Source organism: Aquila chrysaetos, chromosome 7, assembly GCF_900496995.4.
Source record: "Aquila chrysaetos chrysaetos chromosome 7, bAquChr1.4, whole genome shotgun sequence".
Taxonomy (NCBI): Eukaryota; Metazoa; Chordata; class Aves; order Accipitriformes; family Accipitridae; genus Aquila; species Aquila chrysaetos.
This window is the reverse complement of record NC_044010.1, coordinates 33825228-33945855: the sequence shown is the minus strand read 5'-3', so window position 1 is coordinate 33945855 and position 120628 is coordinate 33825228. Positions and strand designations below refer to the sequence as shown.

Here is a 120628-nt window from a genome sequence, read left to right as displayed (position 1 = left end):
TGCAAACCATTATGTGAAGTGGAAATGCAGTTTCCCATTCATGGAACAGGGATCCTGAAAAACCTCACTGAAAACTAAAAATAACAGTATGGATAGTTTGCACTGTTTACTGTGGCTCATCATCTGTCATTTCTTTCTTCTTTTGAGAGCCAATAGGAGATCCAGCAAAAAGAAAACCTGTTAGAATCTGGTACTTTCAGAGTTTTTTCCTGTAAGACAAAAAACCCACCTTAGTGCCAAAACATAAATTATTGCCAGAAGTTATTACACATGCTTGTTTCTCAGGAGATTTTGTATGTAAGTATAGCCCAGTAAATTCAATGAAAATGACTGGCCCTTTGGAACATACCATTTCCAAATTAATTTATTTGGTTACTAGTGCCCTGAAGAAGTACAAAGGATGCAGGGGTCATTAAGCATACTGACAAGCCTTGCAAATATAGCAATACTAATAACTAATACTCAAAGTGGTAAATGTTTGCACCATCAAACATCCACGGTCAGGACTGGGACAAAATTGCCAATTAACGCTCTCTCCTGTCCTACTTCACCCCTGAAATGCCTGCTGAACTACACAGGGAAAAACCAGGATGCGGCCCAAAGCCTCTGCCCACCCAGGGCTTGGCAGGTGAGGACGTTAGGGCACGATTCCCACCGTGTCCAGCCGTGGAGAAAAACATTGCTCCGGCTGCTTTCATTCCTATGGGGTTTTCCCCCTTTTTTTCAGCATGAGAACTTTTTATGTAAACCCGAACTGTGAATTTGGAGCCTGTTGGGTTTGGCCCGTGCGGTGCCTGGGCGCGCGCCACGCCACGCCACACCACCCGCCATGACACGACGCGACGTGACACGGCATGAGGTGAGGTGAGGTGCCTCCACGGCCGCCCTGAGGCTCCGCGGCCTACAGCCCGTGTGGCAGAGGGACCCGCTGCCTGCACACCGCATTGCCAAATTCCCATTAAGGCCTGGGCGGGTGCAGGAACGGGAGGGTGGAATGATGCCCGCAGACGCCTCGGCAGGGCGCGGGGCGAGGGAAGGGGGCGAGGGGGAGGCGCGGGGGGGGGCCCGAGGCCGCCGCGCCGGCTGCGACTACAGCTCCCAGGGTGCCCCGCGGCCGCCGCTTGTCCCCATGGCAACGGCGACGCGCCTGGCGGCCTAGGGGGGCGGTAATGGCGGCGGGGGCGGTGAGGGGCGGCGGCGGGGGAAACGCTCGGGGGGCCGGGAGGGGACGGGGCACGCCGGGGTGGGCCGGGCGGAGGTGGGGAGGGATGGAGGAAGTCTTCTGAGAGGGCAGAGGGGAAGGTGGGAGGCCCCGCTTGGGGGTGCCCTGTTGGCGAGGGGCTGCTTTCCCGCTCTGGAGAGGGAGAGCAGAGCAGAGCAGGGCGGTGTCAGGATGGGTGGCAGGGCATGGGGCTGAGTGTCGGGGCCTGGGGCTGGGTGTTGAGGTGCTGAGTTGGCTGTCGGGGCGGGGTGCTGATTGTCAGGGCGTCGGGGGGGCTGCCAGGGCATGGCGGGGGCTTTGAGGCCTCTGAGGCGGTTGGGGGGAGTGGGGTGGCGGTTGGACCCCACCAGCACCCTGGGGAACCCTACACTCGTGAGGAGGGTGGGGGAGCTCTGGCTTGTGTGGACCACACCAGGGAGCTGTTTGGGGCCCTTGGAGGAGCCCGGGGCAGGTCGGAGGGCCCTGGATACGCCCTCGCCCTTCCCGCATGAGCAGGTGGGCCCTGGCACCCAGCTTGGTTCCCCTGGGGCTCAGGGCTTGGCGTCAGCCGAGGGACTGCTGCACCATCCTGGTGAGGGAAGTCAGACAGTGTTCTCCCACCAGGACTCCCCCTTCATTTACTTACTCTGGTTTTGCACATGGACTACAATTAATTCTTCCCGTGACAGTTGTGCAGTTTCTGGATGCTTGAAATGCCATTTTCATCTTTGACAGATAGATTTCGCCCTAATTATTTTTGTTCCTGCATCTTTTCCTTCAATATGCATTCTCTTGGTGTTTGTCCATTTTGGTCCCCCTTCAGCTACTGGGTTTTTTCCTCCATTTCTATAGTAATATCTTTCATTTAATGTCTCTGTTTCTTGTCCTTCACTTTTTGTTTTTCTATCTTTTCTTCTCTTTTTCCATTTTATTTACTTCTCAACATCTGTTCTTGAAGCTGGATGGTGAGTTTCGGCCCACACTTCTAGTCAAAACAATTTAAAGCGGTAGTTTGAAATTTAATTTAAGCTAATTTGATTTAAAGACAATTTGGCCAGAAAGTGTTGACAGTGCCAAATCAAATTTAAACAGAAAAACAAATCTATGTACCAAGCTGGTCTTTGCCTCATTCTCATCTTAAAATAAGAGTTCTCATCTCTTAGGGGTTATTGCACTGGCTCAAATTTAGTAGGTCCCTGGGCATTCCTCAGTCTTCCACAAGGAAGGGTTGTTCATGGAAGGGATTGAAGAGTAATGAAACTGGTTTGATTCAACCTAGAACATTTTGTGCAATCCTAAATTACACTTTTTAATTTTCTTTGGGAGTTATGTAATTCCCCTCTCCCCTTTAAGAAATTTAATTTAAAATAAAATGCCACCACAAAGCAAAAATGCCAACAAAGGAGTTAGAATGTTCTAAAATTATCTTCTCATGTTTTTAGTGAAGCCTACTTGTTAAAATCCATCTGAACTAAAATATCATTTTAACCCCCCTCAAATTTCTTTTACATAATTGCTATGCCCCTTTTAGACACCCCCCCGCCCCCCCAAATATACAACTTATTCTACTACTGGGTAGAATTCTGCATCTATAAAACTATGGTCTGAGTAGTCTTCATGTGAAATTAAGAAAATTAAACAGATTGAACCATATCCCAAGAAATAATTTTTACCAGAACCACAGTGTTTAAATAATGCTGCCAGGAGTATGAAGTAGTCTGTCTGTTCTTTTACAGTCCAGTAGCCTCAGCAGGGAAGAAAATTGAGGTGTGACAGATATTCAGAAAGACATAGAAAATTAGTCAGCATTCTGTATTTTTATGCTAAATATATGTTTTTTAAAAAGCCAAACAATTAGGAGAGTTCATTTTGTTTAAAAATTGGGCTATTGAGAAAAGACAATTCCAGAGGAAGCAGCAATGGTACTTAGAACCTGATCAAACAAAATGAGATCATCATCTCATCAGAGAACCACATCTCTGACAACAGCAGTGCATTACAGATGATATTTTCTGAGCTATATGGGTGCGTAGACATGGAGATAAGTGTCTTGCAGCATTTTCAAAAGCAAACAAATGTGTCAAGTACAGTTAAGCTGTGAAGAAATTGTTTTCATTAAAAAACCACTGGAATTTTCCCTAATGTTTCTCCTGAAATTGTGCAGAGACATTTCTATTACATTGTGAGGTTTTATTTAGTCAGCTTTGTTGTTTTTACAAACAATTCTAATTTGAAAACAAATAAAATAAAAAAATCCAAAAAGTTTAAGAAAACCTTTATTCCAGTCTCTAAGTCAGATATTGTGTTGTGCAGCTTTAGGTGCTGCTATATCCTCTACCTATAATATTAATATGGCAGCTAAGATTTTTTTTTCTGTTTTTTATGCATAAGTAAATTTTGTGATCTGCTTTGTGATCTAATTATTGAAAAATAGGACTAAATGATATTTTAATGACATAAATGGAAAGCTAAAAATACTATAAAAACACGTAAATTTCCAGTTTCTAGAGATCTGAAAAAGTGTTTTTTTTTATATTGTAAAGCACTTTGTAGGTACTCAGCTTAAATACAATTACACTTTTTTTAAATTACATTAATCATGGAGAAAATATATACATTAAAGGAAACAAACTATGGTTTCTATTTACATTTAAATGGTAGTACCTTGTAAATCTTTAGAAAATACATGCCAGTATCATAGTAAATTCTGAGATAAAAACTAGTATATTTCATATTGCAGTTCATTCTGGAAACAAACTTACCCACGTACTACAGACCACACAATTATTTTAATGGGTTAAAGAGTAATAACTGGGTTTTTTCAAAGGTAACTTAGTATTTCTTGGCATCATTTAGTATAGTTGAAAACTCTTCAGTATTGTTTATGTTAGCTGTAAACAACTAAATAGCATTCTGATAGGTTATGGAGGTCAACTTTTAAGCCTTCTACCATAACACAGTGGTGAACTCAGATGATTGTTTCCTCCATATTTTAGTGACAGAAGATAATAAGTCAGAACATGGCACAAAAAGCAGGGATACTAAAGATTCACCAAAGCACAGAAGTATCAGAAGCAGCAGCTGTAGCAGAGGTAATGATTGTTGGTGACGCAGTAGAGAATACAGAAGTGAAAATTCTCATGCTAACTGTTCTGAGGGCTTTGCCAGTGACTTGCTCTGAAACAGTTAGAAGCAGTAAATGTTTAGAAATACCAGGAGCTGAAGAGAAGAAAACACAGGAAAAAGAAAAAAAGAAAAAGGAAAAGAAGAAAAAAGGACAGCGTATCTTTCCCCAAGATGATAACAAAGGTACTTTGTTTTCTGGTAGTAGTAAAATGAGACTCTCTTGAGAAATATAGCTGTTTCCTTTCTTTGGCATTTTTTCAGTAATTAGGACAGGGGAAACAGTTTTTCAGTGAAGAAAAATAATAAATCATGTTTCAAACACTAGGAAGGTTAGGGAAGAGAGAGGGAGATTCCCTATTGTGTTATCCCACAATACTCGACGATCCAAGAGGCGGGATAATCACCTGAGATGTGGAAGTACCTTTGCAATCCTTATTCTTCAGTTTTAATCTGAGGACTTGAAAATGGCTCTCCCACATATACTGCAATTTCTGGTTTTGACTGTGTATCACATGATGTGTCTGAAAAAGCCTTTCCTGAGGAAAGTTACTCAAAAATTGTATGTCTGCACAAAAGTGTCAGTTTTGACAAAAAAGCCAAGTTTTGACCAGCTTAGTCGTGGTGAGTCATGTAAAATTCAGTTTGTCCTTCAATGGAGTGACCATATAGCACAAATATATTCCCTTTACATAAGTGTTAACAGTGAAGAATCTTTTCATGTCTGCATGTTTTCGTATCTAGATCCCTACTTTCTTAAGTCCCACCATGGCACATCAAAAAATTAGTGTAAAACCAATAACTCTTTTCCTGCTAAGCGTCGAAATTTCATCTAGATCTACCAAGTCTACAAAGTGCAAATCAACCAAAAAAAAGAGAGGAACCAGTGATTAGCTCTTCTGTTATATAAGTTGTATGCTGCTGTCAAGAAGTCATATTGGCATGAAACTAGCAGACCAGAAAGAATGATGACATTTTTAAAATCTATTTAGAGAAGAATCATTATTAGCTACTAGCTGTGTTGGATATTTTAAGTGGCTATTTTTGCTTGTTCGTGGCTACTTGAAATGATCAATTTCCCAGGAACACAATTATAACCTGCATTTTCACCCTGTATAGATGTGTATAGATTTTGCAGTATTTTTGTCAGCTTTTACAGGAAGGTATCTTCCCATTTCTTTTACATCCTCTCATTCCATTCTGGCAAAATAAAATAGTAATGTAATGGTTGTTCTCATTTTGCAAATATTTGTGTGACAACATTTGTGGTCATATTCCTTCCTGCAGTGGAATCATATTACAGAGAACATGCAGGTGTGATGCTTGTATACCTTCCATTTGCTTTGGTTTTTTACCTCTGGTGAGTTTTCATCACAGCACCTGTTAATTTTGCTTGCTGCAGAAGGTCTTGAACATGTCTGACCTCAACTGACTGCTGTAATTTCTTCTCTGTTTACTTGAACCTCCATGACAGTCCTTCTTAATATGTTTAAAACATAAATAAAAAAAATAACTGCTCTGCCCAGATCACAGTCTCTCCTCCTTTTGATTCCTGATCTCAGATTCTATCTATCCTTTCCTTTTGCTATCACATCGAATTTGATAGTCTATTCCCCCCACGTGGCTCTGGATGAGCGAGGTCCTACCAGCTCACCCCCTGCTCTCTCTCCTCTATCAGCAGGGCCATCAGAACAAAGACCATCAGGTTTGTGTCCTGAAACAGTTGAGTGGATTAGGTATTTCAGGAATAAGAGCAAAGGATAGACAGAATTGTATAACTGACCCTCTTCATACTTTCCTCTAACTTGCTGCCTTCAGGCCCTGCCGTGGGAAAGGGAGGTGCAGACCTGGGCTGAAGCTATGGAGAACACGAGGACTGGTGCGACTGCTGCCAGCAGGGAAGGAGAGAGCGAGCAATAGGTGCTCCTGCTGCAGGGAAGAGCCCTTTCCCTGCTGAAGCCACTACCCCATACATCTCTGTCTTCCTAGATAACACTCTTTCCATAGCTTTCCACTATTCTGGCTTAGGTCATGGAAGCAGCGAGGTCACGGCATGGTGGTGCCTTAGGCAGTGTCCTCCTTTACTTTTCCTACCACTGATTTGATGTTTCTTCCCATCTGCAATGGGGTGTTCTGGTTGGGGCCTGCTCCTGTAAAGGGTTTGTGTGCAGAACACCCATTGGATTCAACAGAAGTGCTTGAAAAGATCTGTCCTTTTCCTCTGGTGCTTTTTTAGGTTAGGACCTTGCTTATGTTATCCATAAAATGTTATGTGATCTATAAATTATTCTAATAAACTTCTAGCAAAATACTGCCTGAAATGTCCTGAGAGCAGTAGTGAAATTGAATATATGCCTGAAAAAGGGGAGCACACTCAGATTTACAGTCTTGACTATTTTCAAATTCTAATTATGTTTCAGGAAAGGAAAATGAGAGTAATTCACTCAGAATGGTGGCCATAAAGGCAGGCAAATGGCAGTAATACACTTAGAATGCTAGCCCATAAAGATTCTTTCAATTGCTGTACAGAAACAGTGTACACAACTGTATAACTGTTCTATACTAATAAGCAGGTAAGGTTTAAAAATGTAGTTCAATTCAAAGCTGACTTGAAAATTCTAAAAAGCTGGTTAGACAACCTAACTGCAGAGAAATTTAACCATGTGCTATTATGATCACCTTGTTTTTTGAGTTCTTGCAGACCTGTAGATTACTATGTTGGGTTTTTTCTATCACACCCCTATTCAAGGTGTAGGTCCTCCCTCTTGGGAATCTTTCTAGGTGGGTTGAATTTGGTTCATCAGTCCCCAGATCATGCCTACATTAGTGGACTGCACAATTTACAATTCATTTATTTCCATTGATACTGGAGTAATGTGTTAACATAAACATACTTTACTAAGTTATTCCCAGAGTATTATTGCTGTTTGCCTCAGAAGACACCACCTGTGTAGTTACCCTTATTAATGAAAAGTGAGCATGATGGCTGTTTCTAATGAAAATGGCTTCAGAGAATGAAAGGAGGGAACCCTGACCTCCTATAGACCTAGTTAGCTATGGCCCAGTGCAGCCACATAAATGCACACACAGAGATATAAATTTTTAATAGATTTATCTGTGAAATACTTGAACATTGGAGTCTTAGTATAGATCTTGAGCATTTTGTCAGATATACTAGTTAACTACCTTGGATGAGCAGTATATGAGCTTACGTGAGCAGTAAAGACATACAGTGATTTTGCTGTCTCAGATGATTGCTATATATCAATGCCAGTTTACTTTGGTCTGAATGCAGGAGGAAAAAAATTGCCAGCTGAGAAAATACCACATCAGAATTCTTCATTTTTAAGCCTGCAGAGTAGTATGATTTCCCAGAAAAAAAATGCAGTGGCTCAGCAAATATCATCAGCAAGCCTTCACAAAATTAAAGAGCTGAAAAATGAAATATGTTATTTACAACACAAATTAGAAGCATCAAGCTTAGAAAACCACATTTTGAAACAGCTTCAGTGTCGACACTCGAAAGCAATAGGTAGATATGAAAATTCAGGAAGTAACTTGCTGGATCTTTTAGGGAGTCATTATGATGAGGTGAGAGCTTTAAGGAAACTCCTGAGGATGTCTCAGGAGGACGAGAGAAATACATCCAGGAAGCTCAGAAAAGTTGAAGCAGAGCTGCTAAAAGCTAAAAATGCTTTGCAGACCTTGCATATGCTTTCAGAAGACAAAGCTCTTGCAGAGAGAGAGGAACTTGGTCACAGATTATCAGCCCTTACAGAAAAAATGGAAGAGAATGATAAGAGAATACAGGTAATATATGCATATCATTGTATTTGTGGAACAATAATAGGAGAGGTTTCTGTGCAAGAATAGTGGAAAGTTTTTAGCTGCTTCTTGTCACATTAATTATTCTGTTACAGTCCTGTAACATTGAACATTCTTTTTAATCCAGTGCTGTCCTGAGTGTAAGGTACTAAAAATGGCAGTAGTACCCCCTTCCACTATTTTAAAATGTATGAGTAGATTAAGTTCAGCAGTAAAGATCTTTTAGGAATTAAGTTGTATGCCTTAACCCTGTGTAGCATATAGCTAGAGAGCACTCTTAGGCAGCGTGTCTACTCTGCTCCCTGCCAGCAGCATGGAGTACCCAGGCTTGCTTGGGCCGTCTAGCCACAACAGCAGGATTAGTCATACATGGAGACCACCAAAGCTGGCTTATCTGGAACTAGCGCTGTTATTTTCACGTGGTGCTGGTGAGCAGCATGGACATACCTACATCTCCTGTTCACTAGTTACTGTCACTCACTGTAGTCAGCTGTAGAGTGGCTGCTGAATTAAGCCGTAGTCAGGTGTCCTAGATTTTAGGGTTGGTTCTACTGTTGGTTTATTATGCAACTGTAGTAAAAGCCTGGTGGGAGTTTAAGAGGAGATAATTCAGCTCCTCTTAATATCTCATGCTTCTTTACTTTTATCGAACCTTTCATAAAAAGACAGTAATACAGTTTTTAATACAAACCTGGAAGAGTGAAATTTCCATTGTCCTCCAGGAATTAATTTCTATTTTCTATGGGGTATATTATGCATAGAATTAAATAAAGAGCCAGGTAATCTTAGAGGCATTTCACCATCTGAACAGCTGGCTCTGAAGTACATTTATTACATGAAAGAAAATGAAAATATAAACAGCTGAATTCAGACTCTCTTTTGAAAACTTTCTATTTACAGAAGTCCTAGTGAGAAGCTATAAAAAGCATGCAGGGTTGGGTGTCCACCTTACAGCTTTAGTAACTATAATTTCAGTGCATGGCACTGGGTTCTGATGACAAAGTACTCAATAAAGTACTCAATAAATTACTTACTTTCCATTGACAGTAAGCCTCTTTATGCTGCTGCAGTTAACAGATCTCAGTGTGAACAGAAATGTTGTCTTAACATTTCTCAAAGATTATTGTATTGGTTAATCCATCAGAGGTAATGTACAGCCCTATGTTTTATGTTAAATGCCAAATATACTTTTTCTTTGTTTAGTAAAATTAGGTTTTAAACCAGTTTTTGCTCATTTTTAAAGTAATTTTTCAGATACTTCGTCATAATTTCATGCATTGTTTACAACAGAATATAATTGTTAGAAGCTTACTTTTCATTATATCAGCATGCTTATTTTTTGAATCTGGTAAGAACTGAAATTTTTCAACAGTCATACTGAGTACATGCATATGGTAAAATATGTAATTTTTTTAAGAGCCTAGAAAAGCAGCTGAAGTTGAACAATAGCACCTTTAGTCGTCAGCTGGCAAATGAGAACAAAAAAGCTGTGGAAACTGGGATAATTACAAAGAACTTGCAAATGGAAATTAAATCTCTTCACCAAAAAATTAAGGTATTCAAGATTTTAAACAGGTTTCTGTTCCTACAAGAAAACTCAAGTGTTTAATGTTACCTCTTTTTTATATTATTTAGTAATGGAATTTTTGTTTCCTAGTTGAGTCTATAGTCTACCAAAAAAAAGCCAAAATATCAAATGATGAAATTATTGTATGGTCTATTTGTCAAAAGGTCAAAGTAGTTCAATAACTAATCGAAACAGAGATCAATGCATCACAATTTGAACAAATAATCCACACCAACTTGTTACCATTTTGGTAGATCTACATCAATATATTCATCTACTAACTTTAAATGAGCTCCTTTACAGAAACACTTTCAAATAAAAATGAGCCAAGTATTACAATCTGCAAAAGTAGACTTTAACAAAAAGACTTACCTAAATGTTTCACTAGTTTGTTTAAATTCCAGCTTGGTTTTTAGACAAATATTTTTGGGACAAATATGCCCAGTTCAACACTTACTGTAATACTTGTAAACCAAACATACAGGAGAACCTAAAAGTGACACTAAATAGAAATAGAAATAAAACTGCCACAAATGGTATGTCATATGAGTTGTAAACAAGAAAAACAGTACATATTCCAGAAAACATGAAAACCCTTGTGGCTTTTTAATAATCTAAACTGTTTGTAACACAGTTAAAATATACTTTTTTTTATTTCTATGTAAAGTGACTGATCCATCTGTGATCCCGCTAGGGAGCTTTCTCTTTCTAAATGGAATCAAATGTCTGTGAAATATGTTGTTAAAGGGAGTTTTCCCAGACATTGTGAAAGGCAAAACAGGCAACTCCTGAGGATTCACGGAGATTTGCATTTCTGTACAGGGGCATTGTTTGTCCCTCTTACCTATGTATCAAGCACAGAAACTTTCCTCCTTGTATTTGGCAGCAGCTAGGCTGCCCAGCTGCAAAAGCCCAGTGAGCTGTTGGGAAAGGAAAAAAAGTACACCGCTCTTCCCAGGCCCCGTATCAAATTAATCAAATTAATTATTAATGCTTCTCTAAAATATTTCTATTATTTCATGTGTTTTCTGTGTGTGCAGTTCTCTTAATCTTATATTTAGATTTACAAAACCTTCTATTGTTTTACCACAAAGATGACCAGACATGCTTATTAACCTTATTTCTGTGCTGTAACAGAGTTTATTCTTACACGTTCATAGTTTTGGGCACCTGGCTCATTCAGATCATTCAAGGTATTCAGACACACTTTCAGGACAACCTGTATCTCCAAAGTAAATGCAGCTCCTGTTTTTCACACTAAAAACTGATACAGTGAGAGTATTACTGAAATCTCTCTTCTGTGTTTAAGACAGATTTCAGTAAGGAAAGAGGACTCTTGCTAAATAAATTTTAAAAGTGTGCCTCTGAAGATTATGTCTCCCAAGTTTATGTTTATATCTCCCAAGCAATAGGTTGTAGAACAGAACTGAGCTCATTGTAGCCAAGGGCACTGAGTAAATAAATTTAAAAAAAAGCAAGTAAAGACAAAAGTTACTTAGTCCGAAAAAAACCCCTCAGAACAACAAATGAAAAAAATCATTAGAGAAGCCTTCATCTTCTGAACACTGTGTTATGAAAAAGATCATGTAGGTATACAGATGTGTTCTTAGCCTTAAAAAGGGGGAATTTTGATTTGGCTCATGAAAGAAAATGACAGATTCCTGTTTATGTAAATGACAAAGTCACCACATTGCCTGGCACAAAGCAAAATCACTGTGAGTTTTCTCCCAACATGGGAAAATTAAGTTGGTAAAAAGTAATTCTTAATGCATATTCTAAGTTTAATAGTGTTTATTTCTTCTTAGGAAAAAGATCGGCAACTTTACGTAAAAAATATCTGTGCAAATTGGATGCCTAAAATCCCCAAAGACAAAAGTGATTCAGTACCTCATGAAAAAAGTATGTGTATATTCATTTTCCTTTTTTGTTTAGTTATGTGCAACTTACCTTGTTTTATAACTGGGATTTATAGGCCAAAAGAAAAGCCAATATAGTACTTTGGTATGGGCTAAAAATATTCTGTCACGTGTAATTTAAAAAGAAGTGCTTGGTTTTTTGCTCATTTGTTTTATGAATACAAATACATGACCCATTTTTAATATTCAACCCAATTTTCATCATGAATAGAGTTTAGCATACATAGTTTTAGTATACTAACAGTGACAGTGAAGTAGTGCTGCTATTTTAAGTGTCCATTTGCATCAAGAGCTGTTTGCCTATTTGTTTTTTAATGTGGTGAAGCTATCAGTCCACAAAGCTTTTGCAGGCTAATTTTTGTTCAGGCTGTTCCCTTTGACTTGACCTGGAGAAGTGGCCACCCTAGACCTAGAATTCCCACAGCGTGACTCACTAACTCAAAGCACCTCACAAACAACCCTCCTGTAGCAAGTTCCTAGTTTTAGTACAGACCTTCAAAGTGCTTTTATATGAGCAAAAATAATGAATTTAATTGGGTCTTTAAAAACTGTTTTCTCATCTTTAATATCCTTAGACCCTGTAGCTTAACAAGTAGCAGAGATACTTCAAAGTCCATTATTGAAGCTCCTACAACTTGGATTTTCTTGGGGTGAAAGGAGAGGAGGAATTTTCAGATACAAGGTTTAGGAAGTTTAAAGGCCAGTCTGATGATCGTACTGTCAGCTTATCTGAGAGAAGAGAATGTTTATCCTTACTAGTCCTTTGTTTTTTAGCGTAAGTAAATTTAAATGGGCAACCAGACATTGTAATAACCCAGTTATTTTATATCGTCTGAATTAATTCTATCCACGGAATTGATGCTATTTAGAATAATATAGTAGAATGATAGAAAAGAACAATAGAAAGTTAATTCTATCAAGGAAAAAAGAGCTCTTTGGTGAAGAGTGTTTCTTTCACGTGGATGCTCAGACAGGTATTGGAGAGAAATATCTGTTATATGCAATTTTGTCTATCAAACACTCCAAGAGCAGCTACCTTGTGTGGGGTTCAACTGCCTAATTATAGGCATCCAGTGCCATTTGAGATGTCCTAGCACATTCTGCCTGGCCCTGTAGTTGTTGTTCCAGAAGGACACGGGTGTCCCATCGGTCCTGTGTAATATCAGCCAGCCTTAAGTGGATACCTTGAATACTCGAAGGCATCTCAAATAGCATGAGGCGCCTGTGTTCAGACAAGTGGATCCCACCCCTTGAACTGAGGGAGCAACAGCTAAAAGCAATTACAAATCATACAATCCAAGAACTGTTCTGTTGCCCAGGTGCTCATTATATTCATCAGGGACAAAAATGTTGAAGAAGATAGTTTTCTTAAAGCACTTATAAATTTCTGATTGTCATGTGCTTTAGATGTAGCATCTAGAATTTACTAATAAATGTGGTTTATACAGAAACTGATAAACATATTTCAGGTACTTTCCCCACATTGAAAGTAGTATTTTGCCTCCTACTCAGGATCATAAACATTCTGTCAATATCCTAAATGAGAGCTTTCTACATGACAAACTTATATCCTTAATTTTGGACAATGATCTGAACATTGACTTTCCTGTGTTAAGCACCTCTTTAAAATACTGGTCAGATATTCCTGCTCCTAAACTGAAGGAGGAATTGGAACTTTCTTCATATGGGTACAGAATAGCACTTCAAATTTACATGGTAGCAAATATATCTGCTGGAAATATTGCACATGCCCACAGAATTCTTCAAATTATGGTATCAGTACAAAGTCTTACCGTAGTCAGTTGCTTATTTCTTTCCTCTTCATTGCCTTTGCAAATCCATTACTCTGCCTTAACTACAAGTGAACTACAGGGAAAAGGTTGGTAATTCAAGTTGTAAAATTAAGAAACACAAATTCCTATTTCTCATTCCAAGTCAGACACGTTTTTTTTATGAAACTCTGAATTCCAGTTTTAGTTATGTCACAGAACCAGCTGTGTTTTCTTTAATTTTACTCACATATGGACTTGTACAATATCGTTATTTAAATTGAAGCACTTAAATCACTGTTTACTACTTAAGTTCTTTTTCTTTAGGCAAGATAAGGGAGCTTAGTTGGAGTGAGACCTGATATTTTGTAATGAAAAGATTCCAAGAAAAACTGTCAGATCTCTTGGTATTTTTGGCCAATAAAAGTTTCATTCTCTGCCAGTTAATGGAAAGAGATGATTTAGAAATCTAGAATTGGCATTACTGACAATTATTTTTCCTTTTCACTATTGACTTGAATTTTCCTATAACAGACCTAGAAAGAGCTACTTCTTCAAGTAGTTATTTTCTATTCTGTGTTTGCAAAAATTTTTACCCAGCAGGAAAGAAAAAAAGAACTGTGGGGCTGCATTTTTTAACACTCCTGATAAATAGCTGAAGGTAGGCTTGCTTAGGTTATCAGAAAGCTCTATGTACATAAATAAAATTGATCTATTGAATGAAGCCATTAAATTCATAAGCTCTCCAGGAGAGCAGTTTGCTCAGTTGTGGGAAGGTCACACCAGCTCATCTAGAGGTACAGCTCCCCCTAGTACTGAATCTGGGGAACGCTCCGCTGGTTTCTGCTGAAAAAGCTGTTAAAGTAACTAATCGCTGGTTCCCTTTCAAAAGGGAAAACTAATTCCCTCCACATCACCACAGCAATTCCTTCAAGAGTAATCCTCAAATTGGTTATCAACATCCTTTTTACCACTAACCTGCAAACATTTGAAAATCACCATTTTTATGGAAAGCCTTCTTCCGATTTCAGAGATCAAATCTGGGAAAAAGGTGGAATGCTGACGTAGGTAAGATCACATTTTTGCTGCTGGGCTAGCAACTTTCTCAGCTACTGTACTCATGTCAAAATCATTCTCAAAATAGAATAAAAGAACAATATACTGACCTTTCCCATCCCATCTCCATTCAGCTATTTCTTTAAATCTCATTCAATCACTCCCTTGCAATCTCTTGCCAAAGACTGTATTTCAAACAGTGTTAAGCATTTCCTCTGAAGAGCTTGGTTCCATAAAGACTTACATAAGCACTTAACTTTGAGAAAGGTGAGTAATCAAGTCAGAAGGCATAAAAGCAAGCATGTTTATTATACTCTGTAAGATCCAAATTTAGGAACCGGAAAGCTGAGGCCTCATGCCAGACCTCTTAAATTTACATTAGAAATGTTACCACACAAATTAAGCCCATATGGGCTCTAGGGTATAGACATATTTGTCCCACTTTGCATGTTCCATCTGAACAGGATGGTGTAGATCTAAATCTTAAGTATATTTATGATGTACTGATGTATGGATGAAAACGCTCAAAAGTCCAGGTAGCTATGTTTGTGTTCCAGTTTCAGCATTATAGATCAGGCAGAACAAAGAATTTCTTTATTAAAGGGCATTAAGACATGCAGCAAAAAAATGTTTAAATCCTAGGCTGCATATCAGTATCATCAGTCATCAAACATATCTTTTGTTTATACCAACAATATGATTCCAGAAACTACTGTGTTACTAACGATTGTCCTTTTTCAATAGGTCTTAGTATAAACAGATCAGTACAAGTAGATAAACAGAATTTTAGATCACTGCTGCTGTCACAGTACCAAACTCAGGAAACAGAAAAAAGCCCAGTTCGGCTAACAAAGGTATGAAAGGTCTGGATCCAAGCCCTTGTTTAAACTCTCAGCTATGCTGTATATTATTCCATAAGTTTCAGTAATATGCCTGAATAGCCTGATCCGTCATCTTAACTTTCTAGGATGTGGATTTTGTGTGGAATGTAATTATGTTACAGAAAATATGTAGGACAAACGTTAAGATACAAAATAAGAATGTAACAGTAATAGAAATTACTAATCTTTTTTAAGTATTGCACTGACTGTGTACTTTTAAAAGTCACTAAACAAGTATTCCCTCATTATTTTTACCTTTAATTACCAATTATAGGAGAAACTGTCTTCAGAAGATAAGAATCAAAAAGCTGAAGCAAATGAAGCATACACAGATGCCCAATGTAGAACAGAAAAGCATTCAACCAAGAAAATACCAAAGCCAGAAACTTTTAATAGAACATGTAGAGGTATATTTTAACATTTTTCTCAGAAATTCATTTGATCTTTTCAAAAGTGAATGAACTGATGGTATTGGTAGTTTACATGGGTCTGACAGCCATTAGCTGGCACCTGACTGACAGGAACTAGGTCAACAAAATAAAGTATTAAGAGTCACTGAAATCCAGCTGCTGGTGGTGCTATACTGACTGCAGAGCAGCTCCACAGTATAAGGCATCTTCATGCTGCTGTACTTCTAAAAGCAGTTCCCAGTCATGTTGGTAAAAAGTCAATGCTTTATCTGTAAAAGTATACTTTTGTTAATAGTTTGCTAATTCCACACTAATCAAATACTGATCTTAAATTGTTGGTTGTGAACCTTCATCATAGCTGATGTCAACATACGTTTCAGGCTCAGGATCTATTGCTGCGAAAGGAAAAGGGCTTCTTCAAGGGCTGGGAGTATCTCCATTACAATGATCACTGTAAATAGATTTTATGTAAATCTTAGCCATTGACTGTGTTCTCATATAAAAGTTATATGCAAGGGACTTACTTATCTATAAACATCTTTATTTTGAAGAGATTCTGTAGAACAGAAGAAAGAAGGAGCCAGTGCATCTGTTCTTTTATCTGAGGGTTTTTTTCTAAAAATATTCATGTTATTTTCATTATAGTAAGCCTTGTAGAAAGAACGAAGATCTGAATGCCATCATGCTAAATACTTCACAAATGGTAGGGGATATTGCGTGACCTAAAGGTCATGCATTTACAGAGGTGAAACGGGTTGTTGAGGTCACTTACTAGATCAGTAACAGAGCTAGTAATCTGGAATGCGTTAACTCCTGTGTTTTGTACTCTGCCTTTTCAGCCTGCAGCCTTTCCAGACCCCACCAGATAACCGAAGTCACCATTTGTCTTTGAAATCCCCTTCTAAAACTGACAGAAAACACAGGTCTTCTGATTCTGCCTGTGAATCTCTCTCCTCACTGTTTGCCAGACTCTGTTACGGCTTTCTCCCACTGTCGAGATTAGACTTACTTATTGAAGTCTTATTTAGCTGTTTTAGTAACTGCAACTTCATACTTCTCCTTTATGCTTGTACTCTGCCTCATTTTGAAGGTACTCTTTCTAGTCTCTCCAAAGCACAGAACCTATTGCAGTTTGTCCCCTGCAGCAGACAAATGTATTTACTGTAGGCATTCAGTATACACATACCTTTTTCTACTCATTGATAGGTTAGAGAGTTGCAGTGTATTCTGCTCCACGCAACAAGCAACTGTGTTGTCAATTAAGGGAAAGAAAATCATACATATACTTAAGTTCCATTTAAAAGCAAGAAAATTACAACTGAAGTTCAGATCTCATGTGGTTTCTTCATTGCATTGTACAGGACTTTTCTGGCCCTATATATTTATCCATTACTGATTATATTTGCATGCTAGTTCATTTAATAAATTAAACATAATGAAAAAGGTAAAAATAAAGATATTTACCTGAATTCAATGGCACAATGATCTTGTTTAAATCTTGCCCCATCCTGTTATAGTTATTAGTAAATAGCATTGTTATAACCCTCAAGACTGAAATACCATCAACAGTAACAACTTAAGCAATGAAGTGAAACTTGCTGTCATTAATGCTTCATGACTCTTTATGTTCCTAGGCAATTTAAGAACATTCCTAAAACCCACAATATTTCATTTTAGAGTATTTAAGGGAGGGCAGACTACTGATGGAAGAATACACTTGTCTGGAATTTATGGAAGAGTCAGATTTGCTTAAACAGGAGCTGAAAAAAATGATGAAAACTGAACAAACGCCTCTAAGTGACAATGTAAAAGAGAACAGTCAAGAGGAAGATGCAGTGGAAGAATATGAAAAAGAAGAAAAAAAGCCAGATGAACAGCTGAATAACAGCGAGAAGGCAGGGACTAAATGTGTTACTCCAGGTCCAAGAAACAAAACACCCATTAGGCTGAAAAAAAAATACATATTCTCAGAAGCCACTGAGAATTTGCATCGTGGGCTTCTTACATCAGGTACAAAATCAAAAAAAGGCAGTCTTTGCAACCATAGACAAGCAGGTCAGGACTGCAGTGAACCAGCTGAATCAAAAATGAAAAATTCCTTTGGGCTATATGAACCATCTTTTGGTAAAGTTACCAAAACAAGGCAGAAGGACAGTTCCACTGAAGCAGAAGGCTGCGCTCACATGACATTCGCTGAAAGGAAAAAGTCTTATGAAAGAACTCTTTGGATCAGGCTGTGTTTGAAGAGACAACCATTCAAGTTCTAACATGAGAGGAATGAAGAAAGGGAAGTGAAAGGATGCAGGATTACACAAGCCAAATTTCAAACCACCACTACTAGTTTATAGTGTAAAGCACATAACACTAATGAAATCGTTACAAATAACCTTATGAGAATACGCAAACTAATTATTTTATTTGGTTAGGTAAGTACATCAACTTATCTTTACTCTAGAAATATGGGTAATTTAAAACATTTTTTTAAAAACAATGTTTTTTACCTTCATTAAATGCATATTAAATCTTACAAATACTGACAATTTCTTTCAATGATTTTTCCAAAATGATAGTCAAATCAGTTGTCACAGAAGAACATTTTTCAGTTCTTGGTCCGTGTCCATGCATGTGCATGCATATGTGTCTTACTAAGAGGGCCTTAATAATTACGATATTTTTACCTGCTATCAGGTGTCCAAGTTATGTCCTTGTTTTGTAATTTCCTTTTTTTTTGCATTCTCTCTGCAGTTTGAATTTTGAAGCTGATTATTTGTTAGCTAGCTGAAGTGAGCAAACTGCTTTCATAGGGTTCATTATTGGGTTAGTACCAACAATGCAATAAAAGAAAATAATTTTTATTTTCTTCACTCCTGAAATAGCTTCCAGAATTCACACATAATAAAAATAATTTGCTATTACATTGTTTTCACTAGCATTATAAAGCTCTAAAGCTTCATTCTTTTCCACCGTTAGAATTTATCAAAGCAGTTTGCCTGGTAACTTCCACAGCTGACATACAAAGATGAATGTGCAAGAGTAAACTATTGTTTTGGAGAAGTCAGGCATATCCAGTTCTCAAAAAGCCTTTAAAAATCCTGTGTTTAAGGTTATGTAAGTGAGGGTAGGAGGATTACATTTTGTTCCTCATAGTAATTAATGAAACACTTGCTAAAATGTGTGAAGTTAGGGAAAATTATGTGTATTCTATTGATTTTAAAAGGCAGCAGCACTTTAAAAAAAAAAACCTTAAAAAAAATTATACTGCAAAAGCTTTTAAAATGATTAAGACATTTAGATCTGAACCTACTTGCAGTGTATTTCTTTTCAAAATTTCGAAGGTTTTTCTTGAAGTAGTGCTTAAGCTGTATAGTGGACAGGTTTCAAAATGACTTTGTGCAGTCAGAAAAGTAGGTGTTTCTCCTCTATGAACTCTTAATACTTCTACAATGCCTTTACTGCTGTCCCAAAGCTAAGAGCAAACAAGCATACATAATCCAACACTCCTGTTTGTACTGACTGGGTGACCAAAAGCCTTTTTGCCCTTACTCACGCAAATGTTTGACTAGAGCAGCCAACAAACTGCGTATCCGATGACCCTACGCTCAGTGTGGATAAACAGCAAATGCCACTGTGAAGATTTTAAATGATGCTGGTTTTCTTGACTTCACTGTGTTAAAGTCTGTAACAAGCTAAGTAGAAATATCAATAGCCACATCTTTAGATTTGGAAATATGTCAAAGGCATAGTTAAATAATAAAAAAAAAAAAAAAAAAGAGTCCTGTTCATCCAGCAGTATCTCCTTATGCAAGAACATGGGAGGGGGGTAGGGGAGGTGTTGGTTTGGGTTTGGGTTTTTTTTTTCTTTTTAGGAAAACTGTAGTTAACATTGATTGTTAATCAATGCAATGAAAAATGGATTAGAAAACCCGAGATGGGTTGAAAAGCTTTATTTTGTTAATAAAAACACAAATATACATAACATTCAATCACAACTTTTTTTTCTTGATGATATTTAATGCATCTATTTTCATGTTGGCTAAATGTAATCCCTAATACAAAACCAATTTTTTTTTAAAATTAACATTTAAAAAAACCAAACACATTTCATGCATACATACACACAATATACCATGACCTTTTGAACTGATTTCTAAATGCAGTGCTAATTATGGAGGGGCCCCAGCCCCTTCCTTCCTGCAGGAAGGCAAAGGACCTGAACTAACATAACAGATGCATTCCACTGTACAGAGTGGGAAGCTGAGCCAGAACCACCAAAGCCCAGCAAAAGAGGGAGAGGTGTCCCCTAGAGCTTTGTTCAGGCTCACATAAAAAGAAAACGGAGGTGTGGAACAAGAACTTCACAAACCCACCCATTTGTCTTATGGGGCAGCAAGGACAGGGTTGCAGATCAGAGTAGCGTGGAAGATAATGCAACTTTGTCACTGCTCTACAGGCACAGTACTAGGAAGAATTCTGTCCTCCTTTAAATGCAAAATATTGTGGCTGTTTCCTGTATCTAAATACAGCAAGAAGGATTTACTCCAAAACAGAAAATTGTTTTCTCTCCTCCTCCTGCTTGCTACCATTCTGTTACTACTTCAGACATTTAAATCACTAATTTGCCTTTTTACATTTACATAGCTGTTTTGGGCTATCCTGGATTGTCATTAATGTATGCTAAACCCCTTAGAAATGTAGTCCTCTGAAGGAACAGCACCGTCTTCTACTTTCTCTTTACTAACACTGAGCTTCAGAATGTTGGCCAGATCTTTCCTCCCAAAACATGCAAAGAAACAGTTTCAGTGATCCTCACTCAGTTTGAGAAGCAGAAAAAATGTCACGGAAGGAAAGGTCAGTTATCAATAAAAGTAGGAAAAAATTCAAGTGTTCAATGAGTTTTAAAAGTCAGGGAGGAAAAAGTATCCAGCCATCCTGCATTAGGCAACTGAGTGAGTCTCAGGACATAAAATCTTGATTCCGCGTATATACCAATAACGCATTTTCTAAGACAGCCCAAGAATACACCAATTCTATTGTAAAAAATAGCAAGGAGGAAACTAATTCTGTTCTACCCTAAGCCAACCAAACCACCTACCTCTATCCTCTAGTACCACTTGCATCAAATATAATCCCACCTTTGGGTGAAACTACCATATTATACAGCAAAGAAAGAGCAAAGCTCCCCAAGTAATTCCTAATGCCAGTGTATTTCCAACTTAAAAATACAAATCCAACATGTTCCAATTTTGGTGAATATATGCCATGACAAATTCTTACGGTTCTGCCATGAATCAGATGTAAATGAAGTAACAAAGATTATCTCAGACCTAGTCTCATGAAAGACAACTGTTCCTTCTTTTTTTTTTTTTTTTTTTTTAATTCATTTAAAACAGCAATAATGAAAATGTAGTTGAAGACTCCATGGATTACTGGGATTCCTTCAGCTGAAAGGGTGTAGCATGATAGCTACAACTTTATTACAAACCACAAGCCAACATGTAATTCCAACACCACCTGAAAGAGATATAAAACATGATTTAAGTCATTGCATCAACAACCCTGAAGCACACATGCATCTGAAAACAACTTTGGAAGTGTAAAAAATGAAACGTAAGAGTTATGAGGTGAACAGGAACAAAACATCTTTCTTTTTATATACAAATGTCTCTCTTCGAGGGATGGCAGCTAACTCCATGCTGGTCCTGAGAAAAGCTGAAGATTGTGTGGGGAAAAAGAGTAACAAATAATGTGAATATGAGCCAAAGTAAATTTCCTGGGAAATTTAAATTGGTCTTTTTGAAAGTATGAAATCCATACTTCTCTCCTTTTCCCTTGCTCCCCATACAGCTATATAGAAAAAAGCTGAGACCTTCGCTACTGACCCAGATGCCCCACACTACTGTTTTACAGGGTCCTGTCATTCCAACTAGCGGCACAGAAATTTGTGTTGGTATGATGGAATAGAGGGTGTGCCCTGACTGTAATACACAGCACATCCATATTGCAGACTGCATAAAATCATGCTACATAGTATCACGGAATACATAGCTATTCATGGCACACATGTGAAGAAACTACCTTTTTGGTGACTTTTAGACATTTTTGTGTTTATCACCTAGAATTCAAAAGCGATCTCTTTACTGTGATTATCAGCCACGACAAAGCAGGAGATGTGAAGGCAGACACGGATGTGAACTTTTTTAAATCCCTTCAAATGCTATTTAAATAAATGTCCTCCAAGGACTATTGCCCCAGAAGCAGACTCTTCTCTTGTCCAGTAAGCATGCTGGATATCAATCATTCTCTAGACAGCTATTAAAGATACAATAACATACAATTCCAACAACATATTTTGGAATACCTTCTACGGCAGTTAGGACTTAGAAGCCTAATATGAAGATTCACCAGCAGCATTTTAGCTTGAAGGTAAATTTCCACACTACATCGTCCTATCATTCTGCCTGTCTACTTATCCCGTTAGCATAGAGCCAGCACACTTTTCACTCACAAACAGGTGTCTACAACCTGTGATATTGTTCTGATCATTAATCCATTAAACTGCCCAAAAGAAAAAGATTTAAGTAGGTAAAAATGCAACAGAACTGTGATGGGAAAAAGGGTGGGAACAGACAAGACAAAATGCCAAGAGAGAGCATACCTAAATCACTCTGGAGTTACACTACTAGGAAGCCCCAGCAATTTAGAAGAAACACATGTAAGCAATACAGACCTATGAAGTATCTGCCTATTTTTAAACCCAATTCTACTACTTCAGTGGACTCCTTAATATAAAAATATTTCTGATTTGAAATCTCCTCCAGGGTCTATTCCATACAGATAAAGCTGCTCTGAGAAGAAATAAAAATGACAAAGAGCCCATTTCACTGTCAGTTAAATAAACAAGAATTGAATACATAGGAAACAGCTGACCAAATGTTTGAAACTCCTCCTCGTGTTATGGGAGTTAGAAGAAACGTACAGAAGCAGTGCTTTTAATCTATGTATGCTCTTTGTCACTACATTGTTAGCATCCTCATGGGCTTGGGAAATATATTTTTTCCAATGTACAGTCCTTACCTGCCACCCCGGTAGGAAAGGCTACCAAGCGCTCCAGCGGAGCAAGCCATTTGCTTGGAAGCACCGTAACCGGCTCAGAATAGTACTTCCAAATCAGAGAGATCATCAAGGCAGCCTAGAATTGAAATTTTTATTAGCTTGGATAACAGTACACATCAAAGTACATTTTCGCTGCTATTCTGAACCAGTAAATAACAAATTCTAATTAAAGGGAATAGTTTCTTTGTTAATTTACATTGTTCTTAAGAAAGTTCAAAATATTTTAAAACTCGGTATGACCTTAAATTTATACACAATATTAAGAGGTAGCAGTGAGACGTTGGCAAATACTGCTTTCTTTTGAGACTCTGGTTCCAACCTAGCATAGACAAATATAGCAATAGTAATTGTTAAATTCTGATGACTGTTTTTAGCCATAATCCCTGCCTGCTAGGTATCCAACTCACTCTAACATTACCCTAAAGACATCTTCAGGTTGACCACTGTCATCCTTATTAGCAGACAATTCTTTGGCATCAAGTCTGAACTACAGAGACAATCTGATGAGGCACCATGGGGAAATGTGTGGCAGCTGTAAGTGGACATCTGCATCCTCAGCAAAAGCGTATTTTGTTTTCAAAACCGTAAGTAAAATATATTTGTATGTATTGGAACTTTCCTGGGCCCAGTGCCATATATAAATTAAAAAAATGCCAGTGATTAAAGAGTTAAGACAAACTCCTACTTTGTCATCTCAAAACCAGAAACGCAAAGCTAAAGTGAGACTCAAAACTCTTTCCAGCCCCAACTACCAGGCCTTATCAGCGACCTCTCTCTCTTCTACTTCAAGAAGCTCTTCCAGTTTGGCATGCACTGTGCCATTGGTATGTCAAACACCTGTGTGACTAATCACCAGCCAATAAACGCAGGAGAGAATTGTAACAGTACTAAGGATTTGGTTTAGTAATTTGCATCCAGAATAAAATATTTACTTACTTGTAAGATGTAGAATACTATATTTATAACCCACTTTATTTTGGCTAATTGGGCAGTTCGTGCTTTCACTGTTAAAAGAAAAAAAATTACTCTGCATTATTTATAATAGTGAATTATACTTACATAAAACTAGTAATTTATTAATATTTCACTCTTCCAATCAGGACATTACACTATTTAAAAATCTCTTTTCAAATGACTCATAGCTATATTGAAAGTACCCTTCTGCAAGAAACTGCTAGGTCTGTATCACACCGTAGTTTCTTATTAATGTTACTATGAAAAGTTGCAAAACACTGATATCCTAGACCGAGAAATGCTACATGTAATCAAGAACGCTATTCCCAAATGAGAACAGTCACTGTCATTACTAATTTAAGACCCTGCTTTAGACGAAGCATAAAGTAAATTTTTCCCTTTCCTAAACGGGGAGAATGATGGCTGTAGCAGATGCACTTTTTGCCTTATTTCATTCAGGAACACAGTTAAGACTGTTCCTTCACTGAATGAATCTTGGTCATGCCTATTTTTCTTCTGTTACAGTACCTCAGACCAATATAAAGAAGCCCAGTGAAGACAGCACAACTTCTAACATAACAGTGGCCTAAAGTTTTCTAAAACATTGTTGATTGCTAAGTAAACTACCCAGATCTCATTTAATTGAAATTATTGGATTAAGAATTATAGTACTGAAAGCAATCCAAAACTGCCAGTTGTAAATGTTGTCCTTTCTCCAAGCAAGGAGCCTATAAACATCCAACCATTCTGCACAGAGGAGGCAGACAAAGCAAGTAGTCTCCTATCCTGTTAGGATCAGTTAGTGAGTTTGGGCAAAGACAAGAGCAAAAGCTCTGGTGCCAAAGGTTTATGTGTACTTTCTACCACAAGATGAGGGACTATACTGCTATAAAATCCTAATCGAGGCAAAGCACTACAGCTTTATCGCACAAGCTGCTGCGTTAGACCTAACAGGATTTCAAAACGACAGGAAAGATCTCATCTGGTTATCTTATGGATCAACAGTTTCTCTCTAGCATTTTGTAGTACACTAACAAACAGCCCCAACCAAGCAATGCATCCTTTTGCAGTGAAGATACGCAGCAGAGGACTTCCTCGACTTATTCAAAACATGATTCAGTGATGAGCGTCATGGAAAAAGAGTAAATAATTACACAGTGAAGCCCAGGAAACTCATTGTAAGAAAAATTTTATATCTAAATCACTCCCTTATCAGTGTATGCAGAACTATGTGCAATTGAAAGACAAAAGCAAGCTCTCCAAAAACTTTAAAGAAAAAAAGAAAGAGAGAAAAAATGGAAGGGAACACTGGAAATGGGTAAGAGGGGGAGGAAAAAAGTTGAAGGAGAAATATACTTAAAATTGAAAACGCTCTTGACAAAATGTTTTCCAGAAACTAGAAAAGGAAATAAACATTGCACTCTACCATGAGTTTTAAGCTTGTCAGTCATTTTGTTAATCTTTCTTTCCAGACGGGCATATCTAGCAAACTCATCCATCATACTAATGGTTGAGAGTTCTTGCTTCATGTTCTGAATTTCAGCTCTCATTTGGGACTCTTGCTCTGCATCCTTTTGTAACAATCTGGATATCTAAGAAATAAAGAAATAGTATCAGTTATTTATCCAGAATTCCACTGATTTTCTTTAATATGTATAAAGTACGATCTGCTGTTTACATACTCAAAAGCCTCCCATAAAAAAAGGCCCTTTCATGAAGACACAGGAAAACCTCAGCTTAACACCTGCAATGTTCTAAAAGCCAAAGAATTTTTACTCTCTTGTTCTGACTGAAGCAAACCAGAAGGGGTTTTACCGGCCCTGTAGGGCAGTGATTTTCAACCTTTCTAACTACAGTTAACTGCCTCTTCCTTCTATGTTTCTGCTTTCATCTCTTCATCTCCCCACTGTCGATGACGCTGCTGCCTTCCGAGACCTTTCAAACCTCCCAGGCCCTGCCTGCCACTACATCCTGAGCTGAACCACTGTCCTCCCTCCTTGCAGTCCTCACCATGCGCTGCTTGGATGACAAGCACCCAGTATGTACAGGAGAGGAAGGACCCGGGAAGCACTCCTCTTCACCACTACTCCTGCCAGCTCCAGCAATGCCCCTTACTCATTCACCATTCCCATTTCCAGCTCCAGCAGCCTCAGCCAGGGTCTAAACTAATTAGCATGGAAACTTTATTCACTGAAACCCAATTTTAGACCTCACCAATAATGCATGGCTCACCAATTGGGAATCACTCCTCTAGATTACAGATTGCCTAGTGCGGGCTGTTAGAAACCCACGGATTGCCATGCTGGCTGAGTTGTGATCCATCTAGTGCAGTATCTTACCACTGCCTCAAAACCAGAAACACAAATTTGCATTAGTTATTTTTCCTACATCTTACCCACGTGTTTAAATGGAGTTTTCTTAGAACACTTGGTTGTTATAACATTGTTTTCTTGGCTAAAATTATTTCCTACTGACAGAAACGTACAAAGGTAATCACACGTTGCGTAAGCAAACATTTTCTCCCCTTCTTTTACTTTCCTACTGTCTTTTCGTGAGGCACCACCTGCTTATTGGTTCATGAACTCCTTTTACCATAGAAACGAAGATACAAAGAACACAAAATCTTTTTCTTGCTGTTCCTTAGCAAATCTTTCTAGCTTTCTCAAGACACGTGTAATTTTTTCCCCACAAACGATGTTCCCAGTACTGCAGTCAATGAGAACATTACCCTACCTTCTGTCACAAACCACAGCAGAAAGTTGAGCAGAGATTTTCATTAGTCATCTGTGGTATCACTGTGTTCAACTTCCCAAATCGCTAGGAGTAATTTATGTTTTAACGGATCCGTTATCAAATGGTGTGCACTGATCTGCGTGACGGTGAAGTTATTCACATGAAAGAGCAAAACGACGGGTATTTTAGCACGCTTGCTCGCACGTAAGTTTATTCGGCAGTCACAGAGTTTATTGGTCCATAATTCTGTTACCCACGCTTCCACAGAAATGCTTAAGATCAGACCGGAGGGCATCCCGATTAGCGACTGCGACATTGGGTTTTCTCCTACGATACCCGACTCCTCAAGCCCTGCGTCCGCTCACCTCCCGTCCAGCAGCAGCGGCGTGCAGGAGACAGGGAAGGCCGCAGGGCTCCCCGCCGCATCCCCCGCGACGCCCTAAGGCCTGGAGCCTCAGGCGCATCAGTTAAGACACCGGTAACTCGTTACCCGCAACTCCGCTCCAAAGACCGGCTCCATCGAGGTTGCTGGAGTCAGCCCCGTCGCGGTGCTGGTTCGGTTTCGAGATCCCCAGTTCCTCCCAGTATCAGCCCCCCGAGCTCCCCCTCCCCCAAGGCGAGGAGCCGGACCAGGGCCCGCTACTCCCAGCCGGGGAAGCTCACGGGTACGGCCGGGCACCGGGAGACCTCCCGAACCGGCACCGCTCCCCCCGCCCCGCTCCATCCCATCGCTCAGCCGTCAGGCGGGGGTGACGACGCCCCCGGCAGGGGCCTGCGCAACGCCCTGCCTGCCTGCCCCCCCGCCGCTCGCCCCCTCCTCGGCCACCCGACGGCCCGGCGCCCACCCCCCTCCCCGTTTTGCCTCGGCGGCGGAGCCCGGGCGGGCAGGGCGAGTCCCGCGGCGGGGGCAGAGGGGAGGAAGGGCGGCGGGCGCTCGGCCGCGGCCCCAGCTGAGGAAGGGCCGCCGCCCCCGGCCGGCGGGGGGCGGGGCGGGCGCGGTGACGCCACTTACGATGGAGGAGCAGGAGGGCAGGAGGATCTTGAGAGCGTTGCAGAGGAAGACAGAGCTCAGCACCAGCAGCCAGGCGCCGCTCTCCGCCATGCCGCCCGCCCCCGGCACTAACGAGCGTCCCGGGCCGGCGGCATCGCGGCGGGGCGGGGCGCCTGCCCCGCGCAACGTGGGGTGGCGGGCGGCTGCCGCGCGTGAGGGGAAACGGGGACAGGTGCGGCCACGTGACGGGGGCTGGCCAATCAGGAGGCCCCGCCCCGCTTCCCCCGGCTAGGGGAGGCGGTGGTTCGCCGAGGGATCCCGCCTGGCGCCAGACGGGGGAGGGGAGTGGGCGGGGCGGGGCCGCTGGCGGCAGCCGGCCCCGCCCCGCTGAGGCGCCTCGGACAGGGTGGCGGGGGGGGGGCGGTGCCGGCGGCCGCCGGAGAGCGGGGAGCGTCCCCCCGCCGTCGCCCCCTCCCACCTTCCCCCGCCTCCCCCCCCCCCCCTCCAATCCGGCTGGATCCTGTTGCGGTGCCGCTGGCGCTGCTGGGATGGATTGGGGGGGAGTGGGGGGGCGGTTTCCCTGCGCAGCGAGGCTGGCTCGCAGGCAGCCGCAGCGGCTCGCCGTGAGGCACCCAGCGCGCGCAGCAGCCGGGCGGGAGCCGCCGCAGCTCCGGGGGTCGCGGCCGGGAGCCGCCGCCGCGCAGCCTCGCCATGCCGAAGAGAAAGGTGAAGCGGGCGGGGGCGAGCGGGGCCGCCGACGGGGAACCGGGCTGCCCGGAGCGGCCCCCGCGCCACCGCCGCAGGGGCGGGCGCGGTGGGGGGTGGGGGGGGCGATCTGACCGCGCGGGGACGGGGCTCGGCGGGAGGCGGCCGCTCGGCGGGCAGCGGTGCGGCGGGCGCCAGCGCTGTGCTGAGCGGGGGCCGGCGCCTTCCCCGTGCCGGCCGGCTCGGCGTAGCCCCTGGCGGGGGCCCCGCCGGGGGCGGCGGCGGTGTCTGGAAGGTTCGGCGGGGGCTCGCCGGGCGCCTCGCCTCTCCGGGACTCGAAATCCGAAAGCGGCGGCGGCCGGCGGGAAGGGGCGGGCGGGGGGGCGGGCGAGCGGCGGCGTCACGTGCCCGCCCCGCCGCCGTCTCCGCTGAGGCGCCTGCGCCGCCTGACCCGCGCTGTTTGTGTCGGCAGGTGACGGTGGCGGACGGGGAGGCCCCCGAGGAGGTAGGTGCCCGGGGCGGGGCGGGGGGCGGCCAGGCGGGGCCCGCCGCCGGCCCGCCCGCCCGCTCGCTCGCTCCCTCCCTCACGCTGTTTCTCTCTCTCTTCCCTGCTGCAGCCGAAGAGGCGATCGGCGCGGCTGTCCGCTGTGAGTACGGGAGCGAGAGGAGGGCTTGGGGGGGGGGTGGAAGGGTGCGCGTCTTCCCGGACCGAAAAGCGGATTACCGAGGGCTGAATCTCTCCCTTGCTTGTTCTTCCCTCTCAGAAACCTGCTCCTGCCAAAGCGGAGCCGAAACCCAAGAAGTTAGCGGCAAAGGTGAGAGTCCGCGGGAGCAGGAGGGGGTCGAGTTCGCCGTGCCCGTGCCTGGTGGCCTCCCGTCCCGTGTCGTCGGTGCGCGGTGTCTGAGCGGTCTTGCTCCTCCTCGCGTGTTCCCTGTGGGAACGCTCACCGAGCTGCCGTATCGTGTTCGGGTGCTCCTGCCGGTACCTGCAGGTGCTTTCCGCTGCTGTTTGAGTAGATCCTTGTTAAGCGCTCGGAGCATTGCCTAGAAATGTGGGCAGCGATTCACGGGTGTTGGATGGCGGTTTGGTACTAAGCAGAACTGCTTGGATGTTGAAGCAACCGTACCTAGGACTGTATTTCATTGCTGTAACAAAAGGGGGTAAAATACACTCACAATTTAAAGCAGTGTGTTCGGACAGGAAAAAAATATTTTAATTTCTTAGGTAGCCACTGAAAATGATCTGAGTTTCCACGCATGTAGTCTAGCTTTCAGGTCTTTGTGTGCGTGTGTAAGTAAGCGCGGTTTGGTATGACCCTTCAATTTTTCAGTGTAGCCTTCACAGTGCTCGTAACTGAGGTGTAAAATTCTTTGTTTCTTGGGAGAAATAAGAGGCTGTGTATCTGTTGGCTTGTCGGTATATGTATTTTCAAGTGTTCCTTTGTGATTATAAGATTTTCTCTTTAATGTATGGATTAAAAGCATTTCAAATACACTAACGTCGAACTCTGCTTTGCAGACTTATTGATGTTTTCATTTTATTAATCCTACTGAACGGTTTCTTATCAGTAATGCACCTTCATTCCAATGGTTTGAATATCAGTGCATTCCCATCCTCAAAGCTGAAGACCTAAAGAAGTTGGGGAAGCTTTCCAATTTTACTTCAGTTCTGATTCTCTTTTTGACCAGTGTTTTTGTGTGGTGCATCTACTTCTTAATGCTGCTAGTTGATGCTGACTGATACGCCTGATACTGACTTGCTGCCTATAACTACTTTACTTCCAGAAAGAAACATTTCCACAGGTCATAGCTGGGAACGTATTCGTGTAAACCAAGTACATTGCAAACAATTGTCATCTTAGAATATTCAGTAGAACGCCTTGCTGTAATGTGAATATGTAAACAATCTTTTTTTTATTACCATTGGCAATTCAAATAAATCTAAAACTTGTTTTACATTTGATCCTCTTTGTTCTAAAACTCATGCTGTCACTAAAATCTTGTGTCATTTGGAAACTTTCTCATTGTTAATGTAAAAATCTCATTTGTTTGCATTTTACTTCTCCAGCTTCAGTGGGTTCTCTCTCCTTTTAGCTGTTTCTGGACTTTCTTTAAATGGGTTGCAGAAATACTTCACTGTTACATACCAGTCAAATGTTAGATTTTTAATTTTTTTTTTTTTTAATTATTATCTTTTTCTGTATTTGATACATTAAAAGATGCTTCCCTGCATCAACTTTGTAACTCTAAAACTTTCATGACAGTATTTTTTCTGGTTGGGAGAAGTTTGCTCATTATGGAGTTATTTGGTGGGGTTTTTTAAAATAAATATTGATGAAGAAAAACATATTTTGACAGTCAAAACACAGAAGTCTACGTGTTGTGAAATTGTCTGTTACCTGAATTTGTAATACTGAGTTTAGCCTTTATAACATTTAAAAAGAGTTTTTTTCCATTAGCGTGTTTCAACTGTTTCCTCCGTGCTCTTGAGGATTTACAATTTTTTTTCTAAAAATAGGAGCAAAGAATTTCTAAAGTCTTCTGACATTGACGATTTAGTTATGTGACATAAGATGCTTCAGCATTAGATTTTTTTACCTTGCATCTTTTGTGTATGTAATGTAACTTACGGCATGTTTGTATCCAGTGGTGTAAAACACTTAGCACTTATGCTCAATAGTTGCAATTGGCTGACAAAACCATATTTTCATGAAGATGGTATTTTACATGAGCGTTCATGTAAAATAGCAAATGTATTCAGGTGGCTATTAAAAAGTTGCATGTGTGACGTAAGGAAGTTGCATGGGTTTGGTAAGGAAGAATGCTTGGAGTGAAGATAGTATGGAATGCTTCTGATCACATGGTTTCTAATAGTAATCTGAGATACACATTTCTACAGTACTTAAAATATGCAAAAATGATAACTTTATTTCTTAGAGTGAATTTTAGGTCAGAGACAACAAATTAGGACATAATTTGAAGAACATACTTATGAAATGCGTGCAACATTTTTAATGAGATTAGACACATTTTAGGGTGGATCAGTGTAGTGGTCTTCTGCTTAAGAGGTATAAATGCATTATGTTCTCTTGTCACTTACGTTGTACCTGCCCAGAAAAAGTGTTACAGTTTGTCATTTATTGAAAATTTTTGTTAGTATTATTATGTTTGACAGATGGTGTCAAAACCAGTGCATTTATGCAATTGTGAATTGATAGAAATATTTTGTAAGTAGGGGGATCAGCCGGAGAACAGGCAAGCTTTGTAGCATCTGGTTGCAGTAAGGAGCGTCTGGGAGGTTGTATTGCATATTTATATGAAAGTAGCTCTTGAACAAATACCTCTTCCCTACCTATTTAACAACAGTCATGTAGGTACAGAGGATGTGACTGAGGTACTAACAGAGGAGCACTGAAAATGATACTCGGTTACATTGCTGAAATTCCCACCTGTCAATGTAAGAGGAAAGATAGTGTTTGAAGTGTTTTGTATTTTTTAGAAAGCGGAAGGACAGCATTGCTATTTTTTTAATGCACCGTGAGGTTAAATCATATATTACAAATTGCTCTGTCTAGCCACTAGAGTCTAGTTATCTTCTCATCCCAGTTTGATTCTGTCATTTTACTGACTATCTGAAACTGTGATGTTTGTCTATATATAGTTTGGAAAACTTTTTGGCAGTTGAACTATGTATTAGCTCATTGGTTGTTGGTAGCAGCTTTTACTGTTTAGCAAGTCCATCTTGGTTTTGTGTGGTTTTTATTATTTTCGAGGTTTACCTAGTAGGTCATAGGAACTTACTTACTGGAAATTTATTTCATTGTAGGATAAATCTGAGGACAAGAAAGCTCCATCAAAGGGGAAAAAAGGGCCTAAAGGAAAACAGACAGAAGAGACAAACCAAGAACAGACAAAGGACAACTTGCCTGCAGAAAATGGGGAAGCTAAAAGTGAGGAGGTAAAGTTGTCTGTATTCTTCGGTGCAAAGCACCTGGATAACTTACTGTACTGGGTTATCCAAACATCCAGCAGAAACATATGCAGTTCTTACAATAGAATCTATTTCTGCTAAAAGAAAGACGTAGGGTATTGAAATATTAGTACACATACCTGGAAAATTATAGTTGCCCCACAAAGAGTTGCAGTGATGTGATAACAGTCCCTGAAATTAAGGAAAAAGGTGAGAATTTTACCAAAGTTCCTTCAGAGAGGGGCTGTTTTCCCTGTGGGTAGATCCTGGCAAAATAATACACACCGGGTGTACAGAGGGGATATTGCTCTGGGGGGAGCGGTGGGGTGGGGTGGGCGGGTATCTGTCTTTGGAGGGTTTGGTTTGGGTTTTAGTCTGCCTTTGCTGTTGCTGGAAGAGAGGTTCCTTCTCGCTACAAAAGTTTGTTGACAAATGCAATATTCATTCTCTTGGGACTGGAAACAGTTTTCACTGAAAATCCAAAGTTGAAACGATTTAACCAAAGTTGAGGTAACGTTTATAGGAGTCACAGATGCAGACACTGCTCTAGAAGGGGCACAGATACAGACACTGCTGGTGCAGGGATGGAAGAGAATGTGCAAGAACTACTTGTTGCGGCTGAAGAAATGAACGTGCCAAATCAGCCCTGGCTGTAATATTGTGCTAAAATGGCTGCGTTGCTGAAGTTTTTGGAGTCCCCATCATCTAACTTAAAACATCCTCCACACCGTATTCTTTTTCTGGAATGTGGACATAATTTAGTTTCAAATTTAGGACAAGATCTGTAGGGAGAAGCAGTGCCTCTTACTAGGGCAGCTGTTAACAACTGGACAAAACACAAGTTTTCATGTGGCAACAGGCCTAGAATTAGTGTCAGGTTTCTGCAATATTGAATGCCTCACTCATTTTAATTAGTTCAGTGGAGTTTGCTGATCAGATAGTCAGATGATTTTTTTAATTTAAATCTGTGATTCATGCTTCCTGTCTGGTGGTTGCATTGAGAAGTAATTTTTTTAAGATAGAAAAAACATCTCTCTGAATTGTATCACACTGATCTATCAGTGTGCAGATAGATCCTCAAGTAGAGGAAAAGAGTATTTGGTTTTTAGGTAGATGATGGGTTTTGGTGGGTGAGGAAGGTACAGGATGGTACTTGAGTGCACAAGACAACTTTACGGTAGCAATTTTTCATTTGCAAGCTTACAGTGTGATGTTTGTGAAAAAGTTGTGCTATAACTAGGAATTCTTTAGTTGGCTTACCTTTCTGTGTAGCTCTGGCTCTGTATTACTAGCGCATAATTTGGTCTTTTAATTTGTATGTGTAGTATTTCAGTAATACCCTCGAAAGTTAATTTGGCAATATTTCTCAACTGGCGTCTGTTTAGTACACTAGTGCAGAGATGATGTAAATTTACAATGGATGATAACTTCTGCGGCACATCTTCATGCTGGTCTCATGTTGGTCACACCAGCTAAAATTGCAGGTTTAATATAATACGTACGTCTAGAAGAGGCAGGGGTGTAGCCTGTCCTGTTGGACGTTACTGTTTTCAATCAGAACAATAGTGTCAGCGATGCTATTGTTAATCCATGAAAGGCCAGTGATGACTTCTGGTGACACTCACAGAGACTAACGCCTGTGAATGGAAATGGCTTCCGTACTTCATCCTTCAAAAGCTTCCCCCAGGTGGCAGTAAAGACTGAACTGGTTCCTCTTTGGGTACTAATGTGGGTAAACAATCTATTCTGCTGGTGGTGCTGCAAAGCTTTGGAATAATTAAGTACAATTTTTATGTTAATACGTATGTTACATTCCTTTTTTTAACCTGCATTGCAAATGCAGCGAGTTTTCCGATATAAATGGAGTTGTAATTTTAATCAATTAAGTTTGTATGAACTTGTTCTGAAGTTGAGGTATAGCATATAGAGACTTGACTTGAAAACAGTATAGCTCTGCTGCTACAGTTCAGTTTCACTTTAATGTATTTTTACAAAATTATGTTTAATGCAGTACTGTGTTTCTAAGTCTTAGTTACTTTAAAACATGGTAAGATTTGAGAATATGTTAACAGTGCTGCACTGAAATTTAAATGCATGAAGTGTATCTGTCATGTATTTTCTAAACGCCCTATATGCAGGGGTTTTAGCTTAGTAGGTTAAAAAGCTTCCTTTTCCTGTCATAAAGGCAGTAATTATTGAAATGGGCTTTGTTCTTTAAAAAAAAGAATAGAAATCCTTTGCAGTGTGTATTGAGTAGTAACAATAGCAACATTCTGAAATTCATACATGATGCATCTGAGGAGATAGAAGCCTTTTCAAGACAGCTTGTTTTTAGTAGGTCATTATCCAAGAGAAATAAGCAGATCATGACACCAGTTTATTAAGACTGTAAAGCACGGTATGTAGAAACAAGTCATGGATGTTCTGTATGTCAGGTTAGCTAACTTGTGTGTTAAAAATACTACGAACTAAGAGGCTGAGTCACTTAGAAACTTTCTGCATTGAAGTGTTCTGGTTTTCTTTCTTCTTTTCAGACCCCAGCATCTGATGCAGCAGTAGAGAAAGAAGCTAAGTCCGAGTAACATCTGGTACCAAGTCTTTAATTGGTGGTCCTTATACCTTTCTTCTTGTACAATTCAGAGGAATATTTTTATCAACTATTTTGTAAATGCAAGTTTTTTAGTAGTTCTAGAAAACACATTTTTAAAAAGGAGAGAATCCCAACTCAACCCATTTTTTTACATATTTAGATAAGTGTAAATGCTTTTTTTAAGTGGTAAAATCATGTACTGGTTGTCTGTTTTCTATGAAACCAGAAATTAATGGCATGTTACGTTAAGGAGAGGACTTTGAAGCCCTCATTAGGCTTCATGTTCCACAGACTGCGAGGGACAGTTTTTCTATCCTATTAAATGAAGCATAACACAGATCAGACTTTGGAATTCATAATGATATGTTGAGAATGTCTTAACATTTTAGTTATTTATCTTTATCTATGGTTGTACCATCAGTAGAATTGTTTATCTAATAAAACTGCTCCCTAGTGTTGGATTTCTTGCTGAGTGATGTATATCTGTGACAAAGTTATTTTTGGTAGTTGCAGCTTTATTTTTTCCAACAGCTTTGTAGCTGTGATGCAAAAGATTGGAAACTTTTGTTCTATCTTTAAATACCGACTAAGTAAAAGTTTCTGCTTGGCAGACATAACTTGTTATGTCAGTATTTGAGATATTGGAACTTCATATCCAGTTTTAAAGGACAGCTTGTCTACAAAGATCAAACAGAAAATATTTGAAATAGTCTTAGAAAAAAACCAGAATTTAGTTTTTAGATTTAAAAAACTATGTGACTAAAAACAATTGTAAAATTGTTCATAGTGTCTGTGATCACCAAGCAAAAGCCAAATAAATCTTGATTATGAAAGGATGTTTCTGTAGCTCCTGCATTGACTATGACAACTCACAACCTTAGTGGTGTAGCTTTTGATTCTTAACCATGTTCTTAATATTGTTAAAAATGTACTTTTCAAGAGATAGATGGTAATGCAGGGAGTGAGTAGCAAGCAGAAAACTGTAGCTGCAGTCTTAATCTGGACTTGCAGTTTGAAAGCTGATAGCCTAGTGCTGCTTCTGTTGCCTTAAAAAAAAAAAAAAAAGTCAGTAAGCATCAGATATTTTCATCTGTTTGGCATCTAAGAATTTGCATATGTACTCCTGTGTGAAGAACTGCTTTAAGGAAGGTGCACAGAGCAATCCTCTTGAATGTTAACTGATCAGATGGTGTTGCTGTTGTGTTGGAACCGTATTGGAATTTCCCCAAATCCTGCCTTAAAATCAGTAACGCTTCAGATATCTGGGGAAAAATGAACCTGGGCTGTGAACTTCCCCTGGTAGCTGAGTTTATGTAATGGAACCCATAGAGCATGAGCTGTGGAACAGCCTGGGCAGGAGCAGGGAGGGAAGCACAAGAAAATTTCCCATTGGGTGCTGATGAGCTGTTAGGTGAGCTTACCGTGCTGTGAGCAAGTGTACCTGCTACGTAAGGTTGCAGGTTGACAGAGCGTCATTTCAAATAAAACATACCTGTGCGGAGAGCTAATTCATTACATTGGGTTTGTGTGGCAGGATTTTGGTAGCGGAGGGGCTACGGGGGTGGCTTCTGTGAGAAGCTGCTAGAAGCTTCCCCGATGTCCGACAGAGCCAATGCCAGCCGGCTCCAAGACAGACCCACCAAGGCCGAGCCCATCAGCAACAGTGATAGTGCCTCTGTGATAACATATTTAAGAAGGGAAAAAAAGTTGCTGTGGAACACAAACTGCAGCTGGAGGAGAGAGGAGTGAGAACATGTGAGAGAAACAGCCCTGCAGACCCCCAGGTCAGTGAAGGAGGGGGAGGAGGTGCTCCAGGCAGTGGAGCAGAGATTCCCCTGCAGCCCGTGGGGAAGAAGACCATGGTGAGGCAGGCTGTCCCCCTGCAGCCCAGGGAGGTCCACGGTGGAGCAGATATGCACCTGCAGCCCGGGGAGGACCCCACGCCAGAGCAGGGGGATGCCCGAAGGAGGCTGTGACCCTGTGGGAAGCCCATGCTGGAGCAGGCTCCTGGCAGGACCTGTGGCTCCGTGGAGAGAGGAGCCCACGCTGGAGCAGGTTTTCTGGCAGGACTTGTGACCCTGCAGGGGACCCACACTGGAGCAGTCTGTGCCTGAAGGACTGCAGCCTGTGGAAGGGACCCACGCTGGAGCAGTTTGTGAAGACCTGCAGCCCATGGGAAGGACTCAGGTTGGAGACGTTTGTGGAGAACTGTCCCCTGTGGGAGGGACCCCACACTGGAGCAGGGGAAGAGTGTGAAGAGGAAGAAGCAGCAGAGATGATGTGTGATGAACTGATCCCCATTCCCTGTCCCCCCTCCACCACTTGCGGGGAGGAGGTAGAGAATTCAGGAGTGAAGTTGAGCCCAGGAAGAAGGGAAGGGTGGGGGGAAGGTGTTTTAAGATTTGGTTTTATTTCTCATTACCCTACGCCGGTTTGATTGGCAATAAATTAAATTAATTTCCCCGAGTTGAGTCTGTTTTGCCCGTGACAGTAATTGCTGACTGATCTCCCTGTCCTTATCTCGACCCATGAGCCTTTCGTTGTATTTTCTCTCCCCTGTCCAGCTGAGGAGGGGAGTGATAGAGTGGCTTTGGTGGGCACCTGGCATCCAGCCAGGGTCAACCCACCACACTGATGTAGTACAAAACTGTCCCAATTCTTCCTTGCTGTATTTGAGAAAATCAAATCAATCTTGCTGAAGACTGAACAGCCTTTCATCAGAAGGGGGAATATTAAGTATATATTACTTAACCTTAAAATAAAACATTGCATCTAGTACAGCATTACTTCAGTTCTCCCACAGAGTGGAGGGTTGTTTGGGGTTTTTTTTTTCCCCCATTTCACATTATTTTGCTGAATCGCAGCAGGTAGTAGCATGGTTTTATCTTAGTGGTCTATTTGATGCCAGCTGGACAACTGTCAGCCTTGTCTTGGGAGGAGTCAAGATCAAAAAGTAACGTTCCTTCTTTGATTCTTTTTATTTCCCCTTGACCGAGAACTTGTTTATGCTCTGAAGTAACACCTGCAAGCACAGTATCTGCTTCCTGTACATTTTCAGTGCCTTTTTCAAATTGTCATACAGTTATTTCTAAAAAACAATTTAGTTTCACCTCTAACTTTTCTTAAACAATGCTTTCATTTGGGAAAGCATTTTAGCATTTTTACCTCTTCAATATTTAAGCAATGTTTAGCTTTTCTTCAGCTTATATATAGGATGTCCTCCGACACTGGACCATGATACACTTCTGGTCCATTTCTACCAGAGCTGTGTTCCTAGCAGAGCACACCTGGCTTTGGGAGTGGCTTTGGCTTCAAGTTCTTGGGTACTCCAAAACTAAATTTATGCCACTTTTTCTAGCCCTCCTGCCTCCCCCCCCCAAGCTCCCTTCCAGTTACCTCACTTGTTGGTTTAATTTAGTAGTAGCATGACGTAGCTACATGACATTCTTTTACTTTCTGTTTTGTAGCAAGTCAAAAACACCAGTTAAATGACTAATACATGAAATAACCTCTCTTACCTCCTCCTACTGAATGCCTACTTCTCATGTGTTTTGAGTCTCTGATGCTGAGATCCTGTTGACTTTCAACATCTATCTAACATCTATTATCCAATAATTTATTGTAACTGCTCCCTAATACTTACTCTTGGGGACAAAAAGGTATTTCTGACTTTATTATGGACGTGAAAGGACTTGGCAGGGGTAAATCGGGTGACAGCTGCTGTCTCGCAGGATAGAGGAATTTTCATGCTGGAAGAAGGAAAGGACAGAGGTAGTTGCATCAGGAGCACAGGAGCCCTAGACCTGTTTTGAGCAGCACAGCCCACTTGATGCGGTAAAGAATGACAGAGGCTTTCCTAATTACATAAAGTATGCCTAGTAAATATGTAGGTGAATCAACTATGGATTTTGATTGATTCTGCAGTAGACAGATACTGTTGCCTTTCTCCACATAGCATGAATGCCAACATGTAACCACCGTGACACCACCAGTTTGGCTACTGGGAAAATGAGGAATCATATATGTTGGCACTAGATGTCAGTTCTGCCAGTGGAGAATTGGAGTGGAAGGCATTTAAATTCATGTGACAAGAATTTCCATGGGCACGCTTCAGAAAAAGCATTCTTTCCTGTACGACACCAGATACATTTCCTCTGTGCAACTAAGGCATGGAGTGACAGCTAACGCAGGTTTGCATACAGCACTACGGAATACATACATAACGGAGAACCATCCATTTCAAAATACAACATGAAGAGAACAAAACTTGTTTCTTTGGAGTTACTCAATCGTATTTGTATGCTGCTACTAGTTTTTCTAGTCAAGAGGGTGCTGTTTCATACATGTTCACGCTGCACTGTTCTGGAACTCGTTTTCTAGTGTCAGCTAGATCACAGCTCTTTAAAACATGAACGCAGCCAGGACACTGAAGCGCATCCAAGTTTAGCTAATGAAGACTGATTTGTTTAGCCATGAAATCTAAAGGAACGCAGGTGTCCTTTAAGAATGATGTGGCTGCTTCCAGCAATACAGGAAGCAGAAAATCGTGGATCTCTTTCAAAGAGAGATTTTCAATGGACAGGATACCTTTTTTTTTTTTTCCCTTGTACCTGAACTGCGATGCAGGAGCACTGCCCAAGCAGGGGGTGGTGAAGAGCAGGAAGCAGAGGCAGCAGTCTGCCTCGCAGGATGCGCCTGGGGAAACTGCCTGCTGCTGGGCCTGTGCCTCAGGTGCACAAAAGCTCTTTGTCAAAAGCCGAAAGCACATCTGAGGTAGCGAGATCAATAAAATACACATGTATTTCTACAATGATATGTAAAAATACTTTACTTCAAAGGTTCTAAAGACTCGTAACAAGCCACCACAGGTGGGGAACAGAAAAGGAAAGGAACAGCTCAGATTTAAAATACAGCATGAGTATAGCCATCGCTACATCTACATCAGAATTCCTGCTTGGCAGACGTGAGAAACAACTGTAAGAAGGAAAAAAAAAAACAAACCCAAAACAAACCCCCCTGACCAGGCTCCCAAAGCCGGGGTGGGGTGGCTGTGGCACGGCACCCCTTTGCAGAGTGGCAGCGTGGGGGCAAAGCTGCCGGTCTTGGAAAAGCGACGCCCGTGAAGTGATGCCTTCCTGCGGGGGGTGTGGGGAAATACCACCCCCCGAACCGAGGCTCGGGGCAGCCTCGGTGCCCCCGAGCATCACCCCGCGGAGCCTCGGTGGCGCAGGAGGCGACCGGTCGGTCCGAGGAGTCGGGAGACCCGCCTCCAGCGGCCAACAGGAGCCAAAAGACGATCGATCACGTGCAGAACCTGCCCGTTTGGTGATGCGGCGGTTCCAAACGCACTCGTGCTGCTGCCCGAGCCCCGCCAGCGCGGGGGCGCACCGCCGCACCCGGCCGGCGGCCCAGGGCCGGCCAGGCAACGTGCCGGGCGACCGCCTTCCAGGCGAAGGTCTGGGCCCCGCATCGCCCCGGGGAACCGCCGGACCGGAGCCGGCTCCCGACGCCTTGCCGCGGGCCGCAGCTGGACCCCGCCGGTCCCCGCCCGGGCGGGCTGGAGGGCCGGGCCGGGCCGGGCCGGGCCGGGCCCGCGCCGCCGGCGGTTCCCCGGCGCGGCCGGCGGCAGCTGCGGGCCTCGCGCCTGCCCGCCGACGGGCCCGCGCGCTCCAGGCCCCCCCCTCCGCCAACGGCAAACGCGCGCTCCCGAGCGCGCCCCGTGACGCCTCCCCCCCCCACCTCACGGAGCGGCCCCGCCCACCGGCGCGCCGTCACCGGCCGCCTTCCTCGCGCAATCCTTCCGCGCCAGGGCCTCTCGTTCCCGCACCGGCCGCCTGCCCCCGCCTCCTCCTCCTCGTCCTCCTCTCCCCGCCGGCCCGCCCCGCACGTTTTCGGCGGCCGCAGGCGCGCCCCCTCCCCCGCGCCGGTCCCCGGGCGCTGCCGGTCCGGGGACTACTTTTTCCCCCCGCCCTCCCCCGGGCGTGCCCGGCGCAGGTGGCGGCGGCGGCGCCGTGGCCGGTCGCGCGGCGGCGATGGCGGCGGCGCCGAGGCTGCGCTAGCGCCAGCGCAGGGGGAGGGGAGCCGGGGCGCGAGCGCGGCGTCCGGCGGGGGGCGGGGGCGGCTCGCTCCCGCGCGCGGAGGAGAGGAGAGGGGAGGGGAGGGGGGGAGCGGTTGGCGGTGGGGGAGGGGCGGCGCTGACAGGGCTATGCCGAGCCGGGCCCTGCCCGCGCCAGGCGCTGCCTGAGCCCTAATCCCTGCCCGGGCAGCAACGGCCGCCGCCAGCAGCGATTGTGCCGAGCGAGCGGGCGGGCGAGCGGGCGGGCGGGCGAGCGAGCGGCAGCCGCCGGGCCGGGGCCGCCATGGCCGAGCCCCCGGCCTCTTCCAACTCCGGCGGCGTGTCCCTGCCGCTCATTGAATCAGGTAAAACCGCCGGGGCGCGAGCGGCCGCGGGCCAGGGCGAGAGCCGCTGCCGGTGCCGCCGCCGCTCCCTGCCGCCATCTTCCTGCCCGTGATGATGAATTACAGTCACCCCGGGGGCTCCCCCCCCCCCGCCCCGGCCAGCCCCGGCCTCATCCCCCGTCTCTCCCCGTGTCTCTTGCAGAGCTCTACTTCCTCATAGCCCGGTTCCTGACCACCGGGCCCTGCAGGCGAGCGCTGAAGGTGAGTAGAGGGGCTCCGCACACTCACCTGGGCGCACAGGCTCAGACCCCTCGGCCGTGGCTGCCGCAAGGAGGATTGAAGGGGAGGTGTGAACAGCCGGTCCCCCCGGTCCCCCTCCCCCTCCCGAGCCCTTTCGCGGCAGCGGCCGCGGCCGCTTGGGAAGCCGGAGGCTTGCTCATCCCTAACTCGGTATTTTTTTTTTTCCTTTTTCTCTGCAGGTGCTGGTGCAGGAGCTGGAGCAGCACCAGGTCTGTGTGGGCTCTGATGAAATCATCTCTCTTGCTGTAGTCAAAAGTTTCCTTTACTTTACAAGTCATTCAGGTTTCTTCCACTCTACTGTCTCAACTTTTTCCCCTCAACACACATTGTTTTGGATGTGATCTATCCCTCCTTCCCCTTTAACCGCTCACTTTTTTTTTTTTCCCCCTCCGTTTAGTTGCTTCCTAAAAGGTTGGATTGGCAAGGAAATGAGCATTATAGAAGTTATGAAGAATTGGTGAGACTTTTCTTTTTTTTTTCTCCATAAAAAAAACTTTCAATTAGGATGATAACTTTGATGTTAGACCCTTTACCCTTAAAAGTAGGCCCAAAGCTTTACCTTCCAGTTTCATTCTGGCTCTATTAAGACATTGGAGTTATTTTGGAAAGGGCCTTTAATTTCTTTACATTAGACTAACAAAAACACAAGTGGTGTTTTAAATTGAGGATATTGTTTACATAGCAGAGGTGGAGCTTGGCGTTGTGCATTGGTACATGCCACTGCCTACATACAGGGAAGAACCAATCTGAAGCAAGGTTTCATTTCAGAGTTTCGTGAGCAAGTTTGTTAAGCACGTTTTGATTTGACGATATTTATTTTCTGGTTGGCTTCCTTCATCAGTCCCCTTCAACAGATTAGGAAATGAAATCGCTGTTCAGAAATCAAGGGTTGGCAGTTCTGGTGCCTACGAGTATGCTCTTTATCTCTGGCTACTCACTGGTCATAGCTTTGTTTCCAAATATTAGAAAGATAGGAGTGATCTCTCAACAGCATGTACTTATGCCTTCTATGGCAGATGTTGTTTGCTCTAAATGTTTTAACTTACATCTGTTTCAGAATGGAAAGCTGCCTTTCTCTTGGTGTTTTATTTTACTGCTTCTTAAATGGCAAAGTGTACTTGGCAATTGAATCTTGTGAAATGATGGCCTGGTGGTGCCTGCCCAGGGTGGTTTTATCCTGCTTTATTGTAGCTGATCTTGTTTTCTTTAATCAGATATTTATTCTCACTTTTTTCCCCCCTAAGATTCAGGCATTCCAGGTTAATTGACTGATTTCTCCCTTACGGCCAGGGTCAGTTTGTGTATTGTTATAGTTAAATCTCCTTGTCCCTCCTGTGTATATTTGCATAGAGAAGGAATGAAATTTTGTTTAAAACATTTTCTTAATTATTTAAGTGCTGCTTAAAATGATAAATGGGATTCCATTTCTTCTACTTGTCAGTGTGGTCAGGTGAACAAATGAGGTTTTAAATTAATGCTTTAAGTCACTAAAAAGCCTAGTCTTGCTAAACAGGAATACTTTCAAGCTCTGACTTGAATTTAGCAAACGTGGACGTTTAAAAAGGATTGTTTGGGGTTTTTTTGTTGGTTGGTTGATTTCTTTTTTTTTGACCCCAGTTCTTATGGCAAAAAGTGGTGGTGTTGGGAGATGTCATGTGTGGATTCTTCTGACTTCAGGGGTTTTTTTTAACTGTGTTTATTATGCATATATGGTTGTCAGATTAATTCTTTAATATGTGCTACTTCTGCCTCTTTTTCCTACACAATTTAAAAGAAATCTCTACAGAGGGTAATAGTATTTCAGAATATCCAGATTAATCTTTTGAAGGTTTTAGATTCTGCTTTTGAGGGACTTTGGGAACCTCTTGTTGTCCCACTGGTCTCACTTTGAATTTGCAGAGACCACAGACAAATGCAATCATGTGGTGCAATTATTTCTTCTCCTCTTTGTTCGTGATGGAATTGGAGCAAGACTTTAAAATAAGTGCTCCGTCCAAAATGTGAGTAAAACTACTTAAAAAGGAAAGAACTGCAAGGTTTCGTATGCATGCTTCTGTCTGGGATTGCGTTTGGAATCAGGAATATACTTCCTGATGATGGCATGCAAACAAAATGGTTTATAATGCTTGACGTAACGTATGCTGAGCTTTCTGTCCTGAATGTCGTGGCTGGTACTGCTCTATACCAATTCAAGAGGCAAAATTTATAAAGAAATGACAAAAAAGTACATTTTTGCAATCTTTGGACTACCAGATATATTTCTCATAATCAACCTTAGGCATCTGATGAGCCAATTTGCTTGTTATTTGGCTGTGTGGTAATGTTAACTATTTGACTGATACTACTGCCTCCCCCCCCACCCAGGAATACAACCTATACCCTCGCAAGCTTTATATATTACTTGGATTTTTATTATTAAAACAAGTATTAAGTTGTGGCTTAAATCATATGTTCTCAATACTCAGTATGCATTCGGGCAACTTTTTGTTGAACAGATCTTACATGACAGCATGTGGTATTTTTATTCCCACTGTTCTGATGACGAGATCAGCCTTGTCAGGACTTCAATCGTGTACGTTCAGTCGGTAGGCTAAGGGAATAGCATCATAAGCGTGAGCTGGTTCTGCCTGCGTTCTGAGCTACGTGGGCAAGAGGCCACATACCTGTGTTGGTGTGGCCCTCTGCCTCTCCTAGGTATATTGGCTGGGAATAGTCTGGCTGCTGAAGTAGCAGTGTGGCTTCTGGGTCTAACTGGTTTTACGTGGCCAGATCAGAGAGTGGAGTAGGCATGGGGCTGTTTGTGCCTGCTGATTCAGACTTCCCCAATAGTTGAAACTTATGATTCTTACGGTCTGGTTTACTCGAGTCTGTGTAAACTCTACTTTGCATCTTTAACTTCTACATTATTGTGATTGACTTTATAGTTAGATAAGGATTTTTTTCACTGAACTGCCAGAAAGAAGAGAGGAAAAAAAATAATCAAAAACCACACACATCTGTTCTTGACTGAGACATCTGAGTGTGTGTGTGGGTGTATTTTTTTTGACTGTTAAGGTGTAGATAGTATGGGATCCTTCCTGAATGGACAGATGACTATTTTGATCCTTTTAGTTTAGGGAAGAAGGGCAGTCTTATGCTGTGTAGTACTGGTTCTTCAAGGAAACTATTTCCAGAGAGATTATACTCAAACCTACTAGTTTGCAGGTTACTGAACAAGTGCTGTGCGACTGAAGTACTGGTTGCATAAATTTTTGTGCTTGATTACGAAAAAATTCTTCCTGATCTTGAGTTATGAAAGTTTGAATTTTATTTATTTTTAAGAAAAATAATTGGGTGAATTGGGCAAAGACACTCATTGTAGGATGCCGCACAAACGCGTGCCACACGTGTAAATATTTCAGGCTTTCAGTAGTAAAATACCGATGTGCAGTAAGTAGTTTTACTGCAGTCATTTTTACTACAGCTCTCCCGTTTTTGGAGAGTACTCACTGAATTGACGAGATCAGAGCTTAACAGAACTGATTTTGTTTTGTAAGTTGAACTTAAAAAATATTTAAACAATGTTTAATATACCTGTGGATACTGATGCTTTTAGATTCATCTGTTCTGGATGTGCCATATATATTTTTAAACCTTAAATTTCTGTCAGGTGCTGTCCAACAAACATGTGGCTCCAGACCATTTGTTACAAATTTGCAAGCGTATTGGCCCTATACTGGATAAGGAGATACCACCCAGCATTTCAAGAGTGAATTCCTTACTTGGTGCAGGGAGACAGTCATTGTTACGTACAGCAAAAGGTATGGTTTGTTCATTATTTGAAATGACTATGATACATTTTCATAAGTGTATGGTGAAGACTTTTGGAATACTTAAAAGTGGTGAGCTTTCACCAAAATTGGCCCCTGCTTCTTCTGTACTGTGTTTAATGAGCCAAAACACTAGCAATCTGTGTATTAATGGTATAAATGTATATTGGTTGTTGTGAAGGGAAGGTTTTAAGTTGCATCAAAAGAATTGTTGTTACTCTGAGCGCTGAGGCTGCTGAACATGGCCAGTTTTCGGTGTTAATGCAATATAATGAATCATCAGGACACAGGTGCTACTTCTCTAACATCTCCTGACACTCCCAGTAGTATATTGGCCCGTGTTGGTTTTGAATGCGATAGCTGTTGTACTCTGTTCGGTGCAAATGTGAGAAAGTAACACCAGTTTTCTCAAAGTTTTCTCGGTTAATGCAAATGGCATCAAAATTAGTACTTGCGAATTCTGTATGTATGCAGGAAGGAAGTCCGTGCCTGTAACTTAAAGGGAATGGTTGGCAATGCATAATAAGCACATAGTTTATTTGATAGAGTAGTTTTTAGCTTTAGACTTATCTCTTTGAATATTTCTGGGAGGGGGGTGTTCATGTGTTTGTGTGAAGTTCTGTTGGGTAGCTAGATGCTATGAAGTGGGACTGGTTTATGGGATACTGTTGTGTTTTCAGTTATCTGTCCGAACTGCTTTAAAGGATGCACACTGAATGACAGTGACTGTTCTATCCTCAAAATCAGGATTGCAATTACTTCAGCATGAGTGTGTCATAATAACTGCCAGTGTGAGAATTTTTTTTAAGAATCGCAGAATTGTCAGGTTGGAAGGGACCTCTTGAGATCATCTAGTTAAATAATTTCATACTAATAAATATTCAATAAATGTTTATAATTTATGAATAAGTATTCATGAAAATGTTAAAAATCTTAAATCTTTTGCACTGACAACTAGTAGGAAAATTCAGTTGAAAAGTTACTTTTGTGTTACATGAACTGCAGGGACATCACCATTTAGGAGTAATTTCAAAGCTTGGTGGTGTGTTGTGTTGCATTTTTTTCCTCCTTCTGTTACTATATTAAATGGATTTTTCTCTGCTCTGATGCTACACTGTTCATGAAAAGTTTTGGGGCATTTGGTGTTTCCAGTTTTTTAGTTTCAATTCGGTGTTTGAGACCACCTGTAGGTACGTTCTTTACCATGTTTTGGAACTGCAGTTCTCTTGGCATTTTTAATATGTACTTATGACGAACTTCAACCAATTGGTTTTAAAGATTGCAGGAGCACTGTTTGGAAGGGCTCTGCATTTGCTGCTCTTCATAGAGGAAGACCTCCAGAAATTCCTGTGAACTATGGCACACCACCAAATCTTGGTAAGCTCTTTTCAACACTCATCCCTGCTGCTGTGAGCGTATGATGTGTATCTTGATTCTGGCCTTGTTACGATGCTGATAATTGCACCTCAGAACTGGATCTGGAGGCTTATGTGAAGAAATTCATATGACTTCACTGGAGTTAGGTATTGGGTACAAAGGTCTGCCTGCAGCACGAGTGAGACAGTAGTCTCTAGATGACATCTTTTTCTTTTATAAAGCCACTGTATTAATTAGATAAACCTACAGAAAATACAAATCATTCTCCTTTGGATAGAAGGACTCTTGTATGATTTAAGGTATAGAAAGACATGGGAAGATAAAGATAACATTTAGCACTTCTTATTTAGAGACTGAAGTTTTGATTAGAGCAAATTTAATATACTGTCTTGGTTTTATACATAGGAAAAAATAGCAAATACAAAAAAAGTGACTTTATGCAATCTGAAAGTCTCTTCTGTTAAGTCCTTAAGTAGTATATTAATGGAAGTTAAATCATGGTTTAGACTAAACACATTTTAAACATCAATATGTTCATTCTTTGATTTCTTTGTGTTCTAGTGGAAGTACATCGAGCAAAACAATTAACTGGATATGCAAAGTTCAGTACTTCATTTCCAGGAAGTATGTATCAGCATATCAAGATGCACAGACGGATTCTTGGCCATCTTTCTTCTGTATATTGTGTTGCATTCGATAGGACTGGACATAGAATATTTACTGTGAGTTGATGAAATAGATCCGAATCTGAATATAGTCCTAGATGGATGCAAGGAAAAGAACTTTGAAATGCATGTTATGCTAAAACTTCTGGAGGTGGTATCAGTAGTGTTAAAATGTAGCTGATTAGCTCCATCGCAGTGCTGAAGTAGAACAATTTGATGTAACTAAAGGTCGGAAGCATGTAAGAAATTGTTGTACTTAATATCTGGTCAGGTGTTGACATAGATGTAGGAGCTTTATTTCTTTCAGCCTAAGTAGTATACATAGTTTTAAATTGAAGTGTAATTTACCAAGCTGTGGAAAAACATAGTTAGGTTCTTTAAAGGAAACCTAGAACTCTTATTCTGAATGTCTTTGAAAATCCTTGCTGAGTGTAATAAATATTTCTTTCTAGGGCTCAGATGACTGTTTGGTAAAGATTTGGTCAACTCATAACGGCAGGTTATTTGCCACATTACGAGGACATTCAGCGGAGATTTCTGATATGGCTGTCAATTATGAAAACACTATGATTGCAGCTGGAAGCTGTGATAAAATGATCAGAGTGTGGTGTCTGAGAACTTGTGCACCAGTTGCGGTCCTCCATGGACATACAGGGTCAATTACCTCATTACAGGTATGGGTTTTTTTAAGTGTTTCTACATATTGAAGCACAAATAATGTAGATGGATTGTAAGAAGCAGCCAGTCCACGAAACTCAGAGATAAGTTTCACTTGACAGCGTGGTATGGGAAGTTTGAAGGTATTTTAATCAAATAGTAGAAAACAAGAAGTAATTTGGGCAAAAAAAAAAATGCTCTTTCACCTGATTTGAAAAGTTAAGAGTCTGCTTTAGTAGTAGGATTTAGATTGCTGGGACACCCTAAGATTAGCTAGCTATCATATTGGTAAGAAATAACCAGTTTCCTTGGTTTCTTATTGAAATTGAGAAACATAGTTAGATGAATGCTCTACACCAATAGAGCCTTCTATCTTTGTGTTAAAACTTCTTGAAGAGGAAGATTAATACCTCATTTTCAGTTTGTGGTGAAAAGTACTTTGTGGTTGCTCTTACTAGGTTACTTGCGAAGTGTACATCTTACTGTTTCATGTCCAAGTGCAAGGAACTGATGTTCCGCTTCCCATGAAGGCTGGCACGTGAACAGCAAATAACTTTCACTGTGCCTATCACTGTGGTTTTCACATGACTGAAATTATATGTGACTGCCTGTGGGAATATTAAAATCTGAACATTTAAACACTGATGTCAAAAACTAGTCAAAACCACAGGAGAAACCTGCTATTAAAAAAAAAAAAAAAAAAAGGTAAAAATAAAGTTCCTTACCTCCCTGAAATTCCTGAATATTTAACTGAAGATAATGACAGGAATCCTTCTTCACTTAAAAAAGATCACTGCCTGTAATATTTGAGCTGTTGGAACCAAAGAGAATTTCTGGGAAATATCATGTCCTCCTATTGTCTGTTACTGGAGACGTGATATGCTGGTTTATGTGGCTGAGTGTTCTGATCCAGTATGTGGATTCTTACCCATGTCGCAGAAGTTGTATCTGTCTTAATCTCAAAAATACGAGTTACTTCAGAAGTGCAAAGATGTTCAGTGTAATATGTTGTGTATTTAAATTTGAAGGCATTGTGATAACTTTCTGCTATTGGTAGTCCTTTGGATTCAGTCTTGTTTTGGCCTTTTTAACTCCTTATTTAACAGATAAACTAGTAGTTCATTATCCAGATTTGCTCTGTTTTCCAATGAGACAAACAGGCTTATGTTGAGGGGTGAGGAGTGGCTACCTGCCAGCTTGTGAAGTTCAGTACAAAAAATAATTTTGCAGTTTTCTCAGAAGTGCTTCCTCTGAGAGTAATCTTCATATTTGCAGAATGTCTGTGGCATTCATTGCAATTGTTTTGTTTCTCTGTTTTTTAATGGCAAAGTACTTACTCGTGGTGTTTCTTTTATTGTAGTATGGTGGATTTTTTTTGTTTAAGCATTCTTAATACTATAATTGCAATACATATAAATTGTATGGCTGTTTCCAACGGTGGTAGTAGTAATTAATGAACAATTTAATCAACTTGTGTAACTTGTGTTCTGAAGGGTAGCTCTGTGCATAGCAGTAAATCCGTATCTTAAAGAAGTATGTGTGAGGACTTCCTATAAATTCATATGTGTTGCTGGGTTACACATACTCGGATTATCTGATAACTGATGCTCTGCTTAATTATAGAATTTAAAAAGTAAGCCTGTCTAGTGAAACATCCTTCCTTTTTTTTTTTTCCAGTCTGCTCTGCTCATTACTTCATTCATTGAAAAAAATTTTTTGTCAATGATTGTGGTTAGTTAAGACTTGAAAAACAAAGCAGTGAATAAATTGGTTTTATATAATGCAATAATTGAAACATAGACCACAAACTTATTTTAAAGTACAGGAGACGTTATTTTGTAAACATTAAAAATGACAGTTATCAACAACTGCTTTACCAGTTTTAGTTGAAAAATCCGAAGTAAATCAAGGTTTTATATTAACGTTCTTAGAAGTTCGTAAACAGTTTCTAAATACCTCTTTTTGTATGTGTCTGATTTTACTTTATTCTCTTTAGTTTAGTCCAATGGTGAAAGGCTCCATGCGATACATGGTCTCTACTGGTGCAGATGGAACTGTTTGCTTTTGGCAATGGGATACAGATTCCATGAAATTCAAGTATGTAAATGGGTTGCTGATTAACTCAATGCCATACTATGCTTGATTAAAATAAGTCGAGTACTTTTAACTAGCTAAAAAGATTTGATTTTTTTGTGATAATAAAAATGTTGTGGAAATAATCTATTACATAATTATTTTAAAGCACCATCACTAACTATATCCTTTACAAATTTATGTTATTCTGTTGTCCTGGGAGATTAGTTGGGAAATAGATTAACTTCTTACTACACTAAAATTACAAATGTAGGACAACTAGAATTGCTGCAAATGTGAATATGGTGGAGCAGTATAATAAAACTTTTTGTTTATGTTGAGTTTTCAACAGTCCTGTAGTTTTGGGATGTCTCTTACAGAACTTGCATGCAGAGTATGTTCAGGATAGTTTTTAAATGTTCTATATGTGATTGCTGTTTATTTGAACAAAAAAAAATTATTACTGGAAAGAAGAGATCTGAGATGAGCAGTCTGTATCTAGTATTGTGTCATATAATGGTAGTTGGTATAAAACGATCCATTTTACATTAGAGCAGCTATTTTCTAAAAAAAAAAACAACCAGTACTTCAGAAAGCGGAAGATTATTTTGGTTTTTAGTTCACACTTGTGATTTTAAGGTAGTAGAATTGCAGCAAAAACTATCAAAGGCATAGTTTCATCTGAAGAATCTTTTAGGGCTGTAAGTTATAGGAGAAGAGTGTTTAAACTGGATCATTAATTGTTCTTCTAAAACTAGTTTAGAAGACTGTATGAGATATAAACATCATTTAAAGTAGTTTAAGCATGGACTTAAATTGGTTTAAGCATTGGTAGGTCTCAGGAGCATTCTTGGGATTTGAGTCTCTGCGCTGTGTATCAAACAAACATGAGAAATATACTGAAGGTCTCAACATTTCCTTTGATAAACAGAAAAGCAGTACAATAATGAGTAGAAACCTATAATGCTTGTAAGGGGCACAGTTTGCTGGATTTCTCCTTGGTGTAGTTCTTAGTAGCTACTTGCTGTGAGATTATCACATGTCAGCTGGAGGAGTGTGTACATGACTTGCAGAACAGGAAACCAGTCTTTTAAATCACCGTGTGCACAGTGTTGCAAAACTTCTATTTACTTATGTAAAATTTTATGATTTTGCACAGCATTCTGGAGTAATGGTATTTGGTGGGCCTTACTTCATGTACCGTTGGTGGTTTGTAATGTGAGGGCAGGAGTTCAGTATTTTGTGGATATGTTATGGAGGGGGTAAATTGTACTTACTGAAGGATGAGAGAGAATAAACATTCTTTGGCATGTCATGTTATCCTTGCTAGGTAATAGCATCTTGCAGAAAAAGCCATAAGCTCTGTGGGCTTCAAATATCATTTGTGTATGTGTGTACAGTAATTTTGAAAAGTAAACCTTATTGCTCATCCTCCTGCACAAGATTTACAGATGTTACTGTATGTATTTAAGAAGTACCTGTTATGTAGATGTTTGAAGAAGCATATCTTCATGTTTTGAAATGTTGATAAAAGCCAAGTTTTGTGTGGCATGTCCTGTTTCAAGCATCTTTTCTTTTTAAGCAATCGGCCAGTGAAATTCACAGAGAAACCTAGACCAGGGGTTCAGATGCTTTGTTCTTCATTCAGTGTAGGTAAGTCATGTACAGATTGAGTTTAGCATTGTGATATCTCTTCTTTCCTCGTAAGTAGTTATTATAATACTCTGGTTGTAACAGCTTTAAAATATACAAAACTAGCAGCTGTGTAGTAAGTAATTGTATGTTAGCCTATGACATAATTAAATAATGTGACTTGCCTTAGCTAACAGTGAAAGGCAGTTGAACTAAGTGATACTATTTTCCTTTTGCAATTGGTGATTTTACATAAGTAAAAGTCACCTGATGCTTCTTTACTTTTTATCCACCTTTACTGGATTTTTATTTTTTTTTTAATCCCTTAGTATAATGTCAGGGATTTGCAAAATTAGTTCTCTACGATACCACAGTCAACAGCAGTGGAAGTGGTCACTGCCAGTAGTAGGAGGTCCTGATTCTGTGTCGGTTGTATGCAGGGATAGTCATAAAGATCCCTTCTTTCTTAAGAATCCACCAATGTATCTATAAATGTGCTTCACTCCTGGCTTGTAGTCTTCTTTCATTCTAATCATGTGGGTGACTTGTGGGAAGGCTTACTGGTAGCAGACAGCATGAACATTAGAAGAAACTTGAGAATTTCAGAAATAAAATACAAATCAAAGTGTACCTTGTTAATGTTGTCAGGATATAGCCCTTGATTGTGTTTGGGTTTGGGTTTTTTTGAGGCTTTGTTTGTTCGGGGTATTTTTGACAGCGCTTACAGGTGCCCAGAGACAGATCTCACTATTGCTGCCACCACAGCTAAATACTGTTCTACTTATACTGGTTTACTTATGCTTCTACCCAGTTTTGAAGCAATTCGCATGCCACAAATGAGACATACGCCACAGTGAAAGTGTCTTCTAGATAATTCTGATGATGACTTGCCATATTGCCCATAGTTGAAGGCTTCTGTGCGCAATCAGTAGTGTTAGATGTTTCAGCATTCCCCTAGTTATATGTTTTAAAATCTTTGTAATACTGAGTAAGACTATTTATTTTCACTATGGCTGAGAGAGCTTGCTGGGACAAGATGGTTATTTCCTTCCACATCTGTATGTCAGTGGAAGAGCATTAAAAATGACAGTCTTCAGGGGTTTTTTTTGGGTTTTTTTTTTTTTTTTTTAAACAAGACATCTGAGAAATGTTGGTGATCTGTTTTAATTTTATATATTAGCTTAATTATTGCTTGATTTTTACAGGTGGTATGTTTTTAGCAACTGGCAGCACTGACCATGTCATCAGGATGTATTTTTTTGGCTCTGAAACACCTGAGAAAATAGCTGAATTGGAAAGTCATGCTGTAAGTAAGATTGTTAAATCTAATAATTAGTCACTTCAAGCAGTATTGAAGTTGCAAGTTAATGTTGTTAGCGGGTGTCATGGTTTAATCCCAGCCAGCAATTAAGCACCACACAGCCTCTCAGTCACTCCCCCCTCAGTGAGATGGGGGAGAGAATCAGCAGAGTAAAAATGAGAAAACTTCTGAGTTGAAATAAAGACAGTTTAACAGGTAAACCAAAAGCCATGCACGCAAGCAAAGCAAAGCAAGGAATTCATTCACTACTTCCCATTGGCAGGCAGGTGTTCAGCTCTCTGCAGGAAAGCAAGGCTCCATCATATGTAACAGTTACTTGGGGAGACAAAACACCATCACTCTGAATGTCACCCACCTTCCTTCTTCCTCTCCCAGCCTTATATGCTGAGTGTGACATCATATGGTCTGGAATATCCCTTTGGTCACTTGGGGTCAGCTGTCCCAGCTGTGTCCCCTCCCAACTTTTTGGCCCCCCCCCCCGCCTACTTGTTGGTGGGATGGTGTGAGGAGCAGAAAAGGCCTTGGTGCTGTGTAAGCACTGCTCAGCAGTAACAAAAGCATCCCTGTGTTATCGACACTGTTTTCAGCACAAATCCAAAACATAGCCCCATGCTAGCTACTATGAAGAAAATTAACTCTATCCCAGCCAAAACCAGCACAGTGGGTTTGTAGCAATGATCTTTTATTGAATATTTTTAGAACTTAGGCAGAATTTCAGCCAGTCATCTCCATGTGACTTGACCATTTTAAAGGCTGGAATGTTTCGGCTGGAATGTTTCAAGATGATATGTAGAATTTTATCTTTTCAAGTGGATGTCATAGATTTCTCTAATTTTAAAACATGTAGTTTGCTCAGTTGCTTCCCTCTGATGCAAGTGTGCCTAGCCACCCACATGCTATACGCTGTATACAGAAAGTAGATAGGCTGAGAATGTGGATTTTGTTACTCAAGTTATTTAGCATTTGACACCTTCTGTGTTAAATCTTTAAATGGGGTTTATTTTCCAGAATTTTACTTCTGTTCATCTTGACCTTTATTCATGTCTTCAGTGGCTGTGCAAGCTACTTTATACTTCCTTAGTAATAAGCTTGCTGGTTTAGCATTGTTTCCCCATGTGCTTTATGTAACAGTGCTGTCTGTCTTTACTTGCTTTCTTGATATAACTGATGCCTGTTAGGAAAAGAACTTCATAGATAAAATACTCTCATTTTGATGCACAAAGAATCTGTAGTTTTGCTGTAGAGAATTTAGATTTAGTTGAACCCTCAAAGCTCTTTCAAGGGCAGCTCTTAAAATACTTATCTTCATTATGTTTTCTCTTAACATGTTTTCTCTAATACTGAATCTGACTTTAACCTTTTATGTTATAGTGATAAGGCTTGATCAATATGTATTTTGTATGTAGAGAGGACTTTCAGCTCTGAAGATAAACTGATCTGAGTGTGCTATCTACTTTTCCTGTAGTTTTTATTGTGATAAAAATTAATAACTACTTGTATATTTCTTTAAGGAATGTGTAAGTAGGAGTGGGAACAACAGATTCCTCTTGATTGTAGCTGGCTTAGGAAATTGGAAATATATATACAAATGTGAGTTAATTGGCTGCCAAGTCATTAGTGGACAGTTATTTCATCTGTCAATCCTTCATATTTAATTGGGACATTTTTTAAAAAACTTGGATTTTAAATGCATTAATGGTTAGTGAATTCTGGTAAGTATTTGTTGGACTTGGTTCACCTTGCGGTTAAAACTGTTGGAAATTATACAATATGCAGTTTTTTCATTGTTTCAGTTTTTACTAAGCTCAGATTTGTCAAAACCATATTTCCTGTTTAAAAATATAATTTCTAATAAACTGTACTTTTTCTTACAGGACAAAGTTGACAGCATTCAGTTTTCTAACAGTGGTGATAGGTATGTTGAAAGATGCTCAAATGTGAAAAAACAATACATTATTTTGGAATTAAGAATGTATTATGGTTCTCACCTGGAGCTTTCCAGTAAGAAAATTCTACTTATTTAGAACTCAAAGGAGAAATTTGGACTAATCCAGGAGAGCATAGTTAAGTTTCAGCTGTCTCAGCTTTCAATTAATCTCTGTTAGACAATGTCTTTAGACTAGCTGGGTTTTTATTTACCTGGAGGAAATGTTACCACTTTTTAACATACCCTATGTGTTCATGGCTTCATAAGTGTCCTCTTCCCCCTCCTTTCCTTTCGGTTTCAGGAATTATTGGATCAAAATAGGAAATGGGAAAATGCAATGCAAAGTGTCTAAAATAAGTTTTAATAATTTTCTTTTTTTTCTAGCCTACTATTATTTTTGTAAGGAAATGGAGTTAACAGACTTTGACAGCTGATTGGGGGGTGGGTGGGCATTGTGTAAATTCCATTTGTAAAACTTCACCCATGCTTCCAGTACAGAATGGAATCAAAATTGATGTCTGATTGGCCTGTCACTAATGAAGATGGGGATTTCAGCCTTCAGGGTAGACTTATATCTGCAACCATAAGTTGCAGCTTTATTTTTATTGTTTTTTTTCTCTTCTTGAAAGCCAGATAACTGTAACCAAGAACGATAATAATCTACATTCAGTTTGGAAGTTGTACTTGTCTTCCTTTTAAATGTGTTTTTCTGCAATTATACTTGTCTTTGGGGCCATCATGTTGCACTGGTCTGTCCATGTTGCCTGCATGGATTACTTTTAAAGGCAGTACCAAAAAAAAGAAAAAAACCAAGGCAAAACTTCTGCTCTTTTGCTTGGTGACACTTTCTGTAGAAGACATTTAAGATTTATAATTATTACTAAAATTAATCACAGCAAATTAGAGCACAGTCATGATATACCTAGCACGTGAACTTTTTCTGTGGCGGGGTACGTCAACTGTCTTTCTCAGTGTTGTGATTCTTGGACTAGGGAGACCATCTTTGGATGTCTTGCAATGTTTCAGTTCCTCTCTTCAGGAATATCCATTCTACTGCATTGATAGTTCAGCAGTTGATGAAATGGAAGCCTGAACTGCCGTGGTTTACACCTTGGTATCTTAAAGTAAACCACTGGTGGTCTTCACTTTTATGCACAGTTGTGGGTGGGAACATCTCAGGTTTTGCTGTGCTGATCTGTTCTTGCCTCTACTTCAGTATTTGATACTCTACAATTTCAGAATGGTTTACTTAAAATACTTCATTAAAGTATTGTAATTGAGAAGGAGTCGAGGATGAAGTTGTGAATTGAGTTTAACTTTGGAACTTGTTTCTCTGTTCTACATGTTTTGACAACTTTATTCAGATTTTTGGTTCAGAAAAACTCTCTTTCCTGGGCTTCTGGAAAGAAAGTTAATGGACAGGTAACTGTAAAGAATTCTCTTGCACACAAATTGAAGATTTCACTTTCACCAGTCTTTCATTGTAATATTTTAAATTGCAGTGGTGTGTAACTCTGAACATACTTTAAAGCAAGTTCTTCTGAGGATGAATTCATTATCTTTTAAAACTTCTTCAAGGTTCATAAGTGGCAGTAGAGATGGAACAGCTCGAATCTGGCATTTTGAGCAAGCAGAATGGAGGAGTATTTTGCTGGATATGTCCGATCGATTACCAGGGTAGGTGAACTCTTGTCTTTTTTTTTTTATCTGTTGTGTAAAGTCAGAAAGTTTTGAATAATTCCTCAAGCACACTTACAGTCAAACTAGAGCAAGCCTTAGCAATGTTATGATCAAGTGGTGTGGTCTTCGGGGGGGTAAAATGAGCGTTCTGGTGATGTAATAACTTGCTAAGTTTTAGTCTGTGCTTGAATAAATGCATGAGTATTTATATAGCTTTCAAATGTACACTGTGCCAAATTAATTACATTTCCTTGTTAAGGAAAAAAGTTAACAGAAAGTACAATAGATCTTCTCTACCAGGATTTCAGTCAAGACACCTGACATGTCACAGGAGAAACATTTTTAGATTAGTAAAAATAAGGTAGATGATGACCTCTTTCCAGGAGAGGTCATGGCAGGTAATAGGTGGCTTTCATCAAGAACTGATCTTGCTGACTATTTTCATTGATTCTTTTGTATTATTAAAAAGTGTATTAATGAAATATGCTGGTGGCACACAGTTAGAATAGTGTCATTACTAATGAAGATCACGATACTACATGGCACTGCATAAACCTGAAGAGTGGATGATTTACAGTAGTACAGAATGCTCAGTCAACTTTTGTAGACATAAGCAGAAATGAATTTGTAGGTGATTAAATGAGGGGGGGGAACAAACACAAAAACCAAATCTTGGGTATACTAGTTGATTGGAGGGTGATTGCAAGCTCTTCTTGAGATGCAGCCATAAAAAAAAAAAAAAAAAAAGTGGTTTTACTAAGGTGGATGTATTAATATTTGAGATTTGACTGTGGCATCTTTCTTGGTTAATATATACACCTGTAGTTGTGTATAATTGAGAGAGAGTCTTTGTAAGAAAGGGTACTAGTTGACGTGGAATATAGATAATACTGAGTGAAGGTATGTTTCAAAGAAAGCTTGTACCTTCAGTTGACTAAGATGCTGAGAGGGGGTGTTAACAGTATCCTATAAATGTATTTTGGGGAGAGAAATGAGGAAGTAGATTGAGGTTAATACAAAATACTATCTTTAATGTATTTATGTTGGGAATCGGAAAAAAATGCTTAGTTAACATAAAGGTTAGCTTCTGAAACAGAGTTAGTTGGAAAGCTCTTGACTGTAAAAAGTCCAAATTTTTAAAGGAATTATGTTAGGACTCTTAATTGTAGAAGAGACAAGACTCCATGAAAAAGGAAAGCCTTTTTGCCTTGCATCTCAAATGGAAAGAGGTTGTCATGTCCGATGAAATAAGTATGCTAGAAATCCAGATTTGCTTTATAGTTGATTTCTCCAAAAAGAGTGAAGTTTATGGACGAAAGTTTTGAAGCAAATTTAATTCTTGACTTCCCTTCCCTTGTCTGATTATTAACATGGGAAAACAGGTTATTTTTCTGTATTTTGAGATTGAAATGGGCTAATGAAAAATATCTCATGCCTGGTCAACTCTTTAAAATAGTGACACATGTTCAGAAGAAGACAAATTTATGAAGCCTAAAGTAACCATGATAGCTTGGAACCAAAATGATAACTATGTTGTTACGGCTGTGAATAATCATCTGCTCAAAGTTTGGAATTCCTGTACAGGGCAACTGCTTCATGACTTGGTGGTACGTAATTTTACTTGCCTTTTTGAAGTAGATGGTCTTCCTAGAATTGCAGTGACATGTGCATGCTGAGTTCATAATTCAATCTGATTTGTCTTGAAAGCTTTATATGAATGATAAAGCAAGTGTAGCACTTCTTCGATTTTTTTCTTTTTTTTTTTTTTTTTTTAACCAAAACTAGCTGCTCCTCCTGCATTTGAGCAATCCTTTTCCTAGCTGTTGTGTTGAACTTGCCTGTCCTGTGGAATAAGTAAAAGCTTTTGTGCAGTAACATATTTGCTCATTGAATAGTTCACTGTCCTTTGGCAAAACCTCCATATTTCTAGAGTTCTTGTTTGAATCTAGAAAATTATTAAATTTAGAATGATAAAGCCTTTCTGGCTGCATAGGGGTTTACCCTACTTATGTGCCATAGGTACCAGTCCACATAGATACACTGTGGAATTTGTAAAAGTCCATATATTTTTGGAGGCAGCTTGTAGGGGTCTAATTTTCCAAAAATCTGAGTATGAGGAGAGGATAGTACAGTGCTTTAGGCTCTACTGCAGGTATAATATTGATGTGGATTTATGTCCTCTTGTTCTCATGTGATGTGCAATTGTAAATTCTAGGGGCATGCAGATGAAGTATTTGTCTTGGAGACCCATCCTTTTGATTCCAGGATAATGTTGTCTGCGGGTCATGATGGCAACATCTTTATATGGGACATTACCAAAGGCACAAAAACAAAGCATTATTTTAACATGGTAAGACATTTTTTAAGCTCCATGTTTTCTCTACACACAACAGTGTGTTCACATACTAGTTTAAGGAATTGTCACCAACACGCACACCCCCTGCGCGTTTTGGGAAAGAAACAAAACAAACAAAAAAACCCCCAAAACAAAACAGGAAACAAACAACCAAAACCCACCAAAAAAACCCAAACCAACAAAATTTATGAGTTAGTTTTTTTTCTCCAGAGCTTTTACCTTTGAATTTCTTGGTTATTGTAACTGTAGGTGCAAAGTGACCAGGAGCCAGTTTTAACAGTTTGACGTGGCAGAAAAGGAGGGCCAGGATTGCCTCCCTTGTCTGCTCCCAGCTGCCCACTTCCATTCTCTACCTTGAATCAGCTGCATCTCACTGGACCTTTTACTAAGCTGAGTCAGTTCACTGATCTGCAAAAGTATTCCCCACTTACTGCTACTTTCCTGTAGGGCTTCTGAGTTGAATTTGGTCAGGGCGGTCTTGATAAGCTTCTGAGACAAGGAAAATGAATTATTAGAATTTGCAGTTGGGTGTGAGGTATGTGAGGTATGGGGGAACAGAGCAGAACTTTGCTTTCATCATAGTCTGTGGCTGAGCTCTTCAGACTTTACCTGTTGATCAGGAATTCTCGGTCTGTGAGGTGTTGTGAATAGTTGACAGCAGGGCTTTTCCACACTTTGTTAACAAAGTTCTTTTTGCACCTCATTCATACTAACCATTTTCCTTAATTGAGGTGAGGTGCCATCTAAAAGACTGAAAGGTCCTGTTTTAGACCATCATTTCAAGAGTCTTATGGACAAATATTTGTATTCTCAACTGTCTTCATGACAATAATATTACCATAAGCATTAGTGGATTGGTGCAGTTCCTAAGAGCTCCCATGACATTTGCTCCATTTGACAGCTCATGATTAACACTTCAAAATAGATTATTTTTTTGTGAGGCTTAAGTTATGATCCAATGTTCATATTAATTTTTTTGGTCTTGTTTTTCTCATTAGTCAATAGCAAAGTGATTTTTTTTTTTTTTTTTTTTTTTTAGCTTTAAGATTCCCTGTGCTTTTCTTGAAAGTGGTTTAACAAAATCAGTATATATTAGCTGCAGTTTACTTTTAAGCAGTATACTAACAGCTAAAAAGCCTCAAAGTTTGTTGGGGTTTTTTTTTTTTTGTTCTGAGCAGTAAGTTTCCATACCCTTTAGTGCATCTTTTAAAACTGTATGATTCAGGACTTAAATTCACATGTCAAGGGGAAAAGGAATAAACTGAAGTAAAGAGATTATTTGTGCTTTAATGGAGGTATTTAAGAGGTGCATAACTGCTTTTGATAGAGTAATTAATTTTTGATGCTGCATTATTGTTTGCTCAAAAAAAATTGGTCAAATAGTCTTGAATTTGTTTCTTTCAATCTAGATTGAAGGCCAAGGACACGGTGCTGTTTTTGACTGTAAATTTTCACCAGATGGGCAGCATTTTGCATGTACAGATTCTCATGGGCATCTATTGATATTTGGTTTTGGCTGTAGCAGGTCTTATGAAAAGGTAAGTTCAGCTTTTTATTAGACTGTTTATTCAAGCTTCTAACTGAAATTAGATGCGTTACATTCATTCCTCTAAAATATCATATGTAAAATGAGTTTTGTATGGTATGGGATCTAAATATAGCGGATTTCATGATGTCTTTGAGTGCTCTTGTTTATGTGGTCCTGGCATAGCAGAAATAACCAGTATCTTAACAGTCCCTTGGGAGTAGCTCCCAAGAACGTTTCTGGAATACATTTTCATCTTCCAGCCAGCTAATGTGCATAACTCTTCTTATTGGAAACTTACCCTTTATTTTACATTTAAGGAGATTTTAGATATTTTAGTGTCTGTTGTTCTTCTCTATTCTTTAGCATATTTTTTTTTTCAAATTGCTAACATAAAAACTTAATTTCTTTCTAGATTCCTGATCAGATGTTCTTCCACACTGACTATCGGCCACTTATTCGAGACTCTAACAATTATGTCCTAGATGAGCAGACTCAACAGGCTCCTCATCTTATGCCCCCTCCCTTCTTAGTAGATGTGGATGGAAACCCTCATCCAACAAAATATCAAAGATTGGTGCCAGGAAGAGAGAATTGTGCAGATGAACATTTGATTCCTCAACTTGGATATGTAGCAACAAGTAAGAACAGTATCACTAAAGATCTACACCCAGAAGTTAGAGTTACTGTAGTAATTCTGAATGGGATCAGAGTAGATGTGACATAGGTGATTTAAAAATGCCTTAGTTTTCTCACAAGCTAACTATCATCTATTTATGTTCACTAAAGATGCTGAAAGGTCCCACAGCAAATATGATTTTAAACAAGGAAAGAAAAATCATCAGTTGTTCAAATGGATGTCTTAATTCTTTTCTGTGGGTCCTGACATGCACAAACTGTGTTTGAGTTGTAGACTCTGTAAATGTCTAATTCGGAATAAGCAATTGGAATAATTTCAAGAATGGTTTTCATTCTGTTTAGTGGTAGAATATGTCTCACTGCAATGTGAACAATGAGATTAAATCATTTTCCTATAGTCAGTTAACTGAACCCATTCATTTTATTTGTATTACACTTGCAAGGTGATGGAGAAGTGGTTGAACAAGTTATAGGCCAACAGACGGTTGATCAGGATGAACAAGGCTTAGAGCCCAGCATTCTCGATGGCATGATTAGACAGTTACAATTACAACAAGATCAAAGAACTGGAGCTGATCAAGAATCTGCTTCAAGTGGTCCACAAAATGGGGAAGGAACACCTAGAAGAGGTTAGTACTTGCTGATAAATTCTTAGATAATTGTTCTATCTCCATTTTTATTACGCTGTGTGAAATATTTCAAACAGGTTTTAACTTTAATGTTGTTTTGGGGACTAAGATTCTCTTAACATAGTGATATCTGGTTAAGATCTTTTTATTCATTAAAACACTGCTACTCCTGTGATTAAATTAAAAACAAAGCCTTTTGCTTTTCCTTTTAAAGAACATTAATTGTTTTTCTTGTAGAGTGCTACATACTTAGTAATATTTGTAGAGTACTCAAATAACATTTATAGGAGCTAAGTTTATTCTCTGCTAAAGTTTGCAAAATAAGTATTTTACCATTATTCAAACTGGGTTCCCCTCTCCCTTCTTTACAGATTTAAACTAGACATTCTTCTGATCTGTGTCCTTGTAGTTTTAATTATGTAAGCTCAGCTCCAGGAAAAGTGTTTTTTAGAACCCCACTAGCCTCAGAGCTGCCTGAAATAGTTCAGAAAAACACCTCTGTCGCATTAAAATTCCTTTCACTGTATTAAAACAGTAGTAGAAATAACTATTTTAAAAGTATATGTGTAATCTCACTGTGTTTTCTACAGGACAGATAATTTCCTGAAGGTGATAACTAGTCATATACTTACGATCGTGGAGCTAAAAATACATAAATTGTTAATTTTTTTATCTTATAGTAAGAAGAAACAAGGTTCCAATTCTGTGTCATCTGGAAAAAATGTTTTTGTTTGTATATTTTAGCTTTTAGAAGACCAAGTTTCGACATCCAATCTCCTCCTAATATTGGTCTGCGACGTAGTGGGCAAGTTGAAGGTGTGCGTCAGATGCATCAGAATGCTCCACGAAGTCAGATGGCTACTGAGCGGGACCTTCAGGCTTGGAGGCGAAGAGTTGTTGTACCAGAAATACCACCAAGCTTACTCAGGTCTGTAGACAGCTTACTGGGCTGCAGATATGACTAGAGAGAAAAAATCATGTTGTTTTTTCTGAATCTATTAGACCTAAGCTAAGATAGCTACGTGGTACAAATTGAAATAGTTCAGTGTTATGGTCAGCTGTGCTTAAAAACTTTTAATTGTAAAGTCCATTCAACTAAAATGGAAGTTTCTCTAGTTTAATAGAGAATGATTCTCCCATATTTCAGTATTTTAAGTCATCTTAAAGGACAGCTAGATTACCTAGATTCTTGTTTTTTCCAAAATAAAGGGATGTAGGTTAAATTCATTTACATGAAAGAGTTTGGAGAGACTGTGCTTTTGTGAGACTTTGTGGGAATGATGTGTTATGACCAGAAGCAGCACTGAGCACTTGAAATGGTAAAACAGTTAGCTGCTTTCAAAAGTACTATTGGTATGCATCTGTGAAAAGGAAAATGAATATCAGTACTTCGGTATTCCTTTTTACTGGTACAGCCATATGTGCTGCCACATCTCTGAAGTTTTTAAAAACCTTTCCTGGTGTTGTGAGGTGGAATGATAGCAAAGGGGAAAATGTGGATTAAAAATGAGGTTGAGAAAGTTTATTATATTCTGATATTTGCAAAGAAGACTTTCTTAATAACTGTCTTCCTTACGCTGTCTGGAAATGAGAGGACATCTGTTTTAGGTGTTTGAGCAGTAATAACGTCTGAAATTAATAACGTAATGGAATTAGGTGTTAGGGTTTTTTAGATGGATCCTTTAAAGAGAAGGGATCATTTAACTTTTCAGCATTGTCAAAACAGATGCAGAATTAGATTGTCATTACTTTCTTGTAGGAAGCAGGAAGAATATCGAATTGCAAAAGGGGAAGAAGAGAGAGATCTTTATGCAACAGAGAAGAAAAAGTCATTCGAGTCATTGGAAAAGGTATGCAGCAGTTTCTATGAAAATGGGCATTCTGTGTCCAGGGACAAGTCATGGTTTAAAAAATGAAAGCAGTCATTTCTGAAGGTATGATCTGCAAAGATTCCTGCTGATTCAGCTTCTGCTTATCGCAGGACAAGGTTTGGTTTATTTCTATGAATAACTAGAATTCTTTTTTCTTTCAGTCTTGCCTCCTTTCATCTAAAGTATTTGGTAATAATTTTTAAAGGCAGACTTGATTTTAGGCCATTGTGGTTTTACTGCAGTTAGTTTCAAAGATGGTTGTTGCAAGTCCGTGCTAAAGCATCGAGATGCAAGTGAGAATGTTCAAGGTCCTATATTTGAAGAATTGTAGACTATATTGCTATTCCCTTGTCATTTTACTTTAGATGACAGTGTTTTGTGTATGGGGCAACTTTTGCAGACTTGCCCTGTTTTGAATGATTTTTTTCACTATCTATTTTTTGGAAGAGATCAATAAGAAGGAAGAACTGGTTATTGTACTGTTTTTATAAGTTAGTGGTCTGTTTTGCTGTGTCTTGCAGTACAAAACAATTTGACACAAGAATTCTACTGCATGATCCCCTTAACTGAGGGGAGTTGAGGATTTCTGGTCCTCTCAGAATTGCACTTTGTAGGCAGTTAATGTCTTGATTCTGTAAATATCTTTATCAGGGAATGTGAATGGGCCTGTCACAGTAGTTTACAAAGAGAATTTCTTAGAACAACTACTAAATCTTAAATTGGGAACAGCAAATTTAAAACTGTGTACAGGAAAATTATTTCTTGTGAAAAGGAGTTTTGAAGTGATCAGGCTGTGATGTGATGAGGCTATTTCAGTTTTTATGTTCAGCAGTGCTTTTAGCCACCCTTTCACCCCCATAAAAGCTTGCCACATGCTTTTATGTAACTTCTTTTTTTCCACTTCCTGTATAAATTAGAGTGACTCTGAGTCTTCATTAATACAATCTAAGCGTAGACTGCATAGACGGAAATATCCCAATTACCGAACACGGAATAACATTGAACAACTGGAGTCTTCTGATGAGGAAAGAGATAACTGCTTTGGCTTGATCGAGCAGGTAAGTTCTCTTCTGAGTTCTGTATTTTGAAGTTGAGTTCCTCAATAAGTGAAGTTTCATGTAAATGTGCTTGTTCTCTCTTCAAACAAGCAAACAAACAAAAAACCTGCTCTTTTACTGGGGAAAGTATTTCTGTAAGCATAGTTATTGTTAGCACTTCTGCGGTGGGTTGACCTTGGTTGGATGCCAGGTGCCCACCAAAGCTGCTCTATCACTCCCCTCGTCAGCTGGACAGGGGAGAGGAAATACAACGAAAGGCTCGTGGGTTGAGATAAGGACAGGGAGATCAGTCAGCAGTTACCATCATGGGCAAACCAGGCTCGACTTGGGGAATAGTAACTTAATTTATTACCAATCAAACCAGAGTAGGGTAATGAGAAATAAAACCAAATCTTAAGACACCTTCCCCCTGCCCCTCCCTTCTTTCCAAGCACAGCTTCACTCCCAAATTCTCTAACTCCTCCCCTCCAGCAGTGCAGGGGAACAGGGGATGGGGGTTGGGGTCAGCTTGCCACACGTTGTCTCTGCCACTCCTTCCTCCTCAGGGGGAGGACTCCTCACTCTTCCCCTGCTCTGGCGTGGGGTCCCTCCCACGGGAGACAGTCCTCCATGAACTTCTCCAATCTGGGTCCTTCCCATGGGCTGCAGTTCTTCACGAACTGCTCCAGTGTGGGTCCCTTCCATGAGGTGCAGTCCTTCAGGAGCACACTGCTCCAGCGTGGGTCCCCCACGGAGCCACAGGTCCTGCCAGGAGCCTGCTCCAGCATGGGCTTCCCATGGGGTCACAGCCTCCTTCGGGCATCCACCTGCTCTGGTGTGGGGTCCTTCCCAGGCTGCAGGTGCATATCTGCTCCACTGTGGACCTCCCTGGGCTGCAGGGGGACAGCCTGCCTCACCATGGTCTTCTTCCCCATGAGCTGCAGGGGAATCTCTGCTCCACTGCCTGGAGCACCTCCTCCCCCTCCTTCACTGACCTGCGGGTCTGCAGGGCTGTTTCTCTCACATGTTCTCACTCCTCTCTCCTCCAGCTGCAGTTTGTGTTCCACAGCAACTTTTTTTCCCTTCTTAAATATGTTATCACAGAGGCATTATCACTGTTGCTGATGGGCTCGGCCTTGGTGGGCCTGTCTTGGAGCCGGCTGGCATTGGCTCTGTTGGACATCGGGGAAGCTTCTAGCAGCTTCTCACAGAAGCCACCCCCGTAGCCCCTCCGCTACCAAAATCCTGCCACGCAAACCCAGTACAACTTCTCAAACCTAGTTATCCGTTGCTTTAATAATAATGGCAATCTTTCCTGTCATTTTATAAATGGCTGAACTATTTTTGCTGAGAATCTTCTAAACCACATCCACAGCCCAAGGCAAAAAACTGATGTACAATGCTGAGGTTCGCTTAAAGTGAAGGTTGGATTTTAGATGTGTTTTGCTGTTCCTCTGCGAAAACCTTCCAAATTTGTGCACACACCTAAAGCTGGAAATTTTGAAGGTTCTTGATAAAGTGTTTTTTCTGGCAGAGTCCTGGCTTGGGGTGAAACAGGACTTTGATGTAGGAGGTAGCATGAGCTTTTGACTGTTGTGTTATCAGATGCTGTAAATCAGTAGTAAGACTGCTTGGACTATAGTTGTCTTGCCTTACACACAAGGAAATAGTCTCAAACTGGGAAACGGGGAAGAAGAGGAAGGAGTAGAGAAGGTCGGACTTGTGGGACTTGTCACTTTGCTAAGGAAGAGTGGTGAACAAAATGGGGGACGTTCAGGAGATAATTTTCTAAGTAAGATGAAGTGATATTCTTTGGAAATGGACTCTTCTCCTGGCCTCTTAACAAAGAATTCCTATGCGTTTAAAAACAATAAATCACTTAAATTTAATGGAAAGTTCAGGTTTTCCTTATTATGAGAATAGGGTGGAAGGGGAGTTGACATGAGACTTCTGGCACCTGGCAAATTCAAAGCACACAAAGTGCAAATAGGAGAGTTAGGCACACTGTCCTTTAAATACTGCATATACTTACGTATTTTGAAGAAGCGGTGTTAGACCTAATAATACTATAAGAAGCTGAGCTTTGATGTAAATGTTTCTTGGTTTTTGGGGTTTTTTGTTTGTTTGTTTGTTTTAATCCTACAAATGGTAGGATAAAAGAGAAGAACTGATTTAGTGAGTATTGCCCATCCTATACACTGTATGAGCAGGTCTTAGGGGAAAGACTGTTAACTTTGTTAGTCTGAAAATGACAAATAATCGGTTGGACTAATTCAAACAGTATCAAACTTGACGTTGCAAGTTAAATCTTGTTTTCCTACTTTTTTTGCTTAACAACATATAACTTGAGACACGAGCAATGCATTATTCTTAGTCATTTCAGTTATGAAAAACACATTTAAAACATTAAGTTAATGCAAGTAAATTGTTGATCAGTAATCAGGAAATTACTTAAGTTGTAATATATTTTGATGTATCTTGACTATTTAGTTTTGCATTTAAATATATGCATGAATACACCCAATTAGTCCTTGGTCAATTAGTTGCTACTAAAATCAGAAAAATCATCTGATTCTAACTTGCATAACTAATAGAAAAAAAAATCATAGAAGTGCTACTGCTGTAACAGAGTATACCCATGTTGTGTGTGGATGGGAGATGTGATAGTTTTCCTTGATTTGTTCCTTTTGCAATCTTTAAATTCTTCCTTTGCATTCTAGTGAGCTAGATTTTATTGTGTACTTTACATGACCTAATTACAGCGTCATGAGTCTGGAATTTGAAGGAAACAAAATCGCCCGCCACTTTGTTCTGATAAATGATGGGAACTTAGACTAGAAAAAAATACAACTGTCATATGGTAGGGAGATAAAAGAGTTGCTTTGTGAAGAGTGGCTACAGCAGGTGGATCCATAGGTGGCTAATAAAATGTGAGTGAATATACAGTAGTTAATGATTAATAGTGCAGTCCTGAGCTTTGTAGGGTAAGTTGAAATTGGCTACAGAGAAGAACTACTTTCATTTCCATTTTAACAACTTTTTTTAACAAATTTCTTCCTAACTTGATAATACGTAGACATGAATAGACAATGTGTTTTATGTTTCAAACCCTGAAAATATGTGCTGTGAGAAAGTTTTGGATTGACTGCGTATTTTTAAATTCAGGAAGCCGAAGAAAGTGAGGGCTCTGGCTCATCTGATGAAGAGGAGGAGTGGAGAAGTGACAAGAAAAGCAACAGTAATAGTTCTAGGTAAAAGCGAACAACCATATCCCGTCTTTTACTGTAATTAATTTAACTTGAATTTTGGCAAGTTAAGTTGTATGGAGGTTCTGTTGTGCTTTGTATGTTACAATATTTTGTAGGGTACTGTACTGACACATTGCATTGTTTTTCAGTGTCCCATTTCACCAAAACATTTCTGTGTTTTAATGTAGTTTCAAATCCTTTTGCTTTTTTTGCTAGGTGGCAAGGAGAAGGAAGATAGTCTGGAATGTTTTTTATAGGGTGTTTTTTCTGTTGGGTTTTTGAGGGGTGGGGGGGGGGTTGTTTCATTTTCTTGGGTTTTTTGTTTTTTTAACAATGCAGCAACAGTCAGTTGTTTGCTCTTACAAAAATGGTTGAAAAAAATGTTAATTTTGATAAGGTTATAATTTTATTTAGAACTGAAGATATAGATAACTTTTTAATCACTTTACTGTGGCTTTCTGAGATATTTTTTCTAGAACTCTATAGTAGTAGAACTAAAAAATATTGAGAGATATAAAAAAAGCAAATGTGTACCTGTGAGATTTGTATAACTGTCTTTAAAGAATTTAAGTAGTGTTTGGCTAGTGTGTTCATTAGGGAGGGCTCTTAACTAGTCCAGGATTTCATTGCACAACTTTCTTGAATAAAATTACTTATTTTAGAATTTACCAGACTTGAGTTTGTTTTTTTTTTTTTTAAAAAAAACCCATGCTTTGAATTACTGTGTTCCCAAAAAATTATGTTAAAACATCAAGTGAAGTAATTGTTACGACAGGTCAAAGTAATTTTAGTTCTCTTGATAGTGCTTTCAAGAGCAATCTGTATCTGCAGATATTTGTCTGAGAGACTTTGTCAATATTTCAGAATGCTAACTTGGTTCTATGTTTGTATTTTCCCTGACCCCATCTGCTATGGACAGTGATTCTTCAAGTAGATACTCTGACTGGATTGCTGATGCAGGGATTAACCTACAACCTCCCGTACGGACTTCTCGGCGGAAAGCTATCAGATATTGCAGTACTTCAGAAGATGAAGTATCAGCAGAGAAATCATCTCCTCCAAAGAGAAGAAGAAGAAAGAGGAGAAAAAAGCCCAAACCAAAAAAGCAGGAGGAGGTATGCAGTTAATTTCTTCTACTCACTCTTTAATAAATTTCTCTCTTAGGTATTTAGACTTCTTCACTGGAAACTGTTAAAGTAATTGTTATTGCCATTGAACAAGGATATTGGTATCACTACATACAGTGTACCCTTAATTAATTTGAGACCATTCCAAATGCAAGGTATCTGCTGATTTGTATGGAAGACTCTGCACTCCCAAGTGAAGTGATTTTTTTACTTTTCAAATAAAAAGGGTTCTGAAGCTTGCTGGTATCAGAGGGAAAACGTGATTATTAAATAACTGTACAGAATATTAGACTAAAACCCTGTTAAACTGTCTGGGTTTAAGTAACATATCTTTTTGAAAACTTAGGGGATAGAGTCACTATTTATGGTGGCCATTTACACTTGGGTTGAATTTTTAATTTTTCATAAGTTACAGTAATTACTCTTAAGTTACCAAAAATTTTAAGTTGATTTAAATAATTATCCTTTTTTAAGTTACAATAGTTACTATTTGCTGTTTTCTACTATAAAGGGGCAATCAGATTTTTTTTTTTTTTTTTTTTAAATACTTGGGGTAATTTTGGTATGTTTTTCTCTCCATCCTTTCACTTTCTTCCAAGTATTCTCAAAATGGTATTTTTGGAACTGTTTTAATATAAGAAACTTTAATAAAAGTTTCTTACAGCTTGATAGATATTTTTTTTTGGCACTGAGACTGCTATTATTTAGGTCTTAAGAGAAATAAAGTTTTATAATTTAGATGGCAGTCTTGCTCATTCAAATCTTCATATAGGAAAGGAATGCTTAGTATTAGTACTACAAATACAGTTACAACTCGAGCAAAGCCTTGGAGCTTTTGGAAGCTTTCCATTTATTTTGGAAATGTACATTAGTCTTTTACAAGCTTTTGTCTGCCAAATGAAAATGGAATTAGTTGTGTTGATGTCATGTCAGCAATATGTCCATTAAGTCTAGTTTTGCTCTCTGTTAAATATGAAGGCTAATGCTCCAACACAACCAGTAAACCTGGAATTGTCATATGATTGGCATCCTCCTGTTTGGATAACAGACACAGCTCTTCGAAGATCCCCTTTTGTTCCTCAGATGGGTGACGAGGTAGGAATATTGATTAAAATCTTTAAATGCTTATGTTAACTAACTTTCTTACAGTTACTAAATACAGGAAAACATTTATTGTTTGCGTTTTGGGTTGGTTTTTTTTTTAGGTAATATATTTCCGACAAGGACATGAAGCTTACATTGAAGCAGTTAGAAGAAATAACATTTATGAACTGAATCCACACAAGGAGCCATGGAGAAAAGTAGTCCTTAGGGTAGGTCTGTATAGAAGATAATGTGAGTTCAATACTAGTATGCTGTGAATGAAGAGTGGTATTACACTTTGCAAAACATTGATTTGTGAGGTTGTGCCGTTTCCATAATGTTTCCCTATGGAAACAATAGGGGAAAGTGTCTTCAATTACCAGAGTATCTTCAGAGTTAACTGTGGGCCTATAAATAGCTGTGTTAAAATTACTAAGTCTAACAAACTGTCTTGCATTGAAATCTCAAATACAGTTTCAATATTTTTGGCTTTTTGGATGTGTGTACAATTCATGTGCTTGCTTAACTAATGTTAAATTAATAGTTCTGTGCATAGTCCAGAAGGTAATACTTGCTGAAACTGTTCTTACCTGTAGGATCAAGAATTGGTAAAAATTGTTGGAATTAGATATGAAGTTGGTCCTCCCACATTGTGTTGCCTCAAGCTTGCCTTTATAGATCATGCCACCGGAAAACACACAGACAAATCATTTTCCATCAGGTATATGCATCTTTATTTTTCTGAAAAGTATTTAAAAATATGTTTCTTTTTAAGCTTCTTCTAAAGCCCTAAGGCACACACATGAAAGGGATTATTTTTTTTATCTAGATACCATGATATGCCAGATGTTATCGACTTCCTTATATTACGTCAGTTCTATGATGAAGCACGGCAAAGGAACTGGCAAGCTTGTAAGTGTGTCTTCTAAGTATTTGACTAAACAATTTTGAAATAAAAAGCTTGTTCTTAGCTAATTCGTGAATGTGCTAGATGCTACTTGCTTTTAACTTCAGAGGGCTGTCTGGTAGGTAAGGTCCCTTTGCCCATTAGAAATTTAAGCCTACTAACTGCTGTATTAAGCATTTTGGAGGTATTACCATAGATCTAAGATACAGTTTTCAAAACATATATTGAGACTCTAGTGTTCCCTTTTCTTATTTTACAGCTAAGTAGCAAACTTCCTTAGATTGTAGCACTTGTGTGTTTTTGGCATAATAAGTTGTCTCATATTTTATTGAGTATCAGTGGGTTTAGAACTTTAAACTGAAATACACCGATCAAAATTTTTTCTAATTGCATGTAGAAGAACCATAGTTAAATAACTTTTTCTTAGTAGAATGTCTGAGCAGACTTTTTTTGCTCTAGCTGATAGGTTCCGATCCATTATTGATGATGCATGGTGGTTTGGAACAGTGCTGGGTCAAGAACCGTATCAGCCTCAATATCCAGATAGTCACTTCCAGTGTTACAGTGTTAAGTAAGTATAAAAAAAAATTTACACTTCTAATATTAGTAGTGTGGGTTGCCTCTTAGATAGCTGGCTTATTGGTATGAGGATATATAAATTGTTCAAAACGTTTTACTGGTTGTATTATCACTTCTTAATGGTTTCAAGTGGCTAATCTAGGGACAATGTGAATATGTAACTTGTGGCAACTTTTTAGTGAATAGTAGTACAGTAAAAGAAGTTATTGACCTCTTTCATGTTTGTGAATCACTTTCTGTAATGACTAGTGCTGAATCTCTTCCATGAAACAAGCAGTGCAATTTCCAGTGTATGTTAATGATTATTCTTCATTGATAATTGGTTTTGGATGGGGCATGCTGAATTTCTTCTGTTGTTGCTGACATCATGATCCTTATGCTTCAAGTTCTTACACTTCTGTCTTTCGTGTTACAGTGCACAAGAGCAAGTATATGTATAAGATGATCTCATGCTATCACTTGAGACTCCTGTAGAGGATGTTTCCAAATGTTGCACTCTCTTCATGCTTGACACATTGTCGTGGTTTAACCCCAGCCAGCAGCTAAGAACCAGGCAGCTGTTCACTCACTTCCCTGCCCTGCAGTGGGATGGGGGAGAGAATCGGAAAAAGAAAAAAAAGTAAAACTCGTGGGTTGAGATAAGAACAGTTTAATAGAACAGAAAGGTAGAAAATAATAATAATAATAAAGTGACAATAGTAATAATAAAAGGATTGGAATATACAAGTGATGTACAATGCAGTTGCTCACCACTTGTTAACCGACAGCCAGTTAGTTCCTGAGCAGTGATTCCCCCCAGCCCCACTCCCTCCAGTTTATATACTAGACATGACATCACATGGTATGGAATATCCCTTTGGCCAGTTTGGGTCAGCTGCCCTGGCTGGGTGCCCTCCCAAATTGTCATGCCCCTCCATCCTTCTTGCTGGCTGGGCATGAGAAGCTGAAAAATCCTTGGCTTGTTGGCGAAGTAGCGTTTAGACTAACTGAAAATATCAATGTGTTATCAACATTCTTCTCATACTGAACCCAAAACATGACACTATACCAGCTACTAGGAGGAAAGTTAACTCTACCCCAGCCGAAACCAGGACAGTATCCACCCCTTATTCCATACCATTTACCTCATGCTCAGTTCCCATACTTTCTGTTGCATCCTAGTCAATCATCATCACCTTTTCCGTCCTTTGAGCTATAGAGCGATAGATATATATGTATACACAGATATCATTCCTTTAGTTTATGGGCCATGTTTATAAAACGTTCGTTGAGTTAATTTAGTCCCCAACTTTGGGCTCTATCTGTCATACCAGCCTTTCTGGGCAGGAGGGATGGTGCAAAGGCCTCTCAGTCGGCAGAGCAGGATCGGGCTTCAGTGCGGTGTGGCGAGCAGGTGACATTGGATGTAGCAGGAGGTGTGCAATGTTGGATTGTTGCATGCTGAGGTCAGTTCTGGTTCTATCCCTACTGCGCTTCGCTCAGTTTTATCAAAGTTCATTCTTGCTTGATCTAAGTGATTCTTACTGTAATACTATGGATATAGCATAGAACAATTATAGTAATGATAACATACAGTAGCAGGTTTATATAGCAACTAACATCATACAGTTTAATTCTGGTTATTCTCACCTAAAAACAAATCCCCTTGAGTCACACTTCGGACTTCCCCATCTTTTCGCATCACCCACCAAGTGCACCCAGGTCCTTGAGCAAAAGCAATCCCACGAATGGGTTTACCCTTTGCCCAAGGCAGGAGTAACCCAGACTGTTTTCCCTAACATATTTTTTATGTGCACTACAGGGACTTTATCCCCTTCTACAGTATGTAAAAGTTCTGATTGGGCAGGGCCATTCCACTTGGCAGATCCTCTGGTGTTGAGTAACCAGGTGGCTTTTGCTAAATGTGTATCCCAATGTTTGAAGATTCTCTCCCACGTTGCTCTCAATGTAGTCTTTACCAGTTCATTGTATCATTCGATTTTCCCAGAGGCTGGTGCGTGATAGGGGATGTGATATACCCACTCAATGCCATGCTCTTTGGCCCAGGTGTCTATAAGGTTGTTTCGGAAATGAGTCCTGTTGTCTGACTCAGTTCTTTCTGGGGTGCCCGTGTCACCACAAGACTTGCTTTTCAAGGTCCAGTATAGTGTTCGGGTGGTGGCATGAGGCACAGGATATGTTTCCAGCCATCTGGTGGTTGCTTCCACTGTTGTAAGCACATGGCACTTTCCTTGGTGAGTTTGTGGGAGTGTGATATAGTAAATCTGCCAGGCTTCCCCATATTTATATTTCAGCCATCACCCTCCATACCACAGGGGTTTTAGCTGCTTGGCTTGCTTAATTGCAGCATATATTTCACATTCATGGATAACTTGTGCAATAGTATCCATAGTCAAGTCCACCCCTTGATCATGAGCCCATCTATATGTTGCATCTCTTCCCTGATGGCCTGAGGTGTCATGGGCCCACCGAGCCATAAATAGCTCACCCTTATGTTGCCAGTCCAGATCAACCTGAATGTGAAGACAGAACTTGAGTCTCTTCACTGCCTAGTGGTATTCTGCCATATTCCCTGTTGTGTAAATCCCCCTTGGGATTTCACCTTTTGATTTCCTCTTTGGGTGATATTTAGCCAGATAACTTGCAGATAATGTAAGCCTGTGTTACCTGTAACAGACAAATCCCATTGACCAGTCTACTTGTCAGGAGATAATACTGCCTAGATGAAGGCATATAATATCAAGTACATTGTTCAAAACATGGCAAATTGAGCAAATCAAGGGTATTAGAGTAGAAAAAAATAACTACTTAAACAGGAAAGGCCAGGAACATCCAAGTCAAACTAACTGGTAACAAGGTAGCTGGACCCATACCTTCTTTACGTAGGCGTGTTCTGAAAAATGACTCCCTGCTATCCCCCCACGATGGTTTGACATTAATGGTGTTCATGTGCACCTTCTTTCATATCGACAAAGAGGTCCTTTACACAAAGGAGAAGAAAGGTGAACAAAGATAACTCTGGACCTCAGTGTTCAGAATCTGGATATTGTCCTTGTCCTTCCCTGTCCAAGTTGTCTGGTATGGTTCTGGGATCTTGCTTGCTTTGGATTCCCCCAGCAAGGGAGGACTGTAAGAATAATCAGTGAATACATAATATTCCTATTTCTGTCACGACCAGAGATTCTTCACATGTCTTTTACAGTATATTTGATATTCAGAGTTTCATTGTTAGAGGGCTTTTTTTTTTTTTCCCCACTCAGAAGCTTTTGAACCTGTTGCTTGTCCCAAAGAAAGGAAGTACTTGTAGCTAATAGACAATTCTGTGAGACTGCCAAGATTGTGTTACGTATTTTGGTTCCTTGTCTCATCTATTTGATTTGTCATTTGTCCTGTTGATTTTCTGTAGTTGAAAGGTGTAAGTAACTTCCAGACTGAAGTTCTTGCCTGTATGCTTTTGACAAGTGAATTTTCACTTTTGCTTCTACAGCTACAGTTAGCACATTGGCACTCTTAATGTGCCATAAATAAAAGTGGCATCAATGTTAAGTCTCTACAACAGATCATCTGACCATAAAGGACTTTTTCATGTTCTTGACAGTGATAAAGCTAAGACTGCTCCACATATAAAGGAGCTGTCAGTATGTGCGAATACTTGTTTTTTCTTTCTGACAGTTGCTTAATCACCCACAATGAGAAAGTACATACAGACGAAAAACTGAAATCCAGACTATCTGTACATTGATTTCTTGCCCTCATTTCATTCTCCTTTGGACTCCTCTTTTACATAGAGAGAGGATCTTGACAAACTAAGAGTGCTGAATGCTTACTGACATCTTACTCGTGTTCCAGGCATGAGGGATAGTACGCTTGGAGCATATCTCCTGCAGGTGATTTAGGGGTAAAAATATTCAAGTTACTGGCTAGTATATTTTCCCTTCTTTTGTAAAATGATGTACAGAGTAAGAATCCACTGAGTCCAGATACCAGTATGAAAATACAACTAAGTCTTATTTCAGAGTACTGAATTTTATCTGTTAGATAGCTCAAAGCCTTTGATATGCTACCATGGGGAATATATGTTACCTTTCATGTTATACCTTTCATATGTTCTGTTATGTTACCACAGTTGTTCCTTAAGAGTAAGTTCAGATGGATTTTTTGGTTTTCTTAGCCAGTTCAAAATCAAGTTTCCAGTTATGAAAAAGAGCCTTTAGCCCATTTCCTAGATTCCTTTCTTTCTTCTGTGAACGCTAAAGGATATTTCAGTATTTTAATGTACCAGCCTTTAACAGAGGAAAGTCTAGAGCTGCTTTGAAGTTAGCTTAATAATTGAATAGGTAAGGAATGCAGTGTTCCCTAAAGACCATTTTCAAAAGAGAGCTCTTTAAAGATTTGTGCTGCTTTAGAACAGAGTCACATTCTCTACAACCTTGACTCACAAACAGCTCTTCTAGAGAAGCTTCCTAAGATATGTATGTGAAAAATGTCTGGAGTGTTTTGCAGGTATAGTTAGGTTTTGTGATTTGGCTGGGTCCTTAGCTCTTCTCGTAAATATGATCCATTGTTCAAGAATCTTAAGTCTTGTCTACCCAAGAATCTGCATGTGGTTCAGCAGCAGTAGCTTCCTAATCTGCATTCATATACTTTGTACAAATTTGCTTTTGGATGCAAAAAGATTTTTAAATACACTTCATGGGAAAAAACCAACCTAAACGGAAATGGTTGACTCTGTCTTGGAAAAACTGCAATATGCTGTCTCTCTTCCTCACTCAGGATTTGGGTTATGGTGGTTTTTTCAATGGTAGAATTTTGCTAATCCAGCTGAGTTTGAGCATCTGCAATTGTTCTTCACCACTTCTGAGGCAAAGAGCTTTATTGGAATAGAAGTGCTTTTTATTTTATACCAGAAACAACCTTTGAAAGTTGGCTTCAAAACACTCAATGACAGAGTGTGTGGGAAACCACATTTGAATGAGAGGAAGGGGGAGTAATTGTCACAACTTAACTGAAAGTCTTATTGGTAACCAGGTTGTCACACACTTAGGAATCATCTCAAATTATCAGCATCACAGTTGTATAGATAATAAATAAATAGAAGATGTATAAATTGGATGTTTTGTTATTTTATTGGCCAGACAAAAATAGGTATTTGTGTAGAAGCAGCTTTATATATTACTAAGTTGTGTTACCTGGACGAATGGAGCTTTAGTAGAATTAAATGGGGCTTAAGCTGTACTAAACTGTATTGATAAAGACTTTCATGCAATATTATGAAGTAGTATATACGTTTATGAATACCAAGAACTTCTCAAGTATTGTACATTAATTGGGGAGGAGAACTGAATAGATGAACTTTTGGAACTCTGTTAGTTCATAAACATCAAACAGGCTGAGTGTGCATGGATCTAAGTCTTCCTAAGTCAATGGGTGATCCAAAATAATGGAGAGGTGCTCTTGCCTGAGCAGAGTTTTAGTTATAAAATATTATGAGGATGATCATCTCAATTTTCAGTTTATTTGAAAAAAATACACAGGAGGTATTAGACCAAATATCTAAGTTTTTTAAGTCATAAGAAATAGATGGCATTCACCCAGGCATTTGAAGAACTCTGATACGAAACCCCTGGCAAAGCTGCAAACTATCCTACAGTTGGACCCTGTACTAGAGGACTGGCAGATTGCTGTTGTAACTATTGCCAACAGAAAAGGCTCTGGAGGGAAATTGGTGAACTGTAGACAGATACATGTGACTTCAGTTTCTGGTACGTGCCTATAATAAAGAATAATGCTATTGGGCATAAGGATAAACCCAGCTGCAGGAAAGAGCCAGCACTGCATCTGTACAGGGAAGTTCTGCCTCTCTACGCCTTTTGAAGTTCTATGACTTTGTTAGTAAGTGTATGAATAAAGTGGACAGTGGAGAGCATATATTTAGATTTTTTTCAAGAAGCCCTTGAAGGGATTTTTCTTCCAAGAGATGTTAAAGAAACTAAGATGACATAGGGTTGGAGCAAATACTTCTATGTGTTGAAAATTGGTTAAAGGATAGGGTGCATAAGAGTGGTTCTTAACAATCATATTTCAGCCTGGAATAGCGCGCTCCCCCAGGAATTGATGCTGGGACCAGCTTTATTCAGTGTCCTTCTAAGCCTCTTGGAGGGCATGCACAATGAAATATCCAAGGTCTATAAATATGGCAAGTCATTTCAGGTTAGTAGTCAAATACCATCCTAAAGGTGAGGACTTTCAGAAGGATGTCATAAAACTGACTGGGTAAAAAAGTGCCAGATAATTTTCAGTGCAAACATATGTTAGGTAGGACATCTGAGGGAACAATGGTCTTATTTGTGCTTATATGACATTGAGCCCATTAGTAGATTCAGCTGAAGACAGAAATCTTGAGGTAGTCATTGACAATTCTTAAAACGTCAGCGGTGTGTGCAGTGGCAGCTACAAAAACCAACAAGGTGTTGGCCACCATCAGAAAGGATATCAAGGACAAAACAGTATTGCTCACTGCTTTCTAGCACTGTGGTGTGCTGATGACTTGATGCATTTTGGGTCTCACCATCTAAAGGAAGATGTAACGACTTTGGGAAAGGTGCGAAGAAGGGCAACGAAAATGATTAAGAATATGTACCAGATGCTTTGTGGGTTAAGACTAAAAAAAATGTGACTCTTCAGATGGAAGAGAAGGGTGAAAGGGTTGCATTCATAATTCACAAAATTGTAAAGGTGATAGGCAAGGTGAATAGAGAATTATTATTTACCAGATTCTGTGATGATAGAACTAGAGGTGTATGTTGAAATCTGTAGGGGGGTTGTTTAAAAGAGTTTGGGTTTGATTTTTTTTTTTTTTTTTTTTTTTTAACATTGGGTGTAGTGAACTGTGGAAGTACATTTACACAGGAGGCTGTGGAAACAGTATTAGCAGGTTCAAAAAGGTGTTAGACAAAAATAAACAGATACTAAAGGAAATAGCTTGGGATGTATTCACAAACATGCCTGGAGGAATACAGTGATCATGAATGGTGGAAGTACGGGTAGAGTGGACTTGTACCAGGATCATATGGTCTCCGTAAATGGCATCTCCCAATAATAGTTTCAAAGACACAAATTATTGGTCTAGCTGGAGGAGTAGGGCGTTCAGCTGATCCAGTTGGGCATTTCTTATCTTTGAAATACCAAAATTTGTTGGTATTTTTTGTGTTGTTAAAAACATGTAAAAATCTGCCCAAATGTGGTAGGATTTGGAGAGATCTCAAAATGATACTTATACCTAACAGTTAAGTATTAGAGTGAATATACAGATACCTTATCAATATCAACTGTGTTTGCCTTTGCTTCCTCTTGGTCCTTACTTTTAACTTTAGTTTCTTCATTTTATACTTACCCTTTTCTTTGTCTTAATGTGGTATGCCTTATAAAATGAAATGTTAATATACCAAATACCTTACTTATTGTTCTTCCTTTCTCTGAGACATTCCATGGACTTGGACAGCTACTGTTGTGGTTAGCAAAAAAATCCTCTCTCCTGCGTGTTTTTTCTTGTATCTTCCCCTTGATGTTGTTATCTCATTTCTCCAAGTGTATGGCTTATTTTTCTTCTGCAACTTCTTGATACAGGCTTTGTAAAATTGATTTTTGTATTGGGTAAGTTGCATATAGCCAAAATCAGGAGCACAATTTTAATTTGAAATTCATTATGAAGAGTGTTTCCTTTTTGCACTGTGACAGCTGATTGCTAGCTAATGCTTTTGTTTATATGCATGTTTATACAGTATATTTTATTAATACCTAAAAATAGCTGTGATTTAAATATGCTTGGAGGGAATACTTCTGAGTCAAGATAACTTTAAATTCTTAACTGTTTTTTTTTTTAACTGGGTGAATCAGATGGGACAACGGTGAAATTGAAAAGCTTAGCCCGTGGGACATGGAACCAGTTCCTGATAATGGTAGGTGGAAACTCCCTTAATAAAACAGTTTGATGTGCTTCTCCCTCTTTCCAGTTCCTTTGTTTCATGCAGGTAGTGGACCTTAGATGATTTGTATCTTTCTTCCGACTCTTGTCACTAAGTCATCCGAGTACAGTATCCATTGTGCATGTCTACTTAACAGGTGGAACCGATATGGTAATAGTTACCCTTTAAATTATAGAGGATGTCAGCAGGGTGTCTCTGTGCATTTAGGCAAGGAAGTTCTTAAAGACAGTCTCGCTTCAGATTTGATGAAACACCTTGAATATACCTATATTTTTTCCCTTTGCGTCTTCCAGAGCAATTTTGAAGGAAATACTTTAAATGTGTACCTCTGGCTTATGCCATAACACCTGCTACCTCCAAATGTCAAGTTTCAAAAACATCTCAAGTTTCAAAAAACTAGTTTGTTGTAATACTTTATAGTAGAAGGGGATAGGGGAAGAATATGTATAAAATAATTTCCAGTCTGCAAATGCTTACTGCATATGGTTTAAAACCAGCAATTTATAAAGTTTGCTCGTCAAATCCAAATTAGCTGTAAATGAAAAAGTTGGATTCCTAGTTTGTCTTATTCAAGTCAGTTTTCCAGTGCATGTCAGTACCAGCTGGGTGGAGGGAGGAAAGTTTGTGAAATAGTGAGAGTGGTTACTGAACAAGCTGTTAAAAAGATACTGATTTTCTTAATAACCTTTTCTAGGAGTTAGCTTGTTTCCCAGACACCAGAAAGGCTTACGCTAGATCTTTTTCTTAATACGAGTATATTGTACACACATGGGTGTTCTCAGTAGCCACCTGACTGTCTAATCTTCGAAGCATTAGCTGGCTGCTTCAGTCATATTGTGATGATAAATTCTGCAAAACAGTCCGAAATCAAAATGTGAATTGAAATCTTTGTACGGTTTAGTTTCTAGAAAACAAGTCATCAGCAGGCTTTTGGTTTTGTATACACAGATTTAGTTGAAACATTCCATTTTCTCATCACCAACATCTGTCTCCTCCTAACATACGGAAGCTTTTCTTATTCATTGTGAACTGGTTAGTGCTTCCCATATATGTCACTAAGAGACAGTCATGTTATTGTTAAAGGCTCACAAGCCTTACATGTGAACTTAAGTCAGGATTTATTTTGTTAACAGGACAAATTGTATCAATTTCTTCTGAATGCTGTATACTATGGTTTAAGTTGCTGTTTATATCAGTGTATTAGTTACCACTTCTTCCTCCTATGGATTGAAATAGAGTAGTGTTCTCAACTACTTAGGTTTGATAGCATAAAGGAACCAGAATTCTTGAAATTGCTACACTGGCAATGTAATGACAGAGACATCTTATAGAAGCTAATTTAAATCTGGATAGTGTTACATGTGTAAGTCGTCATTTGCTTGTTATATCAGAGGCAAAATTTAACTTATTTCTTTAATAAGTTGTTACTTTGCCATGTCGAGAGCTAAAGGTTTGATTGATCTGCGGAGCTATGACTTTACCATAGGAAGGCTGGGAAAGGACACACACACAAAAAAAAAGCTATAAGCTAGTGTGTTTTTTGTGGTCAAGGTCAAAGAATTGAGAAGAACATCCTCTGAACAGGTCAAGGATAAGTACCACAGCAGCCACTAGGCGAGAGGAAGAACAAAAATTGTCTAAACACAGTCTGGAACTCTTTATTTTCTACGTTTCTTTCTACGCTTCTACTTTCTACAGAGTGCCAGGCAGAAAATGGCACTCTGTAGGGAAGTAAAGCTCTTACAGAAAGGTTTTGTGCATTTATAGAAAACATTATTATGTTAACAATACAGTATAAAACAGGGGTTAAACCCCTTCTCCTTTGCTTTCTTTTCCTTTCTTCAGTTGAATGACAGATCAAATTGAAATTGTACCTCGCATTTGCCACTGTTCTCTCAAAATATTTCTTCTTCATTCAGTTTACTAAGATAGATGTATGGGAGAAGAACAGCACTGAAGTTGGACTAACTAGCAGGTCACAACTTTAATTTGTTACCTTTTGTATCCTGCAAGCATAAGTTTTGTGTCATGATTATCAAGATACAGTATCAGATGTCAAACTCTTTTCTTGTCAGGGACAATGCAGCCAAGACCAGGAAAAGCTGGTGCATATGGACCTGAACATTCAGTTTTGAACAGCCTGCTTACTAAACCACTATTGGTGTGGACTGGCTGTTGTATCTATTAACTGTCTGTACCTGTACTGTAAGCACTGCAACCCTCCTTCTGGGGGTTCAGCTTTCTGTGACCCATTTACTCCTGAAGGTTAGACCATGTGGTCATACTATGTATAAAAAACATGCCAGGAGTTATGACAAGTCTTCTGTGTCACATGTACCAGGGTGCTGCAAAGAACAAAAAGCAAAGATCTTTACATGCTTGTTGAGAAGGACAGTTTTGTTTGTTTTAGTCTGTCATTCTGCTTTAGTTGTTACTCCTGCAGGAGAAAATCCCTCTTGAGCGCTTATGCAGTGGAGTAGCAGATACCATGTTGAGTTCTTCTTGACACAGCCCTGTATAAGTGTAGAAGCACTACCTGCAGCTTTCTCTTTAGTGTTGTCTTCAGGAAGTTTGGTTGCAGAATTTGTTTCAGGTCAAAGATGAGTTAGAAGGAGCATCTAGTGAGTTGCCTCTGCCCATTCAGCTTTTCCTAGCACCTTTTTGTATTTTATCCATTTGTTTCTTGAAGAACTGCTTCATCTTTAATACTATTTCAGTGGATAACAAATACTGTTAGGGCTCCATCAATGCAATAATGAACAGAGAACTAGAAATGACTTTGGGTTATTAAGACTAACCCTGTTCAGCTGAAAGAAAAAATAGGTCTTTTTGTAAACCTAGAAGATCCCCCACTAAAGCTTGTTTGTTTTCCTCTATAGTAGTTGTAGCTGAAATGTATTTTAGAATTTGTATGCAACATATTCATGGATTACAGGCATTTTAACACTGTGAAGGATCCTATCCTCTTTCCTGCTTTCATTTTTAATGGACAGATTCTCAGACGCTAATTAAGCTTACATGCTTTATACTGTTGAATTTTTCTGCTAATAAAAAATAATTTCTCTGCTAATTCTGGTTGTCCTAATCAGTACAGAGAAGCTATCTTGCCTACCCACGGTGTCTGATCAGGAACCTTCACATGCTTGTTCCTTTTCAAGTGCTCAAATAAGGAACTTAGCTTTTAAAAAACAGTGAAAGTGCAGAAACTGCAGATGTACTAAAAACAATCTGTGGACTTGAGGGGGAAAGATATCCAGGGATAATACATTATCTACTCAATCATTCTGCATTGGCCAGATTGCATTAGTCTTTGGAAGCCTGACTCTTTCTACAGAACCATACATCACAGCTTTATATTTCTACTAGTTCTTATTGCTTTGAAACAATTAATCTGCCATGTTAAAAATAACTGTTTTTTAAAAATGGCCAAAAGATCACAGTTACTAATACCAGGAAGGATGTCACAAAGTATATTGCCTATCTTGCTCATGTTTAAAGGTTCGGGACGCAAATTGACTCATTAAACTAAGTTATGATCCTGTGAAGTTTAGGGCATGCATTTAAAATAAAAGCATATAAACAACTCTTCTGAGTTTAACTCCTCTTCTATGTCTAGTGCTTAGATGAAGAGAGGAAAGAGTCTTCTGGAAATTCAGAACTGCAGAAAAGGCGATTAAAGGATAGCTTTGCTGTTGTATGCATTTTGTGTACTACTTTTCCCAATAGTCTTAGCATCAAATTCCACTTTAAGGCAAGAATTTTTTTGTCAGTTATGAGCATATGAATATTTAATAAGCATGAGTACTTAACAATCCATCTTGTTGTTTTGTGTTCTCACTTCTTATCCTTTCCTATTTGCTATCACTCTTCAGTTGATCAGCCTGAAGAATTAGGAGCTAGTGTTTCTGTGACTTTTGAAGAGGTGGAGAAGCTCCTATACAAACCCCAAGAAGGGGAGTGGGGAATGAGATCTCGTGATGAAGCATGTGAACGGATTATCAGTGGTATTGATCAGCTTCTGACTCTTGGTGAGCATGTAACCTAAGCTTTAGGTAGTTTTCTCCTAATGTTACATTTATAAACAGCTCCCTGGAATATCCGTGGCATCATTTAAAAATTCCCTGTGATAAAGTACTGTAAACGTTCATACATTTTTATGTGCAGTTCTTTCTGTTTGTCTGTACTGAGACTTATATATTTTTATACATCATGGGTTTTATCAAGGATAATTATATTTAGCTATTGAACACCTGGCTTAATTGTCATAGGCATACAAGTGTTGAAATAGTTTGTTTAATCTTGCTGTTTCTTAACAGACATTTCAGCAGCTTTTGCTGGTCCAGTTGACCTGTGTACATATCCCAAGTACTGTACTGTGATTGCTTATCCGACAGACCTGAACACTATTCGGACAAGACTGGCTAACCGATTTTACAGGTTAGTACTAGCAGTAGAAACAAGGGAGAACATGGCCTTGACTTTGTACATTGTGAGAAGTTCTAAACTTTTTTTAGTAAGAAGAGCAATTATTCTTTTTACAAGCATTCTGAAAACCAATAATCCAGTACCTGAATCAGCATTACTATTGTTTTGTAGCAGGGCTCTGATCCTTGATAACTGCAACGTTATATTCATTTTCATTAAGTTTCTTAGTTCTTAAGGAAATTGATTTCAACCTATATTGGTACTGTGTTCAGAGTTACAATAAACACTGATGTTCTTTCTTTGAAAAATCTGCTATTTGAAATTAGTGAATATTAAAAAAAATTGAAGTTACTTCAGTGCTGAAGACTTAATTCAGATTTTGAAGTGCTGTACTTCAGTTACTTTGAACTTGAAGAGGGTTAAGCTCTTAAGTGCTTATTACTTTCAGAAATGGGCTTAAACACAGCGGTGAAATGTTAAATATTACCACCAGCATTTTAAATTATAAAAACTTATGGCAGAGAAAGAAGGAAGAAATTAAAGTGTAGTGATGATATAGTTCTGATTTGCTGGATGTGCTGGGTATCCATAGCTCTAAAAGTAATTTAAGGGTCATCTTCTTCTGGACTTGCATTCAGTGTGTCTGTAAATAAAGTGAAGAGACGTTAATAGTTGTTTTCCTCCCACATAAGACTGGAATAATGTCTTGGGAAATAGTTTGAAATTCTGTAGGTGACTGTCATGGTTTAACCCCAGCCAGCAACTAAGCACCATGCAGCTGCTCACTCACTCACCCCCCACCCAGTGGGATGGGGGAGAGAATCAGGGGGGAAAAAAAGTAAAACTAGTAGGTTGAGATGAGAACAGTTTAATAGAACAGAAAGGAAAAAGAAATAATGATAATAATAGCAATAATAAAATGACAATAATAATAATAATAATAATAGAATTGGAATACACAAGTGATGGCACAATGCAATTGCTCACCACTCTCTGACCAACACCCAGTTAGTTCCCAAGCAGCGATCGCCCCACCAGACCAACTCCCCCCAGTTTATATAATGGGCATGATGCCACATGGTATGGAATACCCCTTTGGCCAGTTTGGGTCAGCTGTCCTGGCTGTGTCCCCTCCCAGCTTCTTGTGCCCCTCCATCCTTCTTGCTGGCTGGACATGAGAAGCTGAAAAATCCTTGACTTAGTCTAAACACTACTTAGCAACAACTGAAAATATCGGTGTGTCATCAACATTATTCTCATACTAAATCCAAAACAACACTACACCAGCTAGTAGAAAGAAAATTAACTCTATCCCCGCTGAAACCAGGACAGTGATGAGCTGCAAACTTGGGGTATCTCTGCTTCACAATTATAAGGAATTGGAAAAATGAATGATAAAAATGAGATTACGTAGTTGTGCTAACTCATTTCTATCAAGTCACAATTTTAATTTGTAGCAGTTTCTACAAATCTGTCGTCTTACAGAGGGCACTGCTTTGACTGGTCAGCTGGCCTCAAAGCAAGGTATTTGAGGGAAGACAGAAAAGAACATCAGAGCTGAGACGTCTTTAAAAATGTAATTAGATGAAAACCTTCTTGTCACTCTCCTTTTTAATTGCTTGTGCCTTGTGTTTATTAGTTAAGAATTACTAAGATACTCCACAACTTCTGTTCCATTTGACAGGGCTTTGTGACAAGCAACTTCTGATGTTTCCAGAATAAATGTTGTAATTTACAGTGGTGGTTAAATAGTACTTTTTCCCCCCTCCTTTTGAATAAGGTCAAATGTCAGCATTTTAAAAAAATGCATGCATTTTTAAAGAATCCAGGGAATCCACAATCCTCAGTATTACTTTGGTGATATTTTATAATTTAGTGATAACAAATACTAGTACTTACTTGGCTAGATGTATTAACTGAATTTTAAGAGTGAAACTAAAGTGTGCTGGAATTTCACAGACTTTCTAAAGGTAGATTATCAATAATGAGTTGGAAAATGAGTGAGTAAAGTGTGCATTGTTGGTTTTGCTTCCTTGAGTGTGTCTCTCTGTGTGTGTATACATATACATACACGCATGCTTTAGTTTTCCATGTGAATGAAAAGTTTGAGACTGAGACTAAGGAGACTTAAAAAAAAGGATATCTATCTTAATCTAATGTGGACAGAAAATTACTAAGATATAATTCTTGCAGTTTTTAAGCTTTTCAGCTTGGTATTAAAGATGCAATTTTTTTTAATTTTAAGGAGAATCTCTGCATTGGTTTGGGAAGTAAGATATATTGAAAGCAATGCTAGGACCTTCAATGAACCTGGGAGTGCTATTGCTAGAGCTGCAAAAAAGATCACTACCCAGCTCTTAAAGTTTATCAAGTAAGTGGTGTTTTAATCTAAAAAGTGCTTGAATACTCGTGCTCTTCAATGGTGGGAGAGTATAAGCATCTTAAAATCCCTTTGTTGTGAATACTGCTTCTTTTGATTTCTTACTATTTTTCAATACATTGCGGGACAGTTGTATAATTCTTTTTGAGTACTATCTTAACTGGAGAAATAGTTAAATCTTCAGTGTAGAGACATTTTAACTTTTTCCCTTAGTAGCATTCACTGGTACTTATAGTTTCAAAATGCCACTTGACATGAAAGTAGCTGAACCTATAAAGTAAGTTCTGTGTTCTGTCTAGCACATGTCTAGAAGTTCCTGTTGCAGCTTATTGGACTTAGTTCAGTTGAGAGGTTTTTTTTTGAAAGAAGTTAGTGTAGGCAGTCTTCCTGCAGGTAGATCAGGCATGAAAGGCCCCTTTCAAATCGCTATTGCTAATTTCACCCTCCTCCCCTCTCTTCTTCTGAAATGCACAGTATGGCAGTTTTTCAGACATAACGTTACTTTGTTAACATTATAATAGTCTTGTGGGTTTTATATTTAATTTAATTCTTAGTTACTGTCTTCCAGTTTGTGTGTAGCTTTTGGTTGTGGTTGGGTTTAATCTAGGAAATTATAGCTATGTTTTTGCTATTCCAGTAACAGAGATCTAATTGCATTACAGTGATCAAGACTGTACAAACATTTTTGACCTATGTAGCACAACAGATGATGAACAAGATTGTCTTGATGCTGATCTGGTAAGCTGCTTTTGTGGATAATTCCAATAATGTATGGTGGTAAGAAAATACCACCATCCTTCAAATACTTTTGGTAAAATTGCTCGATTATTTTCATAGAGATGTTTGTATGTATTTATACATTTACATAGCTAATATGAACATGGAATATATTATGAATGGGGGAATTATGTGAGGAGATGCTTTATTAAAATAATTTTGAGTTGTCAATATTTGTTAAGAAGCATAACAAATACACATTTTATACTATGACTGTGTGCCATCAACTAGAACAATTCTTCCGTGTTTTATGCGTGGCACTGTATTTCTGAAGCATGTTAATAATAAGTATTTCAAGAGTACACAAATAGCTCTCTTTCATAATTATATGCATCTGGTTATTTCTAAGGTCAAAATTGTCATTCATATAGTCATAAATGCTAAAAGCTGACAAGTTGTATAACTATTGCAGTGATGCTTTGGCTCTCAGTTTCTCTGTATACCACAATATGAATCATGCATCAGATATGCATGCCTCACTGAGAATTTAATAAAGTGCATTTATCTAATATCTGATAGAGGTAAATATGCACTGTTTTTACGCAGTGAATGCTATCTGCAGTGCTGTGTGTTTATTAATAGTGTACCTAAAACTGTCCAAACTTATGTCTCTTTTACATTTTGATTTCTAATTTGGCATTTATTAACAAGACTTCATAAAGTTGCAAAGCAGCTGCTCTCCCTTGCAGGTTAATATATAGGGAAGAAATTACTCATTTTACTTCTTTATCTTGCTACTTCAGCATCACCTTAGTACTGCCACATTGTAAGGTTTTTCTTTTTATCCAAAGTAACTAGATCACGTCTTTTCCTAAACTCAGGACAAGCAAAAATCAACAAGTTTTATGACATTTATTATCAGTGAATTGAATTACTGATAATCTTTAGTCATTGAGGTTCAAAGCTGATGGGTATCTCTCATTGCAATTTCTGGTGGTGGTTTTTCCTTTGTATTAAGGACAAGAGTTGGAGTTGGGAATCTTCAGTGGTGGTATCTATGATCTTGCTTTCCAGGTCTCTCAAACACTGTGTTATATTTTTTGATATGCTCGTCTTCTGTCTTATTTAGAGAAATTAGAATAAAAATCTATTTTTACCACAGTATCAAATCTAATGACACTTTGAGCACCCATTACCTATTTTTTCCTACATAATTTTTAAGATTTTTTTTTTTTATTTTGTGCAGGCTGATGAAAAATGTCTTCCAAGAACATCATATAGAAGAAGAAAAGTGAGTTGGCTAATCTTTACTATATATACCCAAATCAGGTCTGGCAGGAAAATTGGTTAACAGACTGCATTGAAATTCTGTGGGAGTGATACTTGGTTTTATAACAATCATAGAACCGAATTTTTCTAATGGTATTAAGGAATTACAAGCTTTGCTTAAATAGGACTTTGCTCTTTTAATGCTTCTGCACTCGTTCAGTATAGTTATCTAGAAAAATCTTGCATACAACTTTGATACCAGTGTTGTTCAGTGTAACAGTTTTCAGTTATCTGTATGATGCTGAAATAAAAGCATTATTCAGCTGAGATGCTTGGAAAAAAGTATTTTGAGTCATGGGTATTATTCAAATCTTTTGAGAATAATTTGGTATCAGGAGGTATATTTTTGCGTGCCTTGGTTATTTAGTGTTAAAAAAACCCTTGAAAGATAGTAAAAGAAAATTGTATAATTTGTCAGAGTTTATTAATAAAGATTATGAAAAAATCTAGTAGTATAGTGCCCTTTTTGTTATGAAACAATATGTTTGGAAGTGCATTTTTCTGCTACAGAAATAATTCCAGACAGATTATCAGGTTTACTTTCTTGCTATATTTCAATAATGCTTTTTTCTAACTTTTTTCCAAGGGACGGGGCTTAAAAAAAGGAAAAAGCGTGAAAACTGGCTATGATGAAAACTGTTGGAAGAAGCAGTGTATGGAAGTGGTGAATTTAATTTTCCAGTGTGAAGATTCTGAACCTTTCAGGCAGCCGGTTGATTTGGATCAGTATCCTGTAAGTTGTTCTTTATTAACCTTATAAGATATAAATATTATTTGTTTTTTTTTTCTCTTAGCATTTGGTACCCTAATAAGATCTACACATTGCTCTTGGAGCTATTTGTTCTCTTTATGGCTTTGGTCCCAAACCATTGAAAGAAATTTGCATTTCTCCGTGCTTAGAATGATGAGCTGTGTGCTCTACTGCATCAAGATAACATCCATCAAAATATTGACACGGAACACAAAACAATGGTAGAGCAGTGGTGGTGTCTACAGATATCCTCATACCTTAAATATGGTTTGAAACCACTCAGCAATCTTTTTTTGCTTGCTTTCTTACTGGCCCTTATAGGGAAATAATTTTAGATAAATCTGTATGTTCTTAATTAAAACAAGTTTGTTGAGGGACAATCTACAAAACCTGTTTACTGAGCCTCAGCTAGGAACCTGATTTGTTCCTTCTCTTTCTCTTAGCTGTTCATGGTATTCTTGCTAACTCTTTGGTCTCTTTTTGTCTAAAAACCCAGCAAATTTTCAAGGAAAAAAACTTCATAAAGAGTGTGCAGCTGTTTTCCTATGGGCTTCACATCTTGAGTTTGGGTCTCGCTTCAGGTTTTAAAAACATCTTGAGGTTCTCTGAAACTCATTAACAGGAGAGAAAGATAGAGGTGTTTTGATTTTTTTTTTTTTTTTTTTTTTTTTTTAAACAGATCAGTTTGTTTCTTATAGTAAAATGCATCAGGGAAAGGATTACATGACAATTTACAGCAGTCTCATTTCTCATTTTGATTAACAATAAAAACATTGACTTGCTTGTTACTGGGTAGTTTTTATTGAGGAAACTCAGGAGAATTGAAACTGGAAATCTGCATGTGCAAGCATGTGACATTGTATCAATTCATGATCCTTCAGAAATTCTGAAGACGACCTTGAAAATGAGCAAGAGTTTGTATGGGATAATGTAGTGGAGACTTTAAATGATCTAGTCTGAGAAAAAGCGTTGCTGTCTGCTGTGGTAGGTGCTTCTGTTTTCAGCTGATGGTTAAGATAATCTGTGGTCATCTTAGCTACCCTTAAATTATAGAAATAAAAGTGTTGTTTTTCCTTTACACCTTCTTAAATCTTCTTTTCATATGTTTTATCTAGGATTACAGACATATTATAGACACTCCAATGGACTTTGGTACAGTGAAAGAAACTCTGGAAGCTGGAAATTATGACACTCCCATGGAACTGTGCAAAGATATAAGACTAATATTTAGTAATGCAAAATCTTATACTCCAAACAAAAAGTCAAAGGTAGCTGTTAACATTGGGGGGTTTATGCTTGTCTTAATGAAATGAGGTATTATTTTGGAATTAGTTTGTTTATCAGTACTTTCGATAAAGCTTCTGGTTAGATAATGGGGAAAAGTATGACAAAAATATTTAATGTGTTCATTTCTTGTTTATCTAGTGTTACGTAGGATTGTGTGCCATGCTTTTTCTATTTCTTTTCTGTACAGTTTTTAATTTTAGAAATGTTACTCTTGGATGAAACGTTCTGTTCTTAATATATAAGCCACTTCCTTCCAGATTTATAGTATGACCTTGAGATTGTCAGCACTATTTGAAGAGAAAATAAGAAGAATTGTTTCAGATTTCAAAAATGGTCAGAAACAGAATGAAAAACTACGAAGAAACCAGAGATATACTAGAAGATTTCATAATCAAAGCTCAGTGCAGCATCCTACCAAAATGCTCAGGTAACCAAATTATGAAGATGTAGAGATATATCACAGCTGACTAATATTCATATTGACTGTCATATTTAGTCTGTGAAGAAGAGAACAATTGGTTTATTAAATGGTTGACTAACTCCAGTGAGACTTTTTGTAATTACTTCTCTTGCAGTAGGAAAGATATGAAGATATGCAAAAAAAGAGCAGGTTTTTTGTAATATTAAACTGGCTGTGAAACAACGAAGGGGCTGAAGAGTGGAAAAGGTTGGGGTTTTGTTTTTGTGGTTTTTTAAATATTTCAGAAACAAAGATTTACTTGCTGTATATATTACATAGATTACAAAGTTGCATATATTACATGTTTTATCAGGTACAGAAGAAAGCTAGTCCTATGGAATTTAGAAATTTTCACTTACTGTAGCATTCCATTGGTAGCTAGATAAGCCTTTTCTCTTTTGAAGGAAGACAAGCTTTTGACACAACTGCTGGTTGACATGATTAACTCATGTAGTCTTAATTTGCATATGGGATGAAGTGAGACAAAATACAAAAGCTAAACATGGTAAATTGTTGAAACTGAGCTTATACCTTTCTGCTACTGTCCAGCCTTTCTTCTCTGGCAGTGAAAGGATAGGCATAAGAGTTTTAAGGAAAAAAAAAAAAATCTAAGAATACACTTTTTTGACACATTTGGCTTTCTTCTCTTAAAATTTCAGTGGATTACGTCTACATTTTCAAATTCTATTATGCATACATGTGGGATTATGCTATAGGCACACCTGGCAATAAGCTTTAAGCTTTACTGGGAGTATTCCTTTGATTCTGATTTCTTCCCAGAGAAATAAAGAAACACGCATCAGGATAGGCAGAAATTTTCCTTTGAAACAACACTTCTGCTCTTATCTGAAGAATTGTATGCAACTTGTTTACAAATCAGTGGTGCTCAGCAGGACTGAGGTTTGGGACTATTTGGGAGAGTGTTTGGATAGCAAAAAGAGCATATACATCTTGTGTACCTAGATGAATATTTGAAAACCTGTGACTCTAAGGAAGCAACTGACAAAATCATAGTTCTAAATGCGAAAATAAGTCACTTATCAGGACCGCGTGTATAGTACAGAAGAATTGAATCAGTGAGTTTCTCTACAAGCATGCATTTTATTTTAGACAGTAAACTTTCTCTGAAGATACACCTTCTTTGTGTCTTTATTCCACAATAAACAGTTCCAATGGTAGTACGCATAGCACTTGTTAATTGCACATAAGCCTCAAACTAAGAGACTGGGAATTCAACAGAAATTGAGGCTGCTGTTGCAATTTCCTGGTAAACAATAAGAGGACATTGCTGTCTAGAAGGCATTTGGTATTAACTTCTTTGTTTCTCAGAGCAGAGAAGGAATGTCTCCTCTTGTTTCACTTCACTAGGAGTATGGACTGTTATTTTAATGAAAGTACTTAATACTTATCCTTGTCAAAGTAAAAATTGTCCCACACCACGTTAGCTCACAAATCTAACTACCTTTCCGTAAATCTGAAATCGTGTGGCATACAGTTAGTTAAGCTTTCAGAGAGAAGTATTGTTAAAATACCTAATTGCCATAATTTCTCATAGCTTTACAACCTCTGTTGCTTTTACATCTTTCCCCTTTCACTAGAAATTTGAAGCAGAAACCATTGAAGTCTCAGGCAAAAATTGAATCTGAGCCGGAAGATTCTTTTACTCAACCTACCTCAAGCAGAGCCACCTGTGTTGCAAGCCATAAAATGAATGCTAGCAATTACAACCGTAGTTCCTCTGGTGAATCCTCTGATTCTGCATGCCTGGCATCCTTTGAGAGGAATGGAAAAGCTAGATCCACAACACTAACAAATTGTTCTGCATTATCATCAGGTCAGAAATGGAATCTGTTTCAGATGAGGATTTTCATCTTGGTCTTATCTATGAATTGTCCACTAATGTTTCCTTTCCTTTATAATTTCCATAATTTGCAGTTGCATTCTAAATTGTTAAATGAGGTTTGCATTTTTAACGTGAATTTTTTTGAGACCTAGATTTTCATGCAGTTTGGTTTTTGTGTAATACAGAATTTTGTGTATTTCAATGAATTTTGGACACTTAGTACATTATTGAATGTTATAAAAAATCTGTGTACTAAACATAGACATTTCTGCTTTAAAATCCCATAGAATGCAGTAAGTTTACTTAACTTTTGTTAATTTAAAAGCTTGCACCTAAGCAAAAATCTGTCAATAGGACAGTTTGCTGCTTAGAGGGAGAGCTGTCTTAGTTGTATATCCATTTTGCAGTCAAGTGGATGGTATTTTTTTTGTAGGTTTTATATGTGGATTCACAACCAAGCTGAATTGAGTAAGATTGATGATAAGAAAAAGTTGACCTGCTAACTACATGGTTACTCGATGCTCTTAAGTCTTACCAAATAGAATAATAGAATTTCTTGATTTTAAGCAGCTCTTCTAGGAAGGTGGCAGTAGTGAATGGATGTGTCTTATTTGAGAGGAAAATGTAGTGTATTTGAGAAATGGTGCTATATGAAATACAGGTTATACACCCATGTATGTTACATAAAAGTTGTCATCCAAAATTAGCAAATGACAGAAGTTCACCAAGACATAAAAACCTTCCTGTCTTTTCCTTCTTCCCCTACACCTCACTTTGACAAAAATTCAGCTTGTTTCAAAGAATAAGAATGCAAGTCCTGGTAAAAGAGATCTGCCAGAATATGTTTTGTGTTGGTTTTCAACATCCTTTTCTCTTAGCTGTTTCCAAATAACAGAATTGTGTTATTTTACTTGAAACTTAAATACAGGTTAAAGAAGCTTCCTATTACTGCACACTGTATAAATATGGAGTAGTATATTTTGTAGAGCTATCAATTTCATACATGTAAGACATAAAGGCATGATAGCATATTGTAACAGAATGTCATGAGGGAGTTTTGAAGATATCCTGGATCAGCAAAATGTAGCTCTTAACTGGAAGCTAACTATGTTTAGAATTCTGATTGACAATTATTTTTTTTAACAGAAAGTGAAATAGAGGGTTCTTTGGTTTCTTCATCTACTTCCTCTTCATCTTCATCCTCTACAAGTAGCTCAGAAGACAGCAAAGAAAGCTCTGTGACTCTTGTGTCACCTCTACTACACAATGGTGTCTGTAGACGAAAGAACAGCAATTGTAGGATAACTAGAAATCAAGCTGCTCAGAGAAAACAAATTGGTAAGATTTGAGTAGTTTTCTTGTGAACAGCAAATAACACAAGTGTGTGTGTGTGTGTATATATATATCTCTAAATAAAAGTAAATGTAATTAGTATTTTTTAAGTTGTTGTATATGTAAGATACTAACTTTTTGATTGGTGATAGTTCTGAAGCTCTCAGAATACTACACTCAACTTTTAAGATTTTTTTTTTTTCAATGCTTAGACGAGGAGGGCAGAAACCAAGAGCCTAGTGAGAGGGAATGTCTTGCAACATTTTGTATGTTAATGAAGGTAAAAGCAATAATTCATAAAGAAGTTCTAATTTTCACAAAACTAGAATGAATCTGAAATTTATGGCATAGCTAAATAATTTTGCTTGGTAGACAACAAAAGCACATAACTATTACTAGGGAGTATATTTCACCTGTCATGTCTGTGGGTAGAACCTGTTCCAGAATGTACAAGACTTAAGAAACTGCTATTTTTACATTTAAGATATTAATCTCTCCTTTCCTTTACAGGAACACTTATTCAGGAGAATGGGAATACACGAAAAACTGTCAGGAAAAAGTTATATGGAAGTGACTCTGAAAATACTTCAGTGGTGACGTTGGAGTCGCTGAGTAATAGTACTGGTAGGCATAGAAAAACTCCACGCAGAAGTGCTGCTGTGGCTGCTAATAAGTTAAGGCTAATGAGTGATGTGGAGGAAGAGGTTTCAAGCTCAGAAAGTATTGGCATTGGATGCAAGAATAGAAAACTGCCTCACCGAAATGCCTCAGCTGCAGCCAGGCGAATGTTACTGGAGGGGTCTGAAGATGATGTAGGCTTAAAGTCTGAAAGTGAAAAAGAAATAGAAGAGCAGCTTACCAAGAGGAAAATTCTTTCTCAATCTGGTTCATCTGCTGCACGAAGAAAATTTGTTAGTGAATCTGAAAATGGAACTTCAGATTCTGAGACAGACATGCAGATGAAGCAGAAAAACTGGCAAAGCAATGGTCATAAACAGTTACGTGGGACAGTCCATTCTGTATCTCCCAAAATGAAAAGTCCCACCCTAGACTTTTCAGAGGAGGACTCTAAAAGCCATAATTCAGAGGATGGGAGCAGTCAAAAAGTTTCTGACCAGTCAACATCTGCACATAATAAACCTGCAGTGAGCAACTCTGAGGATGAAGTGGATTCTGAATCTGATAGATGGAATGGCAGAAAAGCAACTGGTCTGCAGCTTGCTCTTCCTTTAAAAAAAGCTAAAGTCTTGAGTGATTTAGAGGACACAGCAGAATCTGAAACAGAAGATAAGGAGGATGGGAGAAGTTTTGTCTCTGAGAGCTTGGTGCCAACTAAAATTGCAGGGAGTTCAAAATCTGGACCTGGTGCCAGCTTCAACCACTCTTCTGATACAGAACCTGAGACAGATTCCAATAACAGTAATTATTGTGAAACTTCAAAAACAAAAAAGAGGAAGAGAAAAGGAAGAACAAAAATCGTTAGAAAAGGTAAAAGTTTTAATACATCTAACTCTTGATACTGACTAGATGAAGGAGACAACAAGATTAATGACTGGATAATGACTGGGAGGATTTGGACCATACAAAGTGTAATAGTGTTCCTTGTTGTTCTAAAATAACTATAGATGAGGGAAGGAGAACTGTAAGGTATGATGATGATGACAGTGTCTAGAAGTCTAGACAGATTTGGAACTGGGAGGTTACCAAACACAGCACTGAGAGAAAACTATTAAAGCTTGGTGTAGTTCTACAGTATTTAGAATTCAGACTGAACGCTGGCCATGCTTGTGCAATTCAGGCAATACGTTTCTCTATGAAAAACTTGTCATTAAATCATGATTCTTCTTTCCACATTTAACTTGCACTTGCTTATCTACGTAGCAGAGTAATTAATGCTAAAATACCTGTTCTGAAGTAATATTACTGTGTGTGCATGTCATGACAGTTAAATTTGAGAAACGCTGGCTTTCAGGTTGTTGGCACAAACTAAGCAATATTCTAAAGGGTGTTGTGAATGAATTCTATGGTATGCAGCTCAAGGTAGCAGAAGATCTCAAAAGGAGCAATACATTCTCTTTCTTTGGCCTGCTCCTTGTTTTGAGAATTTCAGTAATGAAAACCTTCTGGTTTCTAGTCCTGTTACCTTGAGTTTGTGGGTAAAGTAATAGTACTTAGTTCAGATTATCTTAATTTTCTGTTGAATTTCTGTACCAAAGCAGACAACCATTATTTTCAGTTGAAGTAACCTGATTTTTATTTATAGTCTTTCAAAATGAATTTGATCGAAAGGTGTTTTAATTATTCTTACTTCCATGGTGTACACTGGAACCTGTAACTTGATTTGACTTTTGGATTTTATTCTGTCAGGGATGCGTAGCATCCTTAAGACAGAGAGGCACTTTGATACTACATTGGTAGTGTACTGATGCATTATCTGGCTTTTCCCAGATTTAACATACAGGGGTTTGGGTGATTTTGGGGGGGAGGTTCCTTGCTTGCTTTAGTTTCATAGATTCATGGGTGTCTTAAGCAGTGTTGTATCTAATTGAAGCATCATGTCACTGCTCTAACTACATTATCATACTGATAAGACATTACATGAGAAGATCTCTGTAAAGCAGTTAGCAACAGCCAACTGAAGGGCAGAAATTCCAGATAGTTGCAGAAGCAAGATTTACCATTCCACTTGTTTCAAAATGTTTAGTTCTTTGCTTTTTGCGTTTTTTCTATAATTTTGTCTGTCACTCAAATGCTTGTGTGTGCTGGCTGATAAGTTATGATTTGGAGATTTGTTTTGGGGTTGGTTGGGTTTTGGGGTTTTTTTTTTTGGTTGGTTGGTTTTGGTTTTTTTTGTTTGTTTGTTTGTTTTTTTAAGTTTATCAGAATGATTCTAAGATTTATTAAAACAGGTTCTGTCCATTATGTGTCTTCGTGTTGTTAGGGGACTGGTCCTGACTTAGAATTTGAAAGACTGTCCAAAGATTGGTGTCTGGTCTAATACTTCCAAACCTGTCACTGAATCACAGAGACCAGATTATGAACCCCTAAAAACTCCTTTGGAATTTTAACTGTGGTTGGGGTTTTTGTGGTTTGGGTTCCACCCCCCCCCCCCCCCCCCAAAAAAAAATTTGTGAAAGATCTTAAACACTCTTAAAAGATTTGACTTGAGAGAATACCCATAAGTGGCAATAGATAAAGCTGGATCCTTAGCTTTTTCTGTATCTAACTTTCTTCAAGTGCAAGTTGTCAGTATGCTTTACAATGAGTAAAGCAAATTTTTCAGGCTTTGAGAGCTCTCATGACTTACTATCATAAAGAGAAAAATGAGCATGTTCAATGTACAGGATTGTATTGTGTGAACTGTTGCACACATTTTTACATAGCATTTCTTTTTATTTTCAAGACTTCATTATTTAGCTTTTGTTTTATTATTATGGTGCAAAGACTAATCTTTCCCAGCAGTCTTCCTCACCCACCTCCCTCAAAGAAAGCAGTCTGCATTGTTTAGCCTTAACACATGGGTTTACAGGAATTCGGTGCCCTGCAAATAGTTATCAAAAGGCTTTAAGGGAATTAAAGAAGAAAAGCACTCAAGCTCAAGGGGGGTGGTTGGTTGTATTCCATACCAAGCATACAAAACAGAATTAAACTTTTCCGGTGCACATAATATTTGATCAGAGTTGAAGACTGCCATGTTTTGGAGCAAAAATTCCTATCAGTGTTTTCAGTTACTTCCTACATCGCTTTATTTGGCAACTGAGAAAAGAGGCATCTTCAGTACTGCATTGTAAAAGAGTAAAATCCTTCTGTGTCCAAGCTGCTTCCTTTCCAGTGTTCAGTGTCAACTGAATGCTGCCTTGCCAAAAAATAAGGTGGGGGAAAGGATTATTTTTGACAGCATATATTTTTTTCTTCCAGACTGAGTAAATTTTTAACAGCCTTTTATGTTTGATTGTTTCACATTTTTGTGCCCTCTCAGGTAGTGGCTTTGATACACACTTGTAGTGCAGCAGTTAAAGAATCTTGAGAACATAATTGTCTCTTGAGATGAATCAGTCTTGACAGTTTTCCTCAAGGAATACTTATTTCTTTTGTACTAAAAAGATCTTAGTATTTATAGTTGCTAAACATACTGAAAACCTTTCTTAATGTTTTAATATTAGCAATGTGCAAGAATGCCAGATGGACCTGAGGAGCAGCAGGGAAGAGCTGCTGAGTTCTGTAATTGGCTATTGAACTCTAGACTTGTCAGAACTATGTTGCCATAGTCACTTTCTAAAACTTAAGAGAATTGGGGGGAGGGGATCTTTTAATAGCTTTATGGAATTTAAAATCTTACTTGATTATGCTCCATATGTCAAAACTCCCAAGTCAAATTTTAAAACTTTTTTTGGTTTTTTTTGGAGACTTGTACCATTACTTTGAGAAGATTTGAAGAGACTTTTAATACAGCAAAAAGGGAAGGTATTTGTACAAATACTTAATCTTGTGGGAATTTGTAGCTTTTGGAGTAGCCAATTGGTAACATTCCCCTTATCAAGCCTGTCTACATCTCATTTTTAAGGGGAAAACAAGACTGGTTAATTTTAAAAACTCCCCTTACATTTTTTGTGTAAACATTTCCTGTGAAATCTGTAGAAGCTGTCACACTGGGTAGCCAACACTGAGCTTTGGGTCTCTTTAGTTTGTCCTTTGAATGTAATGTGGATGTTTTAAATGTTTATATTGTAGAGTTTTAAAGCTTGATGAAAATTTGGTTTCTCTTCTTGCCAATTCTTTAACACTCTGGTTAAACTGTAGCTTCTGCTGTATTGCACCTTTTATGCCCATGGGTGTGAAATGTTAATTTGTCTTCCAGCTCTAACTTGGAGCAAAACTCCTCTTACACACATATTCTCTCTTAAACTTTTTGGATTATTTCTTTTTTTTTTTGTTAATTCTCATCCTTTTACTTGGGCCATAGCTTCTTTAGTAGTCAGTGTTCATCCACTAGGTAAAACTGCCAATCATAAAAACAAATTCAGCATTGTTTTCCATGTGCAGTTGGTGCCAAGCATTGGCAAGTATCAATAAGTATTATCAGTTAGTTGCCACGGGCTGCATTTTTTTGATGATCATAATAACATTACCAAAGATTTTAATGAGAATCAGTAAGAAAATAAACAGTATATTTTTTACTTTAATATCCACCTTTTTGCTTTAAGGGGGGCTCATTTATTATGGAACAGTCTTACTTCATACAAAATGTTTAACATACCCTGCCCTGTATAAGCACCCAAATGTTGAGGTGCGTGCACAGTACAATGTCAGGTTTTTTGTGTTACAAAAATGTTTAAGCTGCTGCCCTTTTGAAACTCTTAAACCAAATGAAGAGATGCCGTCTAAAGGAAATCCCTAAGGTGAGTATGGAGCAGGAGCAAGTATCACTAAATTTCTACAAGGCCATGAAGTATGCTCTTTAGAAGTCAGTAAGGATAAAATACAGTAATGAATACTTGCATCATTTGGGTCTCATTGCATAGTCATCTGCCAAAAGGGCTTAGTATACTGCTAACTTAGTAAAAAACTTCTTAATGTTATGTTTCCATATGTGCAGAACCAGGTTGGTTAAAGATGTAGGGCCAAGTTTGAGACTTCTTTCACGTGAAAGGGGAATATATCATTGTCCTATACAGTGTTCTTTATAGGCAGGTAACTTTGGGGCATTTAGTTTTCTTTACATTGTGATTTATTCTCCCTGATGTTTTGTTGAAACATTAGTTGTCCTGTATATGAACTGATAGCTAGCTTTGGACAATGTTTACTGTAAAACACAATATTTTCCATTTCAGTTTATCTAATCTTTAATCTAATTTGGGATATTACCACAGGTAGTCACATAATTATTTTTAAATTAGCAGATGCCCTTTCTAGCTCATTTTTCTCCTCAACAGTCAATAGATGCAACAACAGATGTGCTATTAGCACAGCCTGGTTTACTGTGGTTTGCCAAACTGATGCATGCATTGTCCTGTTCGAAGGAGGCTGTTAACTGTAAATAGGAAGCTAAACTTGTTTGTACTTCTAAAAGTTATTGTTAGGTACTGCTGTAGTATATGCATGCTTTTATTTAAATACCTACATATAGGCATGTATATATCTATATAATACCTATTTTCAGATAAATACATATTCTCTCTATAAACTATATATACACTACACAATTAACCAGCTAAGCAAATTATGTGGAAACTTTGCTTTGGTTATTTTTTTAATATATGTAATATATATACACTACATATATAGTATAATATATAAAACATAGTATATATAGTACCGTAATTTATATTATACTTTATCTAATGTGGTTTATATAATATATTTTATAGATCTATAGTATATAGCATGTTTTTGTATATATGAGGGGAAAAAAACCAAACAACTGGAAGTTTTCACATAAATTGTATAGTTGGTCAATAAGGGTTTGGAAATACTTTGTGGACTGCAGTACACCCTGCAGATTAGCTGACTGGAAGTGTGGCTGCATATTACTACGCAGTATTGCAGCCTGGACTTCAGGTTTAGAGTTTGATGGCATGAACTCCAGGACAGCTTGTCGCAATGGTAAACTTGATGGACAAAGCCTTTGTATCTCGGTGCCTTTCTTTTAAATGCTCTCCCAGTTTTTGTGGGTAGTGGAGTTTGTTTAATCCTCCCTCTTCCTGCCTGTGCAATCTGTTTCTACCTTTGCAGCATTTAATTCAGGATGTTCATTGTGTAGTTTCATTAAGCTTTAATTAAAAAATAAGATGAGCTTTATACAAATTTGCTCCCAATTTAAGATTTTGTATACAATGTATAGGTTTAATGTTCTGGTAGTGTGTTGCAGAAAGGCTGGACTCCTTTACACTTTAGTCTTGCATTCCATCTTAGGAATTAGCTGTTGAAACTTTGAAAATACACATAATCTGTTTATGATGATAAAGGCTTTTTTTCTCAAAGCATGCATCTGTAAACACCTAAGCACCTGTTACTGTGAAAAACTGGCCAAAATCACTGTGTGCATTCTTTTCCTTTTTTCTTTTTTTAGCAGCCTTTCTGGAATAGTTCCAGGTGATATCTTTAAGGTTTAAACATTTATTTCTTGAGATGGCCAAAGGGGATTAAGTTAGCACTCAGTATTAAGGCTGAGCAGTCTTTTCCACCTTTCCAGACTGCCCTTCTAGAACACGAGCGTAGCTCAAAGCAGATGTAAGGTTGGGTTATACATTTCCATGCTTACTAACTGGTCAAAGTGTCTCTTTGTACCAGTAACTTGTGTGTTGTTTGCCACCACTGGTATGTTATGATACATCACTATGTTTACTTAAAGTATTTTCCTGTTTCAAGTGTAATTTACCATGTATTTTCCTGTTTCAAGTGTAATTTACCATGTTAAAGCTCTTTGGTCCTGCCTATTCAGGCTTACCTCCTAATAGCTATAGGCAGCAGCCGTATGTTGTATACATGTCTACTTGATAGTATTGGAGGACAGTATATAATTTAAGCTTTAGCTCTTAAATTTTTTTTAATCTGTAAATTCGTTCACCTTTTATACAGCATTATGCAATATTCAGCAGAAATGTGTTACGTTTTGGCCATAAAATAACACAGTACAAATAATAACAGTAGTAGTGTTCATGTATAATTTCTGGAAACTGTTAGAAAAGACAGTAAATTAATTATCCTTTGGAAATGTCGAAATAGGAATATATTTGAGTAGTACATAAAAGGATTTACATTGAAATAATGACCAGATTTGGTATCTGAAGAGATTTTTAATATTGGTACTCAAGCTGGACATTGGAATTTGTGTCCCATAATTTTTTTATTTTATTTTTTTTAAACTTTCAATAATACATCTTCATTGCATTTATTCTTGTCAGAATTTAGGGAGAATGTTGCCCTGTCCTTACCTCACAGGTGAGGAATTGGGGAACAAGAGAGTACAAATGACTTGCAGTGTTAACACTTCTGGTTAAGGAACTGAACCTTACTTGGTTTTAAGTCTCAGGCTAGTGTTCCTGTGTCTGGGTGGCTGTCATTCTCAGAAGGCATTTGGCCATTAGCAGTTCAGACAGTTGAAACAAAGTTAGCAACACGAGCTTGTTTCATCCCTCCATAAAGGAAGATGACAGAGCATGCCCTCTATAAACTCCTCTTGTTTCCCCAAACTTCTACTTGAAACAATATTTAGTTTCCTAAATTTAGTTTCCTCTAGCGTTCTGCAAATATACAGCAGCTGCCATGATTTTTCCCTCTGTTTGCTGAGTACAGGTAGAGAATCATCAAAAGTAAGGAGTTTAAGGTAGAACAAAATTTACTATTATCAGTAGATAATAGGCTAATATAACGTAGAGGCTTTAATGGAGTACATGTTTATCTATTTTGCTCATAAAGTCAGTAACAGCTACAAAGGAATACAAGATGGACAACAGTCTGGGAAAACTAACTTTGCAAAACACATTTCTGCTAAAATAGCAAAATTTTATTGTTTGTTTTTTTAATGAAGTCTACGCAAATAAATTTACTTCAAGAATTTCTGCTTTTAATTTTTACTGATACCTGTGAGTAATTCTGTATAATTTAGGAGGTAAAAGTTTAAACCATTGATCTTTGTAGCATTGTTCATATTATTTACAGATTGAATATTTATTTTAAAACCCAACATAAGAAGCAAGTGCTATATTAATACTGAATGGAAGATTCACTGTTGGAAGCAATCTTACTGTTTAAGTCGCTAAGGAACCAGACGGGTTAAATGTTCTCTGTGTATGTGAAATAATGCTAAAATTGTGAAATCCATCTGGGGCTTGTGTCTACATAAAATATTATGATCTCTTTTTTAGAATAAGAAGGTCTAAAATGTGTAATAATTAATTTTGATAGTTCATTCTAGTAAGAAAATGATACCTTCTAACGATAGAAGTAAAAGTAATATGAAAGCATTTGTTTACTAAGTTAGGTAATTTGTAATTTCTAAGCTAGTTACTAGAGTGATGCTAAAGAATGTTAGTTTCACACCTCTTCATTATCTCAAAGCAAAAGAGTAGTCCTGAGAGTTAAAAGTATCCCTGGGACTGGCTGACTGTATTTTTACTAAAGGCTTAAGGTAAATTGCACGTAACAGTTGAAATTAAAAAAAAAAAAGCTTTTGTGTATTTTATTAAAGGTGGTAGTGTTTGTGCTTAATAAAGTAATTATTTCAGGAATGTAAGTTATTAAAAAGAACTTTTAAATCTCTATTTTGTAGAATCAACATCTGAGGAGACTGGACAAAGTGCAAAAGTGCTCAGGAGCAGGACATGTATCATTAACTACAAGAAACACATAAAGCTGTCAAATGTGACTGAGAAGAAAAATCCACGCAGATGTGCCACTTTGGCAGCTAGTAAGATTAAGATAATGAGCGATACAAAGGAAGAATTATCAAGCTCGGAAAGTGTTTACACAGTAAAAAAGAACAGGAGGCAGCTTCATGGCAATGTGTCTGCAGCATCCAGGAAGAAACTGATCGGCAGCTTGGAGATAGATGCTTGCTTGAAGTCTGAAAATGAGAAAGAACAGCTTTATGGCAGAAAAAAACTTTCCTGCCCTGAATCATCTGCTCCTAAGAGAAAATACATTAGTGAGTCTGAGAATGAAAAAACAGAATCTGAGGCAGAGATAAAAGTGACTCAAAAGCAGAATGATGATAACCACAATCAGGCACACAAAACAGTCTGTGCTGCGGCTCTTAAAAATCTCGAATATGACTCTTCGGAAGAGAATTCCACAAATCACAAGATGGCAAATGGGAGAAACTGGGGAGGTTCTAGTCAGTCAACTTCAGCCCACAACCATCATACGAGCAACTCTGAAGAGGAGGTAGATTCTGACTTAGCTAAACACGAAACTAAAAATATCAGAGAAGTATCAAATAAAAAATGTAGAGCTGCTTTCAAAAGATCAAAATTATTGGATAACTTCAAAGAAACAGCAGAATCTGAAACAGGAGGGAAGAAAGATGAAAAAAGCTCGGTATCAGAGAACGTGGAAGCACCTGGGACTGCAGGAAGTTCAAAAGCCAGTTTCAATTGTTCTTCTGATTCAGACTCTGGAACAGATAACAGTATCTATAGTGATGCCACAGAAACAAGAAAGAGGAAAAGGAAATCGGAAATGGTTAGAAAAGAAATTACCAATTCCAATTTACCTAAGCCTTCCAGAAGACCCCAGCGAAGGAAACGTTGGAAACCTAACCAAGAAAATGACTCTGAAGATTTGGATTACACCAAATATAGAAGAGCTAATAGGCGTTCTAAGATAAGAACTCGGAATGGTGGTAGACGGACTGTGAGATACGACGATTGTGATGATGATGATGACAGAAGTTTAGATGATGTAGATTGTGAAACGTAACCTTAAAAGGAAAAGCCAGCCCACTTTTTTTTTTTTTTTTTTTAATGCTAATAGCACTAGAACTCATGATGGATGCTGGCTCTTCTTTGTCCTACATTTCAGGGAATATATTTATATTTTTCTATGAAAAAGTTATGAATGTGATTAGATTATGACTTTCTCCTTTTCATATTTTGACTTGCACTTGCCTGCCCATGTAGCAGCATTTAGCACAGATGCCAAAATGTGCCTCATTATAGGGGCAATTTTTTGTCTTTACTGGTATTTTATTACATATAACAAGAGTTAAAAAAAATGTTAAAACACTGCGCAACAGGTTAATAGCAGTATGTTGAGTATTATTGTTATGGGTGCTGCAATGGAATACTACCTAGGTCATACAACATTCAAGAACAGATTTCAAACATCTCTAATGCTGTATGAAATCATATACAATAATAACAGGCTTATAAATAATACTATACACTATAAAAATCTGGCAGATGCTAGCATTGCATCAAAAGAGTAATGAACGGTCACTAGGCTAATAACTTTACAACTTGTATTAGTACAGATGTTAAATGTTCTGTACTTCCATTATTGATAACATGCAACTAGAACCAGTTACCAGTGGAAAAAGCATATTTGCCAATTAAAAAGGCATATTGGTGCTGGTGAAGAGAGGGTTTATGCTGACAGGTAGTACTATCATCATTAATGTGACTTCTATACTGTAAAATTAAGAATATGAAATGCAGGTGAACTCTTGGGCCTAAGGGTTTTTGTGTGTTTTCTTTATAAAATAGAAAAACAAACAAAACACTTGTTCTGTTTTCTTTATGCGTGAAAAGCTTGAGGTGCAGGATTCTTACATTCCAGACCTTTTTGCTACATTTCTGTTGTTCTTCCATATTTAAATTTTTTAAGTGCTTTAATGTTAGACTTCTCATTGATTAAACCTTATCAGTTTCTGATTATTGCAGTACATCTCCTATTTTTGAAATGTTCGAGGTGGCTGTTGTTGACAAGAAATAATTCTTGCGCTGGAGATTGGAGAAAATTTCTCCAGGAAAAATGTGTGAATTCTTGGTTAGCCAGATATCAATTACGAGAACGCACAGCACCTCTAAACTCTTACTTTGCTTTTCTCTGGAGCTGTGCTGGTGGAAGCCCCACGATTGCTGCCTTCAGTCCAACACCAGGCGCTTGGTGATCTCTGCTCCTTTCCCACTCCCCACTGTAGGTTTCCTCCCTCTGCTCTGCTGGTTCCCTTCCTCACACTTAGTAAGACTTGGAGATTCCTGATCTTGTTGTTCAATGGGAGATATGTCAGAATATTACATTTATGCTAACCCAGCCCATTTTAACTGAAATAGCAAGTTTGTGAATCAGTTTTCCAGCAGATTGGATGGGTAGTAGCATCTGGAAGGGGTTTGGGAAAAAAAACAACAGGCAGTGCAGCTGCACAATCACAAGTCGTTAATGCCAGAACTGCTTGTACAAATGGAAGTAGTGGAAAAGGGTGTTCCACACACCGCTTACCAGCGGTTAGTAAAACCACTTCTCCAACAACGTCGCTGGCATCGTGTGCCAAAAGGTGATTGTATTTACCATCATGTCACTTTGGTGTCTAGAATGTTATCTCGGTGTAGAGAAATTTTTTTTTTTTCCTTAAAACTTCTATGTGAAGTATGAAAATAACCTGGTTTATATCATTCTTGCCCCAGGAATTTTATTTAGAGCAGAGTCCTTAATATAATACAGTGGAGTTTTGTAAATTCAGGATAGATGTTTATCTGAATTCTTTAAGTCGGTTTCTAAAAAATGAACACAGTTGTGTTTAGTGATGAAATTTGGAGGTGGCTTTGTGTTTCTTACCTTTTAGGGGGGGCAACATTGTTAAAAGAGAGTAAGTCAACTGGTATTTTTATATTATCCATAAACTGAATGCATTGTTCAGCAGCTGCTTATGATCAATGTTCTATGAATCATAACTTCCAGTATAGGAATAAATACTGGTACAAGAGCTCTTAAGTGAACGTCAGAGTTTTTATTAAGTTTAAACAGCTAAAATTGGGCTGGTAGGTTTGTATTTCTAATTCAGGCTTAGATTTAAAATGATGGTTTTCTTTCTTGCCCTTCTTCAGATGCTGTATTCTGTCATACGGCGCTTATGTGCTACATGTTCGTGGTGATCCCTGCAAGCTGGGAGAAGGTTCTGGCCTCTGTATTTATATATCTGAGAGGGAATTACTGGCCTAGGGACCGTAACACTTTATTTTCTAAGCAAAGCAAATGCTGTTTTGTATTTCCTGATTTTATACGTACTGGCTCCTTGGAACCTGTCTGTAGGAGGAGAAATGATTAAACTGGAAAGGGACTTGTACTCTTTCACCCTCTACGAGTTTGAAATTATTATTTTTTTAGTTTATTTAAATGAGCATGCCGACTCTTATCAAAACTGGCTCTTTTTAAGCCTTGCAGAAAGCAGTTCTTTCATCTTCCAGGTAATTTTAATCCGTCAGCATTCTTTTTTTGGTCTAGCTGTCCTGGGGGTAGTAAAGCGGTGTAGTAGACCTGTAAAAGTCGTGTCTTTATTTAAAGCTGCTTAACGTGCGTGCTGCATTTGTAACCTGTTTGAGTTTGGGGTTTGAGGGTTTGGGTTGGTTTGGGGGGGGGGGGGGGCGAGGGTGTTAAGGCCGGCGACTGGGCTCACGGGCGCCGCGCAGAGGCAGACACCGGCCGCGCGGGACGGAAGCGGATGCTTCGGTGCTGAAGGCTTGCGTGATGCGCGCCGAAGCCGGTGAGGTCACCGCGCCCTCGCTTGCGCACGTCCGGCACCTTTACCCGCGGCCTCTCGCCGCAGCCGGCTCTCCGTCCGCGGCCGCCGTACCGGCGCGGGGGGTCGCCCCGGCCGAGGCTCCGCCGCCCGCCCCCCTCGGAGCGGAGGCTCCTGCCGCCGGTGGCCGGCGCGGGCGGCTGCGCCGGAGGGACGAGGCCTGCTCCCAGGGCGGGAGGGGCCGCGCAGCGGGACGGAGGCCCGCTCTATGGTCTGCGGGCCAGAGCGCCGCCGGGCGGAGCGGAACTCGGTGGCGGCGGCGAAGCGGAGTGTCGCGGCGCGCAGGCGCGGTGGGCGGCGGGCCGGCGGCGATGGCGACCTTCTTCGGGGAGGTGGTGGTGGCGCCGTCCCGCGCCGGCGTGGACGATGAGGAGTGGGCGGAGGAGGCCCGCGAGGAGACGCCCGAGGACCGGGAGATCCGCAGGGAGCTGGAGAAGAAAAGGTAGCGGCCCCGCGGGGCGCCGCGGCCGCCCTCCTCGCTGCAGCGGTGCGGCGTCCCCCGCCGGGGGGCCGGGCCGGGCCGGGTGTGGGGAGCGCTGCCCCAGTTCCCTCCGCCTCTTTTGCCAGGGAGATCGACGTCCTCTGGACCGTGAAGTCGGGCGCGTCTACGGAAAGCACCGCCGACGAGCCGTTTGCGTGCTCTAAATTTATAGTAGCGATAGGACATAACGCTGCAGGTGGGTGGTTCACACTGCACGGACAGACCGTCTCAGGCTCTAAAACGCGGCTGTTCTTTTGCTGTTGGCTAAACTTGAGAAAGCAGGAGGTTGGAAGAAACCGTAAGTGTGCCAGGACGCTCCTTTTGCCGTAGTCTCTTTTAACGTTGGTCTCCGCTGTAAGAATGGTCCTAAGGGTGTCCAGCCCTTCATTTAGGGAGCGGAGTTTTAACCCGGAGGCAGCTGAGCCGTCCGGAGAAAGCCAAAGTTAGTCTGTACGTGTAAAACACAGTTTCTGTTACAGCTGCTTATTCCTCCTGTCAGATCACGGTAAACTGATACATGGTCAATTGAAAGGCAGAAGCAAATTTTGTTTTGGGGTTGGATTTTAGTTGGGACAACCCCCCTTTTCTTTTATCTGACTTTTGTTTGGTAGACTTTCCTGGATTGTTGGTTAATTGGCAAAGTTTCCTTCTAATATTAGTACGTTGCTCAGTGCAGTCTAGTGTTTTGAAATAGGGATCTGTCAAAGACGTAAAATTATGGGTCAATAAGCTGTAACTTCTTTACTTTCTAATGAACAGTGATTTTTTTTTTTTTACTTTTTTTTTTTCTTGATCAGTCAGTCCCTTTTTCATATTCTAATTCCCCACTTGTTCAGAATTCCCTCTTTTGAGGTGGTTACTTACTCATTAGGTCTAGAGTCTTGAAACACCTTCTCCCCTTCCCACACACACTTACCAAAGTCTTGAGTTTTTTAATAGCTGTTTCCTGTGGATATAAAGAAGTTTTAAGTCTTCCTTACATTTAAGTTGCATCTAGATGACATTTAGATGATATCTAAGTTAACTTTGCTAGCTTGTTTTTTCTTTGTTCAGGTTTTTCCTTGAAAAATAGTTATAGATATTTTAGATCTGTCTTTGTTTAAGAGTAACTTTTGACAGGAATTTGATTTAGGAACAGCTGATTTAGGATCTCTTTTTGCCATTAAGTCATGCATACTCATGTCTCTGCTTCCTAGAGCCACTGTAATAGTTCTGCCTTGCTGGTTCAGTGATTTTTTTTTTTTTTGAGAAATCTGTTATATCTGGTATGTCAAGAAGTATTGGAGACTTAATATTTGCCTCCTTAGTATATACTAAAGGAATCAGAGTTGAACGTAGTGATGTGATTCCTAAGAATACGTGGTTTTGATGTTAGGGATCTCTATATGTAGAACTCCTCTTTAAGTCTTGATACGGTGAGGTTACTGACATTCCTGATCTCTGCTGGATTTGGTCAATAAACGTATGTCCAAAAAAATGCAATATCTTATTTTTAAACTTGAGATTGCAAAGAAATAATCTAATTCAGTTCTGGTATTTATCTGTAGAACAGAGATTTTATTCTTCATAAATTAACAGTTTTATTGTTTTTTGCAGCTTTCCTGTCGTCTTTTATTCTGGATTCTGTATGTTGGGAAGTAGTTGGAGTTGTGAAGCTGTGGAATGAGTGGTGTCGAACATCCAACACAACAACTGTCCTCCAGACAGATTCTTTCTGTTTGTTTTACCGATTAATATCAGATCCGACAGTAAGTGACTTATGCATGAATTCCTCTGTATTTTAGCTTTCTGAAAAAGAGAGCAACCTTCATCCAACCCCTACCCTGCTCAGGGCAAACAAAGTATTAAGGCTGCAGTACTCTAGATTAAGCTCATCAGAAATCTGAAGGGTCATTATGCTCATTAAAACTATTTGAAGTTCTGGCATGTGAAGTTCAGTACAAAGAAGATGTATGACAGCCTGATTGCTTCACATCAGTTGTGAATGGAAAATTGTTGTTGAAATAAGAGTTGAAGAAGCCCAAGAAAACTGAACAGGTTGTTGGCTGCAGTCACATCATCTTTACATGTGATTATGAGCTGTTGTTGTGCTCTTTAAACCACTTGCTTATGCAACTTATTCTTTTTTCTTTTTAAGGTTTTGTTGTGCCAGTGTAGTTGCTACGTAGCTGAGGATCAACAGTTCCAGTGGCTTGAAAAGGTAAAACTGGCAAGACAACAAATTGAGCAATGAAATCTTAGGGGTGGGGATCTTCAACTTAGTGTAAGTGCCTCTTCCTCTCTGATATTCTAAACATGACAGCGTTGTAAATAACTGTTTTCCCTGTGGCTTTCTTTTCTTAAATATTCAGTAGATGAACAAATTTACTATCCGCAGATTCTGTGAAATTCCTTTCTACATGCTGCCAGTTGTATCTGCTGTAACTTACTAATTTTGTGCAGTTACTTCTTGTCCTGGCTTCGGCTGCGGTAGAGTTAATTTTCTTTCTAGTAGCTGGTATAGTGCTGTGTTTTGGATTCAGTTTGAGAAGAATGTTGATAACACACTGACATTTTCAGTTGTTGCTAAGTAGTGTTTAGACTAAGTCAAGGATTGTTCAGCTTCTCATGTCCAGCCAGCAAGAAGGATGGAGGGGTACAAGAAGCTGGGAGGGGACACAGCCAGGACAGCTGACCCAAACTGGCCAAAGGGGTATTCCATACCATGTGGCATCATGCCCATTATATAAACTGGGGGGAGTTGGTCTGGAGGGGGCATATCGCTGCTCGAGAACTAACTGGGTGTTGGTTGGCAAGTGGTGAGCAGTTGCATTGTGCTATCACTTGTGTATTCCAATTCTTTTATCATTATTATTATTGTCATTTTATTATTGTTGTTCTTTTTCCTTTCTGTTCTGTTAAACTGTTCTTATCTCAACCCATGAGTTTTACTTTTTTCCAATTCTCTGCCCCATCCCACTGAGTTGGGGGCAGTGAGTGAGCGGCTGCGTGGTGCTTAGTTGCTGTCTGGGGTTAAACCATGACGCTTCTTTTGGACAGTTACAATTTTGTTGCCCTTAACTACTTTCCAAACCTTTTTTTTGCTATTTGGCTTAAATTTTCTATGGCTTATTTCAGCTCTGGGAGAGTCCTTCCTTAAAAAATAACATAACTGTATTTGTACAATTGCCAAAAGATCACCAGACAAACCTGTTGGGAAACTCATGATGGATGGTGTCTTTACTAATGGGTGTGTTCTGTTCCTTTTACAAGGAGGAACTCTAAAGGAAGGTGCCTCCAAAGCAGTATCTGTCCCATTTGTTCATAGACTTAGTACACTAAGTGCCTTACCCCAGCATCATTCAGGTCCACAAATGCTGCTCAGTCATTCAGGTCCCTCCAAATATCATCATGATTTTAATAAGAGAAAGCCGAGGGGGAATGTTCTGGCTGTTGATTGTCTTTATGGATTTGGGTTACTGCTTGGCCTCAAGGAAGTATGATTTATTTTGTCTTGCTGTCTGTCTGCTAACCTACCTTCCTTTAAATCTCTGCTGATCTCATGAACAAGCAGAGATTCTAAAGCTATTATGTTACGCTGAAGTTGTCTAAGGCTGTGGCTGGAGATACAAAGAGTGAGATAAAAAGTGGTGTGTCCCCTGAGAACAAGTCCTCAGCTGAGCTGAGTGATACCTGCTCAGTCTAGCCTGCCAGCTGGCCCAGCCAGCACATGAGAAGGATTACTTGGTTGTAAGGGAGAACTATATGAGCATCTCAGTGTGAGGGAGCCAGAGAGATTATGGGAAAGCAAAGAGGATGGAAAACTGGGGTGACTTCGCTGAACAATACAGGGTTTTCAGACCCAAGTTTGTGGAAAACCAGCCTTTTGTGGTTCCCTGGCTTGTTGAAGACTTTAATTCACTTTGGTGGGGGGTAATGGTTCAATTTGAAGTTTAAAAACCCTGAGACCTAAAACATTTTGGGTTTGCTGTATTCCATGCATTCTTGCACTTCATTTAAACTGGGATTACAAAAGAAAGATGATTGTGGTTTTGCTGTGTTCCCAATTTGTGTTTTCCCAGCTGTTTGCACATATGTGTTATTTCAAATGTGGGTGTTTATGAACAGTAGGAGTGTACAGTTTTACCAGGTCAATGTTCTTGAGTATTTTTAGACTTCGTGGTTATTGGTAATTTTAAATGTACAGCAGAAATGTTGCGCAGGTAGTCTTTTGCTTTTAGTGTGAGTTACAGGCCTGTTCTGTGTGTTTCATAAATTCTGATTCACTGAGCATCTCCACAGTCTCCATGAGTCAGATTTTTACTTCTGTATATGTTTCCTCAGTAAGTGATCACTGACAAAATGAGAACATACAGACTAAAGTTTTGCAGTAATGCATACTAGCCTTCCAGAAAAGTAAATTGAAAATACGTGTGCTTCAGAAAAGTTGTATCAGTTTTATGTTACACTGGTAACACACTGATGTGAGGGAACAGTCAGCTTCCCTTCTGTGATTGGTACCATATACAGAAACAGGCGTGTTTCTGTAATGTTTACCAAATTCCCTATTCCCTTATTGATCATAAATCTGAAGAGGACAGTGTAAAGGGAAGGTGCAGGTTTATCATGCTTCTGCTTATTTTGACATAGGTTCTTTAAAACCACTGGAACACTGTGCAACACATTGGTGTTTTGTGATGGCATGCAATGGATCCAAAAATATGTTTTGTACAGTGTTTTTGAAACTCTTCTTTGGGGAAGACTGGGAAAATTAAGGTTCTCTTTCTCAATTCAAATGGAATATAATTAAATAAAATCTGAGTATTTAAAATTAAAATGAAGACTCTTCTAAAGTACTGTAGAACATCTGGGGAGCATGATTTAAATTGCAAATGTCTTGCAGCTTAGCAAGCTGCCTTCCTGTTATAAGCAGCCCGGTTTTATTTGGAGTCCTTTTTCTTTCTTTCTACAATCACCATTAGTAAAATAGTAAGTCTTAATATATTTGCAGGTGAATAGAAAGTGCTGAAAACCTAAAGCCTCTCAAGAAAATCAATAGACTTGGTAAATACGTTAGCTGTTCTTCTGGTTTTTTTGTCTCCATCCTAAGAGCAATGCATGTGAAATTTCTACCTGAAGGTTGCGATTCAAATTTGTTAGTCCTGCAAACTTGAATTGAACTGCCATTTGCCATCTGCACTGAAATTGAAATGAATCTTTGTGGTTTTATGCTGTATTGTGAGAAGATAAATTTTGCTTACGTGTTAACATTTTTATTTTATTTCAGGTTTTTGGCTGTATGCGAAAGGAGGGCTTGCAAGTAACCATACTTTCAACGTGTCCTGTAGCTGATTATAAAACTCAGGAATCCACTTTAACACTTCCATCTCCATTTCTGAAAGCCTTGAAGACAAAAGAATTCAAAGAGCAGGTCTGCTGCCCACTGCTGGAACAACCTAACATTGTGCGAGATCTTCCTGCTGCTGGTATTTTGCAATTCCAATTATTTACAAGGCTGCTGGCAACACAAAATTCACTTTGAAGAGCATCCCATTGCAATTAGAATTTTTACTTAATTATGTGAACGGGCTAACCAGTTAGCTTTTTGAAAAATGAATTCTTAACAGTTTGACATCTTACATGTTGCCTTCTAAAATAGGGACAAATTTCAAAACTACCCACAAATCCTTTTATTCCTTATGTGTGGGACATAAGTACTAGCAAATTCTTCAATATAGCCTCACAAAGCGTACTGTATATTGGTTTTTTGGGGCATTTTACTTATGAACTAAGTATGTTTTATTAAGAGTTACTTTCATCTGAGCATCCAAACTAAGGCTTATAAAGTCCTTTCTGCATATTACAGGTAAAGTAGGTTTCACAATGCTACTGATTGACCTCATGTAAAAGTTAGATTCAGTTTTATTATGTGACGTAATAAAACCCCCAGGCTTTTCATTATACAGTACCAAATTAGTGGTAGCATCATGAGGAAAAACTTGTCTGGCAGGAGCTGAAAGTGGATGATTTTTCTAGAAAAAGTTTATCTTGTTCGCACTTTGTTTTGAGTTCTTATATTTGTTTGTTTGTTGCTGTTGTTTTACAGAAGCTCATATTATTTTTGTTTACCAATTGTATGCAGTTTCCAGTTAAGGTATTTGCCAGGAAGAAATACCAACTGCATTTTACTAATTTTTGGTAGTTTATTTTATTGTGTATCTGGGGAATGAGGGATGGCTGGTCTAGTAGTCAGGCTCCTGAGTAGTTAATTTATAAACTTTCATGCTTTTGAAGTTCTGGCCAGAAGAAATGTGGTTTTATATACATAACTGAGATTCCTGCTCTGCTGAATGTAACACACGTTTTCTTTTGACTTGTATTTAGTTTTGAGTTATTGTCAGGTATGGCAGATACCTGCAGTGTTGTACCAGTGTTACACTGATGTCATCAAACTGGACACGGTTACAATTGAAGCGTTCAAGCCTCTGCTTTCTACTAAAATCCTGAAGAGTTTAGTCAAGGTAAAATTTCATATTTATAAATTAATGGGAGTTTTGGTCTATTTTTGTCTGTCTTTCATCTCTTGCATTCTGCTGTTGATGTGCCCCTATGAGGATTCCACCTGAAAAGGCAGAAAAATACAGACTTTAATGACAAAGGGCAATGATTTCTGGTATAGTACCTGCTGTAACATCTGGTTGTAAGTTGCTTAGAAATAATGGATCTACAGCTTCCCTCAAAACTTCATTTTGACTTTTCAGTCTCTTGTAGTGGTACTAGTATATTGGGGAGTGATTTCTTGTGATTGTTTAAGCTGCAGTTTCCTTTGGATGTGTCTCGTGTTAAAATCTTTTAAATATATATATATATTTTTTTTTTTTTTTTTTTTTTTTTACATCCATATGCCAGATGGCTCTGTTCTAGCTCTGTATCTACCTGTCTTGTGCCATACATGAAAGCTTCTTAAGAAATTTATTTTGACCTATAACTTCTTTCTGGAATTAAAAGACTAAATTTCTAAAGATGATTCTTAACAGGTTTGCTCTAATCAAGCAGCTGTGAAATCATGGCATTATAGCTACTAAAGTGAATGTTTTGCTCCTTCCTGAAATGTTTTTAACTGAAGTATAGTTGGTTCAAAATACTCTCCTCAGTTTTGCCAATTGAACTTAGATTTAAATGACAGAAGAGGTTTGTGTGTACTGAAGTATTTATTTCAGCTTTAAATACGGTAATTGCAAGTTAGTTTTCATTACAGCTTATACTGGTCTGTTAAATAAGTCTAACAGACTAGTACATAAATGTTTAAACTCTGAAGGAAAACAACAGCAAATACGCAGGCTCTTTCTCATATACAAGTGAGGAGGAATGCAAATTAGCAAATCCGGTTCTAGGGTTGAACTGCAAATTCCTTTGGAGCCTTTAGCAGGTCTCTGGATATCTTCATTCAGAAGACCCGAGTTTTGCTCAGAGTTAACATTTTATTAAAACTGGTATTCAGAGTAATAAAAATTGGAGTAGAGGACCATGAGACTTTTTTGTTTTGTTTCGTTACCAGCAATGTAGCTAATGCTCATCATCTCTTCCTTTTCCTAGGATGCATCTGAAAGCACAAAGATTTTGAAGAAGTTGCTGACAACCAATGAAACTCACAGTAATATCTATATCTAAAGAGGACATTTATGACACAGACTGCACTTTTGTGAACTCCACTTTCTTCTGCAGCGTACATTTTGGAGTTTTATTTGCTTTCTTAAAAGTGGAATAAATTCTAGTAGATTTTTACTTCTGCACTCATTATTGTTACTTTTCTTATTGTTAACTTTACATCACTACAAACACATACATTTCTTCTGCATGGCTTGGGAGACTTTCTTCTGGAGCGATTTTAGGAAAGATACCTTGAATATGAAAAGCAACTTCTTTTTCTCCTCCTGAAGGGATTGTCTTACCTAAATGTATACCTTTTTTATGTAAAAAAGGAAATGCAGTTAAGGAATTCTGTCTATATCTAATGAGAACACTATTTTTTACTTTTATTTTGAGGCACAAAAGTTTTCTTAATATTCAATCCTGTTTAAAGATTTGTCTGTGATGAAGAAAATATGCCCTGCATCTTTTTGCATACATAAATATATATAATTTTTTGTGTGTGTATGTATGAATGATACATACATATGTATGTATGCACATAGATTTTTTTATATATGTGTTGATACAAAATATAGTAACTAAAGTGTGGTAAATACCTTTAAAAGACTTACTAGTGGAAAATAATCTTAAACTTGCTTTACAAATTAGTAAGAGGCAGGAATGTGGAGCTGTTTCGAATTGCATGGAAGGGCTGTGACTTGGAATCACTGAGTAGATGGACACAGGTGTTTAGGATGATGCTGCCTGCAGATCTGGCAGGAAGAGACATGTGCCCACAATCAGATGCTGCAGCTTTCATTCGGAGTGCCTTGCTGAGAGCTCGCCTTTGTTGGCAGTTTCAGCTTCAGACCTTGAGCAGGAGCCGTAGAGATGCAGGAACATTCCCTGCTGTCAGAGCTCTCATAGTGATGGGAACCTCTCCCGGTGAAACGGGGTGATAGGCTTGCAAGCTGCTTCAGCTGGATTTGCCAGGGCAAACTGATTTAATCTATCCACTTTAAAACTCCAAGTTGCTGGCAACAGTAGGAATAGTACAAGATCTCATATGCAGAGTATGTCATTTTTAGAGGAAAGTAAAAGTTCCAAGTTCTAAAGTGTCTCAAAAAATTCCCTGAAAGTCGGTAACAATTTCAGCAGTGTATTTAAAATAATTACTAGGATTGGCATGCAGTTCTGACTTGTATTTAACCTCTGTTTAATTTAACATTTTGTTTAAGATAATGGTGTTAAAGATAATATTTCTTTTGCTACCAGGTAATTCACTGGTGGTGTCACTGCACAGAGATCTTCAAATTGCAGGTAGCTTATCCTTTTGGAACAAAAGGATAACAGCTTCAAAGTTCTCTACTAAGTTTAACTTTGACTTACGCTGGATGCCTGGTGGACTTTTTTGAACAGTGTATTATTTTAACAGAACTGTCATACCTTCACATTTGAAAGTGGTTGCCTTAGTCAACATCCACTGAAGCAAGTAACTCCTGGCTTTAGCAGGCCCTCTACAACTTCTGGTTTTGGAAATTTTTAACTGCACGCTGCATTGCAGTTTCAGTGGTTCTTGATGTGGATAACAAGTTGCATATCAGTTAAGACATTGATTTAAATTTCTGTTAATACAACTACAGATAAGCAAGCAACTGTTGCTTTAAGTGGTACTGTACTTTGGAACAAACTCTGAAGTATGAAGTGCAAGACATGGTTCCTTCTGGGTTTTTTTTTTCCATTTCTGTGCAGCATTTTAATTAAAACCTGTTTGTATGCGTGATCTGACCTGAGAATTCTGTTATTCTGAAAGAGTTGCATGTTGGCTGCACCGTTTTCTTACTTGCATACTGAATGTGTTTGATTCATAGTAAATAAAGTACATAACGAGAAATATCTTTAATAATAAATATGCAAGATCTTACAGGAACTGTAAGTATACTTCTAGTATTGGTTTTATCACCCATGCAGTTTGCAATGTTTCAAAACAATTATCCATTGAAATATAATTACATTTTTACTACCTGGGTTTATGCTGAGGTGTGAGAATACTCTTAAACACCTTGAATAAAAGTGGCAAACACAACACCCCAGCAACTTGGAAGATGAAGTTAGAAAGACTGAAAACTGGTGTATTGGCAGAGTGCTATGAAGGCTATTCTTGCTTCAAAGGGTGTGATAGCTCTCCATAGCTGGAAATGTTTACATAGGATGTTGTGCTTTTTCTGTTGGGTACTACCAAGCTAGTGGTTTTACCCTGCGTATCCAGGTATATTCTTGTGATCCAAGTTACAGATCAGGTCAAGCTTTGTGCAGTAGTAGTTCTCTCTGGTGTGAAACTATATAGGTCAGGGCATGTGCATGCCATATAGTCAGTAAGACTCTCCCTCATCAGTCTCAGCTGGATTGTGCTGTATAAATTTGAAAAGTCAACCTTTTTCAGTACACAGTAAGTACTATAGGGCAGTGAAGGAAGATATTTTAATTTAAATTTCCTTCTATCTTTTTCCATAATTTGATGTATGAATTAGCTCATATACTTAGAACAAGCAGTTCTGGAAGCATCGGAACTAATGATGCTTGAGTATCTCATAAGGTGTGAGCATTGGCTGAAGATTTTTTCATATTTGAACATTGCAAAGTTGTTGTTTGTTTGTTGTTTTTTTTTCCTATGCTCTCCAGTATCTAGTAAGAGCCTGCAAAAAGGTTTCCTTTGTTTCTCACAGCTGCTGGCTTTTGTAATACTTATAGGAGCATATAAACTTAAAACCTTTGTCAAATGTGGCAGATGGCTTCAAAAGTTTTGGGGGAAGAAGTGCATTCTGGCCTGCATGTCTGAAATGTGATTGTGTAAGACTTGTTTCCTTAAGGTATTGGGCTAAATGCAAGTAATGAAACCAGATAAACTGTTAGACTGGAAGAGTTTTCTTTTTCCAGTTTTCTAATCATCTAAGCCACTTGCTATCCATTTTTTTTTTTTTTCAGATGACACTGAGCTGTCTTCCGCTGAAGAATGTTGTCTTCCAAACCAAGGACACAGCTTCTTCTCAAGTCTAATCTGCTTTATCATGCTGCAGAATATATTTGGTAGGCATATGTCTTCTCTCTTTCTTTGAAGGCTCTGACTGAAAGGTGATGTGCCTGACCTAATTCTTAAGTCCTAGAATCATGGTGCTCTTTAATGAGGCTCCTTAGCTTTTGGCTTGTAACGTGTTGGTGTCTGTGCAGTTCAGGTCATAGGTGTACGAGTACAGGATTGTATGGACATATTTAGAAAGTAATGTCCAAGCCAGGAAATTGGGGGTTTATTTGAATTTGTTACAAAACCTCCACGTCTGAATGCCCAAAACAGCAATATTGCTGCTATTCTGCTTTCATTTTCCCTGTGGTTGTTGTGGTCACATACAGTGCAATGACTCTCCAGTAATAAAATTCTTGCAGTCTTTTGAAAATCCAGCTTGAAAATGTCATGCCCTGCTCTGCTTCCTGAGCACTTCTTTATCCCATTATGTTCCTTTTGGATTTGACATGATGTACCAGTTCTCCTTGCTGTACAATTTCTCCTTCCTGTGTGCCATCAGCAGAAACACCAGTACTGTGCACAAAATCATGAGCCCAAACGTTCCTGTTGGAGCCCAAGCCTTTTGTGGCGCTAAAGCAGGGGATGTTGGAGCTCATGTCCTGAAGGTTGCTTTCAGTGACTGCTTGCCTCCTACCCAGTAATGTGCTCCCTGAACCTTGTTCGCATACCTCTGTGTTCCCACTGTACAACAAGAGATGAGGTAGAAAAGAGCTTTATTCTTTTGTCAATCCCTCCTTGATGCCAATGCATGGCGCACGGCTCTTCCCCGTTCCTATGTGAAGGTCTCCTCATCTTACTGCATGGTTCTAGCAAACAATTTAAGTCTTACTAGACTCCAGCCTTCTCATACTGGCAGTAAATATCTTAGGCTCCACCCTGCAAACTGCTTTGTTGCCAAAGCCTCAGGAAGAACCTCACTTAAGAGATGTAATTTTACAATTTCTATGCCAAAAACTATTAAAACATTTGGGAAGTCAAGTAGGCAAAATTTAGGAGAATCCTGGAAGTTTGCTCTGTGAACTTTAATTCAGTCCCCACTCAATGCCTGAAGACATTTGCATCTTTATTACAATGTTAGGCACTTTTTGCTGGATAAAGCTACCCTGCTAAAGGGCAGTGCACAATTACAACCATGTGGAGAGGAGGAAGCTCAGGATGAGGTTGCTGGTTTCATTTCTCCTCTGTGTTGGAGAGTGTGATAACTGAGGCGAGGGAGTACTCTAATGGCCCATAAAGGAGGAATTTGTTTCTGCCTCAACTTGAGGCAAGAGTTTCTTTAGTAATGCTAGGCAAGCTCTGTAAATGACAATTTGACATGCAGCTGGTATCTGTATATTTTGTGGGTGAACAAGCTGAGGTACCTGGAACCTGACTTGCTGATGTGTTGAGCGCTCGCAAGATGAGTTGTAAGAACAAAGCTGGATCAGGATGCTGAAAGTAGAAATGGAATTATTATAGTGAAACTTGAAAATGTTTGAAATGTTGCAGGTAATGAAAAAGATTTTTTTTAAAAAGGCAAGCATTTTGTTCAACCTCAGATGTTCTTTCTGATTTTTTTAAATGTTCCGTGTCTAAAACATTGAAAAATCTGAATGAGCCAAGAATGAAATGAAAGTAGGAGAGATCAGTGATTTTTTTCAGTGCAATCAGATCTGCATTTTTTCCCTTTAAATATTTTAGACTAAAAGTTTTGACAGCTGCTGCATATAACAGCAACCAACATTAATGTGCTCCTCTATCTAACCGAGTGAGGTCAGAGCTTTGAGGTAAGACTTTAGGGTAAACTTTTGAGGTAAGACATCTTACTTTATAGGAAACACTGAGATGCTGTTGATAGATACCCTAGAATAGTTTATGAGGAAAAGTACTTGAGAATTCCATACGATAGTGTGGGAAACCATTAACTCGCAGGGATAAAAATGGGAAGCACTTGTTTCGCTTTGATAGCAAGGTATCCGGAGATGTCTTCAGTGAGGGAAGAACACCATAGACCCCCAACAGTATGCATGTGGAAGAAAGTTAAAGGTTGAATGGCAGGCTATAGTCTCAAGTTTTTCACTTTC

The 120628-nt window shown here is 39.0% G+C and overlaps 5 protein-coding genes across 8 annotated transcripts; 4 read left to right on the top strand and 1 right to left on the bottom strand.

Moving 5' to 3' along the window:
• The first annotated feature begins 7598 nt into the window (after positions 1-7598).
• LCA5L (lebercilin LCA5 like) lies at positions 7599-18341 on the top strand. Its single transcript, XM_030019745.2, is given in 7 exon segments — positions 7599-8134; positions 9567-9704; positions 11522-11615; positions 15202-15311; positions 15613-15745; positions 17426-17954; positions 17956-18341. Coding segments are annotated over 7 exon segments (1488 nt in total). The 5' UTR covers positions 7599-7687; the 3' UTR covers positions 17993-18341.
• A 1321-nt stretch (positions 18342-19662) lies between these two features.
• Positions 19663-27795, bottom strand: GET1 (guided entry of tail-anchored proteins factor 1). 2 transcript variants are annotated; one of them, XM_030019743.2, is made up of 5 exons: positions 27561-27795; positions 25242-25407; positions 23798-23865; positions 22823-22937; positions 19663-21259 (listed from the first exon to the last, which is right to left on the bottom strand). In XM_030019743.2, exons 1-5 carry the CDS (start codon positions 27648-27650, stop codon positions 21186-21188), a joined length of 513 nt encoding a protein of 170 aa, XP_029875603.1. In that variant the 5' UTR covers positions 27651-27795; the 3' UTR covers positions 19663-21185. The 2 variants fall into 2 exon arrangements, with proteins under 2 accessions (XP_029875603.1, XP_029875602.1); XM_030019742.2 differs by lacking the exon at positions 27561-27795 and adding an exon at positions 26914-27258.
• A 256-nt stretch (positions 27796-28051) lies between these two features.
• HMGN1 (high mobility group nucleosome binding domain 1) lies at positions 28052-35640 on the top strand. The gene is made up of 6 exons (XM_030019744.2): positions 28052-28265; positions 28717-28749; positions 28862-28891; positions 29009-29059; positions 32071-32202; positions 34749-35640. Exons 1-6 carry the CDS (start codon positions 28251-28253, stop codon positions 34794-34796), a joined length of 309 nt encoding a protein of 102 aa, XP_029875604.1. The 5' UTR covers positions 28052-28250; the 3' UTR covers positions 34797-35640.
• Positions 35641-40990: 5350 nt separating this feature from the next.
• BRWD1 (bromodomain and WD repeat domain containing 1) lies at positions 40991-106586 on the top strand. 2 transcript variants are annotated; one of them, XM_030020133.2, is made up of 42 exons: positions 40991-41224; positions 41406-41464; positions 41683-41712; positions 41901-41960; positions 45153-45303; positions 46591-46689; positions 47251-47411; positions 47807-48028; positions 50008-50108; positions 51667-51737; positions 52922-53022; positions 54912-54952; positions 56543-56641; positions 58101-58251; positions 58860-58994; positions 60410-60538; positions 60941-61166; positions 61608-61793; positions 62538-62721; positions 63553-63643; positions 64582-64722; positions 67867-67952; positions 68869-69064; positions 70055-70171; positions 70282-70389; positions 70756-70880; positions 70989-71071; positions 71526-71637; positions 79542-79603; positions 83503-83658; positions 83947-84067; positions 86301-86426; positions 87098-87173; positions 88399-88443; positions 89068-89214; positions 90348-90500; positions 90777-90946; positions 92578-92813; positions 93969-94160; positions 94665-95642; positions 101224-101246; positions 103426-103537. In XM_030020133.2, exons 1-41 carry the CDS (start codon positions 41164-41166, stop codon positions 101238-101240), a joined length of 5805 nt encoding a protein of 1934 aa, XP_029875993.1. In that variant the 5' UTR covers positions 40991-41163; the 3' UTR covers positions 101241-101246; positions 103426-103537. The 2 variants fall into 2 exon arrangements, with proteins under 2 accessions (XP_029875993.1, XP_029875991.1); XM_030020131.2 differs by lacking the exon at positions 101224-101246 and having other exon boundaries at positions 103426-106586.
• A 774-nt stretch (positions 106587-107360) lies between these two features.
• PSMG1 (proteasome assembly chaperone 1) lies at positions 107361-115636 on the top strand. Of its 2 annotated transcripts, XM_030019847.2 has the most exons (7): positions 107650-107833; positions 107959-108068; positions 109469-109620; positions 110010-110072; positions 113139-113337; positions 114236-114372; positions 115448-115636. In XM_030019847.2, the coding sequence occupies exons 1-7, from the start codon at positions 107703-107705 to the stop codon at positions 115520-115522; spliced, it is 867 nt and encodes a 288-aa protein (XP_029875707.1). In that variant the 5' UTR covers positions 107650-107702; the 3' UTR covers positions 115523-115636. The 2 variants fall into 2 exon arrangements, with proteins under 2 accessions (XP_029875709.1, XP_029875707.1); XM_030019849.2 differs by lacking the exon at positions 107959-108068 and having other exon boundaries at positions 107361-107833.
• Positions 115637-120628: the final 4992 nt, after the last annotated feature.

Bases quoted from the DNA above. Each gene is read 5' to 3' on its own strand.
- BRWD1 (XM_030020131.2), top strand. From the start codon at position 41,164: ATGGCCGAGCCCCCGGCCTCTTCCAACTCCGGCGGCGTGTCCCTGCCG. The intron at 67,953-68,868 runs GTAAAAGCGAAC...TGCTATGGACAG, and splicing joins AGCAACAGTAATAGTTCTAG to TGATTCTTCAAGTAGATACT. The intron at 88,444-89,067 runs GTGAGTTGGCTA...CTTTTTTCCAAG, and splicing joins CATCATATAGAAGAAGAAAA to GGACGGGGCTTAAAAAAAGG.
- GET1 (XM_030019742.2), bottom strand. From the start codon at position 27,012: ATGCGCCTGAGGCTCCAGGCCTTAGGGCGTCGCGGGGGATGCGGCGGG. The intron at 25,408-26,913 runs GTGAGCGGACGC...TTTATTTCTTAG, and splicing joins CCGCTGCTGCTGGACGGGAG to ATATCCAGATTGTTACAAAA. The intron at 21,260-22,822 runs GTAAGGACTGTA...TATCTCTTTCAG, and splicing joins CTTTCCTACCGGGGTGGCAG to GTGGTGTTGGAATTACATGT.
- HMGN1 (XM_030019744.2), top strand. The intron at 28,892-29,008 runs GTGAGTACGGGA...CTTCCCTCTCAG, and splicing joins GATCGGCGCGGCTGTCCGCT to AAACCTGCTCCTGCCAAAGC. The intron at 32,203-34,748 runs GTAAAGTTGTCT...TCTTCTTTTCAG, and splicing joins GGGAAGCTAAAAGTGAGGAG to ACCCCAGCATCTGATGCAGC.
- PSMG1 (XM_030019847.2), top strand. From the start codon at position 107,703: ATGGCGACCTTCTTCGGGGAGGTGGTGGTGGCGCCGTCCCGCGCCGGC. The intron at 109,621-110,009 runs GTAAGTGACTTA...TTTCTTTTTAAG, and splicing joins GATTAATATCAGATCCGACA to GTTTTGTTGTGCCAGTGTAG. The intron at 114,373-115,447 runs GTAAAATTTCAT...TCCTTTTCCTAG, and splicing joins TCCTGAAGAGTTTAGTCAAG to GATGCATCTGAAAGCACAAA.